Below are 144,179 nucleotides of genomic sequence, written 5' to 3' on the forward strand. Positions count from 1 at the left end.
TTCAATGGGGATAGGAAGCGGTCTTGTTCTGGCCCCACAGCCCTCACCTATGAGGGACCAACATTGTCTCATTTCTCCATTAAAGGCAGCCTCTCTTAGTTTTATCCAGATAATGTCCTCCCCCTCTTTTCGTAATTTTGCCTGTAACCTTCTCCTCCTTCTTTTTAGTAGGGCTACACTACGCGTTCCTTCAGCCGATTTACACAAATATTGTTCCCTTACTAACTTATTTATTTCTATATTGAGTAGACGCAGGGGACTGAGGGGTATTGTAGTACACCTTTTCTTATTTGTTTTTTTAGCGACAGAGATCACTACCTTCATAACATCTAGGAAACACACAATTTCAAAACCATGCCAATTAGCAAGGTCATTAATTGCTACATCAAGAACACTCTCCAACTCTCGTTCAGCTTTTGTATTCCAATAGCACCTTCCCGATTTAGCTCCAAAACTTACCAGATCACTAAGTGACCACTGGTCAGATTTGGGAGGGTTTATATTCACAGAGGTAGAAAGTATTTTGTGGTCGCTAAAGAGAGTTTCAATGACCCTGAGATCCGTTAATAGGGCAAAGGTAGAATTCTCTACTATCACAAAATCTAGAATGGATTCTCCCTGATGAGATTTGTGGGTGAAATTTGCAGGGGAATCGGAGGGGAGACTTCCATTCGCAATGATCTCATCCATATCGGACAATTCTTTGAGAAGTATCTTCCCTCGCTTATTTGTTTTAATATTCTCAGGGAAGAGAGCTTGGGGGATCTGTAATGATTCTTCTTTGTATTTATCACAAAACAGGCTCATACTCAAATTAGAGATTTTACAATTCAAGTCCCCTACTAGAATTATGTTAGGAGGAGGAGTTTTCTCCCTACTAGTCTGTATATAGACAAAAACCCTTTGTAAAGTTAAGTTGAAACTAACACCGGGGTGAATATAAGCGTTAATCAGAACTAAAGGTTTAGGCGCATCAACACTGTCACAACTAAACAACGTTACAGCCTGAAAAAGATCACAAGGATCCAAATAGTGAGAGAAATTCCATTTTATCTGGTTGGATAATAGACAGGCAATACCCCCACTGGCATGGCCTCTCCTGGTGGGAGAAGCACAGCCCTCAAGTACAAAGTAATCCCTTCCTATCTGAATTTTCTCTGAACACCACGTCTCCTGGAGACAGATCACGCTGGCTTTTAAAGACAGGAGGAATTGAATTTTTGCAGGACTATTCTTCAACCCAGCGGCACCACAGTATCACTCAGCACCACCACAGCATCACTCAGCACCACCACAGCACCACTCAGCACCACCACATCACCACTCAGCACCACCACAGCACCACTCAGCACCACCACAGCATCACTCAGCACCACCACAGCAACACTCAGCACCACCACAGCACCACTCAGCACCACCACAGCATCACTCAGCACCACCACAGTACCACCACAGCATCACTCAGCACCACCACAGCACCAATCAGCACCACCACAGCATCACTCAGCACAACCACAGCATCACTCAGCGCCACCACATCACTCCGCGCCATCACAGCATCAATCTGTGCAACCATTCAACAACAACTGGTTCAAATATGTTCTCTCAATGTTTCAAGCTTTATTACAAATGTCACAAAAAGATGTTAATATTTCACTTCTGTTCTTGGATTTTCATCACAATAAAATACACTGAACATAATCTTCACAAAAGTTATTTACAAAAGTTTAAGCTATTGCCATTATAAATTACAATCACTTTTATTTAAGTATTAATTATTTAAATAAATTAAAAGCCATTGTTATTTGTAATATCAATACATCTAAGTCATGTAAATACAAACATGTTGCATTACAAATGCTATAGGTATCACATTTGCGAAAGTTATAACTATTGGCATTGTAAATGACAAAGCTATTAATTTAGCTATTTTCAAAACCAACACATAAATAAAAAAATTGTCATTTACAAGACCAATACCTCAAACTTTCATTATGCGAGACCTATTGCATTGCAAATGCTTGTTTAAATATGGGCACTATTATGGATTCATATCAGGGCGGTAGGAAGCCTCTTGAGCAGCAATCGTTAAAGACCTGTGTTAGTAGTGGGCCCCAGAATTCGACATTAAATGTAAAAAGATTTACTGGGATCCCATCAGGCCCTGCAGCCTTCCCCCTTGACTTGAGTTAATGGCGGAAATTACCTCGCTAAGAGTGAAATGTAAGGGTATGTTGCTAAAAATAAGAGGGTGGTCGATTTCTACCTCAATTGCTGAATTGTCCTGGTCTGTTTGGATCAAATTTCCATATAGGCTTGAATAATGAGTGATCCAATCGTGCTCAGTTATTGCTATCTCTATTATGGCATTGTCACTACCAGCCAGGAAGGGGGCATTTACAGCCTTCCAGAAGGCAGACGGGTCACGGTTGATCGAAGCATTGTGTAAGGCATGCCAAGCATCCTCTTTTAAGGAAGACTTTCTTAACTTTAATACCCTCTTATATTCATGTCTTGCATTTCTAATCTGGTCTAGGTCTTTCACTTTAGCATGCAAGGCATTTTTAAGATTAGTATGGGCCTTCGTACACTTATTGTCAAACCACCCTTGTTTAATGTTACTGTTCTTTCTCCCTTTTACATATAGGGTTTCTTTAACAAAGTTAGAAATATTTTTACAATTATTTAAGATGTCTTGGTGTGATGAGTACTCATTTAAACAAATTGAAACCTCGTTGGAGCATCCCTTCACCACTTTCTCCATGAAAAACCCTGGGTCCACTTTTGCCCATATGAGGGCATAACCATTTTGTCTGGACAGGGTAATATTTTCAGCAGAATATATTGGGTTACCACCAGTCTTTTTAGGGTTTTTATGCACCACCAGTTCCATACTAATAGGAAAATGATCGCTTAGAGCAATCTCGTGTGTCCTAAAATCCTTGATATAAGTAGAATATTTACATGAGATTAGAACAAAATCTATTATTGTAAAAGCTCCTCGCCCGTTGAAAGTCAGGCGAAAGGGAGCCATAAGAGAACATAAATTATTTGCAAAACCCATATCAAGTTCAAACATTATATCATTTAGGAGATCTCCTTGCCTAGTATATAGACCACCTTTGGCTCTGCCAGATGGTGATTGGACGGCTACAGTATGGAAGGTTTTATAGCCCATGATGTGAATCGGCTGTGTTGCCCAGGTTTCCTGAAGGCTAAAAATGTCAAACTTCCTAGTAAAGTCAATCCACATAGAATGTAAATGGCCTTAGATCTAAAAATAGACAGAGGTTGGTGATGAAATATCTGGATGACTCTAAAGCTCAGGTAGCTATCTTACAAGAAACTAACCCTGGGCGAGTAACTCCGCTCCGCCAGAGGAGTTTGCGTAGATTTGCCTACTCCGTGCTCTGTGGCTAACGCAGAATTAGGCAAAACTCCGCCTCCATGCCGGTGCGGAGCTAGTCGCTCCCTCCCCCTTCCAAATAATTTAAAAAGAAGGCACTTACCTGTGTTTCTGCTGCCTCCCCTGCCGCTCTCCTTCCAGCTCCTCTTGCACCCTTTTTCATAGAAGAAAACACTACGTTGTATGTCTTGTGGGTGCGCAACCACAAGACATACAAGGTAGTGTTTTTTTCAATGAAGAAGGACGCGAGGTGGTGAGGCGCAGGAAGGACAGGTAAGTGCCTTCTTATTATTATTTTTAAAGCATTTGAGAGGGGGTTGGGGAGGGAGCGGAGCTATGCATAGCCCCACAGAGTGTTTTCAAACTCCATAGAGCTACGCATAGAGGCACTAAGTAACTCCACCCACTGTTACAAGAAACCCAATTAATGGCAAGCGAAAGCAGGATCTTTACAGACAACTTAGATAGGTCGAAAGATATGCTGTCAGATCAAGTAGAATACTGTAAGGGTGTTGCAATACTCATTAGGAAGGGATTGGGGTCGAGCTGATTTCTTCTAAAATGGACAGCTCTGGAAGGTGGGTTTTAGCAACCCTTAAATGCTCTGGTACAGAGTTTATCTGTGCTTGCTTCTATGGTCCAAACCTGGGTGACCCCAGTATATTGTGGATCTGCAATTGATCCTTGTAGGGGTAACCACCCCATTAAATATAGGGGGTGATTTCAATACCCTATTCAATCCAACTCTGGATACATCTACTAGTAGGAGGTGAACCCAAGCTCAAGCACCAAGGACAAGGCAGGCTTTAAAGCATATGATATATGAGACGGCTTGGTTGACACATGGAGATATTTAAGGAGACAAAAGCGAGGATACACCTTACATAGCAAAACATATAACCATTGTTGTATGATGGATTATTTGATAGTGGACAGAGTCTGGGCTGGGAAATTAAAAGAGGTCAATATATCACTGGGACATATTTCAGATAACGCTGTTTTTTATGTTACATTAATGGAAGTAAGAGCGAGCCGCAACGCAAGATGAACATTGAAGAGATCCATCCTATTAGACCCAGGTGTGTTCATCCTTTTGAAAAAAACAACTATGGAGTTCTCCCGGATAATGCCCGCTCAGCCTCCATTGGAGTAATCTGGGATACCTTTAATGTAGATGTACGAGGTATTTTACAAAGCCAGGTCTCCTATAAGAATAAGGTAGATAGACCTGAATCAAGAAGATTGGAGGAAAGAGTGGGGACGTTAGAGGTTAAGCTACAGCAAATGACAGGGAACACCCAGGATAAGGAGAATACAATGAAGCAGTTGGAGGAAGCCAGATTAAATTATAAGATCAACCCAGAGGCAAAATGTCAAGAGAGGTGGACAACGGGGCTCATGCAATAATTTGAGTATGGTGAGAAGGCTGGTTCATTGTTAGCATGGATGTCAAGGGCTGAGAGGTCGCGAAATTACATTGAGGAATTGATCATCAGCCCCCAGGGTGACATCTCGAATAAGGAAGAGAAAATGCAGGGCAGTTTGGTCTCACTCTTCTCTGAATTATATGCAGAAGAAGTGCGTCCAGATGAGAGGAGCCTAAAGAAATGGCTAAATAGTATAGGACTCCCAGTGCTCACAACAGTGGGCAGGAAGAGTATGGACACCCCAATCACTGAGGGGGGAATAAGAAAGCAGCTTTTGCATATAAAGAATGGGAAAGCAGCGGTTCCAAATTCTCTACTGGTTGGGGTATTTATTTATATTTATTTATAGCATTTGTAAAGCGCTTCTGCAACCCTACGGGCATCCTGGCGCTGTGTACATATTGCTGAATAAATACTGTGCATCAGAGGAGGGGAGGATAGTATTAAAGTTCTGGTGAGATTAAGCTTTGGGGAAGAGCCATGTTTTCACCTTTTTTCGGAAAGCCATCAATTTGTCTGTTTTCCTGATGTCAATAGGCAATTTATTCCACAGATGGGCTGCGGCTATGCTGAAGGCTCTGCCACCATAAGTGGCTTTCCTGATACAAACTACAAACTGATACAAACTGATACAGGTATACAAACTGATACAAACTGATACAGGTATACAAACTAATCATAGACGAAATAGTCCCAGAAATTAAGTTGCTATTCAATTCAGTCTATAAGGGGGAAGGACAGATCCCAAGTTCATGGAGGGAGGCCATAATTGCACTAATCCTAAAACTTGCAAAGGACCTGACGCAGGCCGACTCATATTGCCAATCTCCTTGTTAAATGTAGATTATAAAACCTATCCAGGCATCTTGGCAGAGAGATTGGCAAAGTTGATCCCACAACTGATTCATATAGTTCAGAAGGGTTTTGTTCTGAAAAGACAAATTCAAGAACTTACAATGACATTAATTGGGACTATAGATCTAGCAATTGCGTGCTCAATTCCCTTAGCGGTGATCACTATTGACGCCACTAAGGCATTCTATTGTGTCAGTTGGACATTTCTTTGGGCAGTCTTGGAATCAATGGGCTTCAGTGCTGGTTCTATCATGGCACTTCGAAGGCTATAGGAGTGCCTCAAGGCCAAAATCCACCTAAATGGTTCTCTTACGAAGAGTTTTAATATTCATAGAGGAATGACGCAAGGTTGCCCCCTGTCGCCCCTCCTATTTGGTATATATATATATCGAACCATTGGCGCATCTTTTGAGGAAAGATGACCAGATGGTTCCTATCGACTCACTCCCCTCTTGTAGTAAAATAGTATTATATGCGGACGATTTGATAATCTATACCTCTGATCCGGCCCGAACGTTACCTAGGGTGGAGCAGTCGATAAAAGTATTTGAGGCGGTATCTGGATACACAGGGCTAGATGTAGTTAGCCCTTTACCGTTCGGAAACAGCCGAAAATACCGATTTTCGGCCGTTTCCGACCGGTAAAGGGCTATGGAGATGTAGGGGCTAAAAAAACGTACATTTTCGGTAATTTTACCGAATCGGTATTTTTACCGAATCGGTAAAATTACAGAATCAGTAAATTTACCGATTCTGTACATTTTACCGATTCGGTAAATTTACCATTCGGTAAAAATACTGAAAATGTATTTTGTGATGTAGGTAGCACTTCTAGCAGTGCTACAGGGCCTTTAGAATTCGTATTTACCATGCAATACAATTGCATGGTAAATTACGAATTCCTGTGTACATGCACATCTGTGCATGTACACCTGTGCCATGTGGCACACAGACATGCCCTAAGGGCATGTATGTGTGCCACATGGCGCAAAAGCCAGTTACAGGGGTGCAACAGGGTGTCAAAGTGACACCCTGTCCCCCTTAGCAATCCGGTATTTTTACCAATTCGGTAAATACCGAATCGGTATTTGCTATTGAATCTTATGGGCTTCAAGGCCCATAGGATTCAATAGCAAATACTGATTCGGTATTTACCGAATCGGTAAATACCGAAACTTACCGATTCGGTAAAAAATACCGATTTTTTAACTACATCTCATTAACAGATTCATAAATACCGAATCGGTAAAATTCTGTATTTATGAATTGGTAAATGAGATTTACCTACATCTGGCCCACAGTGAACATCTCCAAGACGGAGGTAATGAGCTGGAATTTAGAGGATTGGGGAGGCAGAGTTTGTGCAGAGATAAAATACTTAGGGATTGTCATAGTTAACCAAATCGATAAGATCCCATTGCGTAACCTGAAGAGAGTGGCCAAGGAGGTTGACAGGTCATTATCCAGGTGGGAGAACTTATAATTAACCATCTATGAGCGGGTCAACCTAGTAAAAATATCTATCTCCTGAATTTGACATACTTCTTTAATTGTATTCCACTTAATCATACGAGTTTGGACCAGCAGCTTTCCTATATAAATTTGAAGCCCAAACTTTTTTTACAAAAGTAAAGTTGAAGACTCTACCGACAGCATTAAGTCTTTGATGTGGAGTTAGAAAGATGTCAAACATCGGATATTACTCAGAATTTGCACCGATTTAGGAATCCCCCGGGACACCGGAATGCCTGAAAGATGGATTGAGCCTTCCCTTGAAGCAAGCAGGGGTATCTAAGTGGGAGACTTGATATCAGCAGAAGGTTTGCTAACTTGGGAGATGCTGAACGTGAAAACAGGCAATAGATTGTCTAGATTTAAATACATTCAGCTCAAGTCATGGGTCTCAACAGTCTCCCGGGAGACAGGAGGGCTATGGGACTATGAGTTCCTCTTCCTTGAAGTTAGTCCAAAAAGTAAAGAAGTTGCAAAGTAGTTTGGGCAATTCCTTGAGGCAGAGGAAAAGAAACTGGAGGTTCCTTATGTGATCTGGTTGGATGTATTGCAGGGAGAGAATATACAATCTCTTTGGACGGACTCTTTAAAATTACTATATTCAATAGTTATGCCAGCAAAACTTTAAACAGCATCACTTCTCTGTTATCAATAAGCTGTATTGGACTCCTCAAAGAGTGGCTAAGTTTGTGTCGCAGCCAGTCCCTAGATGCAAAAGATGCAACTTACTAAAAACCATTGTTATACACATCTTTTTTACATGTCCAGGGATAAAAGAATACTGGAAGGTCAAAGAAACCACTACAATGGGTATCTATCCTATGGGAACCTATAGCCTTGACAGCCGTTTTAGTACTCCGAGGGGTGAATAGTAAGCAAAGGGGCCTGGTATTCTACCTATTGCTTTTAGCCACGTAGGAGATCTGTAAACATTGGACAGACCCTGTTTCTCCACATCCCACAGTGTGGTTAAAAGTGGCTAAGTGGACTAGCAATATGGATGTTGAATGTAATCCACGAAGGTCGGGGGAAATTTGGGAGGACTCTATTAAGTCGGCAAGATAGCAACCATGGTACTATGTAGAGCTGTGACAGAATATGAAAAATCTTGCCATAGTCTTATGATTACACCAGATTATGCTTCCCACTTGATGCGACTAGAGTTTTGGAGTCTCGGGCAAGTGAACGCAGTGGACCACCAGACGGTTCAAGGATGCCAAAATGATCCAAGATTTTCAAACACCATGGTGATATGAGGACAAGAAAAAAAAGACAGCAGCTGACGTGACTGACCCATTCGTTTTGAAAATGTCACGAAGATTCGTCAAACGGCGCCAAAGTTATAGGCAAATCAAAAAACGCTTTACCTATGGAAACTAGGTCCTAACTATAACTACCTACAGGAGACCACCAGTAGGTAATATATATGTGTCTGTAGGCGGGTGGGTGCGTGCATGTGTGGTGTGTGTGTGCTTCTTGTTCATATAAAGTCATATTTAAACATTTTACACAACACAAATCGACACTGCCTTGTAATGAAAATTATTTGGACAAATTAAAGAGTGCAGCTAGGTGCAACGCCTCTTTTTTTCTCTGTAGCCTCCTGGCATTTATATAACAGCTGTAGTGGTGGAGACCAAGGAGCGTGGTGAAGAGGGGGCACGCAGGGCTGTTGCATCAGGGCCGGCCTTAGGCATGTGCAAGCTGTGCACCTGCACAGGGCCACCAAATCCCAGGGGCCACCACATCAATATATATCCTTAATATAATAATCCTCTGAGGAAGGATACATATTTGTGTGGGGGCCCCTGGCAGGGATTTGGTGGCCTCTGGCTCTATACAACTTCCAAACACCATGACCCCCCCTCTTCACTGGCCTCCGTGCTCTGCCCCACCCAGACCCCCTCTTCCGGGGCCCCCTACCTACGCTCCCTGCCCAGGGCCACCATGAACCTAGAGCCGCCCCTGGTTGCATGGGGCCTATTTGGTCCCCTCTAGCGATGCCAGTGGATATTACAGACTCCAGCGTTCTTTGCCTGATATCTCTTCAATTGGCTAACTGCACCGAGATGGCCACTCGCGCGATCTGTGTGTTCAGGACCTCTTTGTCGAGCAAAGGTCTGCTACTTACACACTCGACTCGATTATATCGAGATGAGTGCGTCACAAACACATATTCACTGCATCAGACACTAATATCACCATTAAAATTCGGGAGGAGTTTTCAGGGCCAGAAACATTAAAAAATGTAAGTTACTATGCTGCAGGCCGCCTCTTCTGACAGACTATGCCAACCCATCAAGTCAAGCAAGGAATGTGCTTTAATAACTATATATATATATATATATATATATATATATATATATATATATATATATATATGTATATATATATATATATATATATATATATATATATATATATATATATATATATATATATATATATATATATATATATATATATATATATGCTTACTTCCCACGGCTCTTTCGCGGGGGAACCTCCCACAGTCCGGTGGCGCGTTCACGGCTGGCAGAGCCCCGCCAGTCAATTATTTCCCATAAACAGCAAATAAAGCGACACTGTGTACCACTTTACCTCTGAGTGCGCGTCTAACTTGGAAGTTTATGGGATATATATATATATATATATATATATATATATATATATATATATATATATATATATATATATATATATATATATCTTAGAACCCAATCCTAATATCTCCAGTTAGTGGGAACTGAGCCTTCTAAATATTGGCATTGTGTGTGGGCACATGTATTTAGATACAGACACACACATGCAGAATATAACATGCTATTTGTTTGCCCGCGTTGATTGTGTTAGGGGGCACAGATGCTATCTTTCAATTTCATCTGCAATGAAAATATATTGCTAATTATTCTGACCCGATCTAAGTATTCAGTGCTTTGGATAGAAGGTGTAGGGAAACACGGGAATCTAACTAGAATCAGGGCACAATGGATTGAATATATGCGGTGAGATTGATTATGTCTCATTAAATTCGCGTTCTGAGTTTGAGACCAGTAGTTTTCTTCTGTACGACCACTTTAAGATTGCCTAGACAACCTGCATTGAGAGAATAAAAATTCACATTTTTCCTGCCAGGGAGACCACACACACTTCTTAATGCTATATTCATGCATTGCTCTCCCGTTATTGAATCGATGTTAATTTGAACGCGTTCTCGCTGGAGCAAGCACATATTACATATTTCACACGTCACTAGAGCGCTAAAACATCCTGACTGAAATCTCTGCTGAGGAATGCTTGCAATGTTGCTGTTGGTTTCCATTCGAGCTTCCTGGCTTTCCCCGATATTTCATATTTGCATCCAGCAGCCATAGACGTTAATCTACTAACGCGCGCACTTCATATTTCCAGAAATGATGACTGCTCGTCGTGGGCAATGAAACGCCGATAAAGCTGGCAGTATTTACACCGCTGCCGTAAAACACGCGCCCGCGGGGGAGGTGGCGTAATGGCCGCTCCCGCCAGTCAAAGGCGCAGCGACCTGCTTAATTTAATGAGGGAATAAAAACTTCCTCCGCTGAATGTTGTGCTTCGCGGTTATTGGCGTGGGGGGGGGGGGGGGGTGCTGTTCGGTACTGGTAACGTGCTGGCCTGTTTGACACGGTAAAGCCCAGGACGATTAATGGGGCAAGCGAGAGCACATGGGCCTCTCTTTACAGCAAGGGCTGCAGCAGCCTCACAGGGGCTGTCCAGGGTTTCGGGGTGTTGTGGGTAACGAAGCGGAAAAACACAACCCTGAAGCAGCATCGCAAGCCCAACCTCTCTAAAGGGGAGGAAGAACGTACTCACGTTGTCTCTTGTGGAAAGAAGAAGGCTTATTTCAGAGAGTGGCGCCGAATTTTATCATTTATGGAAAACATGCCGGTCCCTCTGGCGAGCATGGAGCTACCTTGCTATAGAGCCTGCACGCCTCTCCCCACCAACTAGGACTTAAGGTACCCCGCATCAGAGAGAGCCGAGACTCATAAGTGAGAGCAATAAAATGCTTATAAAGATAAACTGGTGTCGGTCAGCAGCGGATGTCGGCGTTCCCAGGTCCATGGGAGAGGTTCCATTCCGTTCATTAAACCATTACGAATACCTTATACAGGGGGTCACTGTCCCCGCCATATCCCCTCACAGGATCTCGAGCCTCCCTCTCCAGTCTCACGCAGTGCATTGAGCCGGATGAAAGGAGGAGCGACGCAGAGGTGAGCTGCGGGCACCTGCAGAGGCAGGAGCTGCAATGACTCGGCAGCGCCTACCGCCAGGCTCATCCTTGCCGATCACTTGTTATTATGTCAGGGCCGTCTGGACGGTGAAGTGCCAGCTCCAGAGGTTAAAGAGTTCAAAGTGCACTGGGGGGCAGAAAAAAGCTTCCGCCTTAAAGCACCACAGGTTTCGAGCGCGAAACGAGTTGCACTAGCACCACAGACATTACATCAGATACTTTAAATGGGAACAGTAGTTGACAATGGTGTACACGGGCCCCAGTGCTGCAAAAAAGGGCCCCAATCCGTCAGGGGGCTCCATTCAGCCCAAAGCATGTCAGCAGGTCTGGGATAATCAAGGGCCCCTCTCCAGAAAGTGTTTGGGGGGTCATTACGTTAAAGAAGGTTTTAGGTGCAGGAATATTAATTGCTTTAGTCAGAATCAAGGCATGTTAAGTCGACTGCAGACTCGAACCTGGCACCCCTATTTTCGAAAGTCTTCCTAACCGCAGTCACAGACCCCGGCCCCTCCCAGGCCAACATCTCATTAATTGCACACTTTTGGGCTATCCTTCATCGGGTTCCAGGCCACGTGCAAAGCTGTTAGTCGCATCCGGGAGAAGGAAACAACTGCTGCCTGAAAGCCCGAGAGCGGCTCTCACCTTGTCAAAAATCACAAGACAAAGCGCGGAGGCGCTGTGCTCACTCACACCACCCTGGACTGAAGTGCGGTGATGGAATCAAAAACTCAACTAAGCGACCCTCTCTGCAACCCTTCAGGAATGCAGACGAGAATAAGTCATACCACCACCCCTTCGGAAATACCCCCCTCCCCCCCCAACACACACACACACATAGGCGAAGTACACAATCTCTTTAAAAAAACTGTTTTTATCTAATGGGACTTCATCCACAAATCAAGACAGAGAATGCGGAAATAGAACACGAGATTTCTCGCAGTCTCACACCAATGTAATGACGTGCAATTGACATCATCTTAATCAAAGAGTACAAGGGCATAATTCACTATAAGTCATTGACTGCATGAAATACACGGTGTCAAAATGAAGTCGCGTTTGGCAAATGCTCTATGGACGGGTACAGTCACTTTTCATGTAGCATTAACATAACAATAGCAATCGCATTACACTTCGCACCCACAGTAGCGCTATGAAGCCCGCACAGCGCGTATGGGCGCGTTTGATCCCCCCTTACTGCTGCCGCTCGATGTTTATAAACAAGGGAAGGAACGTGCAGGCAACTACCACGACCTCTCCAGCGGGCTCCTCCGTTCCCAGACCGCGGCGTTTGAAGTGTCATTTCACCGGGTGTTATTGACGCGGCGCGCGAAGATTCCGCGAAACAGCGACGTGCGCGCGCAACTGGCGATCACTCCAGCTGTCCCGCGCGCGCCCAGACTGGACGCGCAGGACGTGTCCCTCTCATTAAAGGGACGGGGTGGGTACCTCGGGGGTGCACTTGACTCACTAATTACTCCCACGGATTCCCTTTTACGAGCCAACAGGTAGGATGGGAGGCCTCCCCCTGATTACGTCCCCCCTCCATCTCTTATCAATTATCTCTCAGCTTCCAGAGAGCATCGATCCGCGCTCCCGTGATACCTGTCAGTCCCGGGGCGGGAGCGGATTATGAGAGACACAGACTATTAACTAGGGGCGCCTCGCCCCCAGGATCCGCTCCAGATCGATGCCAGCCCACAGGCCCCGAAGCAATTCGGCCAATATCTACACAGATCCCTTTTGAGCGTGTGCATTGGGGGGTCTGTTACTCAGTGCTTTAATTTAATGTTCAGGGGATACATGTTTGGGCATTCATCTTTGGGTGACTGGGTGATTTTTTATATTTAATTTAATTTAGTAAATAATGACACCCTTTCAATCGTTTGCTTTTGGTGGGATCTGGTTAACGGAGAACATTTCATGTTTTTGAGGTTAACACTTGTTCCCCTTTGCCCCTTTCTGAGATGGTGTGGGGTTGTACTTTGATTTTTTTTTTCAATTCCAGCATTCACAGAATAGATATCGATCTAGTGAGGGTGTATTTCTCTTGTCTGACTTATTCTTTCAGTCCCCCAATTTTTTACGTGTATGGGGGGGGGGGTGATATTTAATTTGCATTTATTTTCCTAAAGAATGTTTCTATAGAACAGGATGTTATGTTACTTATGTGTTTGTTATGTGTGTATAATTGTGCCTGTGTGTGTTTTCTTGAAGAAGTTCCTTTGACTTTCCTTTTAGCATCCAATTATTAATCGAATGCAGAGTGACCCTTTTTCGAGATGCGGTTCTTGTTTTCCTTTTCCTGTTGCTTTTGCAATTATGGTCCAAGTGTGGGGTGTATTCTGCTGTTTGTATTTTTTGAAATGTGTTTTAGTGTTTGATTACACTATTAAAAACCATCGCCAACTCTCACCTTTCTTGTATAAAGGACCTGGTTGGCCTGTTGCATGTTTTCCTGATTATTATATATTTTGTTGTTGTTGCTTCGGAACATTTGTATAAAGCATCTATGCTTGATTTTCGGCGGGGGAGGGGCGGGGGCGTGTCCGCCCCGCCCCTTGGTAAGTTTTCTCCGGGCGTGTCCCTTCGCTGGTGTGCCTGTCTCACCTCCCACCCAGGCAGGGGCCCAGGGCGGCAGGGCGTGATGAAGTGAGCAGGGGAGCCAATTGCCTGGCCGAGGAGGGGAGAGATGGCTGCCGGCTGCGGGCGGCGGTAATTGCCGGAGACAGGCAGGGCTGGGGGTTGGGCCGAGGTGGCCGCGTATATATAGTGAGAGCTCTCAAAAATTGAGAGGCATAAATAACAGCCGGAGTGATCTCAGCCCGCTCGGACGTGCTCCAATAAAACGCTCCCGCCCCCCTAGAAAAAAAGAGGAGGAGGAGAGAGAGAGAGGCCCGGTCCAACCGAGGAGGCAGCAGCCGGGTCCGGGCTCGCACTGCCCGCCCAGGGAGAGGCCATGGAGGAGCTCACCGCCTTCGTCTCCAAGTCTTTCGACCAGAAGAGCAAGGAGGGTTTGGGGGGACTCGGTGGCGGCTGCGCCCCGGCGGCCGGCCGGAAGGATGGCATCACGTACCGGGAGGTGCTGGAGAGTGGGCTGGCGAGGGCCCGAGAGCTGGGGGGGCCCGAGGACGGCGGCCCGCAGGAGCCCTCCGAGGGCGGCGCGCACCACTGCCCCCTCTTCAAGGAGCTGCCCGAGGCCGAGCGGGACAAGCTCAAGGACTTCGGCCGGGGGGGCTCTGAAGGTAAGACGGCACGGGGGAGGGTGGCACGCGGCAGGGGGTGCACGAGGAACTTTGGACTTTACAGTATCACCTAGAGATTAGAACACCTCCCCACGTTATCACAGCCATATTATCACGTCTATATTAAAATCTCACAATATCACTTTATTCTCTCCACAGTGCTATCTTTACTCTACCGTGCTATAGTATTACCTACACGTTTATATATATATATATATATATATATATATATATATATATATATATATATATATATATATATATATATATATATATATATTATATATATATGTGTGTGTGTGTATGTGTATATATTTATGATATGTATGTGTGCGTGTATATATGTATATACATATGTATGATGTATTATATGTATGTATGATTGTATATGTTATATATATATATATACATGTATGTGCGTTTTATATATATCAATATATATATGATATGTATGTATCTATGATATATATATATATATGTATATATATATATATATATATATGTGTATATAAATATATATATATAGAGAGAGAGAGTGAGAGAGAGAGAGAGAGAGAGAGTTCCAAAGGGCTTCATGGCCTTGTGAGTAAAAAGCACACCATATCCATAGTATCACATACATAGTATCCACCCACAATATCATAATACTGACCCTTATTATCTTACACACAATATCGTAACGTGCACAGCATGACTTCCGCTGTAGACTCCCACTTTATCCCCTCCACAATATTTTCGCACGCTATTGCCTCCACATTACCACATACTCAATCACTCCCATTCCACATTAGTCCTTCCACAACAGTACTAGTGTATTATCATCCCACCTTGTCATCTCCGTGTTATCCCCTGCACAGTATCAGCCCACAGTGTGACAGACAGTGTCACTGCCGCAGTGCCACCTGCCAACACAACTCACACGTTGTCACCGCCACAATGTGGCCGGAACAAAGTAACTCCAGAGTGCCAAGGTCGAGCAGTTTCACGGTGACACTTCCATAATATCAGGTGTTTGCGCCATGGTAACACCACGTAACGTCACCCACACGCTATTGGTCCAGTGATATTACGACAGAAGGCACGTCAACGCCACAGCATCACTTTAACGGTAACTGTAGCTATCCTGCCAAGCCCCCCTGCCTACGACTGCACCTGAACAATTGATATGTTTCTTGCGCGCACTAGCTGTGTTCCACTTAAAACTGACTAAACAATGCATCGATGCTTTATTAATTTAATTAACCTGCGAGGCCTGTGTAGCGCCTCCATGGCAATATTACGGACTGGTGACTTTTTACCTAGTATTTGCGTTGATTGAGGGGTGTATTAGGAGGGTTACAGAAGAACAGGTTACAGAAGACGAGTGTCAGCTCTAAGTAGGAAAGATTGATGTGTGGGATAGCGCACACCACGCTGCATTAAATCGCCTCTGGGCGCTTTGGCATATAGCCTGGGCTAGACCTACCGAGCAGCAGGTCACTGCACTTCCTGTATTCAGACTCGTAACACGGACTCGCTCTCTCATTCGCTTGGACGGGTTATCTGTGCACCGAATGTCAAGTTCGCTTGTTATTTGGGAATTATTATCGCTTTTTTGTTTTTAACTCTTGAAACAATTTTCCAGGCAGTGCAGCGGTGGGCTCCTTTTCCTAGGACCAGGGTAACAACAGACAGATGTGTCGGCGGCTGTTTTTTCCCATTCACAGCGCAGATACAGGAACTGTTTCCAATTTGAAGGGGGTGTGGGGGGGGGGGGTGATGGCGCGGAGTCCAGCGCTGACGGGACATTTGCATTTCAAACGCTGCAATCTTTCCGAGCTCGGAACAGCCTCCTTTCGCTGGGAAAAGCTAGGACCCTGTTTCAGTGACACCAAGGGCTTGAAACGGCGAAATATCTCCAGTTCAGGGGGTTGGGTGAAAACTCACTGCCCTATAAATTAAACCAGCTAGAAGGTTGAAGCTTGCTTTACCCCCGTAGAACAGGGCACATATGGGAGAAGGTTAATGAGACCTGGACACAATAAATCAATAGCAACACGTGTGTGAGAGTGTGTGAGCAAGAACACACACAGAAACACACACATGCATGCACTATTTCTCTTTATGCGTGCACGCCAAGCACTTCCGCCCAGTGTTATTTTTTAATTTAGGTATTACCTGAAGCGCCGGGTGACATTTTACATAACTTCAGAGCACTGAACAGTAAAGGGCAGACGTTTGTATGCATATCTTTTTTAGCTAGATAGACGCACAGGTAGACAAATATGTAGATTAATAGATGGCACTTTAGCTAGAAAAAACTCAGAAAAAACATTGTTTAATTGGCAGACGGAGGATACATATTTAGGTAAACAGAAAGACAGACATATTAGATGAATGGATGTGATAGGGAGGTAAATGGCACCGAGTTATTTTAAATTAATCTGTTGCTCCTATAAATGATCAATATTCCCACACGTCTTGAATTCATATTTGTAATATATGTCTGTATTTACAGTTGTTTTTAGAAAAACAGATCTATCTATCTATCTATCTATCTATCTATCTATCTATCTATCTATCTATCTATCTATCTATCTATCTATCTATCTATCTATCTATCTATCTATCTATCTATCTATCTATCTTGTTATCTGTCTGTCTGTCTGTCTGTCTGTCTGTCTGTCTGTCTGTCTGTCTGTCTGTCTGTCTATCTATCTATCTTAGACACCATGTCAAGCAGTGGCGTACAGGCCCTCCACTATCCCAGACACACAAATACATTGTCAAACGAGGTAGGCCTGTCTAGTGGTAGGTGAAGCCCTCCACCCCGCAGAGTCTGGCCTCCCCTGGGCGGGTTGCACAGATCCCTGTTGGAGAACGCAGCCTCTCAGGCCAGCAGTCAGACACCACCTCGTTGTCACTCGTGCACCGACTCCACTTCGAGCTGGCTCCGGGAGGGTCGCTCACCCGTCCGAGCCCGGCCGCCCCTCCAGCTCGCCTCTGCTCTCCGGCAGTCCGAGCAGGTTCCGCTCACTGATGCACCCTGGATTGCCTTTAGGGAGGGAGAGGTCAGAGGCCATGGTTTCCATCCATACTGTGAGCGTCTCAGTGGCACGTGGGCAGCGTATCTCAAGACGCTGCACTCCCTGGTGTGATCTGCAGCCACAAGGCGCCCTGAAGAGAGACAGCTCCCTCGGCACACGGCCTGTCTCTCCAAGGCCCGGCCTTGACCTCTGATGAGAGGACTGTCCACCCAGGGCGAGGCGGAGAAGAGACACCCTCACGCCTGCCGGGCTGGAGGGACCAGCGGCCCAGGGCAAAATATACCTCAACACCAGTTAGTGCAGGGCACTACGCCGCTTCCGGGAGTGTCTGCTGCGCATGCACCCTCACGCGCCCACGGATGTCTATACCATTATGCTTTTTTTATATACACATGCGAATATTTGCATGTACCATATTTGTGTGTGTGTGTGTGGTACGCACACACAAGGGGGACCAAAGGCAATGCTCTCCCCTCCTGCCTATATTTTTGTTAATGTTTGCTATTTTATCATTTGTTCAGCATTTACTAATTGTATTTCTAAAGGGATCGAGAAAGTAAAACTAGTGGATATGCATGCATGCACACAAACATATTAAATAGTCTCTGTAAATATTCACTACAAAATTCTTGGGATTGCTCACTATAACAGACTCCCGAAATCTCAACTGAATATACTGTGCATACGGTTCTCCATAAAATAATTTCAAACTCCCTGAAGAAACTGTCAAGATCTTGCCTCCAAAGGACCAGGACTGGAATTAGACGAGCAAATGAGCCCTGAAATAACACCGGCAGAAATAGAGTTTGTCCGAGTTTATGAATCAAATGCAAGCCAAAACATTTGTAGGGAGACACTTTTTTCTACAAACCGGGATATTTCCAGGGTGTACATTAGACTACATTATTTTCAAAAGATATTCCTGCAAAATAGGACCATATACATGTATTTACTCATACCTAGCAATGGTGTATGTCCATCCATCTGTTGAAGTCTACATTAATATATAAAGTACCGTATTCACACACACCTGCATACTCCTGCATTTGTAGCCGTGCGTATATGCCCACATATACTTACGTGCATATACACGTAGGTAACTTTTACGCATTCCCTCTCTCTCACTCTGTGCATGTGTGTGTGTATATATATATATATATATATATATATATATATATATATATATATATATATATACACACACATCTCTCTCTCCCTCTCTATATGTATATACTTATACTCTATAGAGAGAGAGATAAAGGCGTATATACAAAGGAACACGTGACTGCTCTACATCTATCGATAATATATATGTGTATATATATATATATATATATATATATATATACACAGACATATGAGTGTGTGTGTCTATCTATGGATATATACATCTCTCGCTTTATGTATATATATATACATATATATATATATACACACGTGTATATATATACACACACAAATGTTTGTATATATGTATATGTATATATATATATATATATATATATATATATATATATATATATATATATATATATATATATATATATATATATATATATATATATATATATATATATATATATACACACACATCTCTCTCTCCCTCTCTATATGTATATACTTATACTCTATAGAGAGAGAGATAAAGGCGTATATACAAAGGAACACGTGACTGCTCTACATCTATCGATAAATATATAGATTCAACACACTGTTTATGTGTTTTCGTGTGTATGCTTTCTGAATGTTGACGTTACTTCTGTATTTCTCGGACATCTGTGTCCACAAGACCGAATCCAGTTCAGGGAAACCGTGAGCCTTTTTATCGACTCGAATTAAATTGCAAATTGTAGTCATGCCACAAAGGCTCACCCAAATATTCCAGCCTCTAGCAGAGATAGTTCTCGGACATCCTTCCCCACCTGTGGACTGAATGTCTCCTTCCGTACAGTGCGCAAAATACTGCGCCCCTTCTGCGCAATGTGTACTTTAAATAGTACCTGACTTGTTTCTTTCCTCTTAATAGCCAAGTTTGCGAAAGTGTCGCATTTTGTTGCTTTTAAGTGTTAGAGAAATCGAACTGTTTTTGTTCATCTATTTAGCAATTCGAGCCTGTAGCTAAATAGTGCGTCTTCGTCGCGCAATATTATTCGAGCCAGTGTGTCACAAGTAATACGTCGTCACTAACGGCCCTTGTCTGTAGTCCCGTACCCCAGAAACTGGGCAAGCTGTCCATAAAATCATTAGCCAAATCAATGCACGCAGAAATCTGTAGGAGAATGTTAACAAAAAAAGGACACAGTGCAAACATAGTTACAACGCACTGCTCTCTGAACTATGCTGTTTTGTATAATTCGGTTATAGAAATCAAACTCTCTAAAATATGTCATTTATTTTGAGGGTCACATGAGCACTGAACAGAATCTAGAATTGATGCATGTACAGAATATGCAACTGGGAGTTTAGGCCGCTTGGCCGCGTGCAGTGTCGGCACCATTTTGAGAAACTCGGAGAGCCCCCAAGCTCCACCGAAGATACGAAAAATATTCCAAAAGCTAAATGCGACATAGTAATAATTCTGATTTCCTAATCACTTGCCAGATCTAAAGAACGTGTCTTTGTCGTTGACATACCTAGTCTATACATGCGCTGACTTGGTATGTAGTTTTCAGTCAAGCCAATTCAAAATATTAAATGTTTGTATTTGTAGTCGAAACATTTTCGGCTGGGTCCCCACGGTCTGCTCTGTTCTTAGCAGTGACATGCCCACGTGTTCCCCTCCGGTGCTGTTGCGCTGCGATCACTTTGCGCTGACTTTTCCTCTTGCGCCTGAATGTCAGAGGCCTGCGCTATCCGCGCAATCGAAAACTGTGCAGAAAGGCGGGTAAAAAGTTGACTGCGCACAGAGAGGGGGTGCTAAAGGTAACCCCCGGGTGAACTTCCTCAGCTGAGAGCTCCTGCTATGTTCTTTCACGTTGCGCATTTTTTCATTGTTCTGTGATCTACAATTGGGCATTTGAGCTTTTATGCGTATATATATATATATATATATATATATATATATATATATATATATATATATATATATATATATATATATATATATATCACAAATATCCGTTTATTAATATGGACATTATTACACAGAAATATACTACTTAAATTAGAGAAAACACAGACAAAACACCACAGAACAAGCAATAGCGACTCTGCCGTTATATTACCATTTTACTTAACCTTACAATCGAAATTACCTACACTTCATTTTCTGTTCCTCTAAAGAAAAAGTCTATTCTTTTCAGATTTTCAGATCACCTTTAATTTAGTGACCTGTATTTATTTGATATATTCGCTAAGTCTATGATATGGAATCAGGTGACGTGTGTGCTTCTTGTCCCTTACAGCACTCCCATTTCATGTGTTCCTTAAATAACCACGTGGGACAAAACATTAAGCGATCAAAAATAAAAATAAAATACAAGAAGGAGATGACTTTTGTTTCTGCTTCGAGAGGCATCGAGAGACAGAGTTGGAGGAGCGAGAGACAGGGATAGAAAAGAAAGACAGATGGAAGTATTGGGAAGAGGCGTCGAGAGACAGAGTTGGAGGAGCGAGAGACAGGGATAGAAAAGAAAGATGGAAGTAACGGAGAGAGGCATCGAGAGACAGAGTTGGAGGAGCGAGAGAGGGGGACAGAAAGACAGAAGGAAGTAACAGAGAGAGCCATCGAGAGACAGTGTTGGGGGGGGGGGGGCGAGAGAGGGGGATAGAAAGACAGATGGAAGTAACGGAGAGAGGCATCGAGAGACAGAGTTGGGGGGGCGAGAGAGGGGGATAGAAAGACAGATGGAAGTAACGGAGAGAGGCATCGAGAGACAGAGTCAGGAGCGATAGACAGGGATAAAAAGACAGAAGGAGATAACAGAGAGAGGCATAGAGAGACAGAGTTGGAGGAGCGAGAGAGGGGGATAGAAAGACAGAAGGAAGTAACAGAGAGAGGCATCGAGAGACAGAGTCATGAGCGATAGACAGGGATAAAAAGACAAGGAGATAACAGAGAGAGGCATAGAGAGACAGAGTTGGAGGAGCGAGCGAGGGGGATAGAAAGACAGAGGGAAGTAACAGAGAGAGGCATCGAGAGACAGTGTTGGATGAGCGAGAGACAGGGATAGAAAGACAGAAGGAAGTAATGGAGAGAGACATCGAGAGACAGAGTCAGGAGCGATAGACAGGGATAAAAAGACAGAAGGAGATAACAGAGAGAGGCATCGAGAGACAGAGTCAGGTGCGATAGACAGGGATAAAAAGACAGAAGGAGATAACAGAGAGAGGCATCGAGAGACAGAGTCGGAGGAGCGAGAGACAGAGGTGAGGGGAGAGAAACAACGAGAGTCACAGTTTAAAACGCAGATGCACCGAGAAACAGTTGGAGGCGCGAGACAGAAAGTTGTTTGGAGAGAGACAGCGAGAGACAGAGTTACAAACGGAGAGGCATCGAGAGACAGAGTTGGAGGAGCGAGTGACGGGCGAGATGAAAGGGATGGCGAGAGGAAAACAGAGCAGGAAGGCAGGAGTGACAGATCAAGAGAGTAAAGAAGTACCGAGAAAAGAGTTAGAAAAACAGAATAGAAGGGGCAGCGTGGGGCAGAGGTAGAGAAACGGCGAGAAACATCGTCAAAGAGAGAGGCAGAAAGAGGAGACTGGGAAGCCTTTGAGAGAATCAGACAACAGAGTCACTCCGTCTCCTTTATCTGGTTGTAGGAGTTTAGAGTGCCTCGAGAGCGCTCCGACAGAGGCGGGGGGAGACTGGGGCAGCCTTAGTAAAAAACAGACAGTAGTGAGTCCGCTCGGTGCTGTTTTGTCAGATTATAAAATGTTATACAATGAGAGACGGAGGCAGCGTGAGAGAGAGCGGGGCCACGGAGACACCGGCGTGTCCTGCTGTCTCCTCTTCCACCCCAGTACTCATGCCTGGTGGCTGCCTGCGCTGGTCTATCTCTTCTCGCCGTGAGGCTTCTAGGCACCGAGCGGAGAGCTTTCAGTCTCCCTGCCAGCACCAGTGCTTGTTGCATTCTCAAGGCCTCGGGACAGGGCAGAGCAGCAGCTGCCGCCGCTCTTGAGGGATAGAACTCGTGGACGAATCCCCCCCCCCCCCCACCCCCTTCCCTCCCCCACGAGGGCTGTTCCTCAGAATCACACTGACACAGGCTGGAGCAAACACACACTGAGGCATAGCAGACTTTGGTAAATACAGTGGGACAGAGGCAGTCTGTGAAAACACACTGTGACAGAGGCAGGCTGTGGTCAACACAGTGGGACAGAGTCAGGCTGTGGTAAACAAAGTGGGACAGAGGCAGGCTGTGGAAACACACTGGGACAGAGGCAGACTGTGGTAAACACAGCGGGACAGAGGCAGGCTGTGGTAAACAAAGTGGGACAGAGGCAGGCTGTGGAAACACACTGGGACAGAGGCAGACTGTGGTAAACACAGTGGGACAGATGCAGGCTGTGGTAAACACAGTGGGACAGAGGCAGGCTGTGGAAACACACTGGGACAGAGGCAGGCTGTGGAAACACACTGGGACAGAGGCAGGCTGTGGAAACACACTGGGACAGAGGCAGACTGTGGAAACACACTGGGACAGAGGCAGGCTGTGGTAAACACAGTGGGACAGAGGCAGACGGTGGAAACACACTGGAACAGAGGCAGGATGTGGAAATACACTGGGACAGAGGCAGGCTGTGGAAATGCACTGGGGCAGAGGCAGGCTGTGGAAACACACTGTGACAGAGGCAGGCTGTGGAAACACACTGTGACAGAGGCAGGCTGTGGTAAACACAGTGGGACAGAGGCAGACTGTGGAAATACACTGGGGCAGAGGCAGGCTGTGGAAACACACTGTGACAGAGGCAGGCTGTGGAAATACATTGGGGGCAGAGGCAGGCTGTGGAAATACACTGGGACAGAGGCAGGCTGTGGTAAACACAGTGGGGCAGACCAGACTGTGGTAAACAGACTGGGACAGAGGCAGACTGTGGAAGCACACTGGGGCAGAGCAGACTGTGGTAAAACACTGGGGCAGAGCAGACTGTGGAAACACACCGGGACAGAGGCAGGCAGTGGTAAATACACTGGGGCAGAGCAGAATGTGGTAAAACACTGGGGAAAAGCAGACTGTGGTAAAACACTGGGGCAGAGCAGATTGTGGAAACACACTAGGACAGAGGCAGACAGTGGTAAACACAGTGGGGCAGAGCAGACTGTGGTAAACAGACTGGGACAGAGGCAGACAGTGGTAAACACACTGGGGCAGAGCAGACTGTGGAAACACACTGGGACAGAGGCAGACAGTGGTAAACACAGTGGGGCAGAGCAGACTGTGGTAAACACACTGGGGCAGAGCAGACTGTGGTAAACACACTGGGGCAGAGCAGACTGTGGTAAACACAGTGGGGCAGAGCAGACTGTGGTAAACACACTGGGGCAGAGCAGACTGTGGAAACACACTGGGACAGAGGTAGACAGTGGTAAACACAGTGGGGCAGAGCAGACTGTGGTAAACACAGTGGGGCAGAGCAGACTGTGGTAAACACACTGGGGCAGAGCAGACCGTGGAAACACACTTGGACAGAGGCAGACAGTGGTAAACACAGTGGGCAGAGCAGACTGTGGTAAATACACTGGGACAGAGGCAGGCTGTGGTAAACACACACTCGGTCATGGGCAGCCTGTGGTAAACACCCACTTGGTCAGGGGCAGCCTGTGGTAAACACACACTCCGTCAGGGGCAGGCTGTGGTAAACACACACCCGGTCAGGGGCAGGCTGTGGTAAACACACACCCGGTCAGGGGCAGGCTGTGGTAAACACACACCTGGTCAGGGGCAGGCTGTGGTAAACACACACTCGGTCAGGGGCAGGCTATGGTAAACACACACTCGGTCAGGGGCAGGCTGTGGCAAACACACACCCGGTCAGGGACAGGCTGTGGCAAACACACACTCGGTCAGGGGCAGCCTGTGGTAAACACACACTCCGTCAGGGGCAGGCTGTGGTAAACACACACCTGGTCAGGGGCAGGCTGTGGTAAACACACACTCGGTCAGGGGCAGGCTGTGGTAAACACACACTCCGTCAGGGGCAGGCTGTGGTAAACGCACACCCGGTCAGGGGCAGGCTGTGGTAAACACACACTTGGTCAGGGTCAGGCTGTGGTAAACACACACTCGGTCAGGGGCAGCCTGTGGTAAACACACACTTGGTCAGGGTCAGGCTGTGGTAAACACACACTCCGTCAGGGACAGGCTGTGTTAAACACACACTCGGCCAGGGGCAGCCTGTGGTAAACACACAATTGGTCAGGGGCAGGCTGTGGTAAACACACACCCGGTCAGGGGCAGGCTGTGGTAAACACACACTCGGTCAGGGGCAGGCAAACCCACGCAGATGATACCCGTTGTAGCTTCAAACGACCAGAGTGTGACTGAGCAAACAGTGGGCCCGAGTGTGGGAAAATGGTGTGGGACGGGGCATGGTGTGGTAAACACATGCTGGGGTGACGTATGGTGGACACACACTTGACCAGAGTGCGGTGAAATAAACATTGGGACTGAGCGTGAGAATGCAGAGCTGAGTGTGCTTAAGACACGAGACACGCAGGGCCAGAGTGTGTCAAATGCAGTGTAGAGCAGTTTGGTAAACACTGCTTGGGCCCCACAGGGGAGGAGTGTCTGAACACAGACTTCAGCAGAGTTTTGAAAACTAAAACTCGGGGGCAGGTGCAAAGTGTGGTAAACAGTGGGGTAAACACATTAGCAAAGTGCAGAGCATTTTTTAATGGTATGGCAAAGATTTTTAAATATATACACCGGTAGGGCAGAGTGTGGTAAACACGCGGTGGCTGATCGAAATTTGACAAGCATACACCGAGAATGTGTGTGACAGAGAATACTAGATCAGAGTGTAGGTGAACAAACAATGTGGGTGGGTGTGATAAACACAAGCAGGTGAGGGTGAATATCTTGGTATATGTCATTTTGTAAAAACCACTGGGGCAAGGCAGTGCGTTTTCTGAAATTACACTATGGCAAAGTATTGTGAACACAGTGGCGGAGGGGCAGAATGTGGCAAACAAATTGGGACGTGGCAAAACGTCGTGGGCGCAAACCGCGGCTGCACGTGACGCAGAAAAACGGCGCCACAGCTTAGGCAAAAAAATAATTTGACTGGATGTAATAAAGGCAGGCAGGGGCATGGTGTGTGATACAATGGGACGAGGCGAAAGGAGGTAAACACGGAGACGGGAAAATATGTGAAAAGCACACGAGGCTGTGGGTGCCCTGCACCAGAGTGTAGGGACACGAATACTCTCACTGGGTGTGGTAAACAGTTGCGCGGGGCAGGGGTGTAAACGGCACGAGGCCGAGTGTGGTAAATGCACTGAACACAGGGTAGCTCAGGGCACCGGGCATGGCTGGGACACGGTGTGGTAGAAAGACTCGGCCCGAAGGAGGTCAAAGCCCGCTGGTGCTGCCGGGGGCGGGGCGAGGCCCGTGTTCTCATCATGTCCACTCTTGCAGGTATCTACGAGTGCAGCAAGGACAAGCGGGACGACGTGAAGTCGGAGGACGAGGACGGCCAGACCAAGCTGAAGCAGCGGCGGAGCCGGACCAACTTCACCCTGGAGCAGCTGAACGAGCTGGAGCGGCTCTTCGACGAGACCCACTACCCGGACGCCTTCATGCGGGAGGAGCTGAGCCAGCGGCTGGGGCTGTCCGAGGCCCGGGTGCAGGTGAGGAGCGGGCCCGCCGAGGCCCGGGGCACACTCTCATCGAGCTTTGGGGCGGAGGGGGGCTCTGACCCAGGTGCTGGGGCTGTCAAGGCCCGGTCCAACCGAGGCGCAGGCCGAAGCACAGCCTCTGCCTGGAGAACCCCCTCATCGAGCATTTGTGGGTAAAGGGGGGGGGGGTGTTAAAAGAGGGTTCTTGTGATGAAATGATGATCCTCATGCGTAAGTTTAGTTTGAAGATTTGTCACCACAACAGCGGGGGGGGGGGGGGGGGGGGTCTTTCCCACCTGCCGGGGCTGTCCAAGGCCCGGTGCAGGTGAGGAGCAGGCCCCGGTCCGGCCTCTGCCCAGGGAACCCTCTCATGTAGCTTTTTTTTTTGGGTGGGGGCTGACCCAAGGGCCGGTGCAACCGAGGAGCAGGAGAACCCCCTCATCGAGCTCTGGGGGTGGGTGGAGGGGTTGACCCACATGCTGGGACTCCCAGGGCCCAGTCCAACTGAGGCACAGGTCGATTTCCAGCCTCTGCCCAGGGAACCCTAACATTGAGCTTTGAGGGGGGGGGGCTGTCTGACCCAAGTGCTCGGTCTGTCAGGGCCCGGCCCGACTGAGGAGCAGGTCGTACCCCAGCCTCTACCCCAGGCCTCTAACGCTGACCTTTTGGGGTGGGGGTGTGTGACCTAGCTCACGGTGACCTTTAGGAGCAGACCACCATACCCACAATCCCCATTTCAACATCCACCTTTTAGGGGAACGGCTGGTGCTGCTTGGGTTCAGGCAAACAGAAGGTCCTGCCCCCTCCCCACCCGAAACCCTACCACGACCTTTGAGAAAGGGGAGGATCTTAGCCAAAAGTTGGGGTCGACTGAGGTCATGGTGCCCGTCAGAGGTAGGCCTCCATACCCACAAACCCACTTCAAGAACCCTAACACCGACCTTAGAGGTGGGGAGATGTTAGCTAGCGGCTTGGACAAGGCCAAGGCCATGGTGCCTGTGAGAAGCAGGCCATTGTATCCACAAACCACTCTTGAAGAAGCCCTTAACACCAGGGCCACTGAAATTATGTGGAAGGAGAGGACCAAATTATGCGACAGAGTTGACTTAGTTATGTGGCGAAAAAGGCACATTTTGCAGCATACTGTGGCATATTTTGTGATGGTATTACTTCATTATTTGGTATTTTTACCCAAGGTAGCACTGTTTTAGCAAAAATGTTACCTACATTTTTCCACTATAACACCCATATGCAGCTTTAAGCAACTGAAAGATGACCAGCCACCTTTGAGAAGGCCCTTCTATAGCTCTGCAACAGGTGTTCCTCCTTTTTAGTAACTCTTGATTCATTTGAGCAAGAAACTATTTTTTTTAAAATAAATTCAGCGAGTTATGTGGCAGACAATGGATTATGTGGCGAATGAGGCAAATCCATAATCACGCAGAAATCACTGCTGCCGCACAACAGCATAATTTCAATCAGCCTGCCTAACACTGATGGTAGAGAAGGGGAGATCTTAGTCTGCAGCTTGGACAAATCGAGTATTTGCTGCATGTGAGGAGCAGGCCACTATACCCACAAATCCAGGGCCGTACTGGCTGTAGCAGGCACCGGGCGTTTTCCCGGTGGGCCGCTAGGGTGGAGGCCGATTTTGGGCCCATGAGGGCCATTTTTGTTACAGGGCCGTTTTTGCAGCATAGCTGCAAAATCCACCCCTGTAACAAAATCGGCCGTAACCGGTCCTGGCAAACAGCTCAGCCGCTCCCAGGGGGGCCGGCCGAGCTCTTTGCCAGGGCCAGTTTTAGTTCCCAGTCCGGCCCTGCACAAATCCCCTTTCCAGAGCCTTTATCCCGAGCTGCTTGGGGAGCTAAGACAAAGCCTGGTGCTTCCTCGGTGCAGGTGAGCAGTAGGCCGTGACCCTGAACCACAGATCTCAAAGCCCTAAGCGGACCTATGCAAGAGAAGGGCTGAGTCAGGGACTGTGAGTGGCTGAGTTCTGGGTGCAGGTGAGAAGCAGTCTTATTACTCCTAGCTACTGAGGGGTGGTGTCTATGGTTAGGTGTAGTGTGGAACAAGACTGTCAGTACATGACAAACATTGTACTCAATGGTGCTTTGGAGACACTCTGAGCCAGGGCCCCCACGATACACGGTAGGACATCATAAGCTTAAAAACCACAACGGCGGACTGTACATACTGCACCTCACATCTGGTTTCTTTAATTCAAAAGGTTGAGTGCACTACAGTTCCTGTACCAACCGTTGTTTGGTACTGCTGCTAGGAAGAATAATAATAATACTTGAAATGGAATGGTGCACCAGGAAGATCCTCTTATCCAAATGAATATTCAAAGCAGTCTTTATAGATATTCCTTTTTATTTAAAATGTTCTTCCTTTACATTCAGAGTTAATTCCTTGTACGTAATCAATGCATATACAGAAACATGTGCTATTTGCGGTGTTTCTCTGGCGCCTTGACGCCCTCAGGTGATTGTTGCGCTACATAAATAAAAAAAACAAATCAAAATCCAGCCAACGCGTTTCGTTCAAAGTATTCAACTTGAACTTCATCAGGGCTCATTTATTTCAATTGTGGTGAGTATTATCAGGATTGGTATAGATTAATCCATATGTAAAGAGATATAGAAATAATATTCCTTCCTTTTTAAAATGGATCCTCTATATTTCTTATATTCTTGACGCTTATTCAATCCGTAAATACGGAAGCAGGGATTATTAGCCCGCCAATAGTCCCTCCTGTTGTCCAGTACCTTCCTCATGCCAAAATCTACATTTACCAATCCTGGAAATACTCTTCACAATTGATATACATGAGCCCTGGCGAAGTTCAAGTTGAATACTTTGAACGGAACGCGTTGGCTGAGTGTTTCTGTAAATGCATGGATTATATATGAGGAACTAACTGAATATAAAGAAAGAAAAAACTAAATAAAAAGGAATATCTATAAAGACTGCTTTGAATATTCATTTGGATAAGAGTATCTTCACGGTGCACCATTCCATTTCAAGTAGTACACTGCAGGACATGCAAATGTGTGTACAGATTCTAGGGACATGTCTTGTTATGCAATCACTGATGGAAAAATATTGTTTGCAGAGACAGTCAATAACTTTAACTAAAGGCTGTTTGCCTACTCTACAGGCCCGAATGTTGAGAACACTTGGAGAGAATGGTGATAATAACCAGTATATCGACTGTCTCGAAATTTTAAAAATGCTATTCGTAATCTAATTGTTTACTTCGAGGAAATTTCAGGTGAGGGCCTGGAGCAATGCTCACATACTTCACTAAGGTCAACCAGATTGGCTGAGTTGCTGTAGTCATTTTACTGAAGGCGCTCATGTAAGATTTTTACTGAAGTATACAAAAAAGTGAAGGATGGAATGCTTACGTTAATCTCAGCCACTCGGGCCGCATCTCAGTCCATCATTATTTTGCCCCCATGCCACCGCATTTTGTACTCAGACATGTCCAAATCAGTCTTGACTTTCCTCCAATAGGAACAGTCCAGCCTGCACTACCTGGTCCTTCCTGAACCAGAACACATACAAATAAAGACTGGTTTTGTCCTTATAAGGGCTCAGTAATCGCAAATAGCTTGGTTCCAGTGGCACAGTGTGCACGGGACCCATATCTGAGCATACCTGTTCAACTTAGGGAGTCATATTGAAGTATACAGAAGTATACAGAAAGTCCATCATTATTTTCCACTATGCTCAGTTTGGCCCCAGCCATGTGCAGATCAGTCAGAACAATGGCTAGAATACTACACCAAATGACTGCCAGTGGTTGAACTTATTGCAAGCATCCCTTCCATCGTCTTTTGTATATTTTATGTAAGTGGTTGGGAGACAGACAAAAGAATCAACAGACAGCAAGGTAGAGTAGAGAGAGAAAGAGAATGAGAAAGGGAAAGGGAAAGAAAAAGAGAAAGAGGGAACCTGGAAGAGAGACAGAGCGGTTTAGAGCAAGGAATAGTAAAACAAACAGAGCCAAAAGGGTCAGAAGAATAGAGAGACCAAGGGAGCGAGAAAGGCAGAGAAAGAGAGAGAGCAAGGAAAGCCAAGCACAGACAGAGCAAGAAGAGAAGAATAAAGGGAGAGAGAGAGAGGGGGGCATCCAGAAGAAAGATGAAAGTAATCACAGACAAACCGAAAGAGTTGAAACAAACACAACATGGAAGTGGACAGAAACACAACTGAAAAAGAGGCACGAAAGGACAGAGGGAAAACTATATAGAGAAAGAGAACTAGAAGAAATGCAAAAATAGAGAAAGTGAAAGTAAAAGAAACTGATATTTCTGGAGAGTCAATTAGACCGGTAAGAGAAAGAGGGGCTAAAGAGAGGGCTCGAGCAGCCTTGCAAGGAAGAGCAGCTGAAAGAAACAGCTGGCGTGGGAGGCACAGGGGTGGAAAGAAGGGCAGATAGGGCTGGGAGAGAGGTGGAGAGAAGGAATGACGCGAGCGAGGAGTACAGATAGTGGGGGGGGGGAAAGAGGAAGGGATCATAGAGAACGTGTGGAAAGAGGGGTAAAGTCGGGACGAAGAAAAAGAATGGGGGAGCAAAAGGAGAGGGGGCTGAGTGCAGAGACGGCGGCTCAGAGGCAGGAGTACCCATATGTGTGTCCTCGTTGCCTCCTATTCGCCCCCCCCCCCCCCGCCTCCAAACAGGCCTGTACTGTGGCTCTTGGCGCCCCTCCTAGTTTCATAAACATGACGTTATCTATTTAAGGATCGACAATTAATCACCGGCGCATATCGATTCCCTCGCAGTGCACATTACAGGCCGTGAAGGAGTACACGGGAAAAGGTCGACTGTGGTCTCCTCGCCCCCGCCCCTCCCTGCTGGTGGTGGCGGAGGTTGGGTGGGGGGAGAGAGATTATCTGCAGCCGGAGGGTGGAGGCCCCGCTGCCCCAGAGGCAGACATATGGATTTTTGTCACTTAAACCAAGCCCATCTGCTGCCGGCCCCCATTCCCCCCAGCGCTGTCAGATGTCTGAAGGCCTCAGACACCCGGACCCCTCTGCAAGGGCAGCCCGGGGGGCAGGGAGAGCGCCTTTCCCCTCCATGCTTGATCTGCCCCCCCCCCCCCTGTGGCGCGGCACCCAGTGTGTGCGGAGAGGGTGTGAGGGTGTACTCTGCCCCGCTCCTAATGTTAAAAATACGTCTGTGCTCTGACACGAGGTGGTGTCTTTAACAACAGGCGGTCTGTGCGCGTCTGCACGACCCTGCAGTTTGTTGTGCACACAGGGGTGCAAGGGACAGCACGGCTGGTGCCTGAGCCTGCACCGACGGTACCGTCCTGTCCCGTGAGCCCCGAGAAAGCTGCGCTGCCACGTGATCTCGCCACTTAATAACTCATCCCATTAATTGTACATCTGTCATTGTCACCTTGGCACGGCACTGAAATTGAGTAAAACCAATACATCGTGTTCTAATTGTCATGTGGCTTGTAAAGAGCAACGTTATGCGCGGTGCAGGAGGGGAGAGTGCTGGAAACACGTGGGTGCAGGGACCGTTGTTTGACTAGAAAGCCCACCCACCTCTCTCTTTCCCTCCATTAGAAGCACACGAACTCAGCGGTACACGCACACAGGTATTGCCACAGATTCAGTCTCTCTCACACACAGATACATACACATCAACGCTCTCACACACACTTATTCACAGTCTCATATACACAAACGTTCTGTCACACCCAAACACAGATAAATACACGGAGGGACTTAAAAAGGTACACACAGATACTGACATACTTCTAAACACACACGCAAATGTATGCGAAGTACATATATACGTTGAAACGCAGGAATATAAACCCCGAAAAGACCTAAACCTAGTTTCCCTTTATAGATAATATCAGAACGTAGAAAATATTTATTTCTCCAGAAAATCTATTAGTGATTTTATTATCATCCCATGTCATATCAAAGTACCGCGTTTTTCAGTCTGTCACTCTTTATGCACACACGGTGCATGTGGTCTTGGTGTAGGACAACATTTTCTCCTGGACCTCGAGCAAGTTTAGTGACCGAAAACTTCGATGCATACACTGCCCGAGCCATTAACGCATCTGTGTGTGTATATGTATGTGTGTGTGTGTGCGTGTATATATATATTTATAGATAGAGATAGATATGTAGGTAGATAGGTAGGTAGGTAGGTAGGTAGGTAGGTAGATAGATAGATAATTCCGCCAATGTAAAGTAACAGAAGACAAGGAAGATGTGACAGTGTTAGTTTCCTGTGTAGTCTCATGTGAGTAGGCAGGTACAACCCGCAAATCAGCCAATAACACGCATAGACCCCATTAATACCTCTCTAAGACAGCTCAACCCTGATGCTGCTTCAAGGCACTGCTCGGTACCTGCGTGCAACCCACCATGCTGAAAAAGCACAAACAGAACAGGGACCGACTAACTCAGATAATTAAAAATTAAGAATATATATAAACCGTTAGAAAACTATCAGTTCCACCTATTAAAATACGAAAAAGCGATGCCAGATAAAGGTTAAATAGGCGCACACTGGACCAAAAGACAGGTTTATATGGAGAGCTCCCTGGCCCTCTCTGTCCCCCACATCGATTCCTCTGCCCCATAAATGAAGGGAGAGAGTGGCCTTTTAGAGGGTGAAGGCCGTGCGTGACATCTGGCCGCTCTCGCCACAGCCCTGTCCCACGCCCCAGGCCGCTTTGATGTACTGTTTCCATAACCAAGAAACGGTTTGTAATTGAATTCCTCTCGCGAGCCCTTTATTGCTATCGAGCCGCGTCAGTTAGACGTAGAACGTCTTGAACGTGCGCGTGCGAGCTCGCACAGGACAGAGCGTTCGCGGTATAAACGCTGCTTGATTTGTTCATACGCGCGGAGACAAGGGTTCGAATCCCGCTCTCGCGGCTGTGCCAGAACTCGCGTCAACTTAAACAAGTCACTTATTCCACTGTGGCAAGTTGTAAATATTTCTGATGCAAGAATAGCTACAGTCTGCTCTCTGGAAGCGACCGAAATACCCTCCTCGACATTTCTCATCACTGTTCCTCGGATCCGGTCCCACATGCAGCATTTAGCCCCATTTACCAGTTCGACACGGTTCTTTTAGTTAGCACAACGCGTTCAAAGCGCTCCTTGTTTCTAGGAGCGGCCTGCCGTTCATCGACTATTTCGTGCCACCCACCAGGCAATATTTTATTGCACAAACTGCACATGAGAACCGGCCAAACAAACATGATATGTAACAGACTGGGGATAACAGTGAATCCATCAAAAAGTGAACCCATCAAGGTGAGGTGATAAACATGTTCTAAAGACGCATTCTGGGAGTCGTGGTCCTGCCTCACCTCATTTAACATGTTTTGTAAAAGGAAAGCTGAGCACTGGCACTAACCTAACCGAACTATCGTGCAAAAAACTAACAAAAACAACCTTATAACAGCAACTCTAACACTAGTAATTTAAAGACTAATTTTCTGAGTCCTGTTTGGTACCAGAGAGAGCTGTAAATTCGTAAAAGCTATTATTGTGTCACTTCCAAACCCGATTGCTTCTGAAAATGAGTAAACATGGAATAATAGTTTTTTGACCTTCCACTCCAAAACAATATTATATATATATATATATATATATATATATATATATATATATATATATATATATATATATATATATATATATATATATATATATAACGAAATGCGGGTAGAGCAAGTACTTGTGGAGTGTAACTTGCTTCTATTCGGAGTTCAGAAGTCGACTCCTAGAAATGCGATTTAATTAGAGCGGTTGATTCGACTGCTATCCACTGGAAGGTGCCTGGACTGCGGTCGTTATTAAGCTTGTATTTTTAGCGGCCCGGGAAGCCCACAGCGCCCAGCTGTCAGGGGCCTAATCTGAAGTTATGAGCCCGGAGTGAGGAGCCGGCAGTAATTCAATTACCACGAAAAATCTGCGGCTTTATGGAGCAGCGCTAAATTAAATGTCATTATTCACTGTCTCTAATGGAAATCAAGAGGAAATCAGATTAAAGCGTTTGTGGAGGAAATCACGTCGCGAGCACTAATGAAGAAGTAACTGTCTGGAGCGCTGTTCTGCGCTGTGTAGCTCATATTCGGGCTAATTGCAAAGGGACCCGGACTGCGCTTGATTTATCATCGCTAAACCGAGCGGCTGATTGTGTGTTTTCATGCCCGCATAACTAGTTGTGTTTCCCGCGGCCTCACCCCAACCTATTCTAGGGCTTCCTACATTATTTAGAGTGCCTCCAAGCCTGCGCTGAACCTGGAGCCCCCGTTTCGTGCGTTTCTTTTTGGGAAGGGGGGTTTATTGATTCATACAAAATTAACCATCCCTGGTGAGGTTTCATTCATTTCCACGAGAAGCCTCTCCGATTAGATCACCCAAGAGTTTAGCACGAAATATATAAAAATAAAAGTTAACTTTTCTAAAAAAAAAATAGAAAAATGAATTTCCCTGCATACAACGATCGCGAGTCAATGGTACATTTTTATAGTTTGTACCTTTTAAAGCGCCGCGTGAGATTGGGCCGAAACTTCAAAGTGCAGAAAATAACTTAGCGCATTAAAAAAAAAAATATGTGTGCGAAATAATACGCATGCGTGCGAATATCAGACAAAACAGGCCATAAATAGCAATCAGTGGGGTTGTGGATGTAAACCTTGTTGCTAAGCTAACTTAAACAGCTAACTTAATTAATAGTTTAACATATTTGTAAAGCACTCCTTTACCCCTTGGGGTATCCTGGCGCGCAGTCGTAGGGGTTGCATCGGTAGGTGAATTGTAATTCATTTATCGACCACAGAAGAATGAACGTCTGACTGGACGTTCCAGTATTCGAACTCCTGCTCAAAGACAGGTTCCCGCAGTTGAAGCATCGGTCCCCCGAACCCACTCACGGCGAAAACAGTTGATTGCAAAATTGCCTTTTTGCGCCTTCCTCAACAAACCGCAGCTCTGTCCGCCTTCCTGATCTCCCGCTAACATCATCTGACCCCTTCCCTCACGCAAGCTCTGCAACCGTATGAATTTAAGAGGGAAATGTACTCCTTTCTAAATTTCGCGTGATTTCCCTTTTGCGAAATTTCTTGTTAGAGCAGAACATAGATGTGTTTCTGGAAAACACAGGGATAGGTCACCTGATTGAGGTTTAATATACACCCCTGGTCCGAGATGAGTGTAAAGAGGCGGATGTAATATTCTTCGAGAAATGCGCCAACTTTTGAGGATAGACTATTGGGGACCTCGAAGAGGCTTTTTGAAACATGGGGCAAAATGGGTAATTGCACAGGCCTAGATGTTCCGAGGGCCTCACGTGAAAGCGAATTCTTTCTTTAACTTCTGCCAATTTCTTTATCGGAATCTTTGACATATAATTCAACATTGATTGATTTAATAAGGCTTAAATGAACAGAAAACGTGTACTAAAATTCAAAGTTACTTTGAACACAGCTTTCCAGAATATTTCTTGCCCAGGACACCCAAAATCATTTAGCTGACACTACGACCCTGAACAGTCTGAGACTAAAATTACTTTAGTTTGTAGGTTCCAGGTTTGTCCACGAGAAAAGAGATAGGGTAGGGTTTCAACAAGTGATGCTGCTACCACATGTTTGACTAATTATGCTTCACACTCCCTATTAGGGTGTGCTACTTTTCATCAATAGCTCTGAATTCTAAATGCGCATAGAGGGTACCGAGTTTGCAGCATGTGCGGTGTAGACTTCGGCCAAAGCCGTACTATTGAGTCCTACTTCGGACAAAGCTTTACGAGTATGTTCAAGTAGGTCAAATAGCTTGTCGTCTCTCCAAGGTCGATAAAAAAGGATGCTTTTGAGATGGGTAATATTTCGGTGTAATTATTTTGATTTATGCAATGCATACATATTGCATTCTAGACACTTAGGTGACGTTTAGTAAGAGTAGAAACAAGGAGCAAACTAACGATTTTGAATTATCATACTTGTAAAAAATTAGAAAATACATGTATTTAGCGCTGCGTAGCTGATAAAGCGCCTTTCCTACATTGAACATGCTGTTTTTTTATCAGTAAGTCATAAGAAATCGGTGAATTCATGAAGATTTGATCTAGTTGATTTATCACCCCCCCCCCCCCCCCTTGAAAAAAAGACGCCTGGCTAGTCCACTTGACTAAAGACGCTTTTATCTAGGACACAAACCTGTGCATTTTCCGTTATCAAATAAAATGGGAGCAGTCTGAGAACACGAGTCTAAAGAGTAGGAGTAACTATACTGTACTTTTTTGTCAAAGCAAACAGGACACCGGGTCAAACTCCGACTCACCCTTACGTCCCTCTGGGACAGATAATGTCAGTTTAATTATAGTGCATACTAATACTGTTGACTATTTACAGCGGCTCGAAGCTGTTCGAAGCTGTAACAATACATGAAAACAATCACTGTTCGAAGATTTGCTGTTTGCGTTAGACGTAAACTGTCGAAGTCCGGTACACAGCAAAGCGCTTACACGTTCAGTCTGTGGTCATTAGCGCTTTATTTCACTAAACTCAAATTCGCCACACAAAAGCAAGCATCTTTGTGGAGCAAGTTACACGTTTAGTTGAGACCCCGAGGCCACGGGCTGTGTGTTGACCACCCTCTGTAGTTAACAATACATCATAAAGTAGATCTCACGAGACCCGCGAACCACCACGGACTCAAGCTAGCTTGGTTGTTCAATGGGTTAACGCACGCACTGTAAAACCTCTCACGGCAAGGTCGCAGGGTCTGATAACTGCTGGTCCAGGCAACTCCTTACACTTTAAACGTTGTTAAATTCCCCCAAATGGCTTAGGTAAAGATAACACTAAATGGCAGTGCAGGTTTTACGTGTTTTACGCAGCATACAACTTTTTAGGTGTCTTTCTGTCCGCCTCGATGTTTGAGTGTTTTTTTCAGAAGAGCGCTGCGCATGTTGAATGGACCGTTGTAAGTTTGGGCCTACAAGTCCCAGCATGCACGGTTCTATTGGATAATAATCCACGACTGGCTGAAACCATCCTCGTGATACGGAGACAGTTGACAGCTTTGGTAACAGCCAATTGTCCAAGCGGTGGCCGCTGCTTTTGACACGAGGCCACCCTTAAAACAAGAGTCCATGTTATCAGCAGTCAGTTATCAACTGCAGTGGTCGCTGATTTTGCCAGCGAACCGCCCTCATGGCACGGGCCTGGTGACCCCTGTGCTAATATTAACAGTCAATAATCTACACCGTAGCCCGTCCTAATTGCAAGTTATGTCATCCTTAGCCGTCAATAATCCACACTGAGGACATTGTGGTATTTTAGCAGTCAGTAATCCATGCAGTGGTAATTGCCTAAAGGAAGAGCGGCCAGCTGTGGTATTATTGGCAGTCAGTAAACAATATATTGGCCTCTGCACAGGGGCCACTTACCAGTTGTGGTGTTGTGAGCAGTCAATAATGCACCTAGTGGCCACTGGTCATGAAAATGCCAATTGCCAGCTATATAATTAGCAGTCAATAAACCATGCATTGTCGCTGCCCAGGGGCCAGGGTATTATTGCCAGTTAGAGATCCCGGCACTGGCTACTGCCACAGCAGCGTTTTGCCCGCTGATGTGTTTCAGCAGTCAATAATCCACACCATGGCAATTTCCCAAAGGGGCCAGTTGCCATCTGTAGTATTATTAGAAGGCAATAATCCAGGCAGTGGTGCCTGCTCATGAAGGAGTCCGTTGGCAGCAATGATAGTATCAGCAGTCAATAACATAACAGTGCCATGGCCCGGGGTAGTTTGCCAACTATGGATTCATTAGTAATCAATAATCCAGGCAGTGACACTTGCTCAGGAAGGAGCCAGTTGGCAGCTATGATATTATTAGCAGTCAATAACTCAACACTTCCGCGGCTCAGAGATAGGTTGCCAATGGTGGCATTAAAAGCAGTCAATAATCCAGGCAGTGGTGCTTGCTCATGAAGGAGTCAGTTGGCAGCTGTGTATGATATTATTAGCAGCCAATAACTCAACACTTCCGCACCCAGAGATAGGTTGCCAACTGTAGTATTATTAGCAGTCAATAATTCAACAGTGACACTTGCTCATGGACGAGCCAGTTGGCAGCTATGATATTTTCAGCAGTCAATAACTCAACACTTCTGCTGCCCAGAGATAGTTTGCCAACTGTGGCATTAATAGCAGTCAATAATCCACGCAGGGACACTTTCTCATGAAGTACCCAGTTGGAAGCTATAATATAATTAGCAGTCAATAACTCAACACAGCCGCGGCCCAGGGACGGTTTGCCAACTTTGGTATTATTAGCAGTCAACAATCCACCAGTGACACTTGTTCATGAAGGAGCCACTTGGCAGCTTTGATATTATTTGCAGTCAATAACTCAATAGTGCTGTGACCCAGGGGTAGTTTCCCAGCTGGGGTATTATTAGCAGTCATCAATTCACGTAGTGGCATTTGCTCCTAAAGGAACCAGTTGGCAGCTTTGACATTAATAGCAGTCAATAATCCAAGTAGTGGCACTTGCTCATTAAGGAGTCAGTTGGCAGCTATGTATTACAGTATTAGCAGACAATAACTCAACACTGCCTGACACAGGGATAGTTTGCCAACTGTGGTATTATTAGCAGTCAATAATCCACCAGTGACACTTGCTCATGAAGGAATCAGTGGGCAGCAATGATATTGTCAGCAGTCAATAACTCAACACTGCAGTGGCACAGGGATAGTTTGCCAACTGTGGTATTATTAGCAGCCAATAATCCAGGCAGTGACACGTGCTCATGAAGGAACCAGTTGGCAGCTATGATATTATCAGCAGTCAATAACTCAACATAGCCCGGCCCAGGGACGGTTTGCCAACAGTGGTATTATTAGCAGCCAATAATCCCGGCAGTGACACGTGCTCATGAAGGAGCCAGTTGGCAGCTATGATATTATCAGCAGTCAATAACTCAACACAGCCACGGCACAGGGTCGGTTTGCCAATGGTATTATTAGCAGTCAATAATCCACCAGTGACACTTGCTCATGAAGGAGCCAGTTGGCAGCTATGATATTATCAGCAGCCAATAACTCAACATAGCCCGGCCCAGGGACGGTTTGCCAACAGTGGTATTATTAGCAGCCAATAATCCCGGCAGTGACACGTGCTCATGAAGGAGCCAGTTGGCAGCTATGATATTATCAGCAGTCAATAACTCAACACAGCCACGGCACAGGGTCGGTTTGCCAATGGTATTATTAGCAGTCAATAATCCACCAGTGACACTTGCTCATGAAGGAATCAGTTGACAAGTATGATATTATCAGAAGTCAATAACTCAACACTGCCTGGCACAGGGATAGTTTGCCAACTGTGGTATTATTAGCAGTCAATAATCCAGGCAGTGACACGTGCTCATGAAGGAGCCAGTTGGGAGCTATGATATTATCAGCAGTCAATAACTCAACACAGCCGCGGCCCAGGGACGGTTCGCCATCTGTATTATTAGCAGTCAATAATCCACCAGTGACACTTGCTCATGAAGGACTCAGTTGGCAGCTATGATATTATCAGAAGTCAATATCTCAACACTGCCTGGCACAGGGATAGTTTGCCAACTGTGGTATTATTAGCAGTCAATAATCCAGGCAGTGACACTTGCTAATGAAGGAATCAGTTGCCAGCTATGATATTATCAGCAGTCAATAACTCAACACCGCCGCGGCCCGGTTTGACAACTGTGGTATTATTAGCAGTCTGTAATCCTCGTCAAGGCCGCAGCCATCACTTCCAGGTAAGGCTCTGGCGCTGCAGAAGAATGACCACCCCGGGTAATGAACGCCGTCAGAGGCGGCTCTCCGCACTAATTACTCTCTTGTAAATGACCATCATTAAGCCAGCTCCAGGGCTCGGCGGGGACGTGATGCGGAAAGTGCAGTTAGTATTAATTAACCGCATGATTACTTGGCAAGTGCGGGGAGCAGCCAGGGTTGGAGGTGTTTGGTTTAACTTCAGCTCCAATCAGCGTTAAGAGATGGGACCCCCCGTCCCGCCCCTTCCGGTGTGACGAACCGTGCTCCTGCAAGGGGCACAGTGACAGAAGCTTGGCCAATCAAACACGCTGCTCTAGACTACTGGGGACTCCAGGCGGAACGACATTGTCAGTTGGTGCATGTGCAAGTATGGCAAACTGCTTATTCTTTTGCACCAGGGCAAGAAAAGGAGCACATTAATTTCACTTAGTTTTTGTCGTGTGAGCTCGATATGAAAAAGTGATAATATATGCTCTCCAGTTTTCAAAATGTTGAACTGGAATTAGAGTTGAGGCAAAATCAGTTTGTGTTTTTATATATACAGTTAAACAGAACTACTCAAATTTCGATTGCTGTTTTAACAAAGTTATTCAAGAACTGGGACTTCTTCTGTAAAATCTTTATTACACGGTATTTTTGATGCTTTTAAAATAGTACCAAATGGATAAAAAAGATTTCTCCACTTTATAAATGCAAAGGTGGTGCTAAGCTTGAGGTAAAATATCGTTCTGTTCCATTTTGTTTTGTTTTATTGACTTAATTTATTGTAAGTGGACTAACATAGGTCACAAGTGGCTTCTTACCACGAAAGGAGAGCAATGAGCGCAGTCAGGCTAAGCACAAAACAAGCATTGGCAAAGGTAATAGGTCCCAACTATAAGACCTATCAGCTTATGGTTTTTATTGATGATGTACAGCATCGCAGTTGTTGTGAAGCACTGCTAAACATAAACATTAAAAAAAACCTGCAACGATGGAGCAATGACATCATTTGATGGGCATGCGCATTTGTTCAACACACATGCATCTGCCTACAAAAGTTCTTGATTTTCTTCCATCTTGGATTGGTAAATAAAAAAAAGTGAATGCAAAGAGGAAGAGAACATTGGTGAAAGAGAGCAGCGTGGAGGGTGCAAAGCACATGGATGAGAGAGCAAAAGGAGTGCAGATTGGGGGAAGGATTAAAGAGGCAGCTGCAAAACACATGCACTCTTAAAGAGTGCTTAAATAAAAAAGATAGAAGTAGTTCCCTAAAAGCAAGCAGATGAAGCATTGCAGCCAGCCAGTCAAAGAGTTGGTAAAGTCTAGGCTCCATGGGAGGGACAAACACCAGATTGACAGGAAACCCATCACATAAGATGCAGCAAAATGAGAGTTCCAGGGAAGCCAACCAATGGTAAGCATAGGGCGGGCTCCAAACCTCTGTATGTTCTCAGTAATTCCACAACATGTCTTTTGCAACCAGACTGCTTGTGCTATCTAGTGGGCTTGACATAAAGAATCTACGACGCATCAATAAGGTTTTGAGGGCCATCATAAGGATCACATGCTACACTAATTGTGCAAAACCAGTTTTAATCTTCAATACGTATGCTGTACAAATTTAGTAATGGTTTAAAAATTGTTTATCAGCGTTTTTTTGTTGTTGCTGCACACATTTTTCCTTGATATGAATTAGTGAAAGAACAAAATGTTGTAGATTTCACTCTAAATTCACATTTGTGTAGGCAGGTGTGGCAAAATGCTTAAAACGCGTAAACATACTGGATAAAAGAAATTGTACTAAAAAATAATTTGCCCTATCATGCCAGAAACGTATAACTTTCTGTTAATTCATTTTAGCGTGTTAACACACATGTTTTGCATGTGATTGAATATTCCTCAGGCACCTTTCGTTGTTCAGGGTTACACACCTGGAGCTCCCACTTTCGAAACCTAAATTATATTGGTAAAGGACAACTTGTTGTAGTAAATTGTACACAACTAACTTATACTTTGTTATTTTCCTACGTGCATTTTAGACATTTGTGAAACACATGTAGATTACACATTAACAAATCCTCATGCTTTTTTCATGGAACAAGATACTTATTTTTAAGGGAGACATAAGGGAAAAGCTTTGCACATCTTGTCCTTAGTTTCTATTTGGAAATAGGCACATTTTACTCATGCCAAAGTACACTTCTAAGATGGATGGAAGACCATTTGTTACAGCCAGTAGATGTCAAAGAGGAGCTTTCTCTTCTTAGAAAGGTAGTGAGCTGCAATACTTTTCCTAATTCTGGCAATACCAACACAACCTTTCATTCTAACATGATCAGTAAATTGAGCACCATTAAATTGTTTAATAGTAACATCTTTTATGTGGGTGTACGACGGTACAACGCATGCAATTACTTCGCAGGCCTTTGACACACATTTTTTTCCGCATATGTTTTTACCGCGAGTATGCACTTAAAACGCATGCCAATACCACGCAATGTTTTTAGATTTAAAAACACTGTGGGGCATATTATCAAGGGGGTTTATCTCCACTTTTTTGGCTTTAAAAACCAAGAAAGCGGAGATAAAATTATCTCCCTATTACCTAGCTGTCGCTAACACCAGTTAGCAACAGCTAGTAGGAGATAGCGACCATCGTGGGCCCCGCTTTGCATGTCAGTGATATTTATCACTAATGATATGCAAAGTGGGCGTGCCAAGATGTTAGCGACTGAAAATAGTCGCTAACATCGCTATCTCCTATTACCAACTTTTGGAGATATTCGCGCTAAGCGCGAATATCTCCAAAAGCTAACACCTGCCCTGAGCAGTTCTTAGCCATGTTATCCAATGGGAGGTGGATAACATGGCTAAGAGCATTAGCTCGGTAATGCATGAATATTGCGGACTTTTCAGCGATATTCATGCTTTGCGGCGATTTTTATCGCATTTGCGTTAAACCTTGGTAATACCAAGGTTTATTTGCGGTAAAAATCGCCGCAGATCAGCGGTACATTTTTGTCTCTAACCAAGCAATAGCGATAATTATCGCTATTGCTTGGTAATATGCCCCTGTATTTGTGAGGGGAAACCCCCCCCACCCCTCCCAACTTACCTTAAATGTTTTAGATTGGCATGCGTTTTAAATACATATTCACGGTAAAAACATGCACCTAAAAAAATGCTTGGTAAAGGCACAACGAGGCAAAAACATTGTGAAGGCTGTTTCCCCTTTTATGTACGGCACTTAGAAACCACTGCAGTGCTGTATGAAGTGCTCTATAAAACAAGTTGTTATTGTTAACACATTTTTTTACAAATCACATCTTAGTGCATTTGAGGTTTTGAGCAGTGGTATTTAGACACAGCATTTCGTAATGCAGGGTATGAAACCTGAACACCCAGTTTCAAGAACTTTATAGAACTTTCTTCTCTCACTTACTGCCCATTATGTCAACTGGCATGTAGGGCAGCAATGAAGGACCTCCAATTCTATCTATCTAGGTCAAGTTTCCGTACAGTGCAACAACTGTGGTTCAGGTTTTTACTTTCTGTTTCCACAGTTCTCCTGACGGTGTTCTTTGGCCTGACTCACTTTAGTTTGCCTTCTGGAGTCCAATTGAGAACTGTTCTTGTGATGGAGTCTTATTCTCGTCTGATGGTGTGTTCTACCCTCTCTATATTTTCTCAAAATCATGGTGTACATGCTCTCCTGCTTGCATCTGGGTTTTATAGAAAAAAAAGAAACCAGGGTATTCTGACATTCCCTCTATGCAGGCGTCAGACGTTTTTGCGGAGCCAAGGCAGCTTATTGAAGGGGGCCACACATGGGTGGAGAATATTTTTCTAACTTTAAATACGTCTTGGAGGTTTAGAGAAGACAAGGTAGAGTTGTCTTATTTTTTTATGTTTGAAGACTCTGCAGCTGTAGAAGATATTACTAGTAAGATGCCTTTGAATAGCACAGAATCGTCAACTTACACAAAAATGAAAGTTTACCTTTGTGAATCGGGCCCTTAAGTTGTGTATAGCAAAAGGTAGTAAAGTTACTAGAGCCAGTGTAAGCTTACACAAAAGTGAAAGTTTACCTCATGACTGTACCTACTTAATAACTATCGTTATCAGTGCATAACATATCTAAAGATAAATAAGTGGGCCATAAAAGAGGAAAAGCACAACAACATTGTAACAAATAGCTAAAGAACCCGTTTCCATAAACTGGAAACCATCCAAACAGTCATACAGCCACCACCAAGGGTATGAAAAAGTAAAGTAAATGAAAGTGCTACTTATCTGAATGAGGAGCAACATTTGAAAGAGGAAGATGATTCCGTTCATTGACTATTTATATGTGGGGGAAAGTTCTATTCTGGATTGTCACTGCTTATGATAGAATGTTCTTTAAAGTTCTGTGTTGGAGTGGCATTAAAAGGATTTTGGCATAATGATAACCTTCGGTCTTGCAATGAAATTGTTTCTCAAGTTCAGCTTTTCTTCCTTGTCACAGTATTTTCAGGGTTCAGTCTTTCTGGGTATCTATTCCTATCTGTGGCGCCGTGGTAGAATCAGTAGTTGTGCTCAGTAAGCCTGTACCTGTTGAGTGTCTGTTAGTACTGCACATTTTGCCACAGATAAGACACATTGCTGAGCTATGGTGCATGTTCAAGGGTCTATACCATGTCATATTTGTATTCCCCATCCTTGTTGTATAGCCTTTCAAAGGCTTGTGCTTGTTTCTTGACTCTGGCTTGCGTCCTTTCTCTCTTTCACACTCTGCCTCTCACTCTCTCTCACTGCCATTAGCAACTTCACCAGATTCTCTCTTACTCTTACTCTCTATTCCAATGTCTCTATGATGAATCCCCTCTTCCTTAGTCTTCTGTCAGGGACAGCCAAGGCAGACCTGTCATCTACCGGGTGAAGAAGACATTTTGGTGTCTCACCTGGTCCAAGACTAAGATTTCTTTGCTAGATCTGACAAAAGAGACCAGTATCTCATTTGATTTGCACCCAGAAGTGTGGGCAAGATCAATGCAAGCAAGAACATTGAACCCCCTTTGCCACTGGTTGGCTTCCTATCAACCTCTTCAAATCAGAATATCAATGTAGTCATAAGGATAAACAACATACCAGCATAGATTTAGTGTTCAGTTGGACTGAGAACACCTCAAATAAGGTCCTACTTGATCTATATTGAATTACCAAGGAGCAATGCCAACACCACAGAGGTCCCAGAGACCTACAACACGTTTTTGCCTTAAACAGAGTAACATGGACCACATACAATGGCAAAGATAGAAAAATGACCCTAACTAAAGCTTTATTCATTTGTATTACTATTTGGAAGTAAAGGGTCATAATGTTACTAAAAGCAAATTCAAAGGGCCCGATTCACAGAATGAACTTAAGACTCAATCCTAAACTTACTACTATTTTGGTATTCACAGAATGCACTTACTCATTTTGGTATTCACAGAATGCACTTACTCATTTTGGTATTCACAGAAGTTAGTAGTCCTAACTTTAGGACTCCTAAATGCCTTCTGTGAATACTGAAAGTCTTAAAATTAGGATTTTTCTCAGTTTAGTCGTAGTAAAGTTATGAGTCCTAACTTTAGGACTCCTAAATGCCTTCTGTGAATGCCGAAAGTCTTAAAATTAGGATTTTTCTCAATTTAGTAGTAGTAAAGTTAGGACTCCTAACTTTAGGACTCCTAAATGCCTTCTGTGAATACCGAAAGTCTTAAAATTAGGATTTTTCTCAGTTTAGGAGTCCTAAAGTTAGGAGTCCTAACTTTACTACTACTAAATTGAGAAAAATCCCAATTTTAAGACTTTCGGTATTCACAGAAGGCATTTAGGAGTCCTAAAGTTAGGACTACTAACTTCTGTGAATACCGAAATGAGTAAGTGCCTTCTGTGAATACCAAAATGAGTAAGTGCATTCTGTGAATACCAAAATAGTAGTAAGTTTAGGATTGAGTCTTAAGTTCATTCTGTGAATCGGGCCCAGAGTCACAGTCAGGAATTTAATATAAGAATTAATTCACATTCATAGTCAAGAATTTGTAAAAAAAATCTAAAAGCACTTGAGTATCCAGACATTGGCAAAACAAACAACAAAGACCATTCTTTGGGCTTAAAGGAGAGTTTTTTTTTAACTCCCTTGTGAATTTGCCCGGCCACACAATGACCATAATGCCAGCAAGAGGTCATCTCATGCTTTTCAGCACTTATACAAATTTTCATCCTACTGTTTTCCTCTATCACCTTGGCAGAATTACCTATCCCTTATCCTGTGACCTCAAAGGCTGCCAACGTTTCAACCTGTCATTCCAATGTTCCATACTTCTCCATTAATTATTTATAAAAATTAGCAATAAAACTCAAAAATATACCATTTGGCAATGTGAAGCCAAGGAAGTCTCTTGAATGTCCAGGATATGTGGTTCTGCGACGACAAGCCTACTTCCGTCCTAGTAATGGTGTTCTGAATTACTTGGGAGGCAATGCAGAACTAACTAAGTGGTGCCAGGAGAAACAGGGCATAATTAAACCAGGCCGCCAGCCACTATGACCCTTTCTAGTGCAGCCCTATTTTTTTCAGGGAGGAGAGTTTAAGTCTGACGAGCTGGTAGATGTAAAATCTGCACATCCTTGTGATGGTGCTAACATGATCCTTCATAGACAAATAGTTGTCAAATACTGCCCAAGTGTCTTTAGTTGATAGGGTCGTCTAAACTCAGCTTCACCCAATCTTCAAGTTCCTTGCGTCTCCGACAGTTTCTCCACCCGTGCGCTTGAGCCTACAAGCAACTAGCAACCAATTGCCCTTCTCCTCCCCATGATTTAACAGAGAAGATAAGTCTATATTAAATTGAACTGAGCTAAATTGAGGGACCTGATGCTCATTACACCCTGGCTGAGGCACAGGCCGGGAGAGGATGTAGGTGCAATTAGTTGCCCCGCAAATTCGAAAGAATGGATGCAAGGTTTACGGAGGCTCTGAGGCTACAGTGAATCAAAGACATGGCAACATCTTGTTGTCCCTCCACCCACCATGACAGTAGATGCACATATTGTATATCACAGCTTACATTTAAAGTGTGGCACCATGCTGTTTATTTTTTTTTATTTCAAAGAATTTTTATGAAAATATTTTTACACATACAATTAACATCGCTTTCCCTTCGCGGGGAAACATCCCAAACTGGCTGTGCATGACAATGGTTCACGTAGAATTTAAATACATGTTCGGATGATCCCCTATCTCCTGTCCTACTATAAGAGTGAAAGTAAGTGAGAAAAAGGAAAGGATGTAGCAAGAGAGAAAAAAAGGAAAAGAAAAAAGGGGGGGGGAGAAGAGGAGTTGCTTGCGGCTGTGGCATAACTGCCAGGCTGCCTAATCCATTCTCTTGCTTTCATGCATCCTATACACCAACTATTGCACCCCGGCTTTGACTAATAAATGAGTTAATTCATTTTGAAAGTGAGATATAGGATAGAACCTTGATCACTTCCCATGACATCACTCCTTGTGACGACTCTTCCGGTTTCCCATGTTAATTACTTCCCCTTCCACTATTTATCTGTAGGGCTTGTTTCCCGCCCAGGCTCTATCCTCAGCATGCAGGGTGCAAGCTTGTGGAGCTCCCTGTATCCTCTTCTAAGAGTCACTTTTCGCCATGAAGAGGGCACTGAGAACAATGATGTTCATGGAGACTGTCAAATCCTAGGCAGGTAGAGCTGGGATCTCCTCCCTGTAATGAGGGACAGAGGATCACCGGGGACTGTCAAGTCTTTGTGCGGCCTCCGCCTACTGCAGAGTTAAGTGTAATTGGGATTGATTGGCTCATGTGCTTTTTTTTGGGAAAGATCCCATCCACAGGCTCCACATTCATAAATTTCAATGCTACTAAGTTGTTTCTTTTGGCACGTTACACACATTTCACATTTTGGTTCTTAACGAAACTAAAAGTTAAATTAAAAGTGTATATATAAGTGAAAAAAAAAAGCTGGTAGCGGTAACCAACTCTCTACACTGGAAAGGGCAGGACAGTAATAATCTTACATTTTTTCCAGACTGGACTATCACCTACTTCATTAACTCTTATTTCACTGGAGAGTTGTAAGGGGACTACAGTATTCTAATGGGACAAGAGGAATTTAGGTACAGCACCTGAAGGAACATGATGTGCCAAAGGGCACATAAAATCACTGATGGACTAAAGGCAGATGAGCAAAAAACCCGTATTAATAGATCTTAGTATTAGTACTGAGTCACACACATAATCTCCCTTGTTATGTACCCTGAATATGAAATCTGCCATCTAGGTATGCAAATATCGAGGACGAATATTAAATCTAAACTTCTGAACGATAAGGAGGTATAGATTTTTCATACTAAGTACACGCATATGTACAGTAAGAAAAAAAAAAAAATATATATATATATATATATATATATATATATATATATATATATATATATATATATCACATACATATATTCAAGTTATGTACATGTGGAAATTGTCCAATAGTTCAGTTCTGTGTGATCCTCCACGTACAGCCAGCAGTTCATCTGTAGCTTCAAATGAAGTCATACACAGGCATGTACACTCATCACAGATTAGGCACAAATCATGCCATAGTAATAATTCTAAAACGTCTCTTGAAAAAAGTAGTCACATGATTCTTCAAATTTCCAACAAGCTGAAACGAAATAACTAGAGTTGCATGTGCCTTTCTCCTGCATAGTTTTATCTTTAAAAAAATGTTTTTTTATTTTGTGTATTGCTTTTATATAGTACTTGTTCAACCAATTAGTCCCATAAGCAAGGAGCGGGTTAAGGAGTAGTCCTGTCTCGTGACAGGAGGATAACAGTGGTAACAGGGAGTTGATGGAGCCGAGATTGATATCTGTGTTATGTCCAAAAGTCTGTCTCAAAAGGCGTGTCTTCATGACCCTTCTGCATCTTAAAAAATAGTTTTCACTAGGAATGGGATGTAGGAGAGCGTTCCACAGGTAGGAAGGAGCCCTGTGAGTTCAGTGTTCTGCCTCTAACATGTCTCTTGATAAATGGAGAGCTTCTTGTCTCTTTGTTAGATATTTTGACCTCAGTTTTTGTAGTAACTATAAGTATGCCCTTCTAATTGTGTCAGTGTAAAAACATGTTTGATAGTGCACTATTTGGAGATTTCTCCGTAGTCGGCTATGGACTCTCTTCCCACGGTCCGTATTGAGCCCAGCTAAGAAACCAAGGCATTATTTTGATGTCTTGTATTGTCTCAGTGGCGTCCTGGGTTAGAAACACTTCCTGTATCTGGGATTCTGATTAACTCGAGGCGGGAGCACTGTCTCATTGGTGCACTCTTCTCACACTGTGCCTCGTTTATCCTATTAATATCACATATTCTCCTCCTTTCATGCTTTCACTAGTGATGGTTGTTCTTTTTTAGGTTTGGCGAAGCAACCTTTTGTGTTGAATACACAAGGAGCGGGCTTTGGGTCAGCCCGCTTTAATCCATTGACTTACTTATGTGAGCTCCCTTCAGCCATTGGCTTTAAATATTTTCAACCCAATTTTTGAATAGGCTGGAAGGTATTTTACTCTCGCCATCGTGCTGTTGAATGTAATCTTCCACTTCCTAGGTAGCGTTTCCATTGAATGCATAAGGGACTATGGGCCATATGTATCAAGGCGAATTGCGATCGCAAACGCTGAAATTCGCAGAATTTCAGTGTTTGCGATCGCAATTTGGCCTAGTGCTATGTATGAAAGCACAACTGTCTCGCAAATTAAGGAATCTCAAAATTTGCAATTCCTTATTTTGCGAATGCATTTAAGGAATCACAAATTGCTATTCCATAAATGGAATGTATGACGCACCCAAGTTGTGCGAATATGGCATAAGGAATCGCAAATTGCAGGAATCGAGAGTAAAGAGGACTTTAAGACCCTCACTTACTTTCTTTAGTTTGCACGCCTTGCCCTTTCCTTAGTCTCTCAGAAGGAGCAGGAAGTTGGTGGTTGGCTAACGCTGGGAAGAAGGGCTAGGTCTTTGATGTCATCTAGGGTCAAAGGGTGTGAAACTTTTCCTTTACACCTAGCATTTTTGGTAGTTCGTCAAAGTGTGCCCACACTATAGTCTTCTTCATAAGGTCCTTCATCTTAGGCTATCCCTCTTTAGTGCATCCCTGCCTTAATTTTTTATTAAATGTTCCTAAAAAAATCTTCTTTTTGGACCATGAACAGCAGCAACGTTTAAAAAAATTTCACTTTAAGGACCAAATAGTTAAGAAGCAGGGTATCACTTTTTCTCCTCAGTTCTAGGGAAAATACTATTTTAACTTGGCGAGTCAATATGGTCAATGACTGAAAAGTAAGCAATTAGAATCTGTAACATATAATAATTAACTTAATTCATAAGTAAACCACAGGTTCTGTTTGCTAGGAAACCGAGTAGAATATATAAGTTCAGGGCTACTTACTGCCATGGTCTGCTTTTTCCCCTCTCAAGAGCTTGCTCCTTATGTGCTCTCCGTCATCAGTACATTTTGCTTATGTTATTATGTGTCATCAGTTTCATCCCTTTACTTTCCATTTCTGCCCTTTCAGCCTCCACCTCTCACACCCCTATCATCGCAATTTGACCTAGTGCTATGTATGAAAGCACATTTGTATTACAAATTAAGGAATCAAAAAATTAGCGATTCCTTACTTTGAGAATGCATTTAAGGAATCACAAATTGCGATTCCTTAAATGGAATGTATGACACACCCAAGTTGTGCGAATATGGCATAAGGAATTGCAAATTACTTCCAACTACAGATTGGTGGTAATTTGTGACTTCTTTCAAAAATGCACATTTTTGCATCTTTCAAAGTGGCATGTGGTGCACACACATGCCCTTAGCGAGTGTATGTGTTCCACATGTGCACCAATTCTCATTTCAGGGGTACAACAGGGTGTCCTTTTGACACCCTGGCACACTTAAATTTGCATTCTCAATTTGCGATTCTCTAATTGGGAATCACAAATTGAAAATGTCTTCCCATTCATTCCTATGGGCCTCTAGGCCCATAGTAATGAATGGGGTATTCCTTAATTGCGAATCGCAAATTGCGATTCGCAATTAAGGAAAATGTAAGATTCGCAACATTTATTGCAAATCCTACATACATAGTGTTTTACGATTCTCAAATAGCAATTCTCAAAAAATCGCTATTTGAGAATCGCAAAACCTAACATTGATACATATGGCCCTATTTTTCATATGAAAAATGCAATCATCACACATTTGTTACATTTCAGTGTTTATCTTATTATGGCTTTGTATACAAAAACAGACATTTTATTTGCTCATTTTTTCACTTACAAGACAAATTGGTTCTTTTTACGGCAAAAACAAATGAAATGCTAGGAAGCCTTGCACACATGGTTTCCAATCAGAGGAATGACTCTTTGGCATCCCTAACAACTGCATTCAGCTGCATGGCTGCCAATAAAATTCAGCCCACTCAGCATGTCCCCTGTTCCTGCTGCTGGGCCGCTGCTGAAATACAAATTCTGCACACTTGGTCGCTTTGACAAAACCAATAGGTCTGACTTAAGTAAGCCAGATCTATTTGTTTCTTCAGTTCTTGTTGTTCATTAGCTCCAGCTCCCTTCACTGACGCCCTCTCAACAGCTGCTACCCTTTTCTCGCTCTCTGGATTCTAGGGCACGGTCCTTGCTATCTCCCCTCTAACTGGTCAAGAAAAGAGAGGCAGGAATCGAAAGTAAAGAGGGCTGTAAGAGCCCCACTTACTTTCTTTAGTTTGCACGCCTTGCCATTTCCTTAGTCTCTCAAGATGAGCAGGAAGTTGGTGGTTGGCTGAGGCTGGGATGAAGGGCCCTGTCTTTGATGTCATCTAGGGTCAAAGGGAGTGGGTCTTTACCATTACACCTAGCATTTTTGGTAGTTCGTCAAAGTGTACCCACACTATAGTCTTCTTCATAAGGTCCTTCATCTCACGATATCCCTCTTCAGTGCATCCTTGCCTTTATTTTTTATTATATGTTCCTAAAAAAATCTTCTCTTTGGACTATGAACAGCAGCCACGCTTACACAAATTTCACTTTAAGGCACTTTAAGGACCAAATAGTTAAGAAGCAGGGTATCACTTTATCTCCTCAGTTCAGGGGAAAGTACTATTTTAACTTGGCGAGTCAATATGGTCAGTGTCTGAAAAGTAAGCCAATAGAATCTGTAACATATAATAATCAACCTAATTCATAAGTAAACCAAGAGTTCTGCTTGCTAGGAAACCGAGTAGAATAGATATAAATCCAGGGCTGCTTACTGCCATAGTATGCTATAACCCCTCTTAAGAGCTTGCTCCTTATGTGCTCTCCATCATCAGTACCTTTTGCTTACGTTATTACATGTCACCTATTTCATCCCTCTACATTCCATTTTTGCCCTTTTAGTCTCCACCTCTCACACCCCTATCATCAGTACTAGTCCCTCATGAGCCCCTCAAGTTTCCCACTATTAAGCTCTCTCGCCGACTCTCTCTGTTCACTTTCCTCTAACACGCCTGCTCCCCTCTTACAGGTGTGGTTCCAGAATCGAAGAGCAAAATGCCGGAAGCAGGAAAATCAGATGCATAAAGGTAGGTCCCTCGTAGGTCTGTGGTGGGGAATGCAGGCAATATCGGTGGGCATCATCTCAGGCAGTGGTTTATATGGATCTGGACGACAAAGAGATTGAACCCTCCGTGATGGGTTGCATGGCTGATTTTTTTTTGTTTATTCGATGCAGAAGCTAAATAGCTACAGTCCATGAAATTTCGCGTCCATGTCATGCGAAATATGGAAAGCAAATTTCGCCAAAAATGGCACCGCAATGATTTGTTGTTTCTCAGAGGTTTGTGTTGTATTTATGTAGAATGATTTGTCCACCTCTGGTAGTGATTTTAAACTTTCATTATGAAAACCTGTTGCAACAGAACTGATACAAACAGTGACATTCAACACGAGCATATGTATTACTGTAGCGTACATTTAAGAGACATACATTGGATTGTGCAAATAGTAGGAAGCAAGCATGGATAAAACTATTTATCACTGTTATTACAGGTTGTGAACCCAGGTGGTAATAGGGATTACACTAACACCAATGGTAATGAGAAACAACGTTGAGACCAATTATAGTGACATATGTATTGAGAAGTAGTCCTAGGGTGAGATTTACAGTTTTTGCCACCTGCGGATTTTAGGATTTTTCTGAACGACTTCATGTCCTTCACTTCTACAACCTAGAACAGGTTAATCTGTCATCAAATGAGTAGTGAAAAAGTTTACTATTAGATTTATGGCAAATGGGTGAATACACTGGCAGATTTTCCAGTAACGTACCGTGGCTCTTTCATAGTTTCCACCCATACGCGCGGGTGCTAGATATATACATATAATGAAAAGGTACATTTTCCGAACACATATTCTCATTCCAGGGTCATGTTGTGGAGAAGAGCTTCCTTCTGTGACAATGTTTACTGCCCTTTTCACAGCAGAGATTCCCAAAACTTAACCTTGATTAAAACACTCCAGCGCTTCATCAGGGGTCTGAAGCGCTATGTAAATTAAATCGAAAATTTGCAAATCGTAGCAGTTATCATTTGGATATTCTGATCTGGCTGCAGTAGATTCAGCACCACGTTTTCACTGATGATATCAAGTTATAAGAATGGAATTAGCATGAAATCACACACGTCTGATTCCATCCCTGGTGTGGCTAGCATACTTGCCTCCATTTTGGTGACCTTGCCGTTGGTTCCTTCCTCTAATTCAGGCCCCTAGAGAGGAAGATGGATCATTCAGAATAGTTATTCAGGGAAGCCACCGAAAAGTACGGGACAATATTTAGCAATTACTTTTTAGCAAAGGTGGTAATGAGATACCATAACATATACTGTGAAATACCAGCCCGTTTTAACTTTCCCTCAGATGCATGTAGGGGGTAGAGTATTTTTAGGTCTGGCCGTAGCCAAGCAATTCTGTTTTTACAAAAATTATATATATTATATACATACTAATACAGGCTTGCAACTAGCCCTTTTCATCATGGCCTGCTGTTGTTGTGTCATTCACATATATTTTCAGCCCACTACAGAGTACAACATGAGGCAAGTGGTCAGCAGACTTCAGTCATTGACTAACTTCCTGAGAGAGACTGCAATATGCTCTTTCCCAAGAAGCACAGACACACACACAAAGCAGTTATCTGAACCTCAGATGCTATTATCACCCTATATGCTTTTTGAGACAAAAAAATGGTTTCTGCTTTTAGGCACTTTTTCAAAATATATATTTGAAAAGGTCCGGTAGCTCTCCCAACACTAATATTTTATAAAAGCAATGCAAAAGCAAAACAAGATTGGCAAAGCTAAAGGGCTACCAGCCAATGGCATGCTGATTGGTTTTGTAAATGCTTTTTTAGATAGTCAAGGAGGGGAATGCTATTGTAGATGGAGTTTCTTTAGCTCTAGTTAAATAGTCAAGGAAAGAGAGGATAAAGGAAGATTCATAACGCACAGTCAACGATTTTAGATGGGCACCTATCTAATTACTTGCAAGTGAACCATTTCTTGCTTCTTCTCCCAGGTGTGATCCTCGGCACAGCCAGTCACCTTGATGCCTGCAGAGTCGCGCCCTACGTGAATATGGGTGCACTGAGGATGCCTTTCCAACAGGTAGTTTGTTTTTTTTCCAAGCCACAATTTTTGTGTTGGATATATTTGTTTTGAATTTGCTGGCCTATGGTGTGTTAACTCAGTCACAACTTTTTCCAATACTTTATATGTTTTGGTCATCGTGATTGGGCCTACTTTGGTGTTAAAGAATTTCTTGGATGTGAACTGAATCTGAACAAAATTGTTGCCCAATCTGCATCTTATATTTGCATTAAACCTCCGGACAGGAGCAAACACTTGGTTCTAAAGGGATTAGTGGAACAAAGAGAGTGGATAATGTGGCTTTTCGTACTAGAAAATTGACTCTTATTCTCCAAGGAAAAACTGGTGGCCTGCTTCACGAGTCTATCCACAGAGCATACTTTTTAAGGTTATAACTTGGTTGGGACCTCTCGTTGATAGAATTATTTGTAGAGCAATGTAATATTATGCAAGTACAGAGGAGGAAATGTTTTTAGAGTATGAAAGCTGTGCTTGTGGCTTTAGCAGAAACTACCATGTAATCTTAAGCAACATAACTTTAGATTCCTTTTCTCGATTTACAACCACTTGGATCTGGGGCGTGTTCCACATTTCCTTGTTTGACAAATTGAATGTCACCCCTTAAGTGTCTGCTTTTATACATTCACAAATCTTTCTTACTGTTCAAAACGAAGCCATTAGGCCAATCTGCCATTCTGGCCTTTCTTCAGTTTTTTTAATATATATTTCTGCTTTAGTAGTTTCACTTGGACACCCATAAGCTTATCTTGTAAAAACACGAAGTGGAATGCAAATTTGATCTTTAGGTTGGAAATTGGGTAATTAAAAAAAAATGACAATTTACGAGCGCAGAGTTATTTTGAAAAACACTATGTTGGCTGCTTGCTTGTTTTTGCCTTACACTATAGTTTACATGTGTGCACTACACAATGAAAATATCATAACATAGCCTGAATCTGTGTAAGTTTTGGTGGGTAATGCTGCTGGTTTAAATTAGTTTTTGGTAAACCTTAATGTAGTAATTTATGAAATGTAATCACACTGGGAATTTTAATGATGGCCTTAATATCCCATTATTGTAGCAGCGCAAACATCAAACACTGAACATTTTAGAGCTGACAATTTAAATTATGTCTAATAGGTTGTTCCACTAGCAAATCCAAATATCACCGACACCAAATCCATCAAGGTCATAATGGCCTACACCACTGACAAATGAAAATGCCACAAACACAAACCCATGCCGTGATTCATTGTATGCTTTTTTATTTTATTCTCCAACCCCTTAGCCCATTCCTTAAATGTAATTTACTTATTTCTGTCAAGTAAAGGCTATCATCATCTTGACAGAAACAAGTTTGTTTTGGATCTATGCCTAATTTAAGGAAACATCTTTCCTGCACATTTGTGCCAGTTACATTGTTTCTTAAGGGGTATTAGGCAGTAACTTCACACACTTAAAAACGATTACATCTGTCCAGTGAAAATATATCAGGGTACAAATATGCACACAGGCATTTTAAAATAGGCTCCGCCTGGACTGACATGTCATTGAAGCTGTAGCCTAACCAACGATTACTAAAAGTATTTAAAATTAAAATATGTTACTCGCTCATAATAATTTGCCCCGGGGATGACGGCTAATTGCATCCTTTGCCAGACTCCAAAGCGCTTTTGGAACAAGCTGAGCATTCTTCATGTCCCAAGTCCACATGGATCTGATTTTGTGTGCCTCGACAGAGCGCGAGGCGGAGTGGACATCGCATGCATTTGAACCCGTGACCTTCAATGTGCAGCTATTACAGCTGGTGCATTAAACCCTTGAGCCACATCCTTTGAGTCAGCTATTTTAATTGAGACCTATTAAGTCCAGCGACAAAGATCACATGCCTCGTAGCGGAATACCGAGGAACACATTTAAATTACATTACACTTTATTACATTTTACCAACTGAGGTAAATGCCTTGCGAAGCACAGTTTCTATTTTGGACAAAGAGAGATGTTCGGGGCATTCTAGAAAAAAAAGTGCTGGTTTCCTGTTTTTTTCTGATGTAAATCAGACATAACTGAGGAAGTTTTTGTCTCTTAGTGTGAAATAGCATTCAGTCTCTCCTCTTGCTACCAGGCGACTTTTTAATTTAATTAAAAAAAGAAATGATTTTAAGAAAGCATATTGTAGCATATACCTCATTTCCTTGATGCTAGGGTTCCCAGAGAAGCAATTTAAATATGCAGATTAGATTCCATGTCCTTGTGACAACTACTCACCCCAAACTGACCTTCACCTTGTCTTGTTCTGTAAATTTGATCAGACAGAAAGTTGTTATGAGTTGTGTTGTATGTTTTTGTAGCGTTTATAAAATGTGTTTGTAATGAATTATGTCCTTTATGATCACTACCAAGTGACCAAATAGAGATTTTAAAGTAAAGTATTATATAGTTTAATACATTCGTGGTTCATAGATTGAATATAAAGTGAAGGAGACTTCTGAGAAAAACATTTTGATGTCTCAGAGCTAATTTTTAAAATAGCCAATATTACATCTGTCTTCAGTGACAAGAGCCCCAAACAAGCAGAGTTGTGCTTATCTTCCAGACACCTAGTGGGGCAAAATGTGGTTTCAGAGCCGCCAGTGTGCACTTTCGCGGTGGCACATTGGTAAAACCAAAATGTTGGTCAATGGTCACTCATTTTAATTTGCGAGTCACCGAGTACATAAATAGTTTACCAAAGTGAGTCTGTGCGCCTTATATATCCAACTGTGCCAAACATGGACACCTTAGTATTGACAAATATGATGTAAGCTCTATGGATTCTGGATTTCACCGATTAAGGGTCCTCCTGGGGTTACTCTGTCTTTGTCCCTCCCGGTACTTAGGGCCAGATTATTAAGAAAGGGCGATACATTATCGCCGCTTTTATCGGCAGGAAACTGCTGATAAAGCATCGATAATGGGCTTGATAATATGCCCTAGAGAATTCCCATAGAAGCCCAGGTTAACACCAGAACCTGGGCTTCTATGGGAATTCACAAGGGCATATTATCAAGCCCATTATCACTGCTTTATCGGCAGGAAAGCGGCGATAATGTATCGCCCTTTCTTGTTAATATGGCCCCAAGTCACTAGTGTGATAGTGCATTAGATAATGCCAGATCCCAAAAATAGTGCTGAGCATCGCCATCTTTTTTTTTTTAATGAGCATTCTCTTCATGAAAGATAGACAAACTTGAACTTTCTAATGGCAATCTGCTCGTATTGTTCGCAGGAACTTGTGGAAAACAGCTCCAAAGTTTGGCCTGGGCTACGTTTCAATTAGGCTTGTTTAATCTCGCATAATTTTGCATTATTCTTGCTATGAGAAATGCACAAGATTATGCCATTATGCCATGCGGTGTAAGTATGTGGCATTGATCACAAAATGTTAGCATGGGAGCAGTGGAACAACACAAATAACCTCAATGTTAGCGGCTGCTGTATACAGCATTTCTGTTTTTTGCATTACTATTTTAGCATTAAATCCATTTTCACGTCCAAAATGGACAAACATGCACAAATATAGAGCTAAATGCTAGTTTTGCATTTCCAGTAATTGCACATCATTTTGGCGGACTCCTGCAAAATTGCATGAAAGCAAGTACATGAATTTCATGCACCCCTATTCAAAACCCTCTATATTCTACAGAAAGAGTGTGCTTCTTAGCACAGCAAAACCTGAATTCTCAAAAACTCATTTTCCTGTTTGAACACTTCGCTTTCTTTTTGCTGCTGGGTAGCACATGTACGTTGGTCCAATCACATGTTTGGATAAATGGCTTCATAAAGGCAGCCTCTGCAGAACTTTGACATTCCCCAATGTTTAGGTAGTAGCCTCTTCATGAAAGTAAAGCAAAACAGAAACATTCAATTTGCAGTCAGGACAAATTGTTAGCTGAACATTGCAGGAGTAAGTTCACACATCTCTGAGCTTATATATTGCTCATTGTTTAATTAGAAGTTTATTTGTGAAAGCCAAGTAAAACCTGAATATTCTAAATGAAATGAGGATCCACTGTTAGCTGAATGTTGTATGTCTAAACGCACACACGTGCAAACACACACATGCACACAATTACACTATAAGAAATTAGGACTTGAGTAATCATTGCTTTGTAATTTGTCTTAGTGTTTGCTCCCACAATCTGACAGTTTATCAGTACTGCCAAATAAAGGTAACTTTCTGTAAGGAACAGTCTACTTAATCATAGTAGGCATTTTCTGTTTGTTTGAACACACACAACTATTAATCATTTAGTATTTAAGATACACCTTTCAGAAATAGGCATACACATGTAGAACCCTGAACAATGCATGGGCCATTTCACCTTTCATATGATAGTCTTGTTTGTAAATCAGTTGGACATTTCAGTATTTGTCCTATCATCCAAACCCCAATTGCCTGTAGTCTTTCTTGTCCATAGAACATTCTCGGTGGTCTCCTGCATGTATCCTTATTCTACGTGGATAGCTAGAGCGTTCGTAAATAATGATGCGATTATTCTTGTCTCCCTAGGTTTTCATATTTGCAGGTTCTCCCCAGATCCTAGCTGAAATGTTTTTATACCAAATATTGTATTTCTGAGTTGAGTCTAAGAAAAATAAAAAATAGGGCTGCAGATGTGAATAGGTTAGATGCAAGGAAAGACTGTTTCTGGAGTGAAAAGTCAACAGAAGATCAGTTTGAGGAGTAAATGGCATAAGTGCCATCTTTCAAATATGTTATCTCCACACAGACCTATTTTAATACGGTTTAGTGACAGCAAATGCTGCCATAGCGGGATGACTAATGTCAAAGAAATAATGCTTTGTGTGCCATGAACTTGCTCTATTGAGCAAGGGTGGATTTCCTTATCTATTAATGTTTTTGAATAGAGCCCATAGATACCATTGAGCTACACAGTGTGCGAAAATCATTGGTTTGTAAAAACTTGAGTTTTGAAGTGGGGGGGAAGTAGTCAATGCTGACGTTTGGTGGGTCATCAGTGAAGTGTCATAGCTTTAAGCAAACCCCTTTTGATGAACTGAGAATCAATTGTAAAAGATACAGTATAATATGAACCGCATCCCACCTGCCTCTCTGTATCTTGAGCACTTGTCTGATTCCAATAAACATCACTCTAATACTCCCAAGACTGCTCAATGTTATTTACTTCCTGTGCAGATCAATAGACATATTGATCAACTCTGTTCACTCCCATTATATCTCAATATTCCACTGTCTTTCTTCACCATAGAAACACAGAATTGTATGCAAGAAAACTGTTTCCTATAGCATCATTCTCATATGCTTGTCTCGGTAGAGGAAAGGACACCAAACCCATGTACTCTTTTCATTTTTAGGGTTTTAAGAGACACTTTGAGGAAACAAGCATTCACCTTACTGGCATAGAATGTTACACTGAGTAGTTCAATGCTGTATCCATATAAACAACTTGAATTTATGTTTTCCTTTTAACTACTGTCTGGCCTCACCAAAACCATACATTGTATTGCCTAATCCTTTCTCTTTCTTGTTTTCTTTCTCTGCATTTCTTTAAGTTTGTCTACTCCTACGTATTTTGTGATGTGGAGCATACATTTTATGTCACTTGCACCAATTCTTTCTTTCTCAGTATCCCTCTTTAGTCTACAAATATCCTCTGTTTAATGGTAATCAATGCCCACACTTTATTTTTTTCTTACTACTCATCTCTGTGTGTAAACTATTCCTCTAACACATGCGCCACTTCCTTTTCTCCTCATGCAATGTTTTATCCGTTTACATAAATAATCGTATTTTTATTCATGGGTATTATTTTTCTTTGATTTTTCTGTGAAAATCACCAAATTTCATAATACAATTATGCATTTATCACATTGTGTTGCGGGTAGGAAAACACATTAGTTTATATTTTGAATACCTCCACCAACAAATATTCATATGAATGCTGAGCATTCTGCTGCATGCTGAATTAAGAAACATAAAAGAAAAACTGAATGATGCAATTGTACTGTATTTTTTTTAGTGTTACAATAAAATGTTTTGTTGAAGAAATGATATATTGGTACAAAAAGCTGCTATTTGAAAAAAAGAAATTGGGGGGATCCTTAATCAACATGTTCAAACATGGCTGATATGCTTACAAACAAACTACATTTTTATTATCTCATAATGATTAAAATCTTGAAAAACAGTGTTCCACAATATATCAGCATTTTATATAGTCGAGAACCATCCTTCTTCAGGCTCCCCTAATGTAACCCCAGATCAAACCAATGATTATGCTGCCTTATTACGCATTACTCATCATCTATCCTCTAAAGCGCCCCCTGCATGTCGACTAAGTAATTCTACTTTGATGATAAGCAGTGAGATCTCTCCTTTATTCACAATTTGATAGATCACGTCAACAACTTAAGTCATGTAATACGTAATGTTCTTTTTTCATCAATATTGATAGTGCTACGGCCATGCTATGCCACACACTGTTTATTCTTAATTTTGGCACACATTTTTATTAGCAACAATGCCACTGTTTCAAGTAGTCCAGTGGTCTCTCTCCCAGAGCTGTCTTGGTTTTGAAAGGTGTAAAGGGACCACTTCTAAATTCTTCAGTTTTGTATCTGTTGGGTGCATTTTATAAATAACCAATGTTATAAATATTGCAAAACATCAGCCAGCCTCTCAGTTTTCATCCGGTTACCCTATCACTATATAAAAAGCACAGCTCATCTAGTCACTTCCCCTTATAACACATGTTTCTGACATTTAATCTTCACACTAACTTGACTGAGTAGACTTTTGTTAATATATACGGATTCTGTAGGGCACACTGCTATTTTCACAAATTAACCCCCATTAATTGCGTCTGAAAATAACCTTTTGCTTATCTACTTAATCTAATTAGAGGAGTTTAAGATTGCCAGACAGTAGGAGCTGTCAGACCAGATGACATTTTTAAAAATTGAATTTGCCTCTTCACCGATCATATGGCGGATAGCGTGGGATAAACTTGGCAACACGTTGATCCCTATTAAATTTTGTTTGGCGTGTCTTAAATGTATGTTATGCTGCACAGCTTGTGCCCCATCGAGTATATAGTGATGTGAAGGCTGAAGGCTGATCTGTTTCTAGTCAGCATTGCAGATATCTCTTACAGCGTCATATACCCATATCCTCTTAATTTTAATAGGTCTCGGTTTAAATAGGTTTTGCTGAAAGATTTCTGAAAATAAATTGGTGAGAGGTTTTTAGAATAATTTCAAATTTAACCTCTGTAACATTCATTTACATTACTGACTGCATGAGATGAAGCAATGAAGAAGAACAATCCATCAAGTTTGTTATTTTTTTAAACATTTTCCCTACCGGCTTCAATAATTCAGCTATTCGCACTCTTCCTGTCTTTTTCTTTTTACTATGTAATAGAACATTCCATGCACGGTGCTCCAATACTGCCAAATTCTGCTACGCTTAAAATTCCTTAAAAAATAAATAATAAACTGCGTTCATGTTAACAGGGTGTTCTGTCCACCAAGCTCACGGACCATTACTTGGTCTTCAAAACCTGATCTTTTCCTTCTCAAGCTGTTCCTTTGCAATGGAACCCTGTTTAATCCCCTATAGAAAGTGTAATGGACTATTTCTGAAATGCAGAAACCCAAGTACCCTGTATTTTTGTCAGTGCGGTGTTCCTTGAAGAGGCCTGCACTGCTCAGTTGTCTTACATTTCTGCCCCAACCCATTCGATTGGTTCACCCAAAATTTGATGCCCCTTTAGTTGATCAGTGGATCCTTCATCAGTAGCCCCACTTTCCCTTTGTTCTCTTCTTAGCCTTTTACTTAAAAAATCCCTCCCTGTGACTTATAACAACCAATCAGGGGCCATATGTATCAAGCAAAATTGCATTCGCAAATGACGAAATTCGCAGAATTTCGGCGTTTTCAGAATGCAATTTTGCCAAATGGTATGTATTAAGGCAAAATAAGGAATCTCAAAATTTGCGATTCCTTATTTTGCAATTGCATTTAAGGAATCGCAAATTTTGCGATTCCTTAAATGCAATGTAAGAAGCACCAAAAAAGTGCAATTTGGCCTTAAGGAATCGCAAATTACCACCACCTTCAAGTTGGTGGTAATTTGTGATTTCTTTGAAAAATGCACTTTTTTGCATTTTTCAAAGTGCAATGTGAAGCACATACATGCCTTTAGGGCATGTATGTGTGCCACATGTGCACCCATGCTTATTTCAGGGGTGCATCAGGGTGTCATTTTGATACCCCTGCACCCTTGAAATTATTCTCAATTTGTGATTCTCAAATTGTGAATCGCAAATTGAGAATAACTTCCCATGGGAATGAGAAAGTATTCCTTAATTGCAATTCACAATTTGCTAATCGCAATTAAGGAATTTTAAGTAATCGCTAAAAATTGTGATTTTTTTACATACATCCCTATTTGCAATTCTCAAATAGCGATTTCTATAAAATCGCTATTTGAGAATCGCAAATCAGGATGTTGATACATATAGCCCCAGGTTCCTACAATTGCAAGCTATACTTCTTAGCTGCTAAATGAAAAATGTGAGACACTCTTTTCTGACTAATTATTTTTGGCCTGTCGATGTTAGAAAATAATATAAAGGGATGTCTCAAAACAAATAAGAATACTAGCCCACAAGCGCTTTTCCATTTCAATGCCGAAATGTCAGATTTGTTAGTTCCCACTATAATTATTTAGTAATGTCTTTATTTATATTATTGCACCTTTGATCACAAAGTATCACTGACTGATTCAATTAATATTATATATACCCAATGATACCTGTAAGTGCAAAACTTAAAATATTTGAAACAATCTAATATTCAACACAAGAAAGACATTTTTTAATTGTAAAATGTTTTAGTCTGAATCAAGGTTACATTGCTTGGCTAATGTGTCTGATTTTAAAATTTAAAATAGCTTATCAATATATCAATATCTTCAACAGTCTTGAAGTTCACTAATACTTTATCATACTCATGTGAACTTCCTAAAATACATTTTTCAATATATAACGTTAGTATACAAATAAAACGGGTCTCTAATCCTGAAAATGATTTAAAATTGATTGTTCATTGGTCAGCAGGTTGGTAGTATTTGATTGCATTGTTGCTAAAAAAATCTGAGGTGAAAAATGCCATTGCTTTCCTTTTAGTGGCATTTTATGGTGTGCAGAAGTGGGGATGGATTGTGTAATTTCAAATCAATTGCTAAGATTGAAATATAAATTTGTTACAGTGTACATTCAATGAATACACTTGTATTCTAGTGAAAAAGCACAAGAGGTCTTCTATATGGTTTACATGAATGACAGCTATGATTCTGCAAGTAATGGAATGTATTCAGTGTATCCTAGTAATATACATGATGGCTTTCAGTGTGGTTTCTGTGTTAGTGAAAGCTTTGTCATCAGAGTTGAGCACTGAGACAACCATGTTGTATTTAGGACTCAATTAAAGGAAGATTTTTAAGCAAGTGTTTATGTCACTTCTGATGGTGCCATGCTGTTTATACAAAAAGTCTCATCAGCATTTCATAATCCGCTGAATTGCTAACAAGGCAATTTCCCGTAAAACTCTGAAATCAGTCCCGTCATCGCGCTTCAGTCTTGCATGAATATACATGAGGATTTGTGCTAACTGGCTGTAGACTCGCTACCAGAAGGGTGTAATGCAGCCTTCTAAGTTCCAACTTGATATGCCATCATATTCAATGCTGTTTCATCTCTTAAAGCTTGATTGTTAAAAGATTGATCTTTTAATACATAAAATTCGAGCTCACCAGTTACAAATGGGTTCCAGTGAATTCAGTTACTAGCATTTGTGGGTTTTCGACCACTAATTAACTGTGGCGCATGAAAATTCATGTGATTCCACATAGTGGAAATGGTTAATAATGTCTGAAGAGTTCAATTGTGTTAGTATGTGTTTGTTTCTGGACACTATTGTAAATACTTTCCCCCCACCAGCCATATACAATCAAGTGTCAAACACTCCTACGTATCAACCTGTTACAATAGAAATCATTTGCAACAAGTCAGCTGGCATTTCTATCAGGGAACACAAGAGTAAATTTGCATAAATGATAATATTAAGCTAGATTTGAAAGGAAACTGTAATCTTCATGCAAGGTAAATTAAAAGTAAAATGATTTCTTTATACAGATTAAAATTAATATTTAATATAATATGTTTTATATAACGGTTACACAGTCTCAAGTCCCTGTAAGGGTGCTTGAGAGAAAGGGAGACACAGAAGAGAACAGGGGTCACCTAGCTGTAAATTAGTATGGTTAATGAAACTGTTACTTGCAGACTACTTAAGCAGTAGATGCTACTGTATCTGAGTTTGTGTGCTTCCTGCTGAGGATTTATCTGAGTGCCTGAGGGAGGTTGCAATAGTCAGCTGGTAGAAAAAGACGTGCACATTTACAATCACTAAGATGGAGGCAGTGTTTTTGTTAGGAATTTGTCCCTGATACATCCTGATGTTATTCTTGAGTTTGGAGTTGTCAACCTAGTCCTGACAAACACAAATCTTTAAAAAAAGCCACTAATATACCTTCAGTCTGTAACATTAGGCATGATAGACCTTTCTTTATGCAAAAAAAGATGAAATCTCTAATCCAGGGGGTGATTACATTAAGGCTGGCATATCTTACTATCCATCCCTGAGCTCTCTTAGTAAGCACGTATATACTCGAATACATAGATTGAAATAACAACACTCAGTAAAGTGTACTGCCAAAATATCCAACATACATAAATATTTCCCTACAAAAATGTTGAAATGCAATTCAACCCACTACTAGGCACTTCTTCCTAAATATGTTAAGATTAGCGTTAGAATCGTTTAAGGATTCATTCCTACTTAAAGCGGGGTTTCTGCAATTCAGAAAGAAGAATCAGTAGTAGAGTGTTCTTTGAGTTTTTGGTGCTCTAGTGACTCCTGGTAGCACAACAAATCACTTTTAAAGCCACTTCGATGTATTTCAAAGGTGATTGAGTGTTTCCTTCAGTGCTTAATTTGAGCTGGTGGTTGCCGGTGGGGGAACACTTAAACTAATTTTCTGGGACTGGCACTTATTTTTGGGAATTATGTGTGAATTATTGAGTGAAAACAAACACAATGGAAAGAAGAGAAAGACAAAATAACCTCTCAAAGGGATAAAGCAAGAAACTGCAAAAGAAAGATATAGGGGCAGAGAGTGTCTGGTAGTGGATTAAAGAGGCATGAGGTGGATTTAAAGCTACCAGCTTTGGTGTTAGGTGTGCTGACATTAAACTAAAACTGCCACAGGCGTCTGAGCACCAGCACTCTACTTGTTTTATAAATTAAGCACTGGATCTCCTGCTAGACTGAGATATATTTAAAGCCTATATCCCTACAGTTTCCTCAAAACACACCTGTTCAAGAAGGCTTTTACTGAACCAGAGTTGGTTGTGAGTTGGGCCCACTTATCTAATCCACCCACAATATGATGAGTAATACAATTATGAGGAGACCCTGCAGTATTTCTTAGCCCTAATAACAATCCACACTCTGGGGCAACTTCTAGGAGGCATGTAAGATCATATACAAATGCTCAAATGTTTGATATGGAGGAATCCTCTTTATATTAATCAGTGACACATGCATGTGAGAACAGAAAGAAGGGTTAAACGTCTGTGGAAACCGGTGGCTAGCTTTATCAAAAAACTCAGAAATTTAGTAGGAGGCTTCCTCATAAATTTGCAGTTAATCTCCAATTTTTTGGAATTAACAAAGTTTTGTAGATTTCTGGGAATCTGAAACAGTTGCAATTTCCAAGGTATACTCCTGTAAAACATTTGTGAATTCCCATTTATGACTATGCAGACGCATTTCTGCATGCAAAAAATGTATATCATATTCATGCAAAATGTATCAGTTTAGCTCATTTGTGATTTCAAGTTTCTTAATTTTTCACTTGAAGACCCATCTTTCGACCCCAATTTAGGGCATCTTTCTACCCGTTTCGACCTTGAAATCTGATGTACTCCAACCCTTGACAGGAGTAAATCTCCAACCATATCCAGGACTAGGATCGACAATGGATGTATTCGTGAATTTCCATAACCAAGTTCATTTTTAGGTGTTCCCAATGCTTCAAGGCGTACCTGGCTTGGGAAGTTTACATCTCACCCCTTGCAAAAGATTTACTTGATCAAAAGTATGTTTGGCTAAACCTTTTACTTGAGTAAATTTAACTTTTGTGTCAATTGAACTTAAACATTCACATGGCTTTGTGATTTGGGGCAGTACTCCGCAAAGCCTAGCTTTGGAGGCTATAGTAATTTAGCATAGCACATTGATGTGAAGAAGTCATTGTTGCTTTGTTCATCATTTGGTTCATAGGTTCACATGATTGTTTCTACAGGCTTTGTCGGGTCTAGGTGTTTGATGTCTGAAAAAATGTTCACTAGGGTTTGCAAACTCTAAATAGAATGAATGTCACTTAGAGTTAGGAGAACTGGTGCTTCATCTTTCAGATGGGCCATATTCTGGCCTGGTGGGGAATGGTCTGGCCCATTCTATTTTAAACCCCCGGGTATAGTTTAGCCTAGGACACCTTATCCCCCCGGGTATACTCTGGCCTGGGCCAAACTATGCCTGGGTTTAATCTGGGCAGGGGTATTTTTGACCTGCTACACCTGTAGAAGTGCTGTAAATCAGAGATTAACCCTCCCGATTTGTGGACATTTCCCTGTGGGGCAAACATCGACTCACTCTTGAAGCTGTTGTTTGCCTCGCTTTTTCCTTTACAAGGGTGCCCCTTGATCCCCTGGTTCCCTTCCGATTCTGTCATAAGGCATTTCCCCATCTACAACTGCAGCACTGTTTAATTAGATACTGCAATGCAAGTGGCTAAATGCTTGCCTGCAAGAATGGCACAGCACAAACTCTGCATAACCTCCCATCCCACCAACACTGGAGTTCCACAGCCTCATTAAGAGTAGGTCTGGGTGAAATTTCAATCACGCCTGTGTAATTCACATCATTTTGCAATTTTTTAACATTATGCTTATTAAGAGAAATTCTCAAAATAACGCCATTACATGAATTTGCATAATTACATGCAGTTCGCGGTAATATTTTCCTGCAAGTGTTCAGGAATAACGTAAGTGGCCAGAACTCAAGCAACTGTTGCTTGCATACGTGTGCTTTTGTGCTATATTTTTTAAGAAATGCATCCCTCCCTCAAAATTGTTTCACAGGCGCATTTTGCAGTAAACCATAGTATTAAGTACAGATTTGCATTTCATATAATTACGCAAATTTCACACACCCCTAATCGGAAACCTTTGACTTGGTATTTATCTACAGTGGACTAGCGACATTGTTGCAGTGTTGGAAGGTACCCATAACAGAAGAAGACTTCTGACATATATCTTTCAGGCAAAGCATAGCAGAGCCCTGCAGGGAAAAAAACACTATTAGCCCTCACATAAAGAGAGAAAAATCCCTATTTTGGGGGTTGGTATTTGAGATAGAAAATAAGTAAGGCCCAGATTTACAAAGCCCTTGCATCACGCAAGCAGAGAGGCAAGGGAACACACGTGCTTAAGTGATATTTACTAACCCATGCAAATCTACCTTGAGCGCCTCTGTGTTGCTTAGTAAATCTAGAGAAATGTAAAGTAGTGCAAATCGCTGCCTTGCATCACTCATTCTGCATTCTGCAGCACACGCAGAGAGAGGAAAATGCCTCAAAGGAGGAGGTGTCCCTTCCTCCACAAAAATAATCCTGTCTGTAGCACCTTGGCACAAGGATACCTGAGCTGGTGCTAGGCAGCACTTAATGCGCAAGCACAGGGAGAGAGCAGAAATGCATCATATCTTAGTAGATGTGGCGCATTCTTGCTCTCTCAATGTCAAGCAGCACCAGTGCTTGCTTAATTTCAGCCGGTGGTTTCCGGTGCTCGGCACTGGCACTTAATTGTCAACACCATCAACAGTCTGCCGTAAGGTGGCGCTGTCTGGATAATTTACAGATGACCACTACAACAGTTATATATTAATTCAATAGACATTATAATGACAATTACCTGCTGCCCAAGCCATTGTTATGATTTTTGGGGGACTGAAATAGTCTGGATTGTCACACTTGTAGGAGTGTGATGGTTAGTAGTTATGTTGTTACTATCATCAGCAGCATGGCATGGGCAATGTGTGGTCCAAGCTGTAGTGGCCGCCTAAAAAGAGCTCTGGCACTCATCTTTTTGCAAATTAAGCACTGCACGGCACAGCGCAGAAAGTTGTCTCGCTGCATTGCGTGATATTTTGATAAATCGGGCCTATTGTGTCAGTTAAAGCGTTTCAGTAGCACTTTTGGCAAAAAAGATTCCTACTAAGCTGGCAGGAACCACTAATTTCAGCAGATGGTCCTCTCCTGGAATGGCAGAGGAAGGCTTCTACCTCATCTATATAGGATGGTGGGCCACCTTCCAAACTCTAACCAAGTCAAACATCTCGATCAAAAACAATGTGGCAGAATCTGAGATGAATATTTATTGAGCAGGTTTTTTTCATTTCTAAATTGGTGCACTTAAAACAAAATTGTCTAATCACAGCAGAACATTGCGCAAGGTGCAAATATTGCAAAAACATATTGATGTACGGATGTGGATGTAGTCTATCATAATAGTGTACCGTAACCTCTTTAAGCAGACCCTACAATTGTTTATGTCTAAAGGAAAAAGGCATTAATATAAACATTTAACCTATTTTCAATCCCTAACAATCCTTTATTTTACTTTTTTTCAGGTCCAAGCACAGTTGCAACTGGAAGGAGTCACTCATGCACACCACCACCTTCACCCTCATCTGGCTGCTCACGCGCCATACCTTATGTTCCCACCACCCCACTTTGGACTTCCTATTGCCTCACTGGCGGAAACAGCCTCTGCGGCTGCTGTTGTAGCGGCAGCAGCAAAGAGCAACAGCAAAAACTCCAGCATCGCCGATTTGAGGCTCAAAGCCAGGAAACATGCAGAGGCGTTGGGTCTTTGACAATTCCAGTCCTTGGTAAGAAGGTGAACTGAGGGTCTTCTTCTTGCCATGGTTATTGACTCTACAGGCACAAAACTTGTTAAGAACATGTTTTTTGCTACAGACAACCTAAAAGGCCTGAACATGCTTTGCTCTCGGTTGGAGGAACTCTCCGATTAAATTCATTGAAATGCGGAACCTCGGCCTGCCCTCGCCCGCCTCCCACACTTCCCCCCACCAAGACAACACAGATCTGTAGGACACAATGACAGATTACATTTTTCTGCATCCACCCTCCAAGCTGTCAGACTTTTAACAAATGGCTCTAACCAAGAACAGAAACTTTTCATCAGCCTTTGGAAGATGGGGGAATAAATACTGTACAATGTCTCCTGGCACTTATATGAAGACATGGGACAACTTGGAAATGTTTGACCCTTGGTGAAGAGCCCTCCTTGCCAGCAAGCCACCCACTGCTGTCACTCCATCCTTCATGTGCATGTGTGTAGCTAAACACATTTCGAGGGTTAAAAGTTAAATATAAATATGTATAAATATAAATCTTTATCTATAAAAATAGATCTGTGGGGCTGGTCTCCATGAAAAACGTTTCTCCATTGCCAAGAGTATTATTTCACTGCTCTGAAAAACTTCCACCACCAAGCATCTGCTGAAGAAATAGTTTGAATGCAACATTCAGATTTTCTTATCTAGGTCGGGCGCAGTGGGGATACCGGCACCCTCCCTCATTCCTTTTTTTTTATACAAGCAGCAATAACAAAATTCGTGTCTCAAAATTAACATAAAATGGCGGAAGGTATGATGTCACTGGTATTGTGACTTGAATGATCATCAAGTAGAGTGCACTTACTTGCTTAACCCCGAGATTCCTGCACTATTTGAGAACATGCAAAATGGAAATGGAGTATTTTGTGCTGTTGCAACAAACTGATTTTTTTTTCTCAAGTTGACCATGGTTTGCAGTTTGAAAAAGTTATTATTTTCTAAATTATGATTAATCAATGTTTTCCGGGGAGGATGAGGAGGGTGATAGAGAGGTGGGGCTGAGAACAGGATGGAGAAACAAAGGTTTCCGAACTAATACGGATGCAGCATTCATTTTACGAACATGCATTTAAGTGCAGCTAAGTGCAATACTGTAAATACTATAGATTTTTAATGAATTATCTATACATTCGTTTTCTGTTCATAACGAACTCTGCATTCTCCAAATCCTGTTTATCTTCCCTTGCACTGGGTGCCCTGCTGCATTTTTGCTTTGCCAAAACGTCAGGGTTATAGTTGCCAAAATGACACCATTTTGCCAAAATTTCAGGATGTGTTTTCGAAAAATGTGTCAAAAAGCATGATCCGCTTGTTGAAATAAAAATATGACATATCTTTTTAGTGCAATGCATCTGCAGTAGCTCCAGGAATTTAGCTAAAACTGCCATGGATTAATAATGTTTCACTTGTTATTACATCCCCAAAAATCATGTTCCCCTAAAGGACGGCTGTACACGTGTTTTTGTTATATACAGAAGCCATCTACCTTTAGCTGTGGCCATTGGTTATTTAAAAAGGAATGTAAGCGAGAGTGAAAAGTGTGAAGGAGAGACAGTGAGAGAGAGGTAGGAAGGCAAATAAACATCGATGGTAGAAGATTGATTTCCATTTAGATAATTCCTACAGATGATCCATATGGCTTTATGAGGCCCGTTTAGGGGTTTGGTGACATGTACAAAATACTTTTCTTCAGATATATGGTTTATCACCATTTAACCACCAGAACCCCTCAATTGATTGTAGGAACACTATGCAGGGCTCCTGTTATCCTTCATCTCCACATAAATTTTATGTCTCAACGTGTTAATAAACCATTGAAAACATATAGATTCTATTTTGCCTTTCACGTCACCACGAGTCTGCAATAAGAAAATTGAACACCTCTTTCTTTATTTCTTACTGCCTGACAATTTGTAAAGTTACGACTTTGGGCCAACAGTAGCAGTGCCATTCGATACTTCATAATTCCAACAAGGATGACTTGGCACACAGGTGTGTTTAGAACTGGATTCCCATACAATTTAGGCCTGTCAACCCTTATAAAAGAACAATTTCTAAATTCTCGTTTACCCTCCTCTGTGACTAGCAATATACTGATCAAGCACAGTTTTTGGTATTTTTAGCCCGTATAAAGCAACATTAAAGCATCTCAGGCACACTGTTTACATACACATTGTATTAGGAAAATAATGTGAGTGGTGATGCCAGGAATTGGTTAAGTGAATATCTGAAGTCCTAAACCAAGCCTGTTCACAGCTTCTTCTTCAAAATCCCAATTTAATGAAAGTGTAAGATCACCAGAACTTTCTTTACCTTGTATTTTAAACAAAAGAATAACATCTCTTTGCATTTATAAGTGTAACACTATGTTGTTATGTAGCTAAATCCACTCTTGAGAAAAGCTAATCAATGTATACCCACCCACAAATATACATTTATGTGCTGCTTAATTTGTAAAAGAGTGTTGGGTCCCAAAGTTTCACTCAGAGGTCTGCGGCAGCACTATAGGATGTCCATATGCCGAATAGCAAGGCTTCATAGTCTTAATTCTATCTACCTCATAGGCCTTTCATCCAACACCAGACACTCCCTTCCCATTTAGCTCACTCTTTTAGGGTCTTTTTTAACCCTGCTTTCTTTCTTTGATATGCTTTTTTCCCGTCTTTGTCTTCCCTTTTCCCCCTTTTGTGTCTTTTTCTCTCTCTTTTTCTGGGTCACAGACTGATGAAAAAAAAGAAGTGCCAGCCTCTAAAAATGAGTCCCGGTGGTCCCCACTTGCAACCTCCGGCTCAAATTAAGCACTGCATACATGCACATACATTTTTATAACCTTTTAATACTAGCCTATATAATGACACTATTGAATCTGTAACCAGGAAATAGATTATGCATAATCCATATAAAAAATGTGAAAAACAAAAGTAACAGGCTCACATTAAGGGACCGATTACGATGTCGGGCCGAAGGCCATCCGAAAGCTGGTTGGAGGCTTTCCTCCCAACATCGATGTTTTTCCTCCAACCGCCGTATTACAATAAAAGCAGTCAGAGGGAAATCCGTGGGGGGATTACACTGTGCTTCCAACATGGAAAGGCTGTTGGAAAGGGACTATAGGGTCCCCTGGCGGAGCCCCTGTCCCGCCATGGCCTTTGCTATGAGGCCTGGGGGCACCTATGGTGCCCACCTAAACATCCTTGCACCGTGCGGCAGGCACTGCATGATCCCTACCACACGGTGCAGGGATGTTTACAAGCATCCATTTTTCAATGGCAACTTGTCCTGCTGGCCTTTTCCACTCGCTGCACAAGCTGCCCTAGAAAATGGATGATTCTGACTGCCCATAGGGTGGTCACATCCGACGACATTATAATTAGGCCCTAAGTAACTGTGGTTGGCATTGACGATTTGCACCATTTTCCAAAATTAGTAAAACCTTTTTTGATGGTTACTTGTCCATATGCTCTCCACTCATCAGTATGATACCATGTAATACATGCTCCAGGAATAGTTTTTTTTTTTTAACAATGGTGGAAGTTCTGGTTCACCAGTTATAGTTGTTTTTCGTTTCTTACGTTGTGGATTGAGTTTTTGGACGTTGATCCATGCCTTCTACTGAAAAAAACCAAGAGGCGCTCTACTGGTTGCCCAACCAATGCCTAATGCAAAACCAGCTGAGGAGCAATGGGGGCTCCTACAGCAAGGGGCCCACACCCCTCGGATAGACCCTAAAAGATCACAGCCTAATATTATCTGTGATATGCAAGAGTTTGAGGCTCCTCACCACATTCTGCAGGAGGACACCATCATTTTGTGTTACATCAGTGACCGTCAGACACCATCAAGAAGATCCACAATGCAATTAGAGTGAGCCAAACCTTCCTTCATATTTTGTTAAAAACATATAAGCTACCAACTGAATCCAGTAGAAACATTTGTAAATGGTCAAATGGTAATTTTACCAAGAGTTACTCTTTTTATTAATGACAACCTGCTCTCTTCATAACCTTCTCACAATATCTCTGCTTCTTATCTCTCTCCTCTATGTAGTGAGAAGTATTTTTTGTCAGGATCAAAACCTTAGGCTAAAAAATCGTGGAGTAATAAAGACAGGAGAGCAAAAATGTAGCAGTCAAATAATTCAGAAGGGTGCAGATATGTATTATCAGGCAAGGATGAAGGTTATTTTTTTAGGCTTAGGTATATTGCTAGGAGAGCATTTGGGATAAAAGGGAAAGTGTTAGGCTAAGGAAAGGAAAGGAGAGGGTACAAAATTCTCAATATAGAAATAAAATGAAAAGGAAAAATCTGAAATGTGTTTGGAATTTCCAAAAATAAATAAAATGAGATTAAAATACGAATAATAATTTAAAACAAAAGCTGACGATTATTCACCCAAGACTACTCACCTGTGAGTATCATCAAAGGGGCCGATTCATAAAGGCATTTATAAGTACGTGAAGTAGGAGAATAGGAGTACTGCTCTGCGTAATCACACATGACTTTGTGGCTTGGACCAGAACTGTCCAACTCACTTAAAGTGCAAAAATGACACAGACCTTTATAAGTTTACTAGCTGTATATGAATAGCCCCTAAATGTTCCCATTTTAATCCCATTTTAGATGTTTTGGAGCCAATTCTCAAAGACATTTTAGCTTACAAGAGGTGCAGGAGTACTGCTTTACCTATTCAAGATGGCATCATGAGCAGTCACCAAAGTGATTAATTACCCTTAAAAATGTCCCTGTGCGGATCTCTAAATTTCTCTGCCACCCTACACTTTCACCATGTAATTACTTATCAGATCATCCATTTTACTCCCTCCCTCTCACCGTGGGCTTGATTCACACTTCTTCTGACTTGGTTTGTAAGACATGTTTCGTCACGGAAACAAATATGGCGAATGGGACTCCAACACGTGGCACAGTGCATTATGTTTGTGAGTGGTTACTTGAGGACTATTGCCACGTGTCACTATTGCACTATTTATTGCTTGCTTCAAGCGCTTAGGCTGGTCTGGTCTACCTCGAACTAGACGGTATACAGTATTTTACTTCATTGTCTTGGCATTAAATATATGACCACATCCACGACAGGCAAAGCTTGTTTCCCTTCTAATGGCATATGTCAATGTTTTATTTATTGTTCCTTTTAAAAGTTTATAAAAGTGTAATATTTTAATTATGTCGAGTGTAAATGTTTAAACGCTTCGCATTTATTTTTATATTTTTTGCTGACGGGTTGCTTGTGCAAAACAAGGTGCAGCCATCACGATTGACTTTTCCCATTATTTTGGTCACACTGAGGGTGCTTGGTCCTGCAGGCGTTTCAGGGATTGCAAGTAAGAGGGGGAAAAGCTAAGGACTAGCTTGCCAAACCCAACTGGGATTGCAGTTTCTAACCCTCTCTTTCAGTGACAAACCCTTGCCTATGTTTTAATTTGTTCGTGCCAGCATGCTTTTGCATTATTTTGCCCACCATGTTAAGTTACGATTCAGAGTGTAAAGTGTTGACTCACAAGGTATGAGTGTAAATCTTGTAAATTGAATAAACATATGCATATTTGTATCTGTGTGTAAACATGCCCTTCTCTTGCAAAGCAAAGGTGCCACGGTGCAATGCAGCTCAGTGGCCCAGGTAAAATAATATTTTGTCTCTGATGTGCTCCCCGTCAACTGACATAAATCAATTTTCGGCCGTTTCTTAAGATATAGCACCTCTATCACATGGCACCATGCAGCATCCACCTCACCTCACCTTCCTAGGAAAAAGGCAAAACACAGTGCTTAAATTGACACATTGGTTTCCGGTGCTTGGAACTGGCACTTAATTATCAACACTAGCACTTATGATAGTCTGCCAGATAGTGGCTGTTTGTGTAATGTATAAATGAGAACAACAACAGCTGTTTATTAATATAATATACATTAAAAATGACTACTACATGCGTCTCAAGCTATTACTATAGCTTTGGGGGCCTGGAATATTTTGAATTGTTACACTTCTAGGAGTGTGATGGTTGGTAGTTGTTTTGGGACTGTCATTGGTACCCGTCAGGGACAATGGGTGGTGCATACTTCGGAGGCTTCCTGATAAAGGCACTGGTACTTTTTTTTGTACAAATGAAGCACTGGCAAAAAGTCAAAATATTCAGCTTTTTCATTTATTTAATTTTTTAAGATGTTACATATTGATTGCCCTCAAACTGCAATTTTGTTGTATTGTAATCTAGCCTCGACTGCAACATGTAAACCGCTGACTAGCTGACTATATGATTGATTGAGAGATACATTGTTTGTGAGACTAACACTGAAATGTTTAAAATGCCTCACGCACATTAGACTCTGAAAAGCGTGTGTATGAATGTATGCACTTAAAAGAGAACAACACATCATGTAGCTGATGAAAAAGCCAATTAAAAAAATTAGATGGGGAAAGTAATACTAATACTTTATTGTTTATGGCTATTTAAAACCTTCACAATATAAAACAGCAAGTACAAACAGGCCAAATTCTTGCAAGTAGCACAGAGCAAAATTCAGGCATTTAAAACAATGGCGCATTTTGGATTATAAAAACACATACTTCAGTTACCGCGTTGGTCAACTATATACATGCAGATACATTTAGATGTTTAAAACTTAAGAAGAAGGCACGGAGAATGGAAAAAATGCAGGTACAGTGATGTAGCTGGCCTAGTTTAGCACGCCATTCAATTAAAGATAAGAGCAGCCGAACGCAAATTCAACACAGATCAGGTGCTTTAAAACAACTCATTTTCAGAAATCAGCTATAAAGGAAATTAGCTAAGATTGCACTTGATCAGAATTGTTACCACCTCAGGTAATTGTTAGATGGAAGCAGCAAACTATTCTTAAGGTACAGCAGCACAAGATTCAATAAAATGCAGGTGCAATAAACAACTGATTTTGCTAATGTCAGCTATAAAAAGAGACAAGCTAGAATTACCCTTGAAAGCCCAGGATATGTCAAGTGCAAGTGCTGTGAGGCGAAGGCCTTGTTTACCACATTTTTTAATTATAAGTGAAAGCAACATGCTGTTCCTATGTTACAGCAGCACAAGGGTTCAATAAAGTGCAAGTGTTATAAAACAACACATTTTTTACAGGTAGTCGGCTATAAAAGAGACGAGCTAAAAATTTCCCTTGGCCAGAATTGTTACAACGTTAGATAGCTGTTAGATGGAAGCAGCAAGTTACTCCTAAATTACTACAGCACGTATTGCAATAATATGTGAGTGCAATAGAACAGCTAATTTTACAAGTGTCGGACATAAAACAGACCAGGTAGGATCACTTGAAATCAGCTGAGTGGAGGTTTCCAATAACTGATCCACAATTAAAGCAAAAAGCTAAATAAAATACAAATCAGACCATGGTCACTACTTAGGCCCTCATTAGGATGTCGGTTGGAAAGCTTCCAACCGACATCCTTGGTTTGAATTCCGACCATTGTATTAGGATTATGGCAGTTGGAATTCAAAATGGCCGAACATTCCGGCTGGCTTCCAACGGACCCATGGAGCCAGTCGGTCAGTCCGAAACCCACCATCATCCCATGCGGATGGAATTTCCGCTGTCAGGATTATGATGTCGGGTTACAACTGGCTTTTCATGTCAGGCTTTCCGACATGGACAGCCTGTCAGAAAGCAACTTTGGGGGCCCCTTGTAGGGCACCCTTCTCCCTATTGCCTCTGGTTGGGGGCCGAGGTGGTACCTATGGTGCCCCCTGTTAATCCCTGCACCGTGTGGTATGCTCCGTGAGGGGCCTGCCACACGATGCAGGGATTTACACAAACTCCCATTTCTCTAAGGGAGCTTGTACTGCAGGTGCATCGAAATACGGTGTTCGGAACTGCTGACCTAGGGAAGTCGGTTCCCACACGAAGATGGTGTCAGTCAGAAGCAACTCCAATGAGCATTGTAATAGGGGATAAAATCTACACAGGTGAGACAGCAAGTTATTTCTAAATTAAAGTACCCATAAATGTTCAGTAAAGTGCAAGTGCAGTAGGATACTCTTTGTGCACAAAGTAATGTAGCAGGTCAAGTTCGACAGGTAAACTAGCTGAGTGAAAACATCCTCTAAATGCCATTCTTTAAAAACAACACGAGGGTTGGGTACACATCTTGTGCCTTGAATTGTCTCTCTGGTTTCCTCTGCCAGAGCTGCAGTGATGTTCCTAATTACCAGGAAAATAAATTACATTTGGTTACAGGAAAACAGTTCTCATGGCAGACGCCCTCTGGTTTGTAGTGATCTAAAAACTCATTTGATGTTGGTATTGCTAGATGCAGCTGGTCACTTATAACAGTTAAGTCAGGGGTGTACAGAAAACAACATTTTAACTCCATGCTGGCTGAACATTTTGGCTGCAGTAGTGACAAACCTGGTCAACAAGATGTTCGACAGTACTGTCAGCATTTAAAGATGCAATGATGGCCTGCTGACGGGTATGAACTCCCAGTTTGTTCCATTCTCTTCATAGGTTAGCCCTGGATTCAATCAGCAGAGCTGGGCATAGGCATACTACATGTTCAAGTGATTCCTTGCAGGTACCATAGCCCCTGCAGGATGTATTCCCACTTGGACGACGCCAATTGGGTAGGTGTTTAGGGGATGTATGACGCTACAACGCATACTTTTGCAACCCATACCATTACAACACATTTTTTACAACGCAACATCCATTGCAACACATGCCATTACAACGCATGCCATTACAACGAATTTTTAAAAACTACCTTTACAACGCATTCCATTACAACGCATACTACCTTTACAACGCATACCATTACAACCCATACCATTACATTGCATGTATTGTAAGTATTGGATAGTGTAGGGGTAGAAATTACTATTCTAACTCCAGGGGGTGCAACAGTAGGGAAAGTGTTTCATAGTGTAGGGGTAGAAATTACTATTCTAACTCCAGGGGGGTGCAACAGTAGGGTAAGTGTTGGATAGTGTAGGGGTAAAAATTACTATTCTAACTCCAGGGGGTGCAACAGTAGTGTAAGTGTTGGATTGTAAATTGATATTTGTATAGCGCACTACTCACCCGCAAGGGTCTCAAGGCGCTTGTACGAATACCGCTGTGGAACCCATCCTGACTTTCCCTGTGAGGCATCCACTCCTGGGCACCCCCAAGGTGGAGGCCAGGCATCTTTAGCGTTGTGGGGGCCGTTGTGGAGATTAAGCAAGCTATTGCCCAGAGTTGCAGAGTGGGACTCCATGATTGGAATAGGCACCGAGGCGAGAATTATCAGGTCTGTGGAATTTTTGAGCCCAAGACCCGCCGAGGCAGGGAATTGAACCCTGGTCCCGGGCTAGGCCTCTGCATCTGGGTCTGCCGCTCTAATCATTGAGCCACACTTCTCCACTTGGATAGTGTAGGGGTAAAAATTACTATTCTAACTCCAGGGGGTGCAACAGTAGGGTAAGTGTTGGGTAGTGTAAGGGTACTATGCGTTGTAATGGTATGCGTTGTAATGGTATGCATTGTAATGACATGCGTTGTAGTGGTATGCGTTGTAGTGTCATGCGTTGTAATGGTTGTTGCGTTGTAAAAGTTTTGTTGTAATGGTAGTGCGTTGTAAAACTTGTGTTGTAAAGGTTGTTTCCCGTGTTTAGGGAAAGGCCATTCCCCTATCCTAAGTGCCATAAATCCTATCTTCAAGTGAACGGTTTACATGCAGGTAAAATGTGATGCTGTGGTGGCTGGGTGATACCCGATAATGATTGACCAGACATGTCTACATTTGGCAAGTTGTGCCCTGTCCGAGTGAAATGACCAGAGGTCTTATGTTCATTTTGAAATGTTGTTGGGTTGAATTACTATCCCAGAGCTTTTTCACTTCCAGGAGCTGCAGACTGACTACTGATGAACTAATGGTGTGCTTGACCAAGCTGGCTACGGCTAATTTTTTACCAGAGCAATAAGAAAGGCACCAGCGCCTACCACCCATTGGTCTGAAAGGGGAAAGTAATTCACACCACATCTGGTGTATTACAGAACAATGATGAAGTTCAACACATTGAAATACATTTCTAATTACCCAATTTTCTTTTTAATTTTCTAATGAAGAAAGTTGAGAGAAATAATTTTGGGAACTTGAGAAAACAAATTTCACACAGGGTGCTCTAGAATTGTAGGAATCTCTTAACTGGTGCAGGCTAGCATATGAGGAGAGACACTGTTGCAGTGCTTAATTTGAGTGGATGGATGCAGGTTAGTCCCACCTGTACCTATTTTTGGGGACCAGCATTTATTTTTCCTCATCAGACTTTAGCCCAGAAGAAGGAAGAGAAAAATACAAAAGTGTGAAAAAGGCGGAAGAGAAGAGAAGAGAAAAGGAGAAAGTAGGAATGAAAAAGAACCTGAAATAGTGAGATAAAGAGACAGGAAGTGTCTGGAGGTGGATAAATGTGAGAGGTGGAATAAAGACTACATAGCCTTGGCGTTCAACACTCCAGATCTTCAATAGTGCAGTCTGCGGGCTTCTGAACAAAATTTTGGGGCCAGCAATTATACTTTTACATTTTAGGAACCACACTGATGTTCTGACTACATAAATGGCACCTGGTCTTTTTATTGTAATTGAGACAATGCAGGCCATTCTGGTTCATCAAATTGCACATTTAAAAACAACTTTTATTACAAATCATATTGAGGCCATGGTCTAATCCTAATTGGGCGACCCAAGTGGCAAAGACAAGATTGGTGGGTCATAGGTGGGTGAAAAATAGCAGTGATGAGAAGAGCCAAGACCAGTGAAGAGAAGAGTTTGGGACAGTAAAATCAGACAGAGAGTGGGGTGGTGGATGGAGGATCAATAATTGGAAAGAAGCAGGGTGAGGCAATGAAGGACAGCTTGGCTCTGCAGGCAATGGATGGAAAGCAATACTAGTGTTTGAAGGGGAGCATGAGTGAGAATCACTTTAAAAGGAAAAGTGGTCAATGACACGGAATGGGGCAGGAAGAGAGAATAAGGGCACTACCGGTCAATGAAGAAAGATGGTTCAAAAGGTGGTTCTAGATTATGTAAAGGAGTTCTACTTGTGTATCTTCCTTTCTCATTATGGTAATGCAGATCTATGCATATCTCAGCTTGATGTCCTGATTAAAAGCATAAGTATTAAATGTTTTCAACTGAAGTCATTGAAAAGACCCAGAATAAGATAAGAGTCTATATATGGTTGAATGGTACCATTTTACCGTCAATCCATAAGACAGCACAGAAGTAGTTCATTAAAAAGAAAAGCAAACATGTACTTCGCCTATCATGGTAGAGCAGAGAGGAAGATCAAAAATGCGAAAGACAACTAAGCTTTCAAAAATGTCCTGGAAGGAAATGTAAATCTAATAGGCACTGAGAGCCACAATAGTAGTGGAACTGCACAACTCATGCAGACACCACTTGGACTTGTGGTGACAGAAGCAGGTGGTTCCACATGAGTTGTCAGCTCCTTAGACACACAAACTTTTAAGGGATTTTAACGCAACCTTTGTGGCACAGAGTCTGCTCCTTTCCGACCAGACCAGGACTTCTCTATGGGACACATGGAAATTCCCCAGTAGACCATGGAACGGGGGCTACTGTTAAGGTTGAAATTAAGGATGGATCATTACCAATCCTCTTGACAAACAGCAGCGAGGGAAACCACAATTTTCATGTAGACACACATCTCAAATCCTCCTGGAGTCTGTAGGTCTCATTCGGTACACTCACTCATTCTACTCGAGGGCTGGTATGAACCCAAAGGAAAGTTGTCAAAGGAAAGTTGTCACCTTCAACTATGCCGATGACTTACAATTAATGTTTAGAAACGACAACTCACCTCAGTCTCTGACTTCCAAGCTACTATGTTGCACATCTGCCTGAGGAAATATAGATTTTTGGTCAAGTAATGTTCCCTAACGTGTACCCCACCGTCTCCATGTACTAGCTTGAAGTGCACATAATTTCCCTCCTGTGTCAGCTATGAAGACGCAAATACATTTGCGTCCATCTTTAACATGTCCTCTTTCAGATCCGCCATGAACGGATTGAATATTCAGTTCCTAAATATGCTATGCCAACGTCTTTTTGTGGTGTACTTTACACGTTTTACAGTTCTGGCGAAGTAGGCCCTGATTCTGCCATCGAGCCTCTTTTTCCTGCCTTCTGACTCTGAGGGCCTCAGCCCAGGCTGCCTCTGTACCAGTGACCCCTGCCTTACTTCTTGCGCGGCTCACGGCGCTTAGCTCAGCCTACTGCCTGCCAAGACTGTATTCAACCTTCGAATTATCTGTTCCACTCCTCGAAAATACATTCCTGTCTCGTCGTTCAAGTAAACATCCTCCCAGCTGCAGGAGCAATGGGCCCAGCTTTTCTGTCTCCGTGCAAGTAATTCATAGACTCCGTTGCCATGGTAGGCCCATGCCCCCTCACCTCTCATGCAGACACGTAGACGCGTAGACACAAGACGCTTATACACGCATTCACAACCAGTATAGAATAGCCACCGTTCGAGAGACCTTTCCCTTCCAGATACTACAGTTCCTTAAACATAAGATATCAGATACGATTTGGGATTAGGTTGGTCTGACATCTCAGACTTATGTCTGCACTTGTAGAGCTAAATGTCAAGTCCCCTTCACCCTCCAGTTATACGTCAATCGCACGTCATGCTGCTGCGCGCGCATCCCTGCCATGTAATTCTGCTGACACTGTAGGATTCTCCTATGGATCCACCTACTTGTGACCTCATGATAAATGACGTTTCTAGTACACGCCTTCATGCACGCCTATTACAACGCCTTTTTCTGTTACGTATGAGCATTTTATCTCTCTTCTCAGCTGTTACGCCTTCTGCATATGTCTTTACTGTAATGCATTGACTATATATATGAATAACTGTCAATAAAATGTTGTCTGTCAGTCCCTTCCCGAACCTGTGTGGTGACGGAATGGTATGCCACCTTGGCTCGAGCCAAATACCCAATTCCTTTTTAGGGAATAAAACCCTTTTGAGTAAACCTCAATATCACGGATTTTGCCTCTTATTTATCTGAGTTATTCGTATTGACTTTACCGTATAAATTAAGCATGGGTAATTAGATTTTACCACAGAACTGGCGCCCGAACAGGGACTCCTCCCCCATCTCATGCGCCGGCGGTGCGTTGCAGGCCTGGCCCCCTGCCACAGCCGGACGGACGACTACGCGTACCCGCAGGATTTCCTGTATCTCCCTCAGGCCAACGGAGGTGACTGAGGCTGCGATCGACACCCAGACGAGGCGGTGAGGAGTGCGGAGGATCCCGACCAGAGCCTAGCTGAGAGAGCAAGATCCGAGGTATACTGAGGCCCACCAGGTTCCGAAGTTCCGAAGTATCTGCGTCACGAGTCGAGTCCGAATCCAGTCCGAGTCCAGTCCAGAGTTTCCGAGGCCTTCTGTTTCCGTGCTTCCCTGTGAGTACCGTTGCTAGGGACGCATCTAGACGTGCGCATTAGTTTGTGCCGGTCAAGACAGGTTTGGGTACACAGACCTGGTCTGCACTGTTTAGCAGTGTATCTGTACTGTTTAGCAGTATATCCGGTTTCACGCAGTTAGTAGGTTTGTGATAATCGTTGTTCGTTTTGAAATGTTTTAATGCGTCATTCAGATGTCGTGGTATGAGTGAATGTTCGATCTTCTTTATTGTGATTATTGTGTTCAGTGTGTTCATATCTGAGTAAGGACCAAGCAGCTAGATTTCAGGATGCCGTTATTCTCCAAATTAAGACAAATAAAAACTAGAAAAGGGATACTAGAAGAAGCGGTTCCCATTCCACCTAGGGACACTCCAGGGTACTTTATGTACCACAAGCATGGCCTAGATGCCGTTTTATTTCTCGACTTATGGGTGGACTACACTAAAGATCTATCAGAGAATCAGAGATGGCCCGCTGCGGGGACATGGGATGCAGATTGCATCATGAGAGTAGAGGAAGCATTATGGAAAAAGAAAGCCAGACAGTCACAGAAAGATGCCATTGAACTATGGCGTAAAGAATCGCATAGGCGTACAGAAAAAGCACACAGACTAGAAGAGAAAAATAAGGAGGAGCCTGAAAAGGCCCGAGAAAACGCATTAGTTGAGGAAGGTATCCGAGTAAAATTAGAACAAGTAGACAGACAGCGAAACACACTCATGAATGGCGTGTATCCCCTCCTGACTGAAGGTTTGCCTAAAGCCACCCCGGAAGTCCCGAAAAACCTACCACCCCCATTGCTCCCGACTAAAAAGCACCCGAAAACAGCAAAGGACGTTTTCCTTTCTTCCTATCTAGACGATGTAGCTCCTGCATATGTTAACACCGTACCGCCACGCACACCTCCGCCTGGCGGCCAAGATGGTCAGCCCCTACCTCCCCGACAAGCTACTCCTCCTCCCGCTGTTCCTCCTGGTCTTCCAATCCTCCTTCCACCTCTTCCTGGACCTGCACCCCTCGATATGGCCCCAACTAACCCCTTCGGAGCCGGTGCCTCAGGTGGCGCGTCCGGAGGAGCGGTAGGTTTCCAGATCCCGCCACCCGCCCATCGGATGACTTTTAGAGAACAAGCACAACAACGTACACCTAGAACAGGCGATATTACCATCTATGGAGATCGTCTTGCAGACTGTAGATATGATCCAGTACCTGGTAAAAAGAATGATGAAAGAATGTTGCTCGCATCAGTACGATTGCGGAGAGTCACGAACTTCTTATTAACACTACCTGGAATGATAGATCATCTAGATCGAATATATCGGTTTGTCCAGACAGGAGTAGGGCCTGAAAGTATTAAGGAGGCCATGGCCTACCAGAAAGTAGATACTCAAGCCAAGATATTACGGTTTCTTATAAACTGTTTTTATAAGAGAAGTGGATAGGCCGGGTATGAACCCGGATGACGTAAAAGCACTACACAGGTGGGGCCAGAACATAGCAGATGGGAATCATGACAAACAGGCCTGTATAGAAAATATGTACCGAAGAATCAGAACGGCAATAAATAAAATGCATGAGAAAAGACAGCCACTACCGGAAGTAGATTCAGACAAACTTGAATCCTCGGAGGAGGAGAACGAACAAGAAGAGACACCAGAACATACACAGTTACCAGCTAGAGAAATGATAGCTTATGTAGGAAAAAGAAGACCATTCAATAATTCAATGCGCCCAGTGAGTCCAGAAAGTAAAAGGATTTTTCAGGAAGCCATGTGTAATCCGAGAACACCCGAACACTTATTCCAGGCCACTGATAAAGTACTCCAAGAACGAATGGGGTACCATGTACTCGATTCTATGGACGAACAAGAACTAGCTAGGTCAGCCGTGCAATGGGCTGACAATTCTGAGAAATATGGTGATGATGCGTTAGCACATACGTTTTTGAACCTGACACCGAGTGAACAGCGTTTAGCTGGTATATACATGATACAACACCTGCTCTTATTGTATAAAAGCCAACATTCCGATCCAGGCCCTCTTCCTGATATATTAATAGAACTGCTCATGAACAGATGGAGTGGTCTGGGTACTGATTTAATTAAAGTAATTCTAGAACATCGTCACAAGTATAGCACCTTCTTGTGTCCACAGATCAACTCAACACATGTCATGGAAAGAAAAATGTATTACATGGACAGACAGAATCCGTTGCGAGAAGTGCACCCAGTACAGAACGCAGACAATACGCTTAGACGCGTGTTTGTGTACACACCCGTAACTAAAATGGAATTATTGGAAATGAAGAAATTAGTACCTAGTCATGATAAAGATCCCGCAGGTTTTCACCGTGAAATAAAGGATATGTTATTAATGGGCGATTATACTTTTCCGGACCTTATGAAAATATTGAAAGTATTATTGCCTCCAGGTATATACGAGAAACTCAAAGAAAAAGAGTGGGAGGTGGGAGACACAAAGATTGATTGGGCTGCATTAGAAGATGAAGAAAATACTCGAGTTCCAGGCCTAGGACTTGGAGACAAAGTCAAGGCGTTACCAGGGTTGTTAGTACAAGTATTGCCACGTTTATTGAGTACGAAAAAGGAAGATTGGGGTGCAATCTCAGCCTGCAGACAAAAACCAGATGAAGACACTAGTGATTTCTACACCCGATTTGAGAAATGTTTTGGTATTAATAGCGGTCTGAAAGCAAGTAGCGAGTCATATCCACATCTTTTTGTAACGAAATTAGTCGAGAATTCCCTGCCGCAGGTAAAGAACAGAGTAATGAAAGTAGAAAGCACTTGGCAAGCTAATACTCCTTCACAAATGTTACAAATGTTACAGTACCATCAAAATAGACTTAGAGAAGAACAAGAACACGAGCAAAGACGTATGAAAGATACGAAAATGAAAATGTTAGTTGCTCAGTCGGTTCCTGCCGACGGTCACAAAAAGGGTGCGACCCAGCCCAGTAATTCAACGGTTCCTGTAAAGGGAATATGAAGTCCTCCAGATGGATTATATCCAGATGGAACGTTGTCGAGGATTCAAATATGTCCTCGTAGTCGTATGTGCTCTTTCCCGATGGACAGAAGCATACCCAGTCCCAGATTATACTGCTCCGACCACTGCCAAGCAGCTGGTTCGTGAATTCTTCCCACGGTATGGTTTGCCCCGTATCGTGTACTCAGATAACGGTCAGCCATTCTCATCCGAGCTTGTGAAACACATTACACTCCTGTTAGGCTATCAGTGGAGGTTCCACTGTGTCCGGCATCCCGAGGCAGCAGGTCTCGTGGAGCGCCATAATCAGACTCTAAAAATCCGACTCTCCAAGATCTGTAGAGAGAAGGGTGTTGACTGGATAGTTGCTCTGCCGGTTGCCCTCTTCTATATGAGGATGGTGGCCCATTCTCGAACTGGGCTATCCCCGTATGAAGTGGTCTTTGGTAGGCCACCGAATATGTGGGGGACGCCTATTCCACGTAAAATTACAGATGTTGACTGTATTATGCTGACAGATTACCTTGCCTCCTTGATGTCTGCACTACAATCTTGTCGTTCACAGGTAGCTGCAGCCTTTCCCGACAACACCGAGGTGAAGCCCCACGAAGTGGTCCCGGGGGATTTTGTCTTCGTGCGCAACTTCGATCGGAGAAGTCCGTTGGAGCCCCGCTGGCAAACCCCGAAATTGGTTCTACTAACAACAAGGACAGCCGTAAAAGTTGAGGGCAGGAAAGGGTGGCTGCATTCCAGCCACGTCAAGAAATTCCACGGACTTCCTTCGGACTTGGACTCTAAGCCCTGCCCTCCTACACAAACTGATTCAAAACTCCCTTTGGTTGAGAAAACTGCCTCTGAGGAATATAGACTGAAATTACGATCTAGCAAGTCAGACAGTTTAATTGTTTAAGTCCTCCCCTAGGTGAATCGGTTAAATTAGTTTCTGACATGTATCCCCTAGATCGAGATAGAGAGAGAGATAGACAAAGACAACAAAAGAAGCATGCATATTGTAAATCACTTCGTAGTCACTGTATAGTGACGCTATTGATTATGTTTTTCTTAAGCCTTCTGATTATTGCTGCTAGTATCTTGCTGCACATCTACTACCCTATTTTCAGGCATGCACAATCTGCTTATAACGTCACTGCTGAACATTCTTTTAGTGACTTACCCCCCCATGAATTGTCTTATAGACTTGCGCTGCGCAACAACACTTTCATTAGTATGTTACATCACTCCCATCAGACTAATAACGCTACCAATTGTTGGATATGTGGCCGACTCCCTCCCTACCAGAAATACAAGGGAGTTCTGCCCCTCTTTCCGTACCCGTTCACTCACAATGGTTCATGTGGCGCATGGTTTAAATTGATTAATTCTCTAGATCCTGATACTGCTGTATATGAAGGAAGCTGGGTTTGGGGAAACCTGAACTTAGTCTTGCTTAAAGCCTGCTACCCCGACAAGGAGGGACTCCCCGTTGGGACAGGAACAGATTTAGAAAATGAAGTGTATGGGTTAGGTAATTACACCGTTAATTTCATGATTCTAACTATTGAATCTGAAGCTGCACCAGCCATACCAGCTATGACAGTATTACCAGTCACAGGCGAATTATGTGTCCGGAAAAATGGTTCAGTACACCTAGGTCATAGCAAATGCACTACTGTGGTCGAATTCAGTGACCAAGGCAAATCTACATTTAGAGCTTCACGTCATTCCTATTTTGTTTGCGGCCATACCGCATACATACGCTTACCTCTAGATTGGGATGGTACCTGTTACATTGCATTCCTATTGCCTCCTGTTTTCCTAGCCCCTCCTGATTATCATAGAAATACCAATCTAGTAAACCATCGACTCCGAAGAGATCTCCCGCTTGTCGATTACACTGAAACGGCATGGGAGCAATATACAGATTTCAATAAAGGTTTCTTCCCCTATCTAGGTGCTGTTTTTAATAGTAAACTGATACGCAGATTAACCAGAACTCTCGAAGCAGTAGTGAATGAGACTACTTCAGCTCTAGGTAACCTAACGGAGGAGCAGTCCGCCATGCGGGTTGTTGTTCTTCAGAATCGTCTCGTTATTGACGTCATCTTGGCAGATAGGGGTGGAGCTTGTAAGGTCATCGGGTCAAGTTGCTGTGTTTTCATTCCAGAAAACGCGCCAACTGTATATAAAGCTATCACACGTCTTCATAAAATTGCAAGTTTGATACACCAGAATCCAGGCACCTGGACTTGGTCCGGTTGGTTTTGGACAACGTTGACCGCTTGGGGATGGAAGATCCTATCCTTCCTAGGCATTGCCCTTCTCATAGTATTCGGTTGCTGCCTGTGTCTACAATGTGGGCCGGCGATTTGCGGCCTGTGTGCCACATCATGCATTCCGCATTCAAATTCTCATTCAAAACGCGAAACGAAGAAAGAAGAGCAAATGATGTTACGTGAACAGATTGATCGATTCATGAGGATCGATGTATCATGAAGGGTCCGTAGGGAACAAGGAGGGAATGAGGAAATATAGATTTTTGGTCAAGTAATGTTCCCTAACGTGTACCCCACCGTCTCCATGTACTAGCTTGAAGTGCATATAATTTCCCTCCTGTGTCAGCTATGAAGACGCAAATACATTTGCGTCCATCTTTAACATGTCCTCTTTCAGATCCGCCATGAACGGATTGAATATTCAGTTCCTAAATATGCTATGCCAACGTCTTTTTGTGGTGTACTTTACACGTTTTACAGTTCTGGCGAAGTAGGCCCTGATTCTGCCATCGAGCCTCTTTTTCCTGCCTTCTGACTCTGAGGGCCTCAGCCCAGGCTGCCTCTGTACCAGTGACCCCTGCCTTACTTCTTGCGCGGCTCACGGCGCTTAGCTCAGCCTACTGCCTGCCAAGACTGTATTCAACCTTCGAATTATCTGTTCCACTCCTCGAAAATACATTCCTGTCTCGTCGTTCAAGTAAACATCCTCCCAGCTGCAGGAGCAATGGGCCCAGCTTTTCTGTCTCCGTGCAAGTAATTCATAGACTCCGTTGCCATGGTAGGCCCATGCCCCCTCACCTCTCATGCAGACACGTAGACGCGTAGACACAAGACGCTTATACACGCATTCACAACCAGTATAGAATAGCCACCGTTCGAGAGACCTTTCCCTTCCAGATACTACAGTTCCTTAAACATAAGATATCAGATACGATTTGGGATTAGGTTGGTCCGACATCTCAGACTTATGTCTGCACTTGTAGAGCTAAATGTCAAGTCCCCTTCACCCTCCAGTTATACGTCAATCGCACGTCATGCTGCTGCGCGCGCATCCCTGCCATGTAATTCTGCTGACACTGTAGGATTCTCCTATGGATCCACCTACTTGTGACCTCATGATAAATGACGTTTCTAGTACACGCCTTCATGCACGCCTATTACAACGCCTTTTTCTGTTACGTATGAGCATTTTATCTCTCTTCTCAGCTGTTACGCCTTCTGCATATGTCTTTACTGTAATGCATTGACTATATATATGAATAACTGTCAATAAAATGTTGTCTGTCAGTCCCTTCCCGAACCTGTGTGGTGACGGAATGGTATGCCACCTTGGCTCGAGCCAAATACCCAATTCCTTTTTAGGGAATAAAACCCTTTTGAGTAAACCTCAATATCACGGATTTTGCCTCTTATTTATCTGAGTTATTCGTATTGACTTTACCGTATAAATTAAGCATGGGTAATTAGATTTTACCACATGCCACTGGATGGACTGTAACCATTTAAAGCTTAACCCGAAGTTGTCTTGACAGGGGGCAGCCACAACTTTTGGGGTCCACACTTCTGTTGGACTTTTGGGGTCCAACAGAACTGGGACCCTCCCCCGTTCCCTCCTCTTCTGCAAAAAGCCTTGGTATCACGATAAATAACGACCTGTCATTAAAAACTCAAGTTGGCTCTGTGGTCTCTACTTGTTTCTTCCAATTACGAAAGATCAGAAAGATCAGCAGACAACTCACACCGGCAGCACTGATACAGGTCGTGATTGCTACGATTATGTCCCAGCTAGACAATGCCAACTCAGTCTACCTTGGTCTGCCACTCTTCTTAACTAAATGTTGACAGATGGTGCAGAATCAAGTGACCAGACTGATTCACCAGCAACCAAGATGGCAACATGTCACCCCACTTTTGAGGAAGCTGCATTGGCGTCCCATCCCCCAGCATTGTGCTTTCAAAGTAGGACGTTTGGTCTTTAAATCTTTGCATGGATGGAGCTCTAAATGTATTGACAGCCTTATTCAAATGTACACTCCTCCACGCAGTCTATGCTCGGCTCACCTCCATCTTTTGGCAACTCTTGCCTTTAAGTTGAAGCGACAAGGGGGCTGCAGGTTTGCAACTTTGGCTTCCAGAGTGTGTCAAGTCAAGTCAAGTCAAAGAATTTATATAGCGCGCTACATACCCGGAGGGTCTCAAGGCGCTTGAAGAAGGGTGGGGAGTTACTTGTCGAATATCCAAGTTTTAAGTTGCTTTCTGAATGCTAGGTGGTTCTTAGTGAGACGAAGGTGAGTGGGGAGTGAGTTCCAGGTTTTAGCTGCGAGGTAGGAGAAGGATCTACCTCCCATGGTGGTTTTATTGATGCGAGGTACGGTAGCAAAGGCTTGGTTGGAGGATCGTAGCTGGCGGGAGGGGGTGTAGAAGGAAAGTCGTGTGTTGAGGCATTCGGGTCCAAGTTCGTAGAGTGCTTTGTGTGCGTGGGTTAGGAGGCGGAAAGTAATCCTCTTATTGACAGGGAGCCAGTATAGGTTTTTCAGGTGGTTAGAGATGTGGTCTTTACGCGGGATGTCTAGTATGATTCTAGCTGATGCGTTCTGGATGCGTTGGAGTTTTTTCTGGAGTTTTGCGGTGATACCGGCGTATAGGGTGTTTCCGTAGTCCAGGCGGCTGGTAACCAAAGCATGGGTGACCGTTTTTCTGGTGTCGGTGGGGATCCAGCGAAATGTTTTTTTGAGCATGCGAAGAATGTTGAAGCAAGATGATGAAACGGCGTTGACTTGTCTGTTCATAGAGAGTAAGGATTCCAGGATGACGCCCAGGTTCCGTGCGTGGTCCGTCGGGATGGGTGCTTTTCCAAGGGCCTCTGGCCACCAAGAGTCGTCCCATGTGGAGGGGGAGGTACCTAAGATAAGGACTTCTGTTTTTTCTGAGTTCAGTTTCAGACGGCTGTGCTTCATCCACTCGGCTACTTCTTTCATTCCTTCATGTAGGTTGGTTTTGGCGGTGTTAGGGTCTTTGGTGAGTGATAGGATCAGTTGAGTGTCATCCGCGTAGGAGATGATGTTGAGGTTGTTTTGGCGAGCGATGGCCACGAGGGGGCTCATGTATACGTTGAAGAGGGTGGGACTGAGTGAGGACCCTTGGGGTACGCCGCAGATTACTTCAGTGGCCTCTGACTTGAATGGTGGGAGGCGGACTCTCTGGGTTCTTCCGGTGAGGAACGAGGTGATCCATTCCAGTGCTTTTCCTTGGATTCCGATGTTACTGAGGCGCTGTAGAAGGGTGCTATGGCAGACTGTGTCGAAGGCCGCGGTCCTTTCCTCTGGAAATTAGACATGCACTGACCTGCTGAGTTTTAGAAAATCTCTTAAGACTTGGCTGTATACTCAAGCCTAAGAATAACTCCAACTGGGTTCGGCAACTCCTAGAATCAGCGCCATAAAACAAATTGGTGTACATGCGCTTAACAATATCATTATTACATAACATAACAAATTCCAGGGCTCCTTTTAGCTCTCAGTCCACCACAGCTAATGATCCAGTAGCGGCCGCCACATACAAAAGGTAGTAGGGTGGGGGACAAATAAAAAAAAAGCTTACCTTAAGTTGACAGCAGCGTCCCGTGTCGCATTGGGTGCTTCTTCTTCTGTGTCCCAGCAGGCGCTGGGGCTGCATCAGACTCCCTTTCCAATCCCTGACGTGGGGATTGGCCTGAGCAGGCTAGAAAACCACCCTGTTCAGACCAGGGAGTCTGTCGAGTTTCTCTAGTCCAGCTGCTCTATTCAACAGGGTTGGAGAAACCTAAGTGCGCATGTGTGTTTTGTTGAGACGTCCAGCCAAACACGCATGTGCACTTAGAGAGTGCACATAGTATTCCTTCTACCCACTCCCATGCCCCGCCCCTTCCTGTACACACTGGCTGAGCCAGCTACTTAAAAATAAAGCAACAATCAAATATCGTTTTATTTTTTAGCGGCTGGCTCTGCCAGTGGGGCAACGCTACTCCGCCATTACGGAGGAGCTGCCCCTGGGATCCCTGAAACAGAATTGTTTTTTTGCTGTCTGGAATTTAGGCATTTTTGCCCACTACCCCACTTATTGTGCTTGCTCCCCAAATATCCTGCCCACGGAAAATCCGTATTTGTAAAGCGCTAACTACTCACCCTTACGGGTCTCAAGGAAACAAATGACTTCAGGAATCACCTCTCAATTAAGCACTGTCATTGCACAAAGGAAACGTGCCACAGACAATTTCCACCCCTCCCCTTTGTCTGTCAATTTCCTGAAGCATCTGGACGCAATATTGGCTTTCAGTGTTCCAAGTGTGCAGCTCGGCCGCCGGTCCCTTCCTGACCACAACAGCTCTGATGACCAGCAGCTTTCACTGACCTCTCACAACCCAGCAGCTGCACCCAGGTGAAAAGCTAAACCGATGGAGAGATAACGTCACAGCCCCACCAACCAGCAGTCGCTGCCAGCAGACACTGAAAGCATCTCGGCTTTCAAATAAAGTCAGGGGCCCGCCCGCAGCCAAATCACTCTCAGGTCAGCAGGGCCTCTTCTGTCCATGTGTCATTAGTAGAACAAGACAAGCGCTAACACAGCTTTGAGAGGCATCCATAATCAATGTTCATGGCCCATTTGCTTCGGCAACAGGTTTCTTCGTTTTTTGAGGCTCAATAACACAAAATCGGCTTCCGACATTTCCCGCGTCGACACCCTTGCGCAGTTTTTGACCTCGAGCTGGCAATATTTCCACGCACGCGCTGTGGAATTAAATATATCGTTTTCTCAAGAATTAACTTTAAACCGTTGTCCACACGACTTTCCAGACTCTATGGTGGTTGGAATTTTTTTCCCTCTCGAAGCCACTTAAAATGGTTCGAAAATCCCGATTGTAACACGAAACCGTGCATACAGAAATATTTGCAAAGTATTTATTGTATTCACAAGAATTGCAGAATGTTTGCAACACAAAACCTCACAACTCGCCCTCCACAAGAGTTGTTCGTGTAGCAGCCATGTGCATCTTTTAACTGTGGGTTTCTGTGTTGCTAAAAGAAAGCTGACGTCGCTTATATCTTTTGACCAGCATAGATTAATCCTTATTTCCGTAGACGAAATGATTTCCAGACCCAGCCATACATCTAAATTATCCGGCGCTTTTATAAACTCCATACAGAATGCTGGCTATGGCAGTCTGATTGTTCTATTAGTGGCCCAGCAGTAACTTTTTTGCTTCTTCTTCAAGACACATGAAAGGCATGACTCACATTTTAGCTCTGACCTAGAGGAAGCTTTAGCTCGTGTATGAGAAAAAAATATATACAAACCTTTTCAGATTTACATACAGAGAGGGGGTTGAATTAGCCGTCTTCATACATTGGTCAGTAACATTGTCAATACCACTTTGCTTCTTGCCACCACTGCAGAAAGTATAGGGCCATGGGCTAGCCTGCTTCAGCCATTGGCTCTTCTGCTCTGCGAGTAATCGCATTATACCTGCTATCTAAAAAGTGGTGTATTTTAGAGTGGGCCAAGGTTATATTTAATGTAATTTTTTTATTTATTGTTTTTTTCATTACTTTTAAACATGTAATTTTTGTGGCTTATGTTTGTAAAAAGTACGTGACAAAAAAATGCATTCTAGTGAAAGCCAGCACTATTGATTTTGCAAATGCTTGTTTGTGTTCTAGGCAGTATTGCCATGCGATTAAAAAAGATACCATGTTGGATGTTTTGTCTTCTCCCTTCTATTTTATGACCCTCTTTTGTTGGCTTTAGGGCTCTGGGCACTTTACCACTGCTAATCAGTGCTAAAGTGCATGTGCTCTCTCCTTTCAATGTGGTATGAATGATTTACACATGTTTGTCATATTTAATTTACATGTAAGTCCCTTGTACAGTGGCATCCCATATACCCAGGGCCTGTAAATACTACTAGTGGGCCTGCAGCGCTGCTTGCACCACCCACAGAAGTATCCTTTCAAACCTGTCTCAGGCTTGCCACCGCAGGGCCTGCGTGCGAAGTTTACTGCCCCATTGACTTGGCATTTAACACTACTTACCAAGCCTTAAACTGCCCTCTTACTACATATAGGCCATCCCTAAGGTAGGTCCCAGGTAGCTTACTTGTGTGGTTGATTTTTTATGACTATTTTAGAAAAGCCACTTTTAGATATTGGGCACTTCTATCTGCTTATAACCCTGTGTGCTTTGCAGCTTGACTCCAATCTACAGCTGGGCCTGGTTGACAGCTACACCATGTGCATACTTTCCAGACAGCAATTACACAGGAAAGGCTGGGTGTGACCAGAGAGGCATCTGCATCCATCTCCATACTGATAGTCTTCCTGGGCTGGGAGAGAGGGAGGTGGCACACACTTACATTTGTATAGGCTGTGTCCTGCCCTCACACAAATGGCTGATATACTACCTTCTGTATGCATGGAACCAGGGCTGAGTTGAAAGGGGGTGTTGTGCACTTCTAAGGTTTCTTTTGAAGTTACACCTACATCAAAGCCACTTTGAGTATAAGTACAGGGGCTCTGGCCTCATGTTGTCAGAGCACTTTTGGAACTGGGACAGTTTGCTGCACTGAACAACGGACTCATCTGGACTGCTCTTCTGATCTGCTGTTGCTCTGCTGGCTACTACTTGTTAGGTGGACCAAAAGGACTCACTAGATTGCTTTTCTGCTTGTTGCCCTGCTGTCAGCTGCTCCCTGATTCTGCTCTGACTAGACACAGCTGTGCTACAAGGAGAAACCAACATTACTGCTACCTGCTTAGTTGTCTTGGCCTGTTGCCTCTTACTGCTGGAGGGACTACCACTTTTCACTAGCACTGATGAATTGCCCTGCCTGCCTACTTTGTGTTCTTAAAGTGTTCCCTGGGACGAGTTGGCTTGTCTTTTTTGTGTGGCCCTCCCAGGATTATCAAAGGTTGCACCTGAGCACCTCTGCTTCAAGACTCAGTTGCCTGAAAGTCCAGCAGCAGAGTGCTCATAAAACACTTCTTTGCTCCATTGTTCTTTTTGGGGGACAGCGTGTATTGAGCACTCCTATGTCTTTCGCTGACCAGAGCTCTGAAGCGCTCTACCGAACAGCACATGGCTGGCTTCCATGCGGTAAGGAGCCATGTAGCATGTTGTGATCTTCCAAATCCAGCAATCATCGTGAGAAGGAGGGCCCTGTGGACTCAAGGCAGAGAACACTGGGCCCACTATCACCTCCCTCCCAGGAGCCAGAAGTCTGGTGCTGCGGACTGCCTTTCTCGCCAAAATCTATGGACACCTCACCTGAGTGGCCGCAGGGAAATCCACCCCTACACCGGACTGCCAGCGTCGTGCATGATGCCCCGACGGCGAGGGCCTCTCTAGTGGTCCACACCCTTTGGAAGCTGGGAGAGAATCCCTACACCAGGACCTGCTCTCTGACAGCGTGCTCTTTCAGCAGCTGCGCCACACACTCACGGGTAGTTTTTCCTTTCGTGATTCTGCATGCAAGGAGGGGTTCACTGTGATACTCCCTCAGGTGTGTGCCCCCTCCTCTCGCTCCTTACCTGGGGAAGGGCCCAAGGGCATTGTTGCTCAGGGGTGGGAGTCACTATAGCGATTCCCAAGCGAGGCAAGAGATTACCTCATGAATAGCTTCACAAATTGCTGTATATTGTTTGGTAAACTCACAGGGCTTCTGTCCCCTATGATTTGGTAATCCTTGCAGTGGGACCCCTCATTACAATATTGCACCTAATATGAATGAAGAGGTGCTGTACCCTATGTCCTGGTGGGGAATGTGTTACCCATGCTTGAATCGCAAACTGTGAGGACTCATGACCATCACTGCTGAATTTTCATAGACTGATGTAGAATGTACACTTTCTGATTCTTGCTCTGTCAGGATAACTAGTATTACTTCAGGATTTGCATAATATGCACAGATTTTATGATTTAATTCATTTTAGTCTCTGTTTTATGTACAATGTATGCTTTATTTATTATATAATACTGTGTGGAGTCTCTTTTATGGTGTATTTATTGTGTTTCTGGTGTGATTGTGTTGCGCAAATGCTTTACACATTGCCTCTGATGATAAGCCTGCCTGCCCTGCGCCAAGCTGCTGTGGGTGACTACAGGTTATCTTTGGTGTGTAGCTTACTTGCCCTGACTAGAGGGCTGGGTTCTGCCTGGTTAGGGTGCATACCCTAGCCGGCCAGAAACCCCATTTCTAGCATACCTTTTCTTCATGAAAAAGCAAGTGTAACAAGTTTGTTCTTGATATTGCAAATGGAACCGTTTTGCAAAAAATTGCGGACTCAAAAATACTGGATAGTACCCATGTTACTACTTTTGAAATTGAATTCTGGTGGAATTTACCCAAATACATTCGCAAATTTACAGAACATTTATTTCTCTCAAAGTGCCATTTGAGTTGAGAAGGCCAAATTTAGCTGATCGCTTGCAGTATCGAAAGGGTCTTGTCTCCTATCATTTCCTCTGTTTCTTCAGTAAGTCGGTGTGAATTGTCAATATTTTAGATATGTACATTTAAAAATAAAATTTTAGAACAGTTCGTCGAGGTACCTATTTTAATTTGTGATTTCTGAGACATAATTTCTGCTATCTGATGGGTTGATGAAGTCAATTATCTAAAACTATTAGTTACTGATATAACCTTTTTTCAAGCTTACTGTGTTTTGACTTAAATAGTCGTCAAAGGACTTTCCGAGTCCCCTAAGCAAAGTTCATTTTTTCTTCAATTCAATGACGCGAACATTGTAAATCATACAACTCACATAAGTGATTAGGAGTCTGTAGAGACTTCAACTAAAGTAACTATACATGAAAGAAAGGGCGCTCGTATGTTCTGTTTTAGTATTTACAATAAATAGATCGAGGAAAAAAATCAGTTGATCAACAAAACATTGTCATTAGCTATCTGTACATTCATTTTCAAAAACACATTGTTTTCAATGACTTCATACTGTATCACAAAGAGAAAGAGTGGATCAGGTTCATTGCATCATAGGCATTTCATTGTTCTTGAAATAAAAGTGTTACGAGGAGACTCCACCCACTGCACAGACAGCACACCAGTCAGCACCCACCACCGCGACTGCCTCCCAGGACACCCACGAAAAACACATGGCCTTCCTACGCCGTGTGTTGGGGTGCCAGGAGCAGCTGGCTGAACAGGTGCAGGTGAGGTTTGACCGCATTGCAACCAAACTAGATTCCATACATGGGTGTCTAAGTCCCATCAGGGACCACTCACAGTCCCTAACGGACACCCACAGTCCGCTCCATGCTCTCCAATGGACCATGGCTGACATCGCTGGAGCCCTGACTCAAAGAATAGAACAACTGGCCAGTCAGAGTGGCTCTAGCGATGTCACACAGGAGTTGGGAAACATGCGGAGGTTAATGGAGACCATGGAGCGGAAAGCCAGCTGCCACGGCTGCACACCAGCGAGTGGTAGCTGGGTCTACAATGACCTCAAGGCATGGCATTGCTGCCACAAGGCCTGGCGCTGATGCGTGCTGCTGCTACCACTTCATCCACATCTCTGGCCCCTGAAGTGTCAGTGCCACACAGTGCTGGAGAAAGGCCAGCACCACCCACATGTTAGGCACATGAAACAGCAGAGGACGAAGATGCAGATGATTCTGCCTTAGTGGTAAGAGTGACGCAGTAGCATTCATCTCCCCAAAATGGTCTGTTTCAGCTTGGAACTGCCCTCTGCATCACCACCTTCCACTGTACCCCGATGCACTCTGCAACACTCACCTTGGACCTCTTCATGGACTGCCATATTCTGTTTGTTCACCAATGACACAGCTATCAAACTGCGGACTGTACTCTTCCTCTTCCTTTGGACTTGTCATTCCCTGAAGCACTCTGGCTGACCATCCACGGGCCGACATTGTAATGTGGGGTGTGCATGGCCCTGTACTGCTCCAGATCCAATACTCCACTGAATTTGCATTAAACATTCATAATCACACAGATGTTTCATGTCTATGGTCTTTCAAGTGTGGAAGTTTGGATGAATGTAGGCTCAGTGAAATTCTCTTATGTTCATGTGGCTCATGTCGTTGGACTTGGGTCACAGGGTGACACATTGCAGAATGCGGTCCGGGTAGCGCTGACACTACAACATAGACACACGCATTAGTTACTTCCTTGTCCAGCCCAGTACGAAACCACGTCCAGAGTTCCGGGGTCGTTGTTCACTTCCCTACGCTGGATTGGCATACGCCTGGCCGGCCCACTCCGCTTATGCTCACAGGGGGGGACGACAATGCTTCATGTCCCAAGTCTTCCCTGTAGTGATCTGCTGGTCACAGGTCTAGTTGTCAGCATGCCACAGCCACTCCCTCACGGCTGGTGTACACCCACACCACACCCATCCAGCACAGGCGTCACAGGAAATGTGACCCTGCCAATAAAAAGGACCGGGTGCACGTGTTCCACACCATTTCCACTCTCTATCTGGGTGTGTTTGTGTGCTTAATATTTATGCATGAGGGTCAAGGGCCCTGCAACTTAACATTCCCCCGGCCCTGAGGTAACATGCATTTGTCCGCACCACAATACTCAATCATGCAGGGTCCATGATTTTCAGGGTCCATGATTTTCGGGGCACAGTCTTGGTGGCACCGGATACACTGCGGCCGGCACAGGCACACTGCACCGGGACAGTGACTGTCGGTGCACTGAGGTATGGGTCCCTTAAGTGCTGAGCAGATGTGCAACCTGCGATGGTGCCCCGTCCTGGCGGTCCGGAGTGCTAAAGATTTGTGTGCCATGTTGGACAGCAGTGTAGGCCAGAGCCAGCGTGCAGCACGGACCTAATACCACGTCGCCTCCCAGATCGCAGAGTTAGTGGCATCTATAGGGCTGAGTGGGCACGGGGTGGGCCCTCATTGTGACATGCCGGTGGCAGCAGGAGAGCAGTGAGGCCTGGGTGCGCAGGGACAGGCATGCACCGCTGGGCGGAGGGAGGGGCTGGGGTGCAGCTGGCTAAGTGCGCAGGGGCGGGCATGCACTGCTGGGCGGCGGGAGGGGCTGGGGTGAAGCTGGCTGGGTGCGCAGGGGTGGGCATGCACTGTTGGGTGGCGGGAGGGCCTGGGATGCAGCTGGCTGGGTGCGCAGGGGCGGACAGGTGAAGTTGTTATGTGCTATTGCATGTACTTTGCCATTCTTGTATCTGGACTATGTTTCAGATGAGGGATCTGTTTCAGATGAGGGACCAGGTGAACTGCAGTACATACCGGCACGTGGTTGGAGACACACCAGTCGCAGCAGGTGAGCAGTGAGGCCTGGGTGCGCAGTGTCAGCATTTTCTCTCCCTGTCCCTCTCTTCTTTTCTCTGTGTCTCACTCTCCCTCTCTTTCCGTCTTCCTCTCTCTCCGTCTACCTCTCTCTCTCCTTCTCTTTCCATTTTCCTCTCTCTCTCCCTATCATTCCGTCTTCCTCCCTCCCTTCCTCTCTTGCCATCTTCATCTCTCTCTCCCTCTCTGTCTCTCTCTCTGTATCTCTCGCTCTTCTTCACTCTCCCTTTCTGTCCTTTGATAGCCGCATGACACACCTTCTCATCTGGATTTTTGTCTTTCAGGCTGTGTCCTACAGATTATCCTGAGGAGAACCGCCATGAGTCGTCATTGATGTTCTTTTGAGTTATTTTGAATACATTTTTTCTGGTACTTTGATGGTGAATGTGTGATGCTCCTTTTTGTGATGACACATGCATGTTACATGTGATTGTGCAACATCATTCGGATTCTTTTTGTACATGATTTTGTGGAGTGGATATGACATGTCTTTGCTCGGAGGGAGGAGGTGCCCGGGGGGTGGTGGTCCTGGGGGTGGTGGCGGTGGGTGTTGTGGCCCTGTTGGGGCTCCCAGCTGCATGATCGTTGGCTCCATGGCATCTGTTGCCCTTCAGGTGTTGCTCTGGGCTGGTCTTCCTTTTGTGGTGCAGGCTGTCGTCCGGCTTTACACCAGGTTAGAGCTGGTGTTGATTTCCTACTGCTAACGCGCCTTATCGCGTGTTTTGTGATCTTATCACCGATCTGGCTTGTCGTTGAGAATGTTGCAGAGTGGTGTTGTCGCGGCTTTTTGCACGGGAAGGCCTACTCTGCATCTCATTAGAGATGGTTGCAGGAGTCATCTGTGGTGATGTATTTTGTGGCTGCTTTTGCAGGTAAACTGGTGATATCGGCTGTTAGTATAAGCTTGTGAATAGGGCTATAAATTTATTGCCACTTTGGCTGTGATAAAGTGCTGTTAACTCGGCGATAAGTCCTTGAGAATATGCCCCCTTGAGTGGTAAAAAAAACATACGAGGAATCATTAAAACTAGCACAAATTACTGCAAGTAAATCGAAAGTGGGCAAAGCAGCACACAGAAGCTGTGAACCTGAACATACATTTATCAACTACAACCATTAATGATATCCCGATCTTTTGACCAATTTGCCAGATTTGATGTGTAAATCGAGTTTTGTACTATCTTTTTTTTCACAATAGGCGCAAGTAGTACTTTATTGGACTCGTTTGTGATTGTCCAGGTGAGGTGTCTGATCACCAGAATAATCTGAGTCCTCACTATAAAGGAATGCTACTTGTGGGTCCTGCTGCTGGGCTCCAATGTCTTGTAGGGGCTATGTATAGGCTCCAGCAAGCCCACAGGCTGCAGGGGAACAGACACAGATAGGTTGTGATAGGTCTCAAATGAGACAGCTCCTCCTGCACTCTAAACTAAGGGCCTAATTATGACTTTGGTGGCCCTGTAGCAGGGCCACCTTGCTGCTGCCCTGCTCCAAGACCACCAAAACGGCAATGACACCGCCTGCCAGATTACAACTGTTTCAGTCTCTGACAGCTGTTCTTTGGCAGTGCCTATGAAAAAGGCAGCATCAAAGGCAATTCCTGCGTGGCCTGGACTGGTGCAATCCATGCTATGCAGGAACTGCGGTGCATGCACACAGTGGGGCACAACATGTGCCCCCCTGCATGCACTCCTTGGCTCTGGGGCAACAGAGAGGGCCCTGTAGGGCCCCCTTTGTATCCTTCCAACCACAGTTTTCATGGCCGGCTCACCACCATAAAAACCTTGGTTGAGAGGAAACCAAGTATATTGCGGCCTCAAGACTGCCACAACACCACCTAGGGATCTCTGATCCCTGGTGGTTGCGGCAGTCCCATGGCGGTCAGACTGCCCAACTTTTAATAGGGCGTTAGGGCGGTCAGACTCCTGGTGCCCGCACAGTCACTGTGTCTACCAGGGTTATTTGGATGGTCGTAGTCATAATTAGGCCCTTAGTCTGCCGCAGCATGCCTGCAACCAGTGGCAGACATCGCTGCTGCTGTTGGCTAGGTTAATGGAAGGGGCCATGGAAACAACAGTTTACCTGGCCTGTACTGAAATGAAGTGAATATTTGCTATGTGTCAGTAAAGCACATAGCCAAAAGTTAAAATCCCCTCTTTAACAAAAATGATTACTGTGTTGCCAGCAGGCTGAGCTCAAAATGCAACTGATAATAAGCAGTATTAAACCACCAGTAACCGAGGACAAACTGTTGGTTGTTAGATTGCTGGCATATGATTAATAGCAACACTGGCCTCAGCAGAATAATTACAGGTGGTGCCAGGAAAATACTATACTTGTTGCAAGAGTGAAGGGATTAAGCTGCTATCCTGTTGAGAATGATTGGTAGAATGAGCTGTGGGTGACTAGGTTCTAGTGGAAAGACAGTCTATGCGATCTGAGTATATCGTCTTCTGACTGAATGTGTGACTTGTGTATTTTTAGAGTGGTTTAAGGTAAGACCTCAGTACATACGTCACTGTAGGAAAGTGCACCTTTTTGACATGATCAGTGATCACACTCACTTTTTGCCTGGTATCTGATGCAAGTTTGACTGAAGTGCACTCCTGCTAACCAGGTACCCAGGGCCCATGTTCTTTCCCTAAAACAAGGTAAATGCAATTGTTCTTCAATTGGCAAGGCAGTTAGCACCCCTGTAAGTCCCTAGTAATTGGAACCCTGTGACCTAGGGCCTGGGTACTAGAGAGGGTCCATAAGGGGCCCACCATCAAACTAATTCAGACTGCCATTTTAGGCTGCATGAAATGGTGCAGGCAAAAGTGAAAGCACAACATGGCACAGACCCTGTGCCCATGCCCACTGACATTGCATGCAATATATGCACGTCACCGCTACAGCAACCCTTACAGCCCTAAGGCAGGGTGCATTATATTACATAGTAGGCCATGTCTGCATGAGCAGATATGCCACTGTGCTGTCTAGATCAATTGCTAGATGGTACAAGTGAACAGGGAAGTCATCTTAAGAATATGTACTGGGCACTGGTCATTAAGAGTTCTCCAGCTACAGGATAGCTTCACTGAAACCCATGGTGTTTGCTATCAAACACCTTTTCTTAAAAAACCTGTACTGATGCCAGTTGTCAATTCATTAAAACATGCAACCTGTGGGTTCCTTAGAGGTGCCACCTGAAAACCTAACATCCTCTTAGTGTGCTGACTGACTGATATAATCACAGACATATTTCTGACCCTCCACAGGTGAGAGGCCTCACTGTCTGAGGCTGGAAAGAATGCCTGCTCCAGAGGAAGGTGTTCACACCTCCTCCAGCAGGATGGCTAGCGAATCTTCTTACTAAGGCCATGGACTTCAAAGCCCCTGCCATTTTTGATATGCTATCCTGGCTTCCCCCTGACCTAGAAGATGCTACCCCCTGCCATGAGGCCTGGTGCTGATACAGAATATCGAGTAGGAACTATCGTGATCCAGAAATGTCGACAGGAAGAATATTGTGGTCGAGAATATTGAATTTAAGGTAAGAAATATCATTAAAAAAATATAAAAGTAATTAATATTGTTTGCAAAAATTTAGATGTTTAAAATATCGATTTTTTAATTAGTGTTATGTATTTTAGTTTATATTTTAAATGTATGTGATTCTTTTGTATAAGTATTGTTTATGTTTTTAATATATTTGTTACATTTTTAGTAGTTATGAATTTTATTTTGATTACATTTGGCATTTTTTAGTTCTGTAATGGATTGTGAGTTTATAGGGGAATAGGTTGGGAAGTAATTTATTTTTAATTAATTAATAATCAGTACTTTATTTATATGAACGAATTGACACAAAATTAATTACAGAAATTGTGTAATTAATTTTAGGTGTGGGTTGTGGGGTTTATAGGGGTAAAGGGTGGGAAGTAATTTATTACATTAATTAATAATTAGTTGTTAATTGATATTAACAAATTCATTGATAATTCATTATGGTAATTGTGTGATTTATATTTAGGTGTGGGTTGTGGGGTTTATGAGGTAAAGGGTGGGAAGTAATTTATGTTTAATTAATTAAAAATGAGTTGTTAATTAATTTTAATAAATTAATTGAACATTAAATATGGAATTTGTGTAATTAATTTTAGGTGTGGGCTGTGGAGTTTATAGGAGTAAAGGGTAATAAGTAATTCTTGTTTAATTAATTAAAAATGAGTTGATCATTAAGGAATTAATATATATTTAATTAGGGTATTTGTTTATATTTCTGTGTATGTGGGTTTTATTGTTATAGGGGTACAGTGTGGGGAGTAAATCCATTTTACTTACTTTATAATTAGTTGGTAAAAATAGTTTAGTTTTAACTGTGGATGGTTGGGACTCTAGGGGTAAAATGTGCAAAGTTAAATCATTTTTATAATTTTGTAACAATGTAATAATATTTATTTAATTGGTTATACATTATGATCATTGAAGAAGTACTTTTTCTTATTTTAATTTAGATGTGTGTTGTGAATTGTGTGGGGTATAGGGTAGGAAATAAAAAAGTAAATGTATGTAATAATTCATGTTTTTTTAATTTTATTTAATATAATATTTGTAGGTATTTGTTATATGTATTTAACACTATAATATATAGATTTCTAATATTTAATATATTTGTATTTGAATTTATAACATATTTATATATTTTTTAATTTATTTTGTTTTTTAAACATTATTGCTGTTAAAATGTAGGTTGTTTTTAATTTTTAACCTACTGGAGTGAGATTATTAATTGTACCTCCTCTAAAATCCAACACTTTCCCTACTGTTGCACTCACTGGAGGGGGAATAGCAATTTTTACCCCTCCGCTATCCAACACTTTCCCTACTGTTGCCCTCAATGGAGTGGAAATACTCATTTTAAACCCTTCACTATCCAACACTTTCTCTACTGTTGCACTCACTGGAGTGGGAATAGTAGTTTTTACCCCTCTGCTATCCAACACTTTCCCTACTGTTGCACTCACTGGAGTGGGAAATTTAGGTTTGAAGATTTTTTTTGTTTAAAAATTGTTATTAGTATTTTGCAAGAGAAAACCATACATACGTTATATATATTGGGAAAAATTACAAAAGATTATGGAGTATAAAACATATGCAATGGGAGAGAGTACATGTAGAAAAAGAGAAAGGGAAAAGAAAAGGGGAGAAAGAAGGAGGACGAGGGAGAGAAAGGAAAGAAGAGCAGAAGGAAAAGGAAAGAAAAGGACGAGATATAGGCAATAAGGATAAAACATGTGGGAATAGAGCAATGCAATCAACTAGGAGATTTGGAAGAAAGATACACAGTAAAGGGAAGCCAAAGAAGATCAGATTTGATTTTTAGGGGAATAGAGGAGGATGAAGCAATAGCAATCCTATGTTCATCACATAGGAAATTCCACCATGTATGTACAGAAAGTTTAGAATGATCTTTCCAACACGATTAAATAACTTTAAATGCAAGAGCAATACATAGGTCCAGCAATCTAACAGAAGACGAAACAATATCAATATCATCTGATAAAGAACCTAGAAAAACATTCAATAATGATAAAGGGGTGGAACAATGAAAGATTGGCATGCAAATATTCCAAACATCAGTCCAAAAGGACAAAACAGGGGAACACTCATATAACTGATGTTTGAGTGTACCAGGGTCTTTAGAGCATGACCAACAAAGTGGAGAGGAAGTTGAAGAACATTTATGAATAGTAACAGGAGTAATAATAACTCTATGGTAAATGAAAAACAAAGATTGAGTAATACGAGCTGAAAGTGAAACTTTAAACAGTTTGGACCATAAACAATCCCACAACGAGACAGAGAGGGAAACAGCAAGATCAGTTTCCCAAGCAGTCTCTACATTTGTTCTGAGGCGATCCGTGACATTAGATAATAAAATTGTGTATACAAGAGCAGCCTTAGGCTGTTGAGTTGAGAGTAAAGGGTAAAGTTGAGTGGTAGGAATGAAAGTGGGAAAAACGTCAGGTAGTGAGAGAGAAGTCAAATATGATTGAATTGCAGACTTTATAATGATATATTCATTTATAGACGATGGAGATAGGTGATATTCAGATTGCAGTACATGGAACGGGATGATAGAATTACCTTCAAAATATTGGTGTATAAACAAAATACCCTTCTCTTTCCAGTATTTAAAATAAAACGATTTACCTTTGTATTTAAGGAATTTGTTATACCACACAACCGAAGATAAGAAGCATTGAAGAGGAAAGAGATTAGAAGAGAAAACATTGTGTAAGAGTGTGTGGGAATATTTCAAAATGGGAAATTTAGACAAAAAAGAACAGTTTGACATAAATACAATATGTTGGAATGAAAAATCTTTCAAAAGAGAACGTTCTAAAAGTACCCATTTAGGTACAGGAGTAGTTGAAAAATCATAGGCAAGTGAAAAGGATTGTTTAATCAGGAATGCAGAGTGATAGGTTTTAAAATTGGGGAAACGAACGCCACCCTCATTTTTAGGGTGAATCAATTTAAGTAAAGCTATACGAGGGTGTTTGTCATTCCACAAGAATTTAGTACATATAGAGTTTATGCGGGAAAAGTAGGAGTTGGGGATTTTAAAAGGAAGCATCAAGACAGTATAAAGCACATGAGGAGTAATCTTCATTTTAATCGTGTCTAATCTACCCCACCAGGAAAGGAATAAGGGGGACCAAATTTGAAGGAGGGATTGAATTTTCTTTACAAGGGAGTCAAAAGTAAGTTTGAGGGTATCAGCTAAGGATGAAGAAAACCATATACCAAGGTATTTAATTTTGGTAGGACACCAAGCAAATTCAGTATTACTAAACATATATTGATAGCACGCTGCATTTAAGGGCAGGACTTCCGTTTTAGATAAATTGAGTTTATAACCCGATACAGAAGAGTACAGCCTCACCTCGTCTAAAAAATGTGGAAGAGAAGAGGTGGGGTCAGCCATATATACAAGTACATCATCCGCATAAGCAGACAGTTTAATCTCAGAGGGTGGGATTTTGAATCCAGCAATCATGGGGTTTGAACGAATCCGTTCTAAAAAAGGTTCGAGACATAAAATAAATAACAAAGGGGAGAGGGGACATCCTTGCCTTGTACCTCTTGACAAAGAAAAAAACTTGGAGAACTGGTTATTAACAAATATACTGGCCCTAGGAGAGGAATACAGGTGTTTAACTAGGGAAATAAAAGAGGGACCAAAACCAAACCACTGGAAGGTACGAAACATGAACTGCCAATTAATACGATCAAACGCTTTTTCCGCGTCCAAGGACAGTGCTACCATCGGGACTTTTAGGTTTTTACTAAGGGCTATAACATTAGAAAACATGCGAGCATTGTCAGCAGCAAGCCTACCCTTCACAAATCCCACTTGGTCCGTTTTGACTAGGCTGGGAATAAGGGAATCAAGACGCAATGCCAGAATTTTAGCAAAGATTTTACAATCGTAATTAATTAAAGTTATAGGGCGGTAATTTTTAAATTGTGAGTGATCTTTATCAGGTTTAGGAATTATGATAATTAGCGCATCTAGAAAAGATCCATATGCTTTGGCATCCGCAATAAAAGAATTAAACTTGTAGGAGTTTTGGCGCAAAAAATGCATGGAAAGCAGAATAAAACTCAACAGGTAGTCCGTCAGGGCCAGGCGCTTTTGCTTTTTTAAGGGAATTAATGGCCCGGGTGACTTCCTGGAGAGTAATGTCCTTCTCCAAGAGCGCAAATTCATCTGTAAGAGAAGGAGGAGAAGGGAGGCCCTGAAAAAAGGAGTTTAGGTTTACTTCAGAAGGATGAGTATCATCGGTGTATAAGGATTGGTAATAATTGTGAAATACCTCGGCAATGTCCTCATCCGACGAGACCAATTTATTGATTGTGTCATTGAAGATAGGGCCTACATTCTTACGTTCTGATTTGATTTTTAAATAATTTGCCAGCATTTTCCCCGCTATATTTTGATCACCATGAAATTTGGACTTGATTTTAATAAGGGTGTTACAAGCTTCATGGGTTATTTAGGTCAGATTTAGCTTTGATTAAGTCCTGGAGTGCAGAGGGGGATTTGGAGGAGAAATACGAATGTTCAAGGCCTTTAATTATCTTAAGTTGGTCTTTGTATTTCTTCTTGTTAAGTTTCATTTTCTTAGAATCATAAGAAATAGTAAAAGCTCTAAGTGCAGCCTTAAAAGCATCCCAATTATTAGGGATAGAGGTGTCGGAAGGGTTGTTAAAGGTAAAAAATTCATTAAAAAACCCTTCGATTTCTTTCCTGAAAACAGTATCAGATAATAGGTAAGAATTAAATTTCCATCGGCTAAATGTGGAAGAAATGAGGGAGAGGTCAAAAGAGGTATAAATAGGAGGGCGGTCAGATATAAATATAGAACCAATCACAGATTTTTGAAAAGCGGGAAGCATAGATTTACTAACCATTATGTAATCAATCCTGGAGCGGGTGTGGTGAACATTAGAGAAGAACGTATATTCTAACAAATCAAGATTGCACAATTTCCAAGAATCATATAAAGGACGAGAGGCAATGGCAGATTAAAAACTCTTATGAGATTTGTCAGGCTGAAACTTACTGGAGGAAAATCTATCTGAAAAAGGATCTAACCATTGGTTAAAGTCACCAGCAATTATAAAGTCTGGACAATCAATGGACGAAATTAGGACTTTAATATCCTTCAAAAATTTGGGATCTGGTCGTACTGGGTCATAAATGTTTAGCAAAACCAGAGTTTTATTTTGGATAGCAACCTTAGTCAATGCCCAACGTCCTTCATCATCACATTGGGAGGAAATAATTTGAACATTTAATGCTTTATGAAACAAAATAGCAACCCCCCCTTTTTTACTAATAGCAGGAGACAACACAACTTGGCCCACCCATTGTCTCTTCAACTTAAGGGATTCAACATCAGAACAGTGTTTTTTGAAGAAACACAAACTGCGCATTAAGTTTAGATAAGTGTGACAATACCTTTTGACGCTTGACAGGATGACCGAGACCTCGTACGTTCCACGAGACAAAGTTACACATGATGATAGGAGGGAAGGATGGGTGACATATGGAAGAAACACACTTCAGGAAGGTAACTACAAAAAGGGAAACAACAAGCCATTAACTTATATAAGAAGAAAACAACCAACACACCTATAAGACTGTAACACATTGTGTCTATAATCAGAAAGCAGAACAGCATGTAAAACAAGGAAAAATGTAGAGACCGCTCTAGAAGAAAATAACATGAGGGAAAGAGGGGGAAGAAAGAAAGCCATAAAAAAGAAAAGAATGAAATATTTAGGGGGAAAGGGGGACAGATATAATGAAAGAGAAAAAGAGTAAGCAGATCAAGGCTGGGAAGCCTGATCGGAAAAGAGGGAAATATCCAATACATCAGGGGCGAAGATACACCAAAGAGGGGACACAACCCAACAAGCTGCCAAAGAGAGGACAAAACCTAAAAGAACAAGGAAAGGAAAAGCAAAACCTGAGGAAATGAAACAAGGACTAGGAGAGAAAGTCATCAGAAGCCATAGTGAAGGTAAACAACGCCACATTGAAGACCAAAAGGACTGTGAACATTAATGATCCGTGTCCATGTTAGAGGAAGAAATACTCTGCAAGAACGTTTGAAGTTTTTGTGGATCATCAAAGGAGCGGGTACGACCATTATGCGTGATTTTGCAAAAACAAGGATGCAGAATGCCATATTGAATGTTCAACTGTATCATCAGGGGACGGAGATTCAAGAATTCCTTGCGTCGGGCATTTGTAGCAGTTGAAATATCCTGTGAAATAAATATGTTGTGACCAGACCATTGGAGACGCCGTTTAAGCCTAGCAGCCTTCAAGACTGACATTAATTCTGTGAACTCAAGGAAAAGCATAATAATACCACGAGGCTTTGTAGAGTTAGAGTTCAGACGACCCAAACGGTGAGCTCGCTGTATGTTTAGTGGATGCGACGAAGGTTGGAGATCCAAAAGTTCCTGAAGAAATTTTCGTATAAAGGACACCATGTCGGACCCCTCCACATTTTCCGGAATTCCGTAAACGCGTAGATTGTTCCTACGATTATGATTTTCAAGGTCCTCAGTGTGTAATTTGAGTTTGTGAATCTCTTGCTCCAACAAGGGTATTTTTGCAGAGGCATCCTGTATATCACTCACACGCAGCTCCAAGTTCAAAACCTTGCTCTCCATGACAACCCAGCGTTCTTCAATCTGCTTAAGCTTTTCGTTGGTGGCAGACATAAACGGCTGGAGACCTCGTACTTCATCTAAAATAGAGTCAAGGACAGGATTTGACGAGGATTGAATGGGAGATGGTGGATCATTCTATAGTCTCTTAGGTTTGGTTCCAGTATGAGACAATTTTGAGTTAGAAGACTCATGCGACATTGTGTTGATCTGAGATTGTGCCAAAAGAAGGAGAGCAGTATTATACGAAGACTGTGACGCAACCTGCTGAAAGCACCACAACCGACACTGCGTTTGTAACTTTTCAAAGGCACGTATATGTATAGAGTCAGTGGTAGGAGACAACAAAGCCAAAACGATGTGCAGCGGAAAACAGGTCGAAGTACACACAAGGTACTTAAAATAAAGGTGAAGCACTGACTTGAATGGGTCAAAGCATATGACGCAATGGCAACCTTAGTGGAGACAAAAAACTCCCAAACATATCACCTTCATGGGCTAGCACTACTTAAAAGATATAGCCATAAAGAAATGTTGACCGTAACTTTAGCATATCATCAATGACTGTTGCAATGTAGATAGTCACTTCAGGCATGGCATACACAAAATGGCGGCTATGTTTCCACACATAAAATATGAGCAGGAAGCTGAAAACTGGACCTCATCGCTTATAGGAGCCAAAAGTAACACAGGATGTGCCCCAGTATAATGAAACATCCATGCAAGCAGTTTGTATGATAAATCGAGGCAGTTCAATGGGAGCGAACGGCAAAAAGTAGCTGAAATTAAAGACGCGGGCGAAACGAGCCAAAATGGCGGCTGCCCGCATCTCGGAAATAGGAGAAAATTACCGCTGTCCCAAAAAGATGAAATACGGCTCAACATCAGGCTCCGACCTCGTCTTCATGGTCCATGCATCCTCTGCCGGCTCTGTAGTCCTTAAAATCGACTCAAAAAGCGGCAAATCTGGTTCTTATAGCATTTGCGGCTAGTGTCCAGCCCGGAGCTCACGGAGCCAGCGTCCACGCTCTTCGGCGCGCAAGCCACGCCCCCCATTTGAAGATTTTTAAATAGTTTAATGTTTTAATTTATAATAGAATGTTTTTTAAAATTAGATTGGTACACACACTCACACACATATATATATATATATATATGCAAAACAAAATGCCCGAAAGCTTGAAAAGGCACACTCGTCGCTCCGACCATACGGCCTTTCTTGCTGACTCCCTTTTGGCACACCAATATTTCTTTTAGTGCCTGACGCGTTTCGAGGCTTAGACGCCTCTTCCTCATAGGCTGGCTCAAAGACAAATGTGGCAGAAGACGCTCTTTGTATTTCCGCATGTTTTATTGATTAACGGCCCCCAGTGGGCTCCACCCAGTATGTATAGTTCAGTTGCATGCTGGAACATGTGGTCCCTTTAACCACGAGCAAAGTATTACCAACAGTTGGTTTCTGTCACATTTGTATTATCGAAGCAAAGTCAAAGTCCTTTAGTAGGATATGATGTGCCGCATTGAGTCTTTTGAGAGCTAGGAACGTCGTGCTGTCCGGTATGGATTCAGTTCCTACCACAGCCCCTCCTTCATTACGGTGGTGGTGCTCTTTTCCACGGCAGGGCCGCCGTGTCATTGGATGCAAAACAAAATGCCCGAAAGCTTGAAAAGGCACACTCATCGCTCCGACCATATGGCCTTTCTTGCTGACTCCCTTTTGGCACACCAATATTTCTTTTAGTGCCTGACGCGTTTCGAGGCTTAGACGCCTCTTCCTCATAGGCTGGCTCAAAGACAAATGTGGCAGAAGACGCTCTTTGTATTTCCGCATGTTTTATTGATTAACGGCCCCCAGTGGGCTCCACCCAGTACGTATAGTTCAGTTGCATGCTGGAACATGTGGTCCCTTTAACCACGAGCAAAGTATTACCAACAGTTGGTTTCTGTCACCTTTGTATTATCGAAGCAAAGTCAAAGTCCTTTAGTAGGATATGATGTGCCGCATTGAGTCTTTTGAAAGCTAGGAACGTCGTGCTGTCCGGTATGGATTCAGTTCCTACCACAGCCCCTCCTTCATTACGGTGGTGGTGCTCTTTTCCACGGCAGGGCCGCCGTGTCATTGGATGCAAAACAAAATGCCCGAAAGCTTGAAAAGGCACACTCGTCGCTCCGACCATACGGCCTTTCTTGCTGACTCCCTTTTGGCACACCAATATTTCTTTTAGTGCCTGACGCGTTTCGAGGCTTAGACGCCTCTTCCTCATAGGCTGGCTCAAAGACAAATGTGGCAGAAGACGCTCTTTGTATTTCCGCATGTTTTATTGATTAACGGCCCCCAGTGGGCTCCACCCAGTACGTATAGTTCAGTTGCATGCTGGAACATGTGGTCCCTTTAACCACGAGCAAAGTATTACCAACAGTTGGTTTTTGTCACATTTGTATTATCGAAGCAAAGTCAAAGTCCTTTAGTAGGATATGATGTGCCGCATTGAGTCTTTTGAGAGCTAGGAACGTCGTGCTGTCCGGTATGGATTCAGTTCCTACCACAGCCCCTCCTTCATTACGGTGGTGGTGCTCTTTTCCACGGCAGGGCCGCCGTGTCATTGGATGCAAAACAAAATGCCCGAAAGCTTGAAAAGGCACACTCATCGCTCCGACCATATGGCCTTTCTTGCTGACTCCCTTTTGGCACACCAATATTTCTTTTAGTGCCTGACGCGTTTCGAGGCTTAGACGCCTCTTCCTCATAGGCTGGCTCAAAGACAAATGTGGCAGAAGACGCTCTTTGTATTTCCGCATGTTTTATTGATTAACGGCCCCCAGTGGGCTCCACCCAGTACGTATAGTTCAGTTGCATGCTGGAACATGTGGTCCCTTTAACCACGAGCAAAGTATTACCAACAGTTGGTTTCTGTCACCTTTGTATTATCGAAGCAAAGTCAAAGTCCTTTAGTAGGATATGATGTGCCGCATTGAGTCTTTTGAAAGCTAGGAACGTCGTGCTGTCCGGTATGGATTCAGTTCCTACCACAGCCCCTCCTTCATTACGGTGGTGGTGCTCTTTTCCACGGCAGGGCCGCCGTGTCATTGGATGCAAAACAAAATGCCCGAAAGCTTGAAAAGGCACACTCGTCGCTCCGACCATACGGCCTTTCTTGCTGACTCCCTTTTGGCACACCAATATTTCTTTTAGTGCCTGACGCGTTTCGAGGCTTAGACGCCTCTTCCTCATAGGCTGGCTCAAAGACAAATGTGGCAGAAGACGCTCTTTGTATTTCCGCATGTTTTATTGATTAACGGCCCCCAGTGGGCTCCACCCAGTACGTATAGTTCAGTTGCATGCTGGAACATGTGGTCCCTTTAACCACGAGCAAAGTATTACCAACAGTTGGTTTTTGTCACATTTGTATTATCGAAGCAAAGTCAAAGTCCTTTAGTAGGATATGATGTGCCGCATTGAGTCTTTTGAGAGCTAGGAACGTCGTGCTGTCCGGTATGGATTCAGTTCCTACCACAGCCCCTCCTTCATTACGGTGGTGGTGCTCTTTTCCACGGCAGGGCCGCCGTGTCATTGGATGCAAAACAAAATGCCCGAAAGCTTGAAAAGGCACACTCGTCGCTCCGACCATACGGCCTTTCTTGCTGACTCCCTTTTGGCACACCAATATTTCTTTTAGTGCCTGACGCGTTTCGAGGCTTAGACGCCTCTTCCTCATAGGCTGGCTCAAAGACAAATGTGGCAGAAGACGCTCTTTGTATTTCCGCATGTTTTATTGATTAACGGCCCCCAGTGGGCTCCACCCAGTACGTATAGTTCAGTTGCATGCTGGAACATGTGGTCCCTTTAACCACGAGCAAAGTATTACCAACAGTTGGTTTCTGTCACATTTGTATTATCGAAGCAAAGTCAAAGTCCTTTAGTAGGATATGATGTGCCGCATTGAGTCTTTTGAGAGCTAGGAACGTCGTGCTGTCCGGTATGGATTCAGTTCCTACCACAGCCCCTCCTTCATTACGGTGGTGGTGCTCTTTTCCACGGCAGGGCCGCCGTGTCATTGGATGCAAAACAAAATGCCCGAAAGCTTGAAAAGGCACACTCGTCGCTCCGACCATACGGCCTTTCTTGCTGACTCCCTTTTGGCACACCAATATTTCTTTTAGTGCCTGACGCGTTTCGAGGCTTAGACGCCTCTTCCTCATAGGCTGGCTCAAAGACAAATGTGGCAGAAGACGCTCTTTGTATTTCCGCATGTTTTATTGATTAACGGCCCCCAGTGGGCTCCACCCAGTACGTATAGTTCAGTTGCATGCTGGAACATGTGGTCCCTTTAACCACGAGCAAAGTATTACCAACAGTTGGTTTCTGTCACCTTTGTATTATCGAAGCAAAGTCAAAGTCCTTTAGTAGGATATGATGTGCCGCATTGAGTCTTTTGAAAGCTAGGAACGTCGTGCTGTCCGGTATGGATTCAGTTCCTACCACAGCCCCTCCTTCATTACGGTGGTGGTGCTCTTTTCCACGGCAGGGCCGCCGTGTCATTGGATGCAAAACAAAATGCCGGAAAGCTTGAAAAGGCACACTCGTCGCTCCGACCATACGGCCTTTCTTGCTGACTCCCTTTTGGCACACCAATATTTCTTTTAGTGCCTGACGCGTTTCGAGGCTTAGACGCCTCTTCCTCATAGGCTGGCTCAAAGACAAATGTGGCAGAAGACGCTCTTTGTATTTCCGCATGTTTTATTGATTAACGGCCCCCAGTGGGCTCCACCCAGTACGTATAGTTCAGTTGCATGCTGGAACATGTGGTCCCTTTAACCACGAGCAAAGTATTACCAACAGTTGGTTTTTGTCACATTTGTATTATCGAAGCAAAGTCAAAGTCCTTTAGTAGGATATGATGTGCCGCATTGAGTCTTTTGAGAACTAGGAACGTCGTGCTGTCCGGTATGGATTCAGTTCCTACCACAGCCCCTCCTTCATTACGGTGGTGGTGCTCTTTTCCACGGCAGGGCCGCCGTGTCATTGGATGCAAAACAAAATGCCCGAAAGCTTGAAAAGGCACACTCGTCGCTCCGACCATACGGCCTTTCTTGCTGACTCCCTTTTGGCACACCAATATTTCTTTTAGTGCCTGACGCGTTTCGAGGCTTAGACGCCTCTTCCTCATAGGCTGGCTCAAGACAAATGTGGCAGAAGACGCTCTTTGTATTTCCGCATGTTTTATTGATTAACGGCCCCCAGTGGGCTCCACCCAGTACGTATAGTTCAGTTGCATGCTGGAACATGTGGTCCCTTTAACCACGAGCAAAGTATTACCAACAGTTGGTTTCTGTCACATTTGTATTATCGAAGCAAAGTCAAAGTCCTTTAGTAGGATATGATGTGCCGCATTGAGTCTTTTGAGAGCTAGGAACGTCGTGCTGTCCGGTATGGATTCAGTTCCTACCACAGCCCCTCCTTCATTACGGTGGTGGTGCTCTTTTCCACGGCAGGGCCGCCGTGTCATTGGATGCAAAACAAAATGCCCGAAAGCTTGAAAAGGCACACTCGTCGCTCCGACCATACGGCCTTTCTTGCTGACTCCCTTTTGGCACACCAATATTTCTTTTAGTGCCTGACGCGTTTCGAGGCTTAGACGCCTCTTCCTCATAGGCTGGCTCAAAGACAAATGTGGCAGAAGACGCTCTTTGTATTTCCGCATGTTTTATTGATTAACGGCCCCCAGTGGGCTCCACCCAGTACGTATAGTTCAGTTGCATGCTGGAACATGTGGTCCCTTTAACCACGAGCAAAGTATTACCAACAGTTGGTTTCTGTCACCTTTGTATTATCGAAGCAAAGTCAAAGTCCTTTAGTAGGATATGATGTGCCGCATTGAGTCTTTTGAGAGCTAGGAACGTCGTGCTGTCCGGTATGGATTCAGTTCCTACCACAGCCCCTCCTTCATTACGGTGGTGGTGCTCTTTTCCACGGCAGGGCCGCCGTGTCATTGGATGCAAAACAAAATGCCCGAAAGCTTGAAAAGGCACACTCGTCGCTCCGACCATACGGCCTTTCTTGCTGACTCCCTTTTGGCACACCAATATTTCTTTTAGTGCCTGACGCGTTTCGAGGCTTAGACGCCTCTTCCTCATAGGCTGGCTCAAAGACAAATGTGGCAGAAGACGCTCTTTGTATTTCCGCATGTTTTATTGATTAACGGCCCCCAGTGGGCTCCACCCAGTACGTATAGTTCAGTTGCATGCTGGAACATGTGGTCCCTTTAACCACGAGCAAAGTATTACCAACAGTTGGTTTCTGTCACATTTGTATTATCGAAGCAAAGTCAAAGTCCTTTAGTAGGATATGATGTGCCGCATTGAGTCTTTTGAGAGCTAGGAACGTCGTGCTGTCCGGTATGGATTCAGTTCCTACCACAGCCCCTCCTTCATTACGGTGGTGGTGCTCTTTTCCACGGCAGGGCCGCCGTGTCATTGGATGCAAAACAAAATGCCCGAAAGCTTGAAAAGGCACACTCGTCGCTCCGACCATACGGCCTTTCTTGCTGACTCCCTTTTGGCACACCAATATTTCTTTTAGTGCCTGACGCGTTTCGAGGCTTTGAGGTTCCGTGATGATTGTAAGTGGTGTTTTGACTCGCACGAATATGGTCGAGTCTGGTATCTATGAACCGCAAATGATGAGTTTAGTAAGTGTGCGCAGTTTCGCTGTGCTAACTTAAACCGTTCGTTTGTTATGTGGGTTTTTCATCTGTACCCACGGGTTCCATCTTAGATACGGCATCCATTTTGTCTCTTGCCCTCAAGTAGCCAGCGAACGGACGCTGTCCGCTTCACGACCCTGGGACTCCCAAGATATTTGCGGAAGACACATGTTCTTTGTGAGTGTCTTTATGACGAGGGGGTTGCTACTGTAAGGCAGATGGCGCCGCTCGAGGCTCATCTTGCCGCACGGACTTATTGTCTCAGCCGTGCATCTCATTAGGCACGTCCCTTTGATGCCTGTATCTCGTGTTCCCCGATACCTCCCCTTTTACACCCTTTCCGATCTCCCCACTGTCTCCGTCTTCCTCTGCACCTGTCTTCGTTCCTATTTCGATCTGTTTTACTGCTGATTGGAATTTGCTAATGGTGGGGAGATGGTTTTTACAGTTGGGAACCGCCAAATGTTTTCCGCACTTATGTTCCGGACCTGATGTGTTTCAAAGTGACCAAAATGACCCCTCTGGGGGATAATTGTGGGAACCGGGTTGTAAACTTTTGTGTTCAATGTAATCCTATGGGTAAAAACTGTATAAAAGGAGCGATCCACAGAACCAATTTGAAGCAGTCTCCCCAAGTTGCACGCTGTGTACTTGTCGTGATCTCTGTGTTCCCTGCAGCAAATAAACCTTGAATCTTTGACGCCGAAGGAAGTGTCCCGTGTCTCTGTGACTTGTACGCCGGAGCAGGTTACCCACGAAGGTTTCAGGTGTTGTGCCCTGGCACCGCTGGGTCTTAAAGAACCCAGTCCTTCAGTTGGCGCCCAACGTGGGGCTGCATCAGTGGTACTGGTCCAAGCCCGACGATCGTGAGGAACTTCGTGTGAAATCTCCGAGGGAAGGTGCACTCCGCTTCATCGATCCTGTTGTCGAAATAAGTGGCCCGAAGACTTTTCCCGCGAAGATTCCCGCCTCCTGACGGCTGCGACGGACTGCTGCCCTGACTGTAGACCTGTTTTGGCGCCTGGCGTAGACCTTGGTATAGCGAGACGATTGACGGGCCTTCCTGGTGACGCCATCGATCTTTGAGTTAAGTATTTGTGGGTCGCTCCCAGAGTTCTTGGTTGTGGTTACTTAGTGGTTGCATGGTTCCATTGCATTTGTGGTTCTTGGTACTTTGTTGTGTTGTTTGACGACTGCAGCCGCCAAAAACCGAGGGTTTTGTTCTTTGCTGGGACTTGGTAAATCCCGTAACCCTTGAAGTTTGTGAAACTCGGCTAGTGTGCAAGATGCCTGGTCGCAGTACTTTGTTCAGTTGTTTTAGACCTTGTGGTGCGGATTCCCGACTGGAGGACTCGTGTCCGATACCTCCGGTTGGGACTCCTACTTATGACTTGTATAGCAAACATGGGCTAGGCCCAATTACCTTTAATGATTATTGGATTAAATATACAAAGAAAGACGGCGACCTTCGTTGGCCACCTCATGGTAGCTTCGAGGCGTCGATCTTAGATAATCTAGAAATGAAGTTGTTCGAACGTAAATCAAGGCCGGCCATGTTTGATGCCTTTCGGTTGTGGCGCAAAGAAGCCCGACAGAAAGAGATCAGACAGAATAAACGTAGTCAGCGAGATAATGTTGCTACCATAGTGAAGAAAGCTGAGCAGTTCCAGCGTGATAAGGAGGATAAGGATAAGGAAGTGTTTGAAAGACTACAGCGTATGACCATAGATAAATGTTATCCTGCTTTGCCTACGGAGTCGGATAAGAAGGAAGAGGCAGTTGAGGATCCTTTAATGTCCTATCTTATGAAGTCGCCACCTCCGTACGTACAGGGTACCGCAGTTCCTGTGGTCCCTGCCGTACCTGTTCTTCCACCTATTGTTCCTCCGCCTGTTCCTCAACCTGCACCTGTTCTTCCGACTGTTCCTGCTCCTTTGTCTGTTGCTATCCCTACTGCTCCTCCACTTCCACATACTCCTGCTCCCGCTACTGCTCCTGTTTTGTTAACCCCTGTCGTTGCTACTGTTTCTCCTCCTTCTCTTGTTAGTCCTGTATCGTATGCGTCTCCTTCTGTTCGTAGTCGCAATTCTCCTCTTGCGGCTAGCTTCTTTCATTCGCTTGGACCTGTTCATGGGTCTGCTGGTTCCGATGGTCCTCAGAGACGTAGTCAGCTTCCTGGTAACAGAGAACGCGTTGCGCTATACAATATGGCGATGGGTTGGATGGTAAACCCCCTTAGAAATCCACCCCGTGTTGTCCTCGAAACGTTTTGTCAATTTAATATACCAACCCAGAGATACGTGTTTGATGAAATGTGCAAGTTCCTTCATGATCAGATAGCGGCTGATGCGCCAGACGAGGTGCTGACCGCCCTGTCCGAGCTTCGACTTCAGTTCGCAACTGGACTGATAGTAGATACTAACGTCCGACGTGCTATTGAGCGGTTGCTATCTTTCCGTCCCGCTCCAATACCTCATGCATTGTTTGTCGAGGATATTGAAAACCACCCAGACGAGTCTGGCCAATATCCTATGCGTGAAGTTCCGCCGGTTTGGGTACCGGCTGATCCTAATGCTAATCCTGCGACAGTGGCGCATTTCCAGAGAGTGTGGATACATCTCCCATGGAAACGTTCGGAAGTGCTACAGGTGAAACAATCTTTGCCCGATCCTCGAAAAAATCCTACTGGGTATTACAAGGAATTATCGCAGCTCGTAGATGCTACGGTAATGAATCTTGCCGATATCGACATGTTGTTTGGAAACGTCGTACCGCAACCGGTATGGGCCAAGATTCGCCAGCAAGATCACGCAAATGAATTAGGCGGTGATTGGGCTGCCATTATAGCGGCAGATGCTGGACAAGTGGCTGCTACTAAACCCGACCAATTGATTACTGCTCTTCCTCAGCGAATAATAACATTAATGAAGACTCTTATGCCAGCTATGAGGGTAAATTGGGACAAATTGTCAGCTTGCAAACAAAAGAAAGACGAGAGTGTTTCCGACTTCTTTACGAGGTTTGAGGAAGCATTCATTGACCACAGTGGACAGGATATGGGTACTGAGGGTGGACAAAGGTTGTTTGTGGATAAATTTGTGTCGAACTTGTTGCCCGATTTGAGCAATAAATTAAAGAATTCGGAGAGTGCATGGGCCGTTTCTACCTCAGCTCAGATATTGGCTACGGCACAATATTATGAGAATAGGGAGAAAGAGGAGAATGACCGTGCTGACAAAAAGACGAAAGAACTGAAAACTAAAGTGTTGTTACAACAAGCGTATCCGCCGCGTTCTAATCAGAATGCGCCCCAACAGAATAGATCGCAGTCGCAATCGAATCGATCGCAGCCGCGTAATGATTCCTCCTCCCAAAGATCATCGTTAGGGTACAATCAATGTGCTTATTGTAGACAGGAGGGACACATTAAATTCAATTGCCCTGTTTTAAATGAACGTAATAGTGGTAATTCGTCTAAAGGAGGTCGTGGTGGTTCACAGCAGGCATCGCGTGGTAGAGGTCGTGGTGCTCAAAACGATCGCTCAGACAACTCATCTAATTCTAATAACTGTTTCGATCAACGTGGATCATCGCAAGGACGATCTGCGCAGTACAATGTAGACGATTATTACGTCGATCAGGGAACTGACGACAGCAATTACTAGGACAGCCAAAGACAAGGAGAGGGAGTGGTATCAGTTCCGGTTGATCAGAGAGGGCCTTACGTCGCAGTTGCTACATCGGGCGTCGTTGAGCCTTTTCTGTTGGACACTGGTGCAGCGAAAAGTTCTATCATGTATTCGAAACTCCCTGGCGCACCTTTGTCTGGCTTAACAAATGTTTCCGTTGGATTCTCTGGCGCCCCTGTTAGCAATCCAGTTTCGCGCCCTTTGCCCCTTCAAATTGGGCCACGTGAGCTCCAAGCTCCGTTGATTTTGACTACAGGTTGTGGCGAAAATCTCTTGGGCCTGGATTTGCTTAAACGTTTGTACGCAACTTTGTATTGTTCTCCTGCGGGTGTAAAGCTTACGTTAGGAGAGAGGGTAGTCTCTCCCATGTATTTGTCCCTCGATAAGCTCCCACCGGAATTGAGTTCTCTTCCTGCGTCTTTGTGGGCAACAGGTCCAAATGACGTGGGCCTGCTTGATATCTCCCCTTATGTTGTTCCGTTGAAAGCTAATGTGCGATTGCCACGTATTCCCCAATATCGTATCTCCCTTGATGGTGAACGAGCTTTGTTAGCGATCATTTATGATCTGATCGAGAAAGATGTTATTGAAGAGACTCGGGGAAACGTGTGCAACAGCCCTGTGCTGCCCATTCTTAAACGTACTGATCCTTCAAAACCGCCTGTTTATCGCTTTGTTATCGATTTACGGGAGGTAAATAAAATTGTGGTTCCTCAATTTCCTGTTGTGCCTGACATCACGGCGCTACTGACTCTGATTCCAGCTACTGCATCATGGTTTTCGGTGATTGATTTGAAAAACGCGTTTTTCAGCATCCCGATTGCCGAAGAGAGCAGGGACCTTTTCGGTTTCTCTCTCGGTGGACGTAGCTTCCGGTTCAAACGCGCTCCTCAGGGCTACTGTGAAAGTCCATCTATTTACAGTCAAGCCTTGAAGGGTCAACTGGATGCATTTAGGTTGCCAGTAGGCGCGGCTTTAATCCAATACGTCGACGACTTATTGGTGGCTGCTGATACTCAGGACATTTGTAAAATTGCTACGGTGTCATTGTTGCAACATCTCTGTGAGTTAAATCATAAGGTGTCCCCTTCTAAACTCCAATATTGTTGTCAAGAAGTAACCTATCTAGGTCACTTATTGTCAAAGGAGGGAAGGAGATTGACCCCAGAGAGAATTGCAGCGATTGCGCGAATGGCTGTGCCACAAACCCAAAGAGATGTGCGTGCCTTTCTAGGTATCACGTCGTACTGCAGGCAATGGATTCCTAATTTTTCATTGCTAGCGAAACCATTGGTGGCTCTTACGTGCAAGGATGTTTCAACTCCTTTACCATGGACGGAAGAATGTCAGAAAAGTTTTTCTGAACTGCGTGATTCATTGTGTTCGGCTCCTGTGTTAGGTACCCCTGACTACGGTAAGCCGTTCACGTTATATGTTCACGAGAGGGAAGGTTGTGCTTTGAGTGTTTTAACGCAACCTTTTGGTGGTAAGCAACGTCCATGTGCATATTTTTCCTCGACCTTAGACCCAGTAGCTAGAGCATTGCCGAGTTGTTTGAGAGCAACAGCGGCAGCTGCGGTCTCCATCCGACAATCAGCAGGATTGGTCATGGATAATATGCTTACGGTGATGGTTCCGCATGCAGTCGATACTCTTTTGAATCGAACGAAAACTCAGCACTTGACGAGTGCGAGGTTGTCTGGGTACGAATTGACGCTCTTGGCAAGCCACATTCAGATAAAACGTTGTAACGTTCTGAACCCGGCAACTTTGTTACCAATTAGCACAGAGTCAGATGAAGTAGCAGAACATGACTGCTACTTGAGGACTGAAGAGGAAACGAAAGGTCGAGTGGACCTTAAAAACACCCCATTGGAAGATCCGGATGGCACTCTGTACGTGGATGGGTCATGTTTTAAGTTACCGAATGGCGATGTGACTACCGCTTATGCTGTTGTAACATTGAATACTGTTGTTGAAACTGCAAGATTGAATCAGAATTCTGCCCAAGCTGCGGAATTGATTGCTCTCACTAGAGCATGTGTGTTAGCAAAAGGGAAACGTGTGAATGTGTACACCGATAGTCAATACGCTTTTGGTGTAGCGCATAGTTTTGGACGATTGTGGCGAGAGAGAGGTTTCTTGACGTCGCACGGTACGAAGATACAGCATGGCCAGCTTGTGAATGATCTTTTGGATGCATTGACTTTGCCTACGCAAGTTGCGATTGTTAAGTGTAGTGCACATCGTAAAGTGACGGATGATGTTGGTCGTGGTAATGCGTTTGCGGACGAGACTGCTAAGGAGACTGCCCGGAACCTTAGCACTCGAATGTATGTGACGAGTTCGGTTAGGTGGCCCACAGAATCGAGTATGTGTGAAGATACTATCGAGAGTGTGAAAGCAATTCAGAATGAGGCCACTGAGACTGAAAAGACGAAGTGGAAAGAAAGTACGGGAAAGTTGGATGCGAATGGTTGTTGGATTGATTTGTCGGATCAGAAAAGATGGATGTTGCCTGATGCGTATGTGCTGGCCGTTGTGACAATGGCACATGGGTTAGCACATATTAGCGCGAAAGGTATTTGCAAGTTGCTGGCTGCTGTGTGGAAGAATGATGGCATTACGAAATGTGCTGAACGTCTGGTGAAGAATTGTATGGTGTGTATAATGTACAATCCTGGCAAAGGAACCCCAACTCCCCCTGGCAGTTTTGCTCCTCCTTCGTATCCCTTTGAGGTGATTCAATTGGACTTCATCCATATGGAGCGATGCAATAACCTGAAATACGTTTTAGTTGTGGTTTGCGCATTCTCCCGATGGATCGAGGCCTATCCCCTCAAAGACAATACTGCTTTGTCTACTGCGAAAATCCTACTGAAGGAATATTTTCCTCGGTATGGAATGCCTAGAGTCGTGTGGTCAGATAACGGAAGTGAGTTTGTTGGAAGTGTGATGAAGAGTGTGTGTAAGGGCCTTGGAATAAATCAAAAATTCCACAGCGCCAATCATCCCCAGTCAGCTGGATTAGTTGAGGGGTACAATGGCACCCTTAAGCTAAAACTAGCGAAGATTCAGGCTACGACTGGTCTTTCGTGGCCTGACGCTTTACCCTTAGCATTACTGTCAACTAGGGCGACTGTACACTCCCGAATAGGGCTTAGTCCCTATGAGATAGTGTTCGGCCGTCCTGCGAATGTGTGGGGGGTTCCTAGGCCAGGAATGTTTTCTGATCTTGAGTATCCAATGTTGATTGACTATTTACATGACTTGACTGCTAAACTGAGGTTAATTCACCAACAGGTTTACGACGCATTGCCGACGCAAACGGAGGGTCCAGGCCACCAGCTCCAGCCCGGAGACTGGGTGGTAACACGAAACTTTTCACGCAAGAATAATCTGGACCCAAGGTTCACTGGACCTTACCAGGTGCTCCTGGCCACGAGGACTGCCGTTCGTCTTGAGGGGCGTAAAAACTGGGTGCATGCCACCCATACTAAGCGAGTCCCTATCCCTTTGCCGGCAGACCCGTGGGTAAGGAAAGGCATTGCGTCAACAGAAACAGAAACATTGCCGGCGTTTGTGCCTTTCAGCGACGCACAGCCTGTTGGAGAATCCTCAGCGCAGCAGAAAGCCACTGTTGAAAAATTGTCAGCAAAAGACTCAAGACCAGAACAACCAACTGATCAGCAGGACGCTGTCTCTTCAACGGATCCTTTGTTCAACGAGCAGACACGTCCCGGGAAACACCGATATTCTTTGCGATCTCGCACTAAGGACAAATAAAATTTTTCTTGCTTTGCTGAAATTGACAACTGCATTATCCCCGTTTCCCGTGATCAGTTTTGAACTTTCGTATCACTGTAATTATTTGTGTACATATAGATATTGAGTTTCCTCCCTTGTATCTTTTTACTTCCACAGCCGAGAGACTTTGTGCTTGTATATACATATTGTGTATTGAAGGCCGTAGGGCCGCGCGCGTACTTCCTTCTGGATAGTAGGTCTTGACGCTAGGTTAAAGGCCGTCGGTTCCTAGGAACTCCTAGGGATTGACTATTGCTACACAGAACGAAGTGCGTCAAGAAACGTTGCGGACGGTCGTAGGGAATGGCATTCTCGAAGCTGAATGATTTGGAGGGAGCTAAGGCGCACAGACTTAAGCTGCAGCAACTCAGTCGTACCAAATGCTTCATATTCCAATTGTTTGTATTGTTTTTGACTGCTTCTGCATTATTGGCGGGTGGGGTGTATTACACGATGTCTTATTTCTTACCTGCTACACCTACTTCTACTCCTTACCCTAATCTTACCTCTACTGCTTCTCCCCATTCCTTTCACATGTTACCGGAACACGAGCAGGCTAGACGTGTAGAATTCCGCAACAATTCCTTTATTCAGCTCCTCCATCAGCATCAGTTAGTGGTTAACACTACTAATTGTTGGGTGTGTGGGTTGATGCCACATACTACGGATAAGGGAATTCCATATCTGGTGTTACCGTATAGTTCCCAAGGGTCAGCTCGAGCATTTCAAACAATGTTTCGAAGCGCACTGGGTTTCCACCCCATTCGAGAACCACGTTCCCCCTACTCTGGTCCTACCTCGTACCAAAAACCTTTGTCGATAGCAATAGAGGATTTAGATAGTGAGATCTATGATCCTTCGCTTATTCCCGAAGAAGAGGTACAGGCCTATAGAGTCCTAAGTAGAGGTGAATATAGTGTGTTCACTAGCGAGAAGCAGCTTAAAAGCTCGCCTCCGATATGGGTCGTACCCCACACTGGTAATTTTTGTCTTATGGGTCGTGGCCGAAGATCGCAAGCCCGACTTGGAGCAAGTGCTTGTACTGAAAATTACATTCTGCCGATGTCCTCGTCCCCTGTGTTTCTGGCTGCCAAGGGTACATACTTTATCTGTTATGATCGTGCATACACATGGTTGCCCGCTGACTTCATGGGCTCATGTTTTATTGCAAATCTGTTGCCTCCGACGTTCACTGTAGATGCCGATTATCATAAGACTAGAGTTGTGCGAGGCGTAATTAGCGAAGAGGATACTGCCGGTCAAGAGGCAGGAGACTTTTTCAAGGGTTTCCTCCCGTTTTGGGGACCTATGGTCAATAGTAGGAACCTGAGACAGTTGACTCGAGTGGTAGAATCGACGGCTAATATTACTGCCAGTGCCCTTGGTAATATCACCACAGAACTTCAGGCGGAGAGACTTATGACGTTACAAAACCGTATGGTTTTAGATGTTATTTTAGCAGATCGCGGTGGGGTATGTAAGGTGATCCATTCGAGCTGCTGCATTTTCATTCCAGATAATGCTCCTACTGTCTATCAAGCCATCTCGAGGTTGCATAAGATCTCCGAATCCATACACGTGGATGTAGGGGATTGGACGCTACTTGGATGGTTTTGGGGCCTGATGTCGACTTGGGGTTGGAAGATTCTGATGATCATTGGAGTTGTGGTAGTGTTCCTGTTCACGTGTTGCCTTTGTGTGCAGTGTGGTCCTGCCTTATGTGGCCTCTGTGCTACAACGTGTATGAGACAACCATCTGCTACCAAGGGGACTCGGTTGGACAGAGCAATGCTACAGCAACATCTCGATGGTCTGATGAATATCGAATATGATTCCGACTAGTGCTTGCCTACATGAGGGCAAAAGGAGCGTCTGAGGTTCCGTGATGATTGTAAGTGGTGTTTTGACTCGCACGAATATGGTCGAGTCTGGTATCTATGAACCGCAAATGATGAGTTTAGTAAGTGTGCGCAGTTTCGCTGTGCTAACTTAAACCGTTCGTTTGTTATGTGGGTTTTTCATCTGTACCCACGGGTTCCATCTTAGATACGGCATCCATTTTGTCTCTTGCCCTCAAGTAGCCAGCGAACGGACGCTGTCCGCTTCACGACCCTGGGACTCCCAAGATATTTGCGGAAGACACATGTTCTTTGTGAGTGTCTTTATGACGAGGGGGTTGCTACTGTAAGGCAGATGGCGCCGCTCGAGGCTCATCTTGCCGCACGGACTTATTGTCTCAGCCGTGCATCTCATTAGGCACGTCCCTTTGATGCCTGTATCTCGTGTTCCCCGATACCTCCCCTTTTACACCCTTTCCGATCTCCCCACTGTCTCCGTCTTCCTCTGCACCTGTCTTCGTTCCTATTTCGATCTGTTTTACTGCTGATTGGAATTTGCTAATGGTGGGAAGATGGTTTTTACAGTTGGGAACCGCCAAATGTTTTCCGCACTTATGTTCCGGACCTGATGTGTTTCAAAGTGACCAAAATGACCCCTCTGGGGGATAATTGTGGGAACCGGGTTGTAAACTTTTGTGTTCAATGTAATCCTATGGGTAAAAACTGTATAAAAGGAGCGATCCACAGAACCAATTTGAAGCAGTCTCCCCAAGTTGCACGCTGTGTACTTGTCGTGATCTCTGTGTTCCCTGCAGCAAATAAACCTTGAATCTTTGACGCCGAAGGAAGTGTCCCGTGTCTCTGTGACTTGTACGCCGGAGCAGGTTACCCACGAAGGTTTCAGGTGTTGTGCCCTGGCACCGCTGGGTCTTAAAGAACCCAGTCCTTCAGCTTAGACGCCTCTTCCTCATAGGCTGGCTCAAAGACAAATGTGGCAGAAGACGCTCTTTGTATTTCCGCATGTTTTATTGATTAACGGCCCCCAGTGGGCTCCACCCAGTACGTATAGTTCAGTTGCATGCTGGAACATGTGGTCCCTTTAACCACGAGCAAAGTATTACCAACAGTTGGTTTCTGTCACCTTTGTATTATCGAAGCAAAGTCAAAGTCCTTTAGTAGGATATGATGTGCCGCATTGAGTCTTTTGAAAGCTAGGAACGTCGTGCTGTCCGGTATGGATTCAGTTCCTACCACAGCCCCTCCTTCATTACGGTGGTGGTGCTCTTTTCCACGGCAGGGCCGCCGTGTCATTGGATGCAAAACAAAATGCCCGAAAGCTTGAAAAGGCACACTCGTCGCTCCGACCATACGGCCTTTCTTGCTGACTCCCTTTTGGCACACCAATATTTCTTTTAGTGCCTGACGCGTTTCGAGGCTTAGACGCCTCTTCCTCATAGGCTGGCTCAAAGACAAATGTGGCAGAAGACGCTCTTTGTATTTCTGCATGTTTTATTGATTAACGGCCCCCAGTGGGCTCCACCCAGTACGTATAGTTCAGTTGCATGCTGGAACATGTGGTCCCTTTAACCACGAGCAAAGTATTACCAACAGTTGGTTTCTGTCACATTTGTATTATCGAAGCAAAGTCAAAGTCCTTTAGTAGGATATGATGTGCCGCATTGAGTCTTTTGAGAGCTAGGAACGTTGTGCTGTCCGGTATGGATTCAGTTCCTACCACAGCCCCTCCTTCATTACGGTGGTGGTGCTCTTTTCCACGGCAGGGCCGCCGTGTCATTGGATGCAAAACAAAATGCTCGAAAGCTTGAAAAGGCACACTCGTCGCTCCGACCATACGGCCTTTCTTGCTGACTCCCTTTTGGCACACCAATATTTCTTTTAGTGCCTGACGCGTTTCGAGGCTTAGACGCCTCTTCCTCATAGGCTGGCTCAAAGACAAATGTGGCAGAAGACGCTCTTTGTATTTCCGCATGTTTTATTGATTAACGGCCCCCAGTGGGCTCCACCCAGTACGTATAGTTCAGTTGCATGCTGGAACATGTGGTCCCTTTAACCACGAGCAAAGTATTACCAACAGTTGGTTTCTGTCACATTTGTATTATTGAAGCAAAGTCAAAGTCCTTTAGTAGGATATGATGTGCCGCATTGAGTCTTTTGAGAGCTAGGAACGTCGTGCTGTCCGGTATGGATTCAGTTCCTACCACAGCCCCTCCTTCATTACGGTGGTGGTGCTCTTTTCCACGGCAGGGCCGCCGTGTCATTGGATGCAAAACAAAATGCCCGAAAGCTTGAAAAGGCACACTCGTCGCTCCGACCATACGGCCTTTCTTGCTGACTCCCTTTTGGCACACGCAAATTTTGAAAGTCCGAGGCGAGTTGCATTTCAATGCCAGATGGTGTGAGCGCTGGGAGTGCCTTCTCAATGCTTCGGGCACTTTGGTTAACAGAAATTCACACGGCAGCCCAGCCGTGGGGAAGAGCACCCTCGTGATGACAGAGGCTGAGGATTTGAACCTTCAATACCCTGACAGCGCAGCGCTCAACATGCTTACTGAATTCGCCAGTGACAGTTCAAAAACCTACTAAGGATTTTACACAAGCTTGAATAAAAAAACGCATCAAACCTACGAAGGTAAATTAATGCTTTGCTCGCCATAAGAACTAGATGTCCCACAATGCACCATTGAAATCACGCTCTATGCAAACGCCCACTGGGGGCCGGGAATTGAATAAATAATGCCAAAAAACGAATGGTGAGCTGTTGGTGCGTCATTTTGCAGCCCATGAAGAAGGGGACTTGAGCCCTGAAACGCGTCGGCAAAATATGCAAATTTTGAAAGTCCGAGGCGAGTTGCATTTCAATGCCAGATGGTGTGAGCGCTGGGAGTGCCTTCTCAATGCTTCGGGCACTTTGGTTAACAGAAATTCACACGGCAGCCCAGCCGTGGGGAAGAGCACCCTCGTGATGACAGAGGCTGAGGATTTGAACCTTCAATACCCTGACAGCGCAGTGCTCAACATGCTTACTGAATTCGCCAGTGACAGTTCAAAAACCTACTAAGGATTTTACACAAGCTTGAATAAAAAAACGCATCAAACCTACGAAGGTAAATTAATGCTTTGCTCGCCATAAGAACTAGATGTCCCACAATGCACCATTGAAATCACGCTCTATGCAAACGCCCACTGGGGGCCGGGAATTGAATAAATAATGCCAAAAAACGAATGGTGAGCTGTTGGTGCGTCATTTTGCAGCCCATGAAGAAGGGGACTTGAGCCCTGAAACGCGCCGGCAAAATATGCAAATTTTGAAAGTCCGAGGCGAGTTGCATTTCAATGCCAGATGGTGTGAGCGCTGGGAGTGCCTTCTCAATGCTTCGGGCACTTTGGTTAACATATATATATATATATATATATATATATATATATTTTCGAAAGGGCTGACAGCTTGCATCCGCGCTGCAGCCACACAAAGAGACTCGCACTCCAGGGTCTGTGTTTAAAGATGTTTAATGGCGACGCGTTTCGACCAAACGGTCTTCTTCCAAAGCCAACCAAAATAAAGTGTGTTCACCATTTTATGCATAAAGTGTTTCACATACTTTTCAAAAAATAAAGGTAGGACTGCTCCATTAACAAGAACTACAATTGGTAAGAACTACCATGAAGGTAGACGACAGACTTTACCACAAACGTTTTTCAAAACATAGGTTAAGTTATGTTTTTGACATATTTGCTGTATAAGCATGCAAATTCATGAAATTTAAATTAAATTGAATTCAGTTATTGTATTGTAAATTGTACATATGCACTATGCAGTGTAAAGTAGAATTCCTATTTACAAAATTAGCAAACAAGGTCTCAACGTTATTGAAGAATACCTTGTCACGTTTTCACGGCCAAGTGGCCATATTTTCAACATCATAAAAGAATTAAAAAGAATTACATGAATTAAACGTCACGGCCAAGTGGCCAAATCAAAATGTCAATATTCCTCCGATTTGACTGTCTGGGTAGTTCTAAACAGATCAGGCAGCACGACCTACTCTCCAGATAAGGTCAGAACAGGCAATGTCTCAATAATATAACGGGAGTACCCGACACTATATAAGAAGTATGCCATCTCAACTTAACAGTAAACCAAAATAAAGGGTGAGGGACTGAAATACCTCTTTCAGCCCTGTGGTGATAGTGAAAGTGAACCCTGTGTTGTCTAAGATCTACCTAGCCAGGTACGACATGAACAAGCACAATGGTGTGAGTGTGAGAATAATTAAAATCATTGGTATTTGCACCAGTACCCACATTTGGACAGGGGACAGATCAGTATATATAATAGGTTCGTAACACAGTACAGAACCAGACATTTCAGACAGATTGGGATTGGTAAAGAGGCTCTGCGCCCATGAATTCTGGGGGTACAGATGTTGTTTACCGACCTGTATCAGAGAGAGCCCTCTCTGAACAGGTTTAGTGAGGGAGGGGAAGACAAACACATGTACCAGAAAAGGGAAAAAACAGGATAACAGGGGGGGACAGGATCATTTAAGAACTTGTGCATAGTAGGATAGGGTGTACCGGCTCAACATATGGTCTTAGCCAATATGCACATGCAGTTCTTCGTCTTCGTTCAGACCAAAGGGGTTCTTGAGTCCAGGTGAATGATATAGCGGGATTCCAGGATACGTAGCTGTTTAAGACGGTTTCCCCCTCTGGGGTTTGCTGGGATCCTGTCAATGCCAAAAAAGGAAAACTGGTTAACATCACTGTTATGAACTCGAAGCCAGTGTCTAGCAGTTGCATAGGACAGATCTACATTTCTGATAGCACGCATGTGCTCAAGGATCCTCTTCTTTATAGGAAAGATGGTACTGCCTACATAGAATTTTGAGCATGGACACATAATTACATACACACAGTGATCAGTGTTACAATTCATAAATTTACTGATACTCTCAGTACTTCCCGTGGGTAGTACATAGGATTTCACATTACGACTGGTTGCACAGGCTTTGCATTTTCCACATTTATAAAAGCCTTTTTGCTCTTTAAGCCACTGTTTGCTCTTCCCTGGGCTCTCAAAGTTACTTCTGACCAGCATATTTTGCAGGGAACGTGCCTTTCTGTAACTAACCTGCGGTGAACTGTTAATCAATTTCCCAATTACTGGATCACTTTGCACTATGTGCCAATGTTTCTTCAGGATACCTCGTACGCTAGCTGCCTCAACATTAAAAGATGTTATCATCCTGACATTGCTGGAACCAGAAGTCACAAGTGGTTTGCTAACCTTTTTGGTTAAAAGTGATGCCCTGTTTCTCGTTTTCACCTTGTCTTTAGCTTTCATAAGTGTCTGTTCTGAATAGCCCCTGGCTCTGAACCTCTGGATCATGCTCCCTTGTGCTTTTTCAAAGTTTTCATTGTTGCTGCAATTTCTCCTGGCCCTTAGGATCTCGCCATATGGGATGCTATCCTTTAAGCTGTTTGGGTGGTGGCTTTTAGCATGCAAGATGCTATTTCCTGAGGTGGGTTTCCTGTATAGGTCTGTAACCATTTCCCCTTCTACCACCCTGACTGTGACATCTAAGAAGTCCATCTCCACAGGATCTATCTTGCTCGTAAATCTAAGATTCACGTCATTCTTGTTGTTATCTAGGAGAAATCTGTTCAGGTCTGTTTTTGACCCATCCCAGATCATAAAGATATCATCTATATATCTGGTGTAGAACACAATGTGACGGGTTGTGTCAACATTGTGTTCAGACCACAGGATCTGTTCCTCCCACCATCCCATTAGCATACAGGCAAAACTAGGAGCAAAACCACTCCCCATAGCAGTCCCAACTTGTTGTTTGTACCAGATGTTGTCGAACAAAAAGAAATTGTTAGTTAGGCAAAATTCCAACATTTCTAAAAGCATTTCAGTTTGGTTCAAATAGAAAATCGACCGGTCCCTCATGTAGTGTCTACAAGCATATATATATATATATATATATATATATATATATATATATATATATATATATATATATATATGGATATATTACCTACTGGCGGTCGCCAGTAGGTAGTTATAGTTAAGACTTAGTTACCATAGGAAAATTGCAACATTCTATTCCCAATAACTTTAGCGCCGATTGATGAATCTTCGCGAAATTTTCAAAAGGTATGGCCCGCTCCCGTCTGCTCCTATGTTGAAAGTTTCGGGGTGATTTGTCAAGGGGGGGCGAGAAAAAGGGGGGTCCCAAGCGTGTTTTCCCCATGCGATTTCCCGTAGGAAACTTTAGACACAGCTACTGCCCGAACTGCTGAATGGAATTGCACCAAATTTGGCAAAAAGGTAGCCCTTGGTTCAGAAAGATCCCTTTTCGTTAGATAGTATAAATCCATTCAGTAGTTGCTGAGAAAATCAAAATTAAAAAAGTTGCGATATCTATGGCCATGGAAGATCTGCGGACCCTCCTGATCATGAGCTGCATGCTAATCAACTGTCAATACTCCAAAACAGGAAGTGTCGGCAGCCATCTTGTGCCTTGGTAGAACTGAGGCACAAGAAATCAGTCAAACAGACGCGAAAAAAGAGAAAAAGGGGCAGGGTAGAAACCCCCTGACCCCCTAGGCCTGCTTAGGGGGGTCCCACAAGGATCCCCAGGGCCCCCCAAAAAAGTATTTAAAAAAATAAAATCGGCAAAATCAGGCCAGAAAAACAAAAACGAAGCGCGGGCTACCATGCTTCATTTAATTAAAGCCCCCGGGTGGGCCAGTGCCATGTGAAAAAAAAGTGTGGGGGGCCAATCCCCCCCACATTGTCCCGGGGACTGCCATCCCCAGGGCAAAGCATGAATATTTGTGGGGGGCTCAGTTTAAAGGGGTTAAAGTTTAAAGTTGGGGGGCCTCTAAGACCCCCCAAGCCCCAGGGACTGCCACTCCGGAGCTCTAATTAAGTATGATTGCGGGGGGGCACACTGCCACCCCACACACCCCGGGGACTGCCACCTCCCCGGGGCACTAAACAGTAAAAATAGGGGGTCCTTTACGGACCCCCGGGGACCACCATCCTCCGGGGCTTTGCATTAAATGGGAGGGGAGCCGCGTGGCCCCACTCCTGCAGTGTCCCAGGGTGCCCACCCCCAGGACAATGCTGTTTTCATTGACAGGGCAGGTGTCATTGCAAACTCTGCTTTGCTTCATTGAAGCGAGAGCAGGGAAACCTGCTCTCGCTTCAATGAAGCAAAGCAGAATTGCTTTTCATATGGGGAGCTGCATGTCAGCAGCTCCCCTTGTGGAAAAGCAATGCCGACTCCCGCAGGACGCAAGGAGCAGGCAGAACCATGGGGGATTGGGGACCCCCATGGTCCCCACCCCCACGGTCCCCAACAGATAGGGCCTGCCCAGGGGGATGGGGTCCCTGGGGCCAGAAGTGGCCCGGGAGGGGGGCCACGCAGCCCCCCTCCCCTTATAAATAAAAAAGAGTAATAAAGGCAGACCGGCCCCGGGGATGGGGTCCCCGGAGCCATTAGGCCTGAGGAGGGGGGCCACGCGGCCCCCTCTGGAAAAAAAGCAATGCCCAGGCCCCAGGGGATGGGGTCCCTGGAGTCAGAAGTGGACCAGGAGGGGGCCACGCTGCTCCCTCCCCACAAAAAAATAATAAAAAAAATAAAATAATGGCCAGCCCAGGGGGATGGGGTCCCTGGGGCCAATAGAGGCCTTAGGCAGCCCCCCTCCATAATAAGAAATGGCCACGGGAGGGGGGCCCACGCAGTCCCCCTCCCGCAACATTTTAATTTTTTTTATAAAATGGGGGTGAGGCCCTGGGGGATATAACATAGAAAAAGAAGGGGGGCCACATAGACCCCCTTCTTAAAAAAAAAAAAAAGAAGGACCGGCATCGCACCGGAGGACCCACCCTCTCCCTGCAGCACTCTGCAAATGCGCCTCCTGGCGCATTGTAAGATGGGGAAGTAATTCCCCTTGAATACTGGGGGTTCCTGGGGGTCAACTAGCCCACCCGGAACCTCTAGTAGGCACCAGGGAGCCACCGAGCTGGAAAACAGCAGTGGTAAAGGCACTTTTAAAGAAGCCAAATCTGGATCCTTCGGACCTGGCAAACTTCAGGCCCATCTCCCTGCTGCCGGGACTCGGTAAAATCGCTGAAAGGTTAGTGAATCAACAACTGTCAGGTTTCCTGGAGACTAATGGCTTGCTTCGAGATTCACGAACCGGATTTCGGCCAGGCCACCGACACCGCCCTTCTGGCAGTCGGGGACGAAGCCAGATGCATTTTGGACTCAGAGGGTCAGTGGCAGTGATCCTCCTGGACCTCAGTGCGGCTTTCGACACTGTGAACCATCAGGTGTTGATTCAATGACTGTCAGAGGTGGGTGTGTCAGGGGTCGCTTTGAAGTGGCTTAGGTCATTTCTCAACGGCCGAACATACCAGGTTTGGGAAGGTAGTGATCGGTCAACATCTATCCCCCTCCAGTGTGGGGTGCCACAGGGCTCCTCCCTCAGCCCCACATTGTTTAATGTATGTATGGCCCCCCTGGAGGATGTGGTGGCCCCTTTTGACATCAAAATCGTCAGTTATGCGGATGATACGCAGTTGGTGGTCGCCTTATCCCAATTGGTGGAGAACCCCGATCTACTGTACTCCTGCCTGTCGGAAGTCCACACTTGGATGGGTGAGTCAGCTCTTAAGCTGAATGGTTCAAAGACAGAAATAATGCTGTTAGGGAGTAAAACCCCTTCACTCCCTTTGACCAGCTGGCCTAGCTGCATGGGAGAACTCCCGAGCTCGAAAGAGGAGATCAAGAGCTTAGGGGTCTGGTTAGAGCAAGACCTGTCGTTTAGGACCCAAGCGAAAAAAACTGCAGGAGTCTGTTTTGCCCTGCTTCGGTCAGCTCGCAAAATATTCCCTCTTCTGCCTTTAACATCAAGGAAGCTGCTGATTCAGGGGTTGATTACATCGAGACTAGATTATAGTAATGCTATTTTTCTGGGCGCCCCTGAAGCCACTTTTAATAAACTCCAGCAGGTTCAAAATGCTGCTGCAAGGCTGTTCATGGGCATCCCTAGGATGCAGTCAGCCTAACCGGCCTTAAAGGCTCTGCATTGGCTCCCAGTGCGGGAAAGGGTCAAATTTAAGGCTCTCTGCACAGCCCATAAAATCCTTCAGGGGAAGGGCCCTCCCATATTGAGGAATCTAGCGGTGCCTTATAAAGCGAACAGAACGCTGCGCTCTGATCAGAAACATCTTCTCCTAATCCCTAGAGTAAAAAGGGTCCGTACTGGCGGGAGAAGATTTTCGGTCAACACAGCGATGCTGTGGAACGCGCTTCCTTTAAAATTGCGCGCCGAGACCTGCACATTGCGATTTCGTAAATGTCTCAAAACTTATTTGTTTCCTGCTTGATTGCACTGAACTGGCCGTTGGTTAACTGTTGGCGTCTGGACAAGTGCTGGGATGCCCGAGGGTAACTGCGCGCTATATAACATTTTAAATAATAATAATAATAATAATATGTGTGCAAACAGGCCCTGTGGCACTTTTGAAGTTGGAGAATTAATTCTGCATTAATCCTGAGGGTCCCTGAGGGCTAAGTAGCAGACCAGGTGCCTCCGGTAAGCGCCACAGAGCTGGGTTGCAGAGAAGTGTAAAAAGAGGCGTGGCCACTGAACACCTCTCTGCAACGAAGCTCCCTGGCGTATACTGGGGGTACATGGTGGGTTAGTGGCCCCACAGGGACCCTCAGGATTGAAGAGGAATTAATTCCCTAAATTAAAACGCGCCACAGCGCGTGTTTGCACACATGTCACCTTAGGCCCGCCCCCTCTTCACCACTGTACAAATGCACCCCCTGGCAAGTTGTAAGTTGGGGAATTAATTCCCCTTGAATACTGAGGGTGCCTGGGGCCAACTAGCCTACCAGGTACTTCCAGTATGCACCAGGGAGGTGCGTTGCAGAAAGGTGTTCAGAGGCCACGCCCCTTTTTACACCTCTCTGCAACACAGCTCTGTGGCGCTTACTGGAGGTACCTGGTGAGCTAGTTGGATACTAGGGACGGTCAGGAAGAGTGCATTAGGATACTTTTTATTGGATTGCATTCCTATCATGTTACATCATATTACATTGCTATCCATACATGAATAAGACATGTATCTTGTCATTATTAGGGTCTTATGTTGAGTAATCGCCATTTACAACTGGGATGTGAAACTGGGGGAACATTCATGGAATTCTTTGTACGGATGTCAAATGAGGAATCAGGGCGACATGTGTCACGCTAGTTGGTATTAAATAAAATTCATAGTTTATTAATTGTTTTAAAGGAAATATGCATGAATTAGTATGTATGTGTGTTTTACTTTTTTTATTAAGTTTATTTATTATATTTTTTATTAAATCTCCTTTATTTTCCATATTAATTTCATTATTTACCATATTTAATATTTATTATTTTATTATATATATAAAATTCAATATTTTGTACAACTATATCTCTTACATCACTATTTTCCCCCCAATATTTTTGTACTTACCTGTTTAAGTATAGCGAGTAGATATTTTTGCATTCTATATTTTTACATGGACATTGTTTACTTCTATATTTTTAACTGCGATGTTTTGTCAGTGAACCTTTCTTGCTTCTTTGGCTCTTCTTTTTTCTCTTCTTTCTTTCAGTCAGATGAATCTAAGTTCCTGGTGTCAGGTTCCACCAAATCAAAATATTGGAGCCCTTCTTTCGTGGAGCACATCAGGCAGCCGACCTTAGGAGTGTGATTGGCCTGGTAGTGCACCATCTGTCAAATGATCCTCATGGTTCACCAGATACTTAGATTCATCTGACTGAAGAAAGAAGAGAACAAAGAAGAGCCAAAGAAGTAAGAAATGCAGATTGCTGTTAGACATTGGTGCCAAACCCTGCCTGCTTACATGCTTCAGTCCTCACAATTACGACAACCTGACTTGCCATGCAGCTGTGCAGCCTCCAAAAGCCTCAGAGAGCCTCCAGCACTTTGCCAAGTCATCAGCATCTCCCTTGAAGTGGAGGAGCCACTTCCTTGCATTCTGCAACCTCTGGTTTACCGTCCTCCTGTTTACCGGGTCCACTGATACAGCACCAGCAGAAGATAAGGTCACCAGTCAAGAGGTCAGATCCCTTTTATCCATCAAGTGGGAAGACACCAGCATCAACTGGAGCCACCCTGCACCAATACCCGATGTACCAGACACCTTTCAGCATCCAAAGGTTGGTTGAGTCCAATCTGGACTTAATTGCCACAGAGACAGAGCAGCTAACAATGGACATCATCATCACGGAGACCAACATTTAGAGGGGCTCTCTCTGCTGCCCTGATTTGTCTTCCTTTGCAGGTCTAATCGAGAACCGTGATTGCCTTTGACGCACAGGCATCCAGACGATCAAAACCCTCTGAACCCGAGTTACCCAGCCTGGGTCAATGGCAACCAACGATTCTGTGCTGCTCTCAGGGCCCCCACAAAAAGATCCCCCTATTGGAAGCTGCTGAACTTTTCCTCCAGTCCCCTTCTGCAGCCTGTTTCTAGGTGGCCCCCATCTCTTCTAACGGTGTAGCGTGCAAGGCTACCAACCAGTCCAGCACCTATTCACCCGGACACTCTAGGGCAGGTAAACTTGAACTGCTGGTGGTACTTTGGATTTTGGTCCCCCTACCACTTAAGTCCTAAAGGGAACCCCTGAGAACTTTTTGCAAATAACTCCATGCAGTATATTCCTTTTTCTCCACAGGGAAGCATTACCGCACAAAAAGGCATTTACGTGACAATTTACTTACCTGCCAAAATTGCTTTTATGAAAAGTTCTTACCCATTTACGAAGTTCTTGATATTAAAATAACTCTAAACATATTTGTTATATTTCTAAATTGATCTCAAATGTATTCTTGAATGTGTGTATCAGTTACTGATTGTATGTGTGTTCAACAGGTGCATCAACACTACCCTCTGATAAGTCTAAACTGCTTGCCTACATTACTACAAAAGAGAGCATATGGGATTATTAATTTAAGCCCTGCAAACAAATAAGGATTATCTTCACCTTCTACATAGTACACCTCATTTTAGTATACTACATAACATCCAGCTTCCTACAGTTACTTTCTAGGTTGACTGAGCATGTGACCTGAACCTCTCACTCCTTGGGCTGGTGGAATCGATAACCTAATTTTTCACCTTCTCTGTTGGCTGAAAAGGCAACCTAATTATTTCACCTCCTGCGTAGTAGAGAATGCATCCTGAGTATATTTCCAGCCTGGAATGCTGACCATGAGAGCTTAAAATGGTACCTCTTGGGCTGGCTGAACATGAAACCTGAGTATGTCACCTCCAAGGCTGGCTGAACATGTGATCCATGTATGCTATCTCTATGGTATATTACCTCTCAGGCAGTTGTATGACATTACATAACAGGATCTTAGCACGCCACTGGGTAGTCATAGTTTGGACTGCTTTTTCATGGTGAACAAGGCGAAAGCCAAATGCATTGGTACAAGGCATCACTGGACTAATAAACTTCAAAAGCATCCCGGAATGCCCTAATTTCCCGATTGTGGGGATTGTTGGTGGATGTTGTAGGGCTGCTAGAGCCTGACCAGGACCACCACCAAGTTCAACCCCGGGTCTTCAGATCTCGCTTTGGTGGATATATATATATATATATATATATATATATATATATATATATATATATTTTTTTTTTTAAATACTCAAGAAACACTGGCATCTATTAATTCATGACAGAGGTGATTGTGGCAGGAGAACGGAGGTTTTCTATATGTGCAGCCGTTACGATATCACACGGCTCAACACGGACCCCTTCCGAAAGTCGGCTTGAGAAGGAAAAGCTGACTGACGCGAAGTGATATCCGGTCTGAGGTCTCTCTCGGACTTTGTTTGTGGCTTCTGGTAAAGGAGATTAGCGTCGGACCCCCCTGGAGTACGTAGATTGGAAACGTAAGTCCAGTCCTCCCGGAAGCGGCACAGGGAGAAAGTGCACGAGTTCAGGAGCAAGGACAGAGGACTACGCGACAAAAAACAATCAAGGTACCGGTGGGAGGAAGGTACGGATGCGCGGGGTTACCTGTGGAGGGAAGTTAAAATAGCCACAGAGTAACGTGACGCCCGCATATATTATTATCAGCGCAAAAAAATGTCTGCCGACAGCGTAAGAGAGCGGGAAGCAAGGGCAAGTACAATGTTCTCGGACAAGCAATTGGTAAAACCGGCTACCGAGACACAAGAACAGGCGGCCAGTAGCTCCAAAAATATATCCCTGACTGATAAAATAAAAACACTTGAAAAGAAATCCCGTCAGGAACAGAGCAAATGGTGGGAGTCAAAATCCCTACAAAGCTACATTGAAGTTAGGAGGATACCGCGTGGCTTACGCATCCTAACGGCTCCCAGTTACGAAAATCCGAACCCGGACCTAATGAAGGAGTGGGCCGAGATAAACCTAGAAGCATCAAGACAGCAGGTCCTAGTGCTGATAAAGTATGCGGATATCGACAGAGCTCGATTATTAGAGGAAATATCTAGCATTTATGAGGAATTGGAGGGAATGGGTCCGGAAGATGAAAAAGAGAAATTACTAAAAGAAATGAAAACCAGGTTGAAAAAAGAGGAGGAGAAAATAATAGACCGCAAAACCTACAAGTTCCAAAGAGATCGTAGGGACTACGAACTAGGACAAATTTTCACATTTTCGAAACGATATGATTCTTTACGCAATGCGTCAGCAGGCAAAAGTCAGGCAAACAAACAATCCAGGGCACCTCAAGCAAAGACACGAAAAGACCAGACTGACTCAACAATGTCAGATTTCAGCTCTGAGGGTGGGAGCGGATCAGAGTCAGAACAAAGAGAGATAAATGGGGAAACACAACAAAAAAGACCCTCCCCTGGTGAGGAAATTGTTTTTTTATGCCAAAACAGACTGCAATCATTAAGACCTGGGACGCGAAAAAATTACAGCGAAGCAGGAAGAACTACATCTCGAGGAAGAGGAGGAGGGCAAGGCAGCGGAGGCAAATCAAATCAAACCACATGGAGAGGCCGGGGGAAATGGGACAAGAAACAATAATCCCACAAAATAACACAGTAATCAATCTAACTAAAATGGATTTAACACAGAAGGAGGAAAAAATCCTACAGCTTGGACTGTCGTTTGCCCCCAGATCTAACCTTGATTATGCCAAAACACGAACAGACATATATAAAGCGGTGAGAAAATTAAAACTCAAAAAATACCATAAGCAAAGGCAAAGGAAAGGAGAGAACATCCAGGATGAGGAACATGGCACCCTCACACAGGAGATGGAGGACTTATGGAATAATGAGGGCGAAGAAATACAACCGCCTATACCAGATATCTTTGGTGGAACGAGAAGGAAGCAGAAAGAGGTTGAAATGGTGTTAACCAAGCTGAAACCCCCATCAACGTTTTGCCCGATACTACCACGAGATGGAATAGACATCTTCCATGAAAATGTGACTAATGATCTCAAGGAATTGCAGAAGCGCATAAATAAGGAACGCTACAAAAATAACGAACAAACCAAGGATTATGAAAAGCTAATAACAAAATTAAGCAAGGACAAAAACATAGTAATTCGGCCAAGTGATAAGGGAGGCAACGTAGTCCTGCTCACCAAGGAAATGTATGAAAAAGAGGCACTTAAGCAACTTAACAATCGAGAACATTATGAGAGAGTGAACATGGCAACAATTAAAGGATGGCAGATTGAATACCATGGCTGGTTGTCAAAGTGGAAAAGGAAAAAACTCATATCCGAAGCAGAATATAGGTATTTAAAGGTGGACCATCCAGTGATGCCATGCATTTATTTCATTCCAAAAGTGCACAAAGACCGAGAAGAACCCCCGGGGAGACCCATTATCAATGCAATGGGGAGTCTGCTTGAGAATACATCGGTATATATAGATCAATTTCTACAAACCTTTGTGAAAAGCTTGGATTCATATATCCGGGACTCAACTGATTTCCTTGGTAAAATGTGCAATATTGACTGGCAACCGGGAGACTGGCTGTTGGCACTAGACGTAAGTTCCTTGTATACAAGTATAAAACATCTAGATTGTATAAATGCGGTCAAATACTATCTATCCAGAAGACCTGTAGACTGTAAAGAACACACTGAAATGTTGCTAATTATGTTGACTTATTGCCTTGAACACAATGTCTTCATATTCAACAATCTACTATACCGACAATGTCAGGGGGTGGCAATGGGGGCCAGTTTTTCACCGAGCGTTGCATGTTTACACATGGGGGCTTGGGAAGAACTGGTCCTCAAAATCAACTTTGAAAAAGAAATGAAGGAAAACATTGTATCATGGTATCGTTTTATAGACGATCTGTTTGTAGTGTGGAGAGGGCCGCAGGGGGATGCGGAAAGATTCATTGAAAATCTAAATGAGAATGAGTTAAATATTAACTTTACCTATACAATGAGCCAGATTAAGATCCCTTTCTTGGATATAGAAATTTATACCTGTGAGAATAAACTAGCAAGCAGGTTATTCCGTAAAAAAACAGCAGGGAATACGATCCTACACGCCAGCAGCACTCACCCGGCCCATCTAATACGGAGCATTCCGTATGGTGAGATGCTAAGGATACGCAGGCTGTGTAGTGAACCCAATGAATTGCTAAAAGCACATGATGAATGTGCTAAGCGGTTCATGGAGCGAGGGTACAGCAAAGGGGTCATCCAACAGGCAATCAGTAAATCCATGGTCAAGGACCGTAAGGATTTATTAGGTATTAGAGAGACCTCGGCTGAGGCATCAAACAATGAACCCGTAACCAACCCTGACCAAGACAAACAGGCAGAACCATTCCGCATAATAGTGGGGTACTGTAATCAACATCATGAAGTACGAAAAATTATCAACAAAAATTGGCCAATAGTCAGCAGTGATCCTTTAATAGGTCAGGATCTCCCTAAGAAAGCCTCCATAACCTTCAGCAAAGCTCCCAACATGAGACAAAGATTGGTGGTAACTTGCCCAGAAATTATCGACAGTAGTTCTTGGTACCAGAACAATCAAGGCTTTTTCAGGTGTAAAACCTGCAAAGCATGTGTTCATGGTGTGAACAAAAAAGTGTACAAGGACGGATTTAGTGACCAGGAGCATCGCATCACTAAAGTCCTGACTTGTAAAACGGACTATGCCGTTTACGTCCTTGAATGCCCCTGCAAACGGCAATATGTGGGAAGCACGAAGCTTCCCGTGCATAAAAGGATATTGCAGCATCTAAGGGCGATAACCACGCAGGATAACACCTATCCCGTGGCGAGGCATTTTAAAAGTCAACACCAAAGCAATAACAAGGATCTAAAATACTGGGTGGTGGATGCTGTAAGTGCGAGTAGGAGGGGAGGCAATAGGGAAAACAAGTTACGTAAAATGGAAACCAACTACATACTCAAGCTTAATAGTAAACAGCCTGTAGGTCTGAACTTGACAGAGGATCTGTACACATGTTTGCATAATTAGGGACTATGAATGATAAAAATGCCCAAGTGAGAGAAACAAATGAGTGTCAACAAAATAAATGTGTAAATAGGATGTACATATATGAATTAGAAATGAGCAATATATAGATATATATTTTTTGAATAATTGTATATATTTGTATGTATGTATATATAGTTGTATATAGGTGATTAAGATATCAATTGTAAATAATGAATTTTACACAGAATCAGTTGGGCAACTATCATAGTCACCAATGTAACTAAACACATGTGATAATTGAGTAAGAAGTGAAAGGACCATATTTATTGATACATAGTATTGAGGTCAGCAACCTGAGGAAAATGATCACGAAGAGTGATGTAACTGGGAACAGTAATGACAAAAAGATAAACTCAAATATACTTGTTGTGGGATGTATAATGAATGAGAAAACACGGTTGGCTCTAACAAGTACAACAATGAAACTAATTGCTAAATTCACACGGTATAGCCCTAGTTTACACAGTTTTTAAACACTTTTTTGCACAGTATCACTTTTTAATGGGTATGGGAAACAACACATATAATGCAAGGAAAACTGTAATATAAATGTAGTGTCTAAAATGATTCTTAACACAGTAATGGCAAAAAGATCAACATGGGGATTTAACCCAGAATTGCATTGAGTGTGGCAACATCGTATGAAAGTGCTAAAAAAATATATATATTTTTTATATACACAAAGGGATTTAACCCAGAATTATTCAAAAATATTTAGGGATTTATCCCAATATTAAAAGAAAGTGGACCGTAAATGACAGCAAATATTCATTGTAAATACGTGTATATATCGGTTTAATGTGATGTGCAAGTCCATCATTTGTGTTTACCCAATGTATGTAAAATTTGAAATGAACCAATCACTAATGAGCACTGTGCACTTTAAATATGCCAAAAAAACAAGGTTACGCTGTCATGTGATCAAGGCTTTTCAGCCGAAACGTTATGGCGACAGCTGAATAAACGCAACTAACCAGCATCCAAGTGTGGTCCGTGTCTGTTTCCAGCGCGATCAGGTCA

General features: G+C 43.7%; 1 protein-coding gene across 2 annotated transcripts; it reads left to right on the top strand.

Moving 5' to 3' along the window:
- The first annotated feature begins 14,291 nt into the window (after positions 1 to 14,291).
- SHOX (SHOX homeobox) lies at positions 14,292 to 72,331 on the top strand. Of its 2 annotated transcripts, none has more exons than XM_086933295.1 (5): positions 14,292 to 14,712; positions 26,318 to 26,529; positions 52,932 to 52,989; positions 54,980 to 55,071; positions 69,897 to 72,331. In XM_086933295.1, exons 1-5 carry the CDS (start codon positions 14,427 to 14,429, stop codon positions 70,140 to 70,142), a joined length of 894 nt encoding a protein of 297 aa, XP_086789421.1. In that variant the 5' UTR covers positions 14,292 to 14,426; the 3' UTR covers positions 70,143 to 72,331. The 2 variants fall into 2 exon arrangements, with proteins under 2 accessions (XP_086789421.1, XP_086789422.1); XM_086933296.1 differs by having other exon boundaries at positions 54,980 to 55,068.
- The last annotated feature ends 71,848 nt before the right edge of the window (positions 72,332 to 144,179 follow it).

Source organism: Lissotriton vulgaris, chromosome 8, assembly GCF_964263255.1.
Source record: "Lissotriton vulgaris chromosome 8, aLisVul1.2, whole genome shotgun sequence".
Lineage (NCBI taxonomy): Eukaryota > Metazoa > Chordata > Amphibia > Caudata > Salamandridae > Lissotriton > Lissotriton vulgaris.

Excerpts from the sequence above, each read along its gene's own strand:
- SHOX (XM_086933295.1), top strand. The coding sequence starts at position 14,427 with ATGGAGGAGCTCACCGCCTTCGTCTCCAAGTCTTTCGACCAGAAGAGC. Across the intron at positions 26,530-52,931 it reads TGTCCGAGGCCCGGGTGCAG|GTGTGGTTCCAGAATCGAAG; the intron begins GTGAGGAGCGGG and ends CCCCTCTTACAG. Across the intron at positions 55,072-69,896 it reads GGATGCCTTTCCAACAGGTA|GTCCAAGCACAGTTGCAACT; the intron begins GTTTGTTTTTTT and ends ACTTTTTTTCAG.